Here is a 143598-nt window from a genome sequence, read left to right on the forward strand (position 1 = left end):
AGAGGTTATAAATGACATCAGTGTGATATAGATAACCTGTTGTGGGACTTCCCAGGAGGGAGAGAAGATGAGAAGTTGAATGAGTCAGGCAAGGCTTCCTGCAGGAGATGGCATTTGTGCTGGGCCCTAAAGAGACGTACAATTTGGAAATGGAAAGGTAAAAGGACATGGGTGTACCAGGCAGAGAGAAAAGAGCTTGGACAAAAGCACAGAGGCAGGATAGTGCAGGGGTGTACCAGAAACAAGGAATAATTCCATCTGACTGGTGTTGAGACTAGTGTAAGTGAAGGGACGAGGTTTGTGAATGATTGATCCTTTGGGATCTTTTGAGAATTTAGCTTTGGATCTGGTCATGGAAGACTTTAAACTTCATACTTTGGTATGCAAATGCAGAGGAGCATGCCTATGCCTAGGCTAAGAACACCTTGTAAATATGCAAAGTTTGGTGATAAAGGGGTATTAATGATATTATTACTTGTCCTCAGGCTGGAGGTGACTTGTGGGAGGAGCTAGAGCTCCTGCACAGGAAGAAGCCTCAGAAAGGAGGACAAGCTGCCATGGCCTGTCTTGGAAGCCAGGCAGGAGGGTGGGTTTAGGCCCTTGGAGCCTAATGTGGTACCCAATATCATTCACAAATTTGTCCCTAAGTACCTGCTGGCCCTGTGCTGGGTTCCTGCAACAGAGAGGTAAATAGAATGTATCCCAAGAGGACACAGCCCAGAAAGCACCACAACCAACACCACTTGGCCTAACAAAATTCACCTGGGCTGCCATGTTTGCACAAACTTACGTCCTCTCCACTGTTTCCCCCTCACCACCACCCCCAACTCTTTTCTGTTTATTTGCTTTTGAATCCTGACTGTCAGTGCTGTGTTCACCTGAGCCAGTTCAGTTTACCTGGTTGCAGCCTCTGGATTCACCCTGCACCTAGGACTCTCATTCTCATCCAGGTTGGACTCACCTTTGGCTACCTATAGGCTCTCAGTCCTGGCCACTTAACTTCCAAACTCCTACCCCCACTGCTCCCTGCCTCCCCCCACTCCCCACCCCAGCTCCAGGGCTGCTAAGCTCCAATCTGCTTGGAAACAGATTGCATTATCTCTAAGGTATTTTTTCAGCTCTTAAATTCTGTCTCTGTGTTTTCTGTCCCTTGTGTACAAAACAGCTACTGTAGACTGTCGTTAGTTTGCTTGATGATTGACTGAATGATAAAAACAATGTCTTTGTATTTCTCTAATGATTCATATTATTCAAAAACATCTGAAAACAATTTCAGTTATCCTCAAACAGTCCTGTGAAACAGACCAAATGAAACCCTTGCAAACTCTTATACTAAATGCAAAGAACTGAGGATTTCTCAGCAGGATAGCCTCTCTGTGTAGGCACTGCTGTGCCATCATTTCCTCATTTTCTTCACTACAAGTTCAAAAGGCTGGAGACCTGGTAACTGCTCTTTACCCAAACGACAGCACTTCAATAAATGAAAATGACCCTGTTTGCACTCCCACTCCCACTCCCAATTCCTTTGGGATCTGGATCTCAGATTCAAAGTGCCCCCTCCACCCTTTCCTCTCCTCTTAATCAGATCTGGCACTGAACATTGGATACTGTGTGCCAAAATCACGGAGCCTCTAGCTGTTTGTTCCTACACTGCCATAATTGGCCTCAGGGTTCTGCAACAATCACAAACTGGTGAATAAAACGTGTTTGCCCTAGGGCCTGGAGGTGACACAAATACACAATGTCTGTATCTCAATCCAAAAATCTCTTATTTTTCCAAAACCCAGATCATTTCACCCCAAATCAGATAGGCTTTTAAGTAACTAGAGCTGCTCGTGTATTAAATAACACAAAACATGGTACTTTTTAAAACATTTATATTTATATATATATAAAAATTAAATATATATAATATAGAGTGTGTTTAAGACTAAAAATATAGTACATAATATTTAAAAAAAAGGAAAATGAAAAAAGGCAGAATAGGAAAAGGTGTGAGGGACACACAGATACACATTGCTAAAAATCTACGATGGTTTGTCCTAACAAAAATAATATTTTTTTCTCCTCTCTTAATTATCATCATGGATCCATTTATTATTAGGGTTTGGGGGAAGAAACTTCAACTGGAGCCAGAAAAGGAAGTTGCAATCCCAAGAACGGCTGGGGCTAAAAAATGGTGACCTCAGGGAGCCCTGGGTTTCTTTCTGGTGAAATTAGAGGCAGCAAAATCTTCTGGGTCGCTATTGCTAACAAGATTGTATTGGGAGTTTGTATTGGCAACTTGGCTGCTCTCTCCCCAGTCAGGGATATTCTCAAGGGACAGCATCTGAAGACGTCCGAAGTGAATAGAGAGCCCATGGCCCAACACTTGAAAAGGCCAATGGTTGTGACCAGTGAAAAACTAGGAATGGGGGACAAGGGACAGTAGGAAAGAGTGATCGTTCTATGCAAATGAAGTTATTATTATTGTTTTTAAGGGCAGGCTTGTACCAGAACTGCCCTGTATGGCCTGTGACTTCTGCGCAGCAATTATTTCTCCAGAGACAGGGCCTGGAGCTCCCTCACAGTGATGCAAGAAAATGGGATTCTGCCCCCCACCTCCCAAATTCAGAAATCTCCCAAGCCATGCACATCTCTCCTCCTCTCCACCAGTCCAGAGGTGGAGGGTCAGGACCAAGCTGATAAAGGTGAGGCAGATGCCACAGAGAAAGAGGCTGGTATCCAGGAGAGGAGAGTTACCACTGGGAGGAGGAAGTAGGAAGAAGGGAAGGGGATATTTAAATGCTAATTTTATAGCCTCTTCACAAAAATAAATGTCTCTCAATTACATCCATTGGTCTGTATACTTCAATGTTCCATTACCACCTCCTTGCTGATCTCATCAGGGTCGGGAGCTTCACTAATGCCCTTCGGGGGATGCCCTCAATATGCAGAAGGGCCTGTGGAGGAAGAGAGTGGTGACCTGGCTCGGGTCACAGCACTAAAATGGCAGAGAAGCCAGGGCTTCCAAGGGTGGATGGGGCCTTGGAGTTCAGCAGTGGGGACAGAACTGTCCATACAGCAGACAGGTGGTGACTGAGCCATTTCCGACAAACTGGGGCTCTTGGCTCTCATGTGGCTTTCTCTAAACCCAAATGGCCCAATGTTGTACGTGGGTCAGGTATACCAAGAAGCCATCTGATTCCTTTCTAAGGAGCTCAGGACTCATGGCTCCTGACAAAGGGCCCACAGGTTTAAGCAAGAGCACACAGGCAAAAGAGACTCCAGGGCAATGAGCTCCATCCTATAAAGCAGAAAAGGCTCCCCTCAAAATTATGCAGGAAGCAGCCACTGCTGGAATAAGGACAGGTCATACTGCTTGGAGTCAGGGTGGTCAAACCTTTTCCATTTCAAGCACGACACTTGTAAGAGCATAGCAGACACCGCTGCTACCCCCGGCCTTTCTTTTCCAACTTATTATGGTTTTCGCTTCATGTAAACTTCGTAGCTGGACTTTGAGGGATCCAGGATTTAGGAGGCAAACTGGGCCCTCCATGAGGAACACAGACCATAACACAACCAGATCAAGAAGTCTTTTAAGATGCAGAATTCACATCAAAACAGCTGTTTTTCTCTTCCCACGAAGTTGGAAGTAGCTTCCCTAACAACTTACTCCTCCTGACAGGTTGGCTGTACTCACTCCTCTAGCTCAGGATGCCTTAGACCCCAGACCTCACCTTGCTCCGTAAGTGGGGTGAGCTGTCCCCGAGCCAGGGCACAGCTCCTGAGGAAACTGCCTGAAACCTCAGCACACAGCAAAGGAACCCCACCATCACCCTGCCCCTGGCCAAAGACACTTCTGCAAACCTTTTAGACCTCTGAGTGGAGAGCAGCATAGGAAACCCAAAGGCTAAAGGATAACCCAAATTGGTATCATGCCGAAGTTTAGAGTGTGCTTTTCGTTGCTGTGTGTGATATGGGGGGTTTCTGGTGGAAGTTAATGTACAGCACTTGAAGTGAAATAATGAAGCCTGTGTCAAAAGTGTCTTTCAAAAGGAGAAGCAAAACTCTCAGCTCCCCATACCTGGTCCTGCTCCTTTACTGCTCCCCAAAACTTGGCAGGAATGGGAAGCTCCACCACCCCCAGCAGCAAAAACAGAACAATTTTAGGTTCTTGCAACTTTTCCCTCTCATTTTACAGACCAGAATACTAGAGGACAATGAACACAAAGAGGTAACCTCAGGTCACTCACTAAATAGCAGCTTCAGAACTGGGTCCCAGGCCTCCCGAACCCTAGCCCCATGAACCTTCCACTAAAAGAAGAAAGTCAAGGGAGATCAGGATCACTAGGGTCACCACATCAACGAGTACTGATACACCAGGTTAGAAAATTCTCCAGGCTTGAACAACAAAGCTAGGTGATCAAAGGCACCTTCTACTCCTCCAAAAGGCTCTTGCCTGTGGCCTACATACCTGGCAGGTCCCAGCTCACATTCTGGCCAGATAAGAATGTACACGGCAGAGAGCCGAGTTTGCCTTGCTGGCTGATGTTCCCTGCACCTTGCGCGGTGCTCCTAACCCCGGAGGCCCCAGTTAATGTGCTAACGGTGAAGGAGCCCCGTAACAAACTCCAAACTATGCTTCCTTTCTCAACCAGCATCCCTGAAGAATTAGCTGAGTTACCTAGTGACCTTGGTCCGCTCCTCCCCTCCCCATCATTTTAGTAGAAGGGGCCCAACACTTACACCAGAAAGGGGGAAAATAAGAGAATCTGGCCAAACCTACGTTTCAAAAGCCACTATCTGTTTGGATTATCCATGGCTCCTGGTTTCTGCAAAAATAATCAAAATTTGCATGGATGTGTCTGCACAAGAACCTGCATCCTTGCCAGTCCCTCCCACTGAGCTCCCATGAAAGGGCACTGCAGGAAGGTGTCAACTTTCAGGGATGGACTATATCTGGGAGCCTGAATAAGACCCTAAGATGGGCCCACTATCTGGGAATCCTCCTGCTGAAAAGGAGACGCAGAGGCAGCCTGCGAGGCTGGAACTGGAGCAACTTTCTTCCTGGGTATCATCTGGTCCTCACCAGGGAGTGGCTGGCAGGGAATGTCACCCCACAGACCCATCTGTAAGGGTGTTGATGGCCCGTGGCTGACGAGCATGTAACTCATTAAAGCGAACATGACTAATGAATGGTGACCACCGAGAAAGGGCAAGGTGCATTCTGGGAACGGCACCGGAGGCCCCGCCTCCCAGGGGTGCGACGTGCAGTCCGGGAGACGGAGCGCGGACTGCAGACACGGATTCTTGGTTAGGGGAGGCAGGGGCAGGGGTACAGGTTCTCTTCGGAGCGCCTGTTCTCTTTGGTCAGAAGGTGGCAGCTGAGAAACAATCGTGTGGAATGTGTGTGGGCGCATGTGCCCGTGGGGGATGCAGGGGGTAGACAGCATGGTCCGTGGAATGCCTGCGGTGCCCGTCCGCGCCAGCCCCCCAGTCAGAGCAAGTTCTCGTCGGGGGCCATTTCCCGGCCCCCTTCCTCGCCAGGTCCTCTCATCACCCGTTTCCCCCCTAACACGGTAACACTGGACAGCGAGTCTGAGGCCTACAAATACTCGCTCCCCATACAACCAAAGCCTGACGCGGCAAGGCACTGAAAGTGGTAGAAGGGATCTGATTGGTCCAAGAAAAAAACAAAACAAAACAAAAAACAAAGCTGTGTAAAGACATCTCCCATGGCCCCTGGAAGGTGGCCTTTCTAACCAGCTGGTGGGTCTTAGGGCAGGATGACAGAGCCTGCGAGCCAGGTCCCCTCCCTAACCCTGTCCAGCGCCCATCCTTGGGACAGGTTCTCACGGCCTGAATGTATAAAAATGGATTCAAAGTGCTTGGAGATTGGATGAGTGGTGGAGGGTGTTAGGAATCTGGTAGAGAAGAACAGATGCCCCTTTTCCCTTTCCACTGGGACTGGTATTTGGGTGGGGGAAATCCCTACAGCTTTTCTTTTCAAATGAGGTTTTCATTGTTTTTGAAAAATAGCCTTATAGCACCCCCACTTCCACCCCACCACTCCCCGGGCAGGCTCAAGAGTTAAAGCCAGGAAGTGGGGCAGACTGGGGAAGTAGGGGGCTTGGGTGGGCTGCCTCTAGTGTTGGTTCTGGAAACAGCTATGTAGCACACAGCTGTCTCTTGCTGGTGAATCAGGACATGGTTCTTGACCTTTCCTTTCTCCACTCGGAACCCCTGACTTATCTGGCCCAGCATAGAGAAAGAAAGGAGGCAGCACTATTGGGGATACCAGATGGATGTCCATAGCAGGCAGCCAGGATGATTGGCCATTTGATCCCAACTGATTGAAGGCTGGATTTGAACTCAGTACCAGGGCTGTGTTCCATAGACAGAGCTAAAATAAATCCAGTGGCCCTTGTGCAGTCCCGAGTGGGGACAGATGCACGCAGACACCAGTGGGACTGGCAAGGCTATCCTGTTTTCCACCTCTGTGTGTCACAGCCAGCTACCCCTATACTTCATGCCCTTTAGGCCAAAGCCTGTCTGTCCCTGTGTAGCCCCCCTCCACTTATAGGAGCCCAGAGGGGTGGGATAGAAAGGGATTGCTAAAAAGCACCCCCCTCTGTTCTCCCCAACCCTCACTTTCCCTGGCCCCATGCTGGGACCAGCAAGAGCACAGGTCAGAAGAGACACATCCTCCCGAAGAAGAGGGAAGGGCAGGCCCAGAGGCTGGGGCATGCACAGAGCACCATCCTCGGGACGGTGTGTTTCTGGGAGACCTGCTCCCCACCTGCCACAGCGGGAGGAGGAAGGCTGGTCCAAGACGGGAACAACGAGCAACGCCCCTGAATATCAGGGAACAGCCGTGAACGCCTTCTCCTCTGCCCCGCAGAGATGCCCCAGCCAGGCTCTGGCCTCTACACGTGAGTCTGCATGCGCTGCTGGAACCGCTGGCCATAGTCCGAGTGCTGGGAGGTGTAGGAGAACCGAGTGGCTGTGGCGTACTTGCCAATGGGGTCATACGCCTCATATGGGGTCCGCTCCAGGCCAGAAGGAGGAGCCTGGGGGTAGCCCAGTCGGTAGGTGGGGTACCCAGCTGCCCCAGGGAAGGGATGGGAGTTGAACTTCTCATAGTTCTCGTAGGACAGCTGGCTGGTAGTGTCGGTGCCGGCTGGGGCAGCAGGGCCAGGGGGTGTGGGCTCAGGGCCGTAGTCGGAGGCTGGGGCCCGGCTGTAGGTGTTGAGCTGGGCGTAGCCGCTGGAGTGGGAGAGACGGGAAGAGGGGCGGCCATCGAAGCGGGCAGGGCCAGGGGCACGGTAGTCAGCATAGAGCACTGCCCTGGAAGACGGACGGTCTTCGTGGGCACGCACATTGTAGTAGCCGTTGGTGGGGTCCTGGTGGGCAATAGAAGAGGAGAGGGGTATCTAAGCTCACCTTGGCCCCTGGGCCTCTTCCTCTGTCTCTGCCCAGTGTTCCCCAGCCAGTATCACTCCAGCCACTCTACTCCTCCAACCAACCCCCTGAATGTTCCTCCCCAAACCTGCCCTCACTGCCTCCCACAGGCCCTCGGAACCCCACTTTCCCTCCCGGCCCTCGTGCCTTTGCCCCCGCTCCCACCTTCATCTCATACTCCTCCCGGGTGTCGATGGTGTCACAGCGCAGATCCTGCTTCAGATCCACATCATCCTTAAAGGACTGGAGAGCAGCAGGAGGGAGGAAGTGTTGGGAGCTGAGGCCCTGCTCTGTCCCCCCTTGCCAACCCCACCACGAGGCCACCTACTAGCAGTGAAGGGCCTGGGCTCATGGGCAGACTTAAGTTCTGCATCCTCTGCCAACAGCAGCAGCTCTGGGATGTGGTGGGTGGGAAGGGGCCAGAGACCTGGGTCCTAGCACCAATTTGCTAACATGCAGCGTGGCCTTGGGTATGTCACCGCCCTTCTCTGAACTGTTTCCTCATCTGAGCAATGAGGCGGTTGACCAGATGCTTTCAAGGGTGTAAAGCGGGGAGTGGGCCAGAGGGAGCGGGACCCTCACCGAGTAGATGGCTTTCATGACCCGGGTCGCTGTGGAGACACTGGCGGTGTCGTCCTCCCGGTCCGAGTGCATTGTGAGTGGCTCACGGTTCACCGTCTCCACTTTGATGTCCAGCTTCCTCAGGGTCACGTCCTTGCGACCTGGGACGGGGAGAAGCAGGCTGAACCAGACACTTTCTGCCAGCCCCCCTCGCCCATCCCAGGCACTCCCGTCCAACAGGGCCCCACTGCCTAGAAGGGGAGGGGACAGGCTCTGGCCTGTGTGGGGTCCACACTCACTGCCTTTGCGGCGCCGATAGAGGAGGAACACCAGGGCGATGAAGAAGAAGATGAGCAGGATGCCCGCACCGATGGTGGCCCCGGCAATGATGCCCACAGGTAGCACCTCTTCAGACGAGGGGAGGAAGGGAGGAGAGGTTAGGCTGCAGCCATCCTGGGGTCTGAGCTCAGTTTTGGCTAAAGGGTGAGGCCACGAGCTACACTGGCAACTCCGGATCGTCCACAAGGGTTAAGTTTCAGCTGAGCTCGTGGGCCGTGTTAGGTTTACTCACGGATGGACTGTGGTTGGACTTAGGCCTGAGCTTCAGCTTAATCAAAGTTGGGGTTGTGGTGAGCTGTGGCTCAGTCTACATCTCAGCCCTGAAGAAGGGCGTCTGTCTGACCCTGGCCTTGGTTGTCTGCCTGTCCTTGTTCAGCCTATCTGCCTGTGAGACTTTGTCCTTCCTTCCTGGGCTGGGGTCTTGATTGAGGTCAGTTCTCTTCAACTTCCCTGATCTGCACTCCTCCCTCTTTCGCCACTTTTTGTGTCCACACCATTGTGACCACCCCATCGGTACCCCAGTACTCCCTCCTTAGTTCTCCCTGCTCCCTAGAGCGGAGAAGGAACTAGGAATCCTGCCTCCAGCTTCCTCACTCTTCTTGGCAGCCCTAGTTCCACCCAGATCCCACTTAAGCCTTTTCTCCTCCAGAAAACTTTCCCTGCTAGGTCCGACCTGACTAGATAGATCTATTCCATGCTTCCTCACCCCTCTTGCTGGCAACTAAGACTCAACTGAGGCGATCTTTTTTTCCTATCAAGTGCCCCATCTCCTGTGTCAGATGACTGGTTCTGAAATTAAAAAAAAAAAAAAAAAAAAAAGGCTACCTTTCCCTTATCTGATTGGGAGTTTCCAAAAGTCAAAGGCAATGCCTCCATCATGCTGGAAGTGACTTAAGGGAGGGTATATGCCTCTCCTTTCAGACGAAGAATTCTTCAAGAGGCAGGAGGGACTAAAACTAACTGAGCATCTATTATATGCCAGATTTATCTGATAAATATTCTCTCATTCAATTCTCACGGCAACCCAATGAGATATGTAGTATTACTATCTTTTACAGATCATTTGATTTTTTTCTCCAGGCAAATTTATTTGCTACCACTCCACTAAACTGAAAGTTCCTTGAAGGCAGGGACCATGTCTCATTCGCACCTGTCCTTGCAGCCCCTAGTGCAGCCTGGCACACAGCAGATGCTCAATAAATGTTGAAAAAGCGAGTGAATTTCCCAAGCTGAGCGCCAAAGCCAGGTTCTGGTGGGGAGGCCAGGGAGAGTTCTCTTCCTCTGAGTCCTGGCCCCAGGAGAGAAGAGGGTGCGGGATCCCCAGGCTGCCCTGCTCCCCGGCTGGGCTGCCAGTCACCTCGCTCCTCCAGCTGGATGATGGCTGTGCCTGGCCCGAAGCTGTTCCAGGCAGTGCAGTTGTAGTGGGTCTGAAAGTCGGCCTCCATGACGTTGTTGATGGTGAGCGTGGACAGCACCCCGCTGCCCGAGTTGGTCCTCTCCACCGTATAGCGTTCCAGGGTCCCCACCTCCAGGAAGTTCTCCTTCCATGCCCATGCCTGGAGTGGGGAGGGCAGGAAGGGGGTAAGGAAGGGGCAGGTGGCAGAAGCACACAGCCAGGTGTCACTGGGCCCACCCTCAAGGCATCCTCACCCCCACGTGCCATGTGCACCCCTAAGTCCAGCTCAGCACTCACCCTGTAACAAACCTTAAGCCACACGTGCTACCTAGGGAGATTCTTTAAAATGCAGGTTCTTGGGGCTTATCTCCTAAATATGAATTCCCAGGGGAGAGTCTATTTTAAAGATCCACGTGTGATGTGGTGGCAGCTGATCCAAAGAACCAACATTTGAGAACCCCTGATACCATATGAAAGTCAGGAACACTGGGCTCTAGTCCTGGCCCTGCCATCGAGTCCCTGTGTGTCCTCTCTTCCCCTCTCTGGGCCTCAGTTTCTGCATCTGTAAATGAGTGCACCAGGCTAGAGCTAGACAATGCTTGAGGTTTCTTCTAGCTCTGATAGCTGAGATTCCAGCTAAACATAACGCCATCTTCAGCTTTGCCTTTAACTAGCCCACAGCTGACCCCACAATGAACTCTCCTGGCTGACTCTGGAGACCCATCTGCAGACTCTTAAAACCAGTATCTCTCAGACCCATCCATCCCTGAACTCCCTGCCTGGGTGTCCCCTTCATGTACCCTCCCTCAGAGCAGAGGCCAGGGAGATGGGGGGAGGGGGTGAGCGACAACCATCTGGCTCCTTTCCAGGGATCAATCCTCCTGGATCTGCATGGAGAGCCCCCTGGGAGCCGAGCCTCCCGCTGCCCGGGCGGCCGTGGTAATGAAGTGTCCCTGGGCAGCCCTGGAGTTTGCCAAATGGTCATTAAATGTGATGAGGGGTTTGACGGTTAATGGTCACGGAAGGAATTAATGGTTCGTGTTGTGGAGGAGAGGAGAAAGGAGGGAGGGGAGCGACGAGAGGGCTGGTGGAAGGAGGAAGGCAGAAGAGGGAGAAGGATGGGACTAGGTGGAAAGGAAGACTAATGAATGGGACAGGGGGAAGGGGGTGGCAAAGGGAAGAGGGAATGAGGAGGGGCAAGAAAAGAACAGGGGGCTGAAAGAAAGGGTCGGAGATAAGGGAGAAGAGAGAGCAAGAGCGTTAGCTGAGGGAAAAGAGACAGGAGAGTTAACAGTGAATTGAACGCCAGGAGCGCCACGTGATATTTCATACCTGCTGTTACAATGACCCTATTAGGTGGGCACTGCTATCCCCGCTTTATGGAGGAGGAAATGAAGGTTCAAAAAACAAAGGTCACATAGCTAGGAAGGCAGGAGCTAGGATTTGAGTAGGGAAAGGGATAGAGGGACAGAAAGATAAAGGATCAGAGGTATAGAAAAGGGATGGGGAAGTTGAAGAAGCAAAGCAGAGGGAAGAAGAGGAGGCTGATGGGGGCGGCTGGGTGGGAGGGCTGCCTGCAGATCCTGTGCATGGGCCAGCACTCACAATGCGGTCTGGGGGTGGCGTGCTCCCAATGAAACATTCCACCTTGCCTCCATCGCCCCTGACAGCATACTGCACCGCCTCGCTGGAGATAATGGGGGGGCCTGCAAGCAAGAAGATGCAGTCAGGGCCAGTTAGAACCTGCAGGGCCTGCCCACCCCACCCTCAGCCCCCTCCTGGGCTGCTCACCGTTCACATAAAGGGGCACCTCCCGCTCGGCCACTCCAATGCGAGGCACGATGGCCCGGCAGGTGTAGGTGCCGGCGTCTGCCTGGGTCACTGACTTCAGCAGCAGCTGGTTGCTGTTACTCAGGACCTGAGCAGAGAGAGCAGCCTCGGGTGGGGAGCCAGGAGGCCGGGGCCCCTAGATCCGTGTGGGCCCCCACATTGGAAGCATTGGAAAGAAAGCAGGAAGGGCCACAAGTGAATTCCTAGAAGGGAAATGGGGTTCCCGAGTCTGTCTGGTCCGCCCCCTTTCTCTAAACCGGCTGACACTTAAACACACCATGTCTGCAAGATGCAGAGACAGGATGGAGGCCAGAGAGTAGGTGAACCTGTAATAATTTTAAAGAGGGTGCAGCCTCTTCTGAAGATCAGTTCTAGTGTTTTCATTGACAAACGAGGTAAGAAGTTTCACTCTGAAATCCCTCCCCTCTAATGGGGAGCTCTCTGGAGCTGTAGAATTCAAGCTTCTCTTCCCTGCTGACTCACCCCATGTCTTCTCCTTTCCTACATACTGTTAATTTGCCAGACTTTTGGCCCCTGGGGCAGCTCCACCTCCTCTTCCCTCCTTCCACTCCCACCCTGCCTCCCAAGCATGGATCCTCTTGTCCTCCCACAGCCTCTGAACTGGGCAGCTTTCCTGGCCCGAAGGGCGGGAACTGATTTCAAACCTTGTCCTCCAAATCTCAAGACCCTAGAAATGCCTCAGGTTCAAACTTGAAAAATATGCTGGACCTCCCTGCCCCTCTACCCAACCGACGGCCACACTCCTTCCTCCCCACAGCCAGGACAGGAAGGAAGAGTCTTACCATGTTTGAGTCTTTTTTGGTCCAAGTGAGGGTGAGAGGGGGGTTCCCAACCCAGACGCAAGTGAGGGTGACATCAGAGCCAATGTCCGTGGTGGTAGGTTTGGGGTCCACTACAATCCGGGGGGCAACTGAGTTGGAGGAGGCAACTCGTTAGGGTCTCGTTCTCACTGGGGGTTAGCACCAGCCAGCGGTCTCTTCCTGCCCTTGTCCTGCCACTTGCTCATTCCTATCCCCCCCATCAGCCCCAGCTTCAAGGAGCCTTCCCCTTCTCCACCCCATGCTTGTTGCTCCCCCTCCCTGCCATCCCAGCTACTCACAGTGGACGTTTACTAAAGTGCTGACGTTGGTGCTCCCCACTTTGTTGTGGACCTCACAGGACACCGGCTCCGTGAAGAAGGAATAATCGACATTCGTCTCGTAGCGACTCTCATGGGCGTCTTCAATCAAGAACCCCCCCTTGGCCCACCTGGGGAAGGAGGCAACAGAGAGGTGGGATCAGGGCTGAGCCCTCTCAACTCCGTCCAGGGACATTGCCCCTTCCCAGCATTCTCCGCCACTCCTGGCCCCAAGGGCATCTCCAGGACCACTCCCAGACCCGAGTCTTTCACCTGTAGCCCAGGATCTCAGGGTTGGCCGTGGCCTGGCAGGTAAAGACGACCCGCTCACCCTCCTGCACCGTTTGTGGCTCAATGGACAGGGTCACTGTAGGTGGATCTGCAGGGGCGGGAGGCAGGAAGTCAGGGTTTTATCTGTTCTTTCAATTTCTTTTTCTCTCCCACTTTGGGGTGATCTGGTGATGATCTTGGAGTTGGAGGTTGCAGTGTATCAGCTCCAATAAACAAGCTGCCTTCCTCATCTCTCCTCCCTGGGGTCACTAGGGGGCCTCCTGGGGCAACCACCAAGGATGGCTCACAAGGGACAAATTATTCAGTGGCTGTAATTACCCTCTGCGACCACTAGGCGCCAGTGTGGGTTCACCTGACTCACCAAAGGGGGCGGCGATGGGGCAAACCTCCAATTGCTGCCCACACCCCCACCATTCCTTGAGCAGACGGAATTTATTGAGCACCTACTATGTAGCAGACTCCATGTTGGATCCTCTTAAACTATATCTCATTTAAAGCTCACAACCTTGAGAAGCAGCACAGGTCCACAATTCCTTATCTGAAACACTTGGGACCAGATGGGTTCCAGAATTTGGAATTTTTCAAATTCTAGAAAGCCAATGCTGTGCATAGACCATATACTATGGTACACTCTCAGCAGGGTCTGGGCAACTTCTGGCATCACACAGATTAATATTTTGCAATGAAACAAGTGACTATTCACACTTAGTGGGATAAACAGACTGCAAAGAGCCTCCACTTAGATTTTGCCGTCAAATCAGTTTTAGTCTGCAAGTGTGGATAAGGGATTCTAGGCCTGCATTTTATTTTCTGCAAGTCTATGGAATTGGAAACAGAAGGTCAGAGGGATGAAATGCATTGCCTCAAGTCACATGCAGGTTTGGACCTGGGGACTACCTGACTTCACCACTTCTACCAACCCCCAATGCTCACCATTCAGGGAATCGCGGTGGGTGAAGACAGTGGTGAGCTTCCATCCTGGAGCCCCTGGAGGATTCTTAGACTTCTGCGTTTCTCCAGGTGTTGCCCACAAGCCCCTTCCCACCTCCACCTTTCAGGCTGCTCCTCCCCAGACCGCACTCACGGTGCACATCCAGCTGAATGGAGGCCTCCTTGCCACTCGGGATGGCCTCATTCACGCTGCGGCAGGTGAAGACACGCCCGATGTCCAGGTCTGTGGGGTTGATGAGCAGCTGGCTGATGGTCGTCTCTCTCTTGCCATCCTTCAGTAATTCCTGAGGCAGGGTAAGGGTTGGGGACACGGTCAAGGTAAGACCCACCTCCTGTACTCTCAGGATGACCCAACTCAGAGGTAGGCTGGGGCTGGAGGGGGACTTAACCTAGAGCTTGGACCCCTCCCCGAGCCCCAACCTCCTCCCCATGATTTTTTTAAAACACACAAACTTTTTCTAGAAATATATATTTTTACTCCACCCCCCCACCCCCCCCACACAAGATGCTATCTTCTCATTTCCCTATCTTCTTCCACACCTCTGAGGTAAAGAACATTATTACACCTTATGGAAACCTCAGACAGATGTCTGGGCAGTGCCATCTATGCATTCTGCATTTGCAAGCTGCATGCTTATATAGCCATCTACAGATACCAGGTAGCCTTGGCTGGTACTCCATTCCCCACTGAAGTTTCACCATCACAAGTTTTCCTGTTAATCCATTCAGGAAAGGTTTGGGATCGAGGGGTAAGCATCACAACTAGGGCAGAGGCTGCAGGCCACTCGTTGCCAACCCAGCTGATCTCTGTCCCTTGTGGCTGGAGGGCCTACCGTCCTCCCTACGGTTTTGAGCCTCATTCCTGGGATTCTGGAGTATCTCTCTTGGCCAGTGCAGCCCACACTGCCCCAGGCGCATCCAGCCTTGCCTCGTAAACACTGTGTGTGAGAGTGTTTGAGTGTTGTGTCTCTCCTTCAGGGCAGGAAAGGGCCTCACAGGCTTCTTCTTACAACGGCTCAGTGACATCTGACCTGAGGTCCCTAGGTATTAGGACATAGGCACCCTCCAGCTGTTTTCCATATTGCAAAATGCCCAAGGGAGCCCATTTATTAACCAAAGCAAGCCCTCCGAAGGCTGACAGCAACACATGCATCTTTGCTGGGCTGGAGTGGTACCTGCCCAGGGCAGTAACATGGCTCCCTCATGCTGCTCAAAGCTTTAATTAACATAAAAGGAGGAGAGGGAGTGACAAACAGTCATTAACAATCATCTCATTTAGTTGCCAAAATATGTCAAAACATACAGCCCTAGAGTTCCTGGTGAAAGGTAACGCATCACTGAGGTCAAATTGTCATTTGACAAATGGTGAAACTAAGGCCCCAAGAATGTTGTCCAAGGTTATACAGAGTGTGAATGGCAGAGCTAACACAGGACTCCAGGTTCTTCCTGGGGCCACACTCTGCAGACTCTCCCCGCTCCGTGGGACAGACAGCTTACAGCACCTAGCAAAGGGTTACTAGGAAGGAATCCCAGATTGGAGATCTGCATTCTAATCCCAGCTCCACCATCAGCTTTGCCACGTGATTCTGGACAAATCATTTGGTGTTTCTCTCTGCCATAACTTTCTTATTTATAAAAGGTACACAGTCATCCCCACCTTGCCAACACTTAGTTGGCTGAAGGAAGGAGGGAAGAGGAGCTCTTGGAGAGAGCACAGTCAGACCCAGGAACAAACCCCAGCTCTGCTGCCTGCCAGCTGTGTGACCTCAGGCAAGTCAGTCAACCTCTCTGATTCCCTTTCTGAAATGGAAACAAAACCTACCTGATGGAACTTTTGTGAAGTTTAAGAAATACTGTCCACAAAGTGCTTAGCACAGTATCTGCCACACAGAAGGTGCTCAATAAATGGCAGTAACTATTATTATCAATCTGCTCAGCTACTGAATGGTACCACAAACCTAGGAATTTACTTCCCCTCTCTGGGCCTCAGTTTCCTCAAGTGAATGATGAGAGGGGGTGGACTAGATCGCTAAGGTGCCTGCTCACATTTGCATCCCCTTGAGTCGGTGGTAGAGTCCATGTGGGAAAGGAACGGTGATGTGGATCTAGGCCTAAGGGGAGCTGGGGGAAGAGGCAGAGTCTCACCGTGCTGGCCACAGCGCCCTCCTGCTGCGTCCCATCCCGGAACCAGATGATGGTGGCAGCAGGCTTGGCATTGAAGGCTCGGCACGTGAGGTTGTGGGGGGTGCCGGCCTGCAGCAGAATCACAGGACCTCCATCAATCCTGGTGTCCTCGGGGGGGACTGTGGGGGAGAGCAGAACAAAGTCAGCCCAGCGTGCAGCTAGCACCGTTCTCCAAGAGGCAGCTCTCCCACCTGCACGTCTACCCCTGGGCAGGGCAGTGCTACCCCTGCCACCTAACTTACCATCACTGCACCCGTTGCTCCCATGGTTTCACCCTCAGTTTTTGTGGCTTTCCCACTCTTCTCCCCTACCAGTTATTCTTTACCAACAAGCACCATTTTCAGCACCACAGCCCGCACCCCCCCGTTGCTCCAGGCTATATGCTACAGATGGAAGGTGTGGCCTCAAATTTAGGAAAGGAATGGGCTATGTCGGGTTTGACTACACCTATACCATTATGGGCTAGGTACAGAAAGGTGGCTTCCTCCATGGGGATCCTTACATCCATCCTGTTCTGCCTGCTTCTCTGCCCTGGGGCTGCAGAGAAGCAGAGAAGTGGGTGGGTCTATTTTAGCAACCTCCCAGTGGACGACTGCCTCCAGACCCTCCGGGTATCAACCCTCCTATCACAGTGCTGGCAGGTTATTTTCTTTAAAGCACAGCTAAAACTGTGCCATTCCCCTGCTCAAACACCTTCAATGGCTACCAGTTGCCTTTGGCATGAATTTCAAGCACCTCAGCCCACTGTGCAGGGGTCCTCAAGCCAAGTCCTGCACTTTCTCACCTACTTGCCTTTGCTTATGTTGTTCTCTCCTTTGGACATGTTTTTCCTTCACGGCTTCTGTTGAAGTGCTCCAGGTGCTACTCAACTCCCAGTTACTGCACAAGACCTGGACCCCCCAGGCTATAGGACCAGTCACTCAGAACTCTTAGCACCATCTACCGTGTATATTTGGGTTCCTTGTTATGATTTTCCTCCCAAAACAAAATTGTGATCCCCTGGGAAAGCAGGGACCCTGTATCAGGAACATTTACATGGACTCCAGTGCCTAGAACTTGCCCAAGTCCGTAGCAGGCTAAATGCTTAGGGAATTGAATCGCCCCAGATGTCTGATGCAGGAAATGGTGGGAGTGGGGGGGGGGGGCAGGTGCTCATTTTGTCCAATCCCCAAAGGCTTCTAAATACTAAAGAGAACCAGACTGTAAGTTCCCTGAGGGCAGGAATTGCTTCCTATTTAAGAGTATAAGAGTATAAGAGAGTATAAGAGTATAAGAGTATAAGATGCTACATCCCTATAAATCCTTTTGAGCATTTTAACTGTATTGACCTCTGAGGGAAACTGCCTCCCTACTTCCACCAATTATCTTATTAAATACATTCATAGCTGGGTAGTTGAACATATATTTTAAAGCAGAAGGTACTTGAAGAAATGTTTTTGGTTTCTCTACGAAGTTTAGGTGCTAACAGCATCTTCATTTTTGTCAATCGGGTCAGAATTTGGGGGCCACATCACAAGCTATTTTAAATTGGCTCTCCCTTTTTGGCAAATTTTACTTGACTGAATTTTCAAGTTTTTTGTCCTAGTCTTACTTATTTATTTAGTGAGTATATATTTCATTGGGCAAAACTTTACCATCACCAACTTGGCAAATTGCTTTGTTGGCCAGTATCTTCCTATTTACTCTTAATTCCCCCAGTGTCTAACCCAGATCTTTTCGTTGATAGCAAGTCCTTGAGGATATCTGCAGAGTTAATGAATAAGTGAATGATGAGATAAGGGCAGAAGGATTTTGATGAAAATCTTTTTCTGGTCCATCCAGTACTTGTCAGGTTAGAAATCAGAGAAGGTTTTGTTTGCTTCTTGCTGGGAAAGACAACACTTAGAGGAGACTTTCCAGAGGGAACCCTTGAGAGTAGAACTGAAAAGCCCTTGGAGCCCGCTACTGGGTAGGGCTGGCCTGGGGTTCATAAAATGATGGTCCCGTGCTGAAGTTTCTGGCAGAAAGGAACCACTTGCAGTCTGTCTCAGCATGCTGCTCAAGTTGTACAAGCAGAGCAGTGCAGTGGGAAGAGAAGAATAGTGGGTTTTAAACTCAGGCTGTCCTGGTTTCAAATCCGGACACCTTTGCTTATCTGCTGTATGACTTTGGGTGAGCTCCTACCAACACCGGGTCTTAGTTTCTTCATCAGAAAAATAGCAATAGTCACACAGGCTGCTATAACATGCAGGGCTCATGTGATACCCAGAATGTGTCAGCTTTACTGTCCGGACTAGCGCCGGCAGCAGCTCAGAACTCCTGGCTGGCTAATTATCCTCTGAATCCCCGGCTCCTCCTTGCTCACCAGTGTACCCTGTTCCAGTATCAGTTGGCTACAGGTTTGGGTGTGGAGGTGGGAAGTAGCTTGAGAAGTAGACAAAGGTGGAGAGAAATGGAGGAGCTGCCACTGGTGTCTCCTGGGTCTGCCTGGGCCCCCCTCAGGTCACACCTTACTGCTCATACCCCAGCAGGAAGGTGCTGGCGGCAGAGGTCCTGCCCGTGTTTCTGCAGGAGGGAATGCTGCATCCAGACAGCTTCTGGACCTGTCCTCCCGTTGGCCCTCTCTTCCCCTGTAATGCTGGCCCTTTCCCTTTTGTTCTGGGAAAGGCCATGCACCTATCAGTGTCCTTGGGAACTGTCCACTCTCTTCTGCCCACTCTCATGAGCCTGCTGCAGCCCTCCACACCTTGGGCAAAGGAAAATAAGGCTGTTGAGGTGTTTGCTCAGCTGGCAGCGTCCATGCGTGTGTGTTTATGAACAAGAGTCAACGACTTGTGACTTAAATTTGTCTATCAATATGTGTATGTATCTGCAGCCTCAGTTTGCTTGTTTGTAAAGATGCAAAAATAACATTGGCACCTACTCCCCAGAGTTGTTATTGTGAAGGTGAAATAAGATCAAGGACATGAAGCCAAGTGTAAACTGTAATGTGATCGACAACAATTTCTAGCTCTCACTGAATGCTAAAGTACCTCGTGTATATGATTTCAGTTAATCCTTACCACAAAGTGTTCTTCATTCATCCTTTCATGGTAAATAACATCACCCCCAATTTACAGATGAGGACCTGAGGTTCGGAGAGGTTAAGCAAATGCGCTCAAGAGACAGGAGCGGGTTAAATGGCAGAACTGGGATCTGGTCCACGCCCGGTGGACCCCAAAGCCCATGCACATCCCCTGCTGCCCTTGAGTTGTCCTTGTGAGTGACAAGTGTAGGTCTGTAGATCTTCTCAAAGTGCTGCCATCAGGTAAAATGAAAGGGGACATTCGGCAAAGAAGGCTGGCCTGGGGAGGTGAAGGGATGATCAAGGGGCACGGCCAGGGATAAGGAGAACCCCCGAGGCTGGCAGCACATGGGGTGGCTGAGACTGCACTGGGCACAGCTCACTCCTCGTGTCTGCCCTCCCTGGTCTCCAGACACTGGGCTGCCATGAGCAAAGCCTTTGGGACAAGCAGGAGGGAATGTGGGAAATGTCCCACCTTCTTATGACCTGTACCTGGTTGAGGATGGCAGGGAGTTTTGAGAACTCAGGATGGCAAACAGTGAGGAGAAAGGAGCAACCAGACTAATCAGCCCTGCTCCCTCTCAGCTTCCTCACCTGTGGAGCATCCCCTTGCCCTTCGGTCTGACCAAAACCCTCAGACAGGCTAGGAAGGCTTAAATCCTCAACATGACCGTGTCCTCCAAACGAGCCGGTCAGATCCCCTGCTCATGTGGCTCTCTCCCCCCTGACCTGCAGGCTTTTTAACAAGACACCCCCCCTCATATTCTTCTCTTCCAGGAAGCCTTCCTTGATTGAACCAAGCCACTGGGTGCCATTATAAGCTCTTGTTCTCTCAACACTTGGGGCACAGTTAGCCTTTCTTTAGTCTCCTTACCTGTCTCTGTGCTAGGGTGGGAGGGAAGGGAGGAGTATCAGGACCCCCTCCCAGGAGTTCTCCAAGGCAGAAGCAGCCTTCTTCTGGGCCCCAAAGCAGAGGCAGTTAGGGAGGAAAAAAAGGAAGGAGACGGTCTTCTAATTATCTCATGGTTTCCCTGGAAGGCCTGGTCCCGCATGGGGGCTCACACACACTCCAAGGAGAGAGGAAAGATGAGGTCTCGGCATCCTGGGCTCACCCCTCGCAGTCAACAAATTCTTGCTCTCTAACCTCAGTCCCACTCCTTGCTAATTCTCATTTTTGTCTTCACTAGAGAGGAAAAACAAATCATCCACCAGCCTTGAATCCTAATCTTTCAGGGCCTCTACATCCAAGGAAATCAGTTGTTGGGTTCCTCTAGTCCTCACTTATTGTGACAATGTTCACAGCTTACAGCTCCCTGTGGAGAGAGCAGCAAAGCGGCAGTTGCTAAGAAAAGGCTGGCACCATTATGCCATTTTACCGGTGAGGAAACTGATGCCCAGAGGTTGTGAGCCTTTCAGGATCGTGTTGCCAAAATAGCCAAGGTGCACCCAAGCCCAGGCCTCCCGCTCCCAGTCCAGGGCACTTCCCACCACACGGGGACGACTTGGCACATGCCCTCAGCCCCCCACCCAACCTTTCTTGTCTCCAGGCTCACTCATCTCAGCTCGTCTCTCCTTTCTCCCATCTGTCGTAGGGTATTCCCACTTCCATGATTTCAGGTTAGAGGGAGGGAAAACAGGGAGCAGGACAGGTCAAATAGAGGCAGGAGAAAAGGGAGGGGCAGCATCAGTGACAGAAGGGGAGAGAGAGGGTCACAGCAGAGACCAAGTGCAATGGGGGCAGAGGCACAGTGAGCGAGAGGCATGGACAGGGAGATGGGGAATCTCAATGGGCAGAGAGGGTGAGGGGTGTGTCACAGCTGGCCTCATTCCCGTGCCACGTGCAGGCGAGAGTCCCCTCATTATGCACATGGCCCCGGGTATTACCATAGAGGGACACTGGCTGTGTCCCCTAGTGGGTGGCTGCCGGGAGCACTGCTTCTGAGAGACAAGCCTTGCTCCAGCAGCCCATCCAGATGCAGCCAGGACCACGGCTCCACCCATTCCCCAGCTCTCAGCCCTCAAGGCTCATTCCTTCCAGTTCTGTTCCCTTGTTCCCTGAAGAGGCCTCAAAGTGAATCTCAGGACGGGTGAGCACTGAGGGAGAAAAGGAGGCAGCCAAGGGAGGGGTGTGGGGAGGTGGAATAGTGGGGTGAGGGGGAGAAAGAGCAAAAGGGGCAGTTTCTGGAGCTCTGAGGCTGCTGAGAGGGAGGGAAACGGAGAAACTCCCCCACTGACAGGCCCGCCTGCCAAGAGAGGCTGGGAAAGGGAGGGGCTGGGAGTCTCCATGATCCAAATGCTTATCCCCTCTTTCAGGGATAGCCCTCATCTCTACAGCTGTACATCCAGAAGCCACCAGGGCACAGGCTGGAGCAAAGCGGAGGCCAGACGTCACATACCCCACCTGTCCCGCCAGTGGCTGCCAGCCTCCTCATTCTGCCCTCCTCTACAGGGACTTGGCTTCCAAAGAAGTTTAAAGAAAGCAATGGAGAGGGAAAAACAGACAGGGTGGGCAGTGTGGACAGGGATGAGGCAAAGAAGAGGAAGAGGCTGGGAGATTAAAGGGGGAATTGGAGAGGGACAAGGAACACCAGGACTCCAGGAGGAAGAGATGGGGGGTAGGGAGGGGACTCAGGAGCAGGCAGGGACAGCGAGGGAGGGGTGTTGGGGAGTTTATTACTCAGCACAGTGAGTTTTGCCCTCCGGGATCGCAGGGCGGCCTCCGTGGCCTGGCACTCATAGGAGGCGTCGTCGGAGAGCTCGGCACCCGTGATCTCCAGGTTGTACTGGCCAGCATCCGCAGAGCCCACTACCCGGTACCGTGGCCAGGCTGCAGAAACAGAAAGAAGGAGGCCCAGGGTAAGGCCCTGCCAGGGGCCCCTCCCCAACCTTGGAGCCCGTGGCCACCTGCCCCCAAGGGCTCACGCTGACCCCACTTCTCCTCTGCGGGTCAGAGCCCACCTCGGGTCCCATGCCAGCAGCCCTCCCCTTGCCCTGTCCTGGGGTACCACCAGCAGGTGCCAACCACATGCAAACCATGATGTCACAGCTCCCCACAGTGAGGCTGGGAGCCATAAAGCAGGAGGAGGGACAGGGGCTAGGTGGAAGGGGGGATGTGCGGGAGCAGATGAAATCTTGGAAGCTGTTTGCAGACAAATGTCTCTCATAATAATAGGAAAGAATGAAAAAAAATAAAAAAGGCAGAGAGCAGGGAGAGAGGCAGAGAGAGGCCATGCAGGCGCTAGGAAATATAGGGCATCTCAGCAGACACATGAGCTCACTGGGGACACCTCTGTGGGACTTGAAAGGCAGAGGGAAGCCCCAAAGCAGGCCGAGGTTTCTCCCCCACGGACCGTGGGTGGATGGATGGGGGTAGAGTCCCTACAGCTCCCGGAGGGACCCCTAAGCTGGAGAGCCCCGGGTCCCTGCAGAGGCTGGGCTGGGGGGCTCTGTTCCTCTGCCTTTTCTAATGCAGCCCCCCTTCCCCGCCTTCCTCCAGGCTCTTGGCTCACCTAATCCAGTCCCTTGCCCTCCCCTCTCACGCTCCCCACCGTCAGCTCCCTCGCATTATCTCCTACTGTCCAGAGGCTATTGATTCTTCTCACTCCATAACTATCGATCTCTCTCTCTCCCTCCCTCTCCTTTCCTTTCTTTCTCTTTCAACTTTCAATCATCAATAGATCCACCAGACGCCTCTCTTTCCCTTATAAAGATTGCTCTACACAGAACAGACCCCCCAGCAAATACTCTCAACCCCCTAGACATTAATAGTAGAATTATACATACATATACACCCACACCCACACACATATCCCCTGCTATACTTAGCGCATCACAGGGCTTTCCAGCTAACAATGCATTTTCACAAAGTGTATTCTCTCATTTGGTTCAAAGCTCACAATCACACTCGCAGGCAGGCCTGGGACCACTGTGCCTATTTCACACATGAGTAAACCAAGGCCCAGAGGTGGAGAGGCTTTCCTCCGTCACCCAGCTGGCGGGTGGCAGAGGCAGGGCCAGAACCCAGGTGCACTGACTCCTCATGCACTCTTCCAGGGGCCTTCCCAAAGCATCTTTATTTGGAATATAGGTGGTAGAGGGTTTTTGCTTTGTTTTGCTTTTCTTATTGACTCATTACATTTGCTTCAGCACTGGCTACAGTCAGTGCTTAATAAAGGCTCATTGAATGAATAAATAAATAAGTGCTCAGGCTGATATTAAAATGAGTTTTTGGCCTCTGAGCAGACATCGCCTGGGCAGGGGGGAGGAGAGAGGCTAGAGCAACGCCAGCCTGGCATAAAACACTTTCAGGGATACAGTCAAAGTTGCCTGTGTTTCCCCAACCCCATCCCACCCCAGGACTCCAAGTATCCCAGAATCCTTTCCTTTGCCTCTGTTGGCTTTTTGCACTTCTCACAGCATCTGTCTGTCTGGTTGTCTCAAGCTCTTGTTATGTATGTAAAGGTCTCTTGGTTTCTCTTGATCTCTCAGGCTTCGCTTTGCCTTTCTTGTGTCAGGGCACAGTCAGGAGGAAAAGCAGAGCCGTAGGGTTGGAGATGTGGTATGGCCAGAGTTCAGGAGGAAAGGAAGAGAGACCAACCCAAAAGCAAATGGGCGAGAGGAGGGTAGAGCATCAATCAAGACCGGAATACAGAGAGGTAATTTGGTGAGGAAGCCAAGGGAAGGTGAGTCCAGGAGTCTGTGTTGGGGATGGGTGGGGGGAGCAGAGATGGGAGAATCTGGAAGCCGGGGTGGCTGTACAGCCCCACTCACCTTTGAGGCCCTGGCCCATACCCAGAGCCAGCCCATCCTTGGTCCATTGCACGATCCCCGAGTAGTTGAGCAGCACGCAGGGGAGCACGGCCCGCTGTCCAGCCACCACAGTCTGGTCTGCTGGCTCCTGGCTGAAGCGAGTCTGGGTCCCTGGCAGAGCCAAAGCCAGCACTGGGTGAGGACATGGACTCCACCGAGAGGCTACCCCTCTCAGTGTCCCTCTTCCACCCTGCAACTCCTTCAGCCCCATCCGCTCCCCTTCAGGGTGTCTTGTGCTTCCCCTTAACTCCTTTCTCCTTCCCTGGCCCAGGGAATGGGTTTTAGGAGCTATAGTGCTTAGAAATCATGGAAAGTGGTGCAGTGTTACATTAAGTCCTTAGAGACTGGTCTGGTCCAACCCCCTTTTTTCACAGATGAGGACACTGACATACAGGGAGATGAGTAATTTACTCAAGGGCACCCAGTGAGTTAACAGCAGCGCTGGAATTAGAACCCAAGTCTCTGCACTCCTAGTCTTGGGCTATTCTGCTATTACCAGGCGGCCATGCCAATCCACAAATTAATGGGTGATGCATACAGCTGAGAATGAGGACTGCCACAAAGGCTGCTGCTTATGTCAGTGATTTCACAGTCCTTCTCAATTCTTGGGATTTGGGCCCCTAACTGAGGCATGTGTCACAGGAGCTAACACATATATACAACTATGTCCATACAATGCCCCATGAATGCATCCACCCAGTGCATAATGTGGGGCAAGCATGTCTATGGCCTGTGTGACACACACACACACACACACACACACACACACACCAATAAGTTTCCTAGGCAGGGTGGAGGTGTGTGCATGCCCCAAACAAAGTAGCTCAGGACCCATTTCTTGGCACACTTGCCCTGCCCTGTGTTTGGCCCTTGTTCCCAAGAGCCAGAGGACATACACACAACTGCATATATTCAACCTCCCATGCCGTGGGAGCTCAGAGGCAATGTGACTTTTGTTCCACTGTCCCTCCGGTGGGTGCTACACATGGCTGCCCGGCTGGCAGCTCGGCCGGGAGCATTTGATTAGAGAACTGCAGAGTAATTGCCTTTAATTGTGGAGCATAAATGGAGCAGGGAATTGGATTGTGGGTTTCTTCTCCCCCACTGCTCCCATCCATTCCCTCCCTCCAGCACCGGTTGGCCCCAGCAGTGGGCCAGGCCTGGGCACTGAGCAGAGCCTCCAGCAGTTACAGGATTTGCAAGCGTCAGCTTCCTTTGCTGGGCTCTGGGTGCGGGAAGAGGAAGTGGAGTGGTCTGTAAAGGGAGAGATCTGTCATACCACCATAACCAAAATCAACTTTCCCCCGAACTCAGGTGACTCCTCCCTTTTCTTTCCCTCCCCAACTCCCAAGTCTTTTTGCAGAAGCCACAAGCCCCAAATTCAATCCTTTCCAAACCCAGCTTTCTGTAATTTCTGTGCTCTGCCATCACTCCTGTGTAATGAACATAACTCGTCCCTCTCCATTCCAAGACCTCCTCCCCGTCTCAGCCACCACAGAACCTAATCTCAGTCTTTCCCTTCTCCTTTTGTCTCCTCCAGCCCCCACTCCCTGTTTTCCCAAATCTGCCCAATATCCCCCCCTCTTCCAGGAAGCCCTCCTGGATTGAATTCTTAGCTCCTTGGATAAATACAGCTCATACTGTGACTCAGCCCTGCTGTCACAGCTCAAGCCACTGGATATTCTATCCCAAATTATCAGGGTCTGTGCCCATGTTGTTGTTTGTCACTGGAGAGAGGGCTGCTGGTGGTTGAGAGTGTTTGCCCAATCTGTTCATGGAAGGAGAAACTCTCCTCCAAGGCTCAGGGTCCTGCCATCTCCTTCCTCTGAGTCTCCCTCAACACCCAATATCCACATTGGTCGTTGCACACAAAGGGGACTGAGAAAGAGAGAGCAGGGGCCAGAATATGATTTAATCCAATGAAGCAACCTCTTTACTCTTTGTTGAGCACGCAAATCCAGCTCTTTGGATCTGCACGGGATCAGGAAGTTAGAAACAAGGCACCTCTCCCACATCCTATGAGCAGCTCCCCAACTCTGCTGACCCAACTTTCCATCCACATGCTCTAAAGAAAAAAAGGATAAGGCTCCCCCCATATTTTGAGGATTAGGGTGGCAGGTGCTGAGATCTCGGGGGAGGGGGGGCAGGTCAGGTGAGCAGCCAGCATTATTAATTCTGGCATTGCCTTCATTATTATTCAAATTTATTCATATCCTTGCGCATTTCTCTAGTGCTGCTACATGCTGCAAACTCTCCACACTCACGTTTCTCCTTCCCACAGCCCCCAGAGTCCAAGTCAAGGGCTTGGCAGAGGGGTGGCCAGTGAGCCCTGGCTCAGAGGCAGAATTTATATTCATAGCTCAAGGGTTTCCTGTGTGAAGCCTGGTGTTTTGTTGAAGTCTCTAGAGGACAGTGAGCAGTTGGCTCGTTATCCACTGAGAGTGAGGAGGAGGCTGGCCCTTGTGGCAGGTCAGAGGTGGGAAACACCTTGGAGTCAGGATCAAGAGATGGGGACCTTGCTGGGACGAGGAGTGGTGTGACCTTGGCCACATCACTTCCCCACCCGGGCTCCGTTTGCTCACTGGTACAATGACAGGTCTGGACTAAGGGCTACAAAGATTCCTTTATCTCAAGTACTAAGAGCATGGATTTAGGAGATAAACTTAGGTTTACATTGTGCCTTTGCTGTTACCTAAGTGTGTGACCCTGGTCAAGTTACTTACTTGCTAAGCTCACTTTCCTCATTGGTAAACTGGAGAATGATAACGCCTACTTCCTGGATGGTTGTGTGTGTTGAATGAGACTGAGATGATATGCTCGTGCCTTACTTTGCATGTATTCACTAAATGTTAGCTCCGATCATTATTTACCCTGGGCACTTAGATAGTTGGAGGGACCTCCAGAAAACAGAGCGGGGACATGAGAAAGAAGGTGGTGTATGTCTTTCTGGGGATTTTGAAGCAAAATTTCCTCTCAGCTTAGGCCTGGTTAAAGCAATTTAGTCTGGAGATAGGGGATGGAAGCAATGACCCTCCAGAGCCCAGAGAAGAATGGAAATAAAAGGTATCTTGGGAATCAAACTTGATGGAAAGTCAGCCCAGATCCTGAGCTTGTCAAAAGCCACAGGCAACTTTCTGTGGTCCCCAAACAGCCCGTTGGGGAAGTGAAATTTCCAATTTCAGCCCCATCCCCACACCCACACGGCTTCCAGGAAAGAAAACCAGTGCCAAACAGAAATGCACAGAAAAGAGTCACTGTGGTGTGGGGACATGGGTCTGGGGATGCCAGGTTGGAGGGGAATCAGGAAGGGCCTGTCCCCAGTCAGAAAGTGAAAACAGACCAGCCTCCCACAGCAAAGATAAACGGCCTCGCCCGCCCGGCAGCTCCGGTCCAGGACAAGTTTGATTCAGAATGTGTGTTTTTAAATGAATTCCTACCTGCTTTGATTTCTCTCTCTGCCTGTCTTCAGACACCATCGCAGATGTGCTGAACTCTTAAACAGCCATTGTGAAGACAGGCAGAGAAAAACTGAGCCGCACGCACACGCACGCAGGAGCACACACACTCACACCCGCTCCAGGGGGGGCCGACAGGGCGCAAATGACGCTGACAGATAGAGACAGAAACAGACACCCACAGAGAGGCAGAGGGGGAGCGAAGGAGAAAAATGAGAAGAGAGGGATGAGAAGGGAAGAGAGCTCAGTCAGAAAGAGGCCCAGATGGGAAAAGACAAAGGCCAGAGGCAGACAGAGATCCGGGGAGAAAAACGCCAGGAAACACACAGCAAGACAAAGACACCCACGGAATCACAGAGACCCAGGCCCAGAAAAGAAGGAAGGCGGAGAGTCACGGAGAGATGGAGACCAGAAAAACAGAGTGATCCGGGCAGGGGAGGTGTGGAGGTGTGCGTGGAGGGGTGGGGGGTGGGTTCTTGGCCCACCGTGTGAGACTTGGAGCTGGGGGCCCTCAGACTCTAGATGCTCCCTCGGTGTTGGGCACCCCACCTTTCCCACCAGACGAGGACAGTCCTAGGAGGCTCAGCCAGGGTTTGCAGGCAGGTGACAAGCTAACCATATGGTGGAGATCAGAAAGGAGCGAGGGTGAGGGGAGCGTAGAGGAAGCCTGGGGAGAAATTGGGAGTGCAAGAAGAGGGCTGATGCGGGGAAGTGAGGGGAGGTCAGAGCTAGAGGGAATCCCTGAATTCCCACCAGACCCCCTCTGCCCGTCTCCCAGACCTTCTTCTTCTGTGGTTAACCCACAGCCCTTACCAGCCCACCCACATAACTCAGAGCTCCTCTATCCTTAGACTTGGAGTGGTTCCCTCCCTTATTCTTCTCCTGCATTGTCTGGGCTTCTGGTTCTAGCACTTATCACAGCCTGCCTTGTATTAAAAGTTACTCATACGTGTGTGCTTCTGCCTCTCCCACTCTCCTGGGAGCCCCTGGAGAACAGAGACACTTTGATTTACCTTTCTTGTCCCTTCAATCCCAGCAATGCTCTTTAATAATAACTACCAATTATAAAAGGTCAACTGGGTACCAGGCACCAGAGCAGATGCTTTATACACATTGTTTCAAGTATTATAATCCACTACACGGTGGCAGTGATTATCTCCATTTAGAAAAGTGAGAGAAGACTGAGAATGCTTAGGTGGCAGCCATGAAGCTGCAGACATGGATTTGAATTCAGGTCCTTTAGCCTCCAGAGTCTGCACTCTTGGTACAATGCCACGCTAAAGAAGCATTCAAAGAGTATCTCCCAAAGGAACTGGATTCATAGCATCTGCCCTGAAAAGAACCCTTAGCTCTGCACCCATCTGCCACATCTGATCCCCACTTTATGCCTCAAATCTCCATCTTAACCTGTTCACCTCCTAGGAGGGCAGTGCTCCTCAGACCATAGCCATGTGGGACTTGCCCCACACACTGCCACCAACCAAAGGGGAAGCCCTGATGTAAACCCCTATGTTTGCATGAAGAGAAGAGGGATATTCAAAGCTGCAACGACCGTCAACAGCATCCACAGACCTTTAACCTGTTTGCAAAACATCAACCTTCAAGCCACCACTGCTTGCTAGCAGGAGTTGTAGTAATGACATACAGTCTGTCTATAAAGTACCAGTCACCATGCTAAGCATGTCACGGATTATTTCCCTTAATGTATACAGCAACCCAATGAGGTAGGTACACTCATTATCCCTGATAGGGAAACCAAGGCTCAGAGAGACTGAGCAACTTCCCTCCCACCATATGGCTAGTAAGTATTGGAGCCAGTAAGCAAAGTGAGGAAGCAGAACACCGGGCTTCCCCTGGAATGCCAGCTCAATGGTCCGCTACTGACTATGACCACCTCTTACCATCCCCTGAGACCTGCTAGCGCACGCTCTGGTGACTGTGCAAACCTGTCCTCAGGGGCCTCTCTACCTCCCACGTCCTGCTCATCCGGGACACTCGCCTCATCCCAGCACCATCACGCCTCTCCTTCTCAACCCTGATCTTCCTGGCGTGATGTTGCCTTCTAGTTCTGCTCTCCATCCTCATTCCAGCACTGGGGTCCAGAGCTAGACCAGGAGAGACTACTTGTCCCAGTCTCTGTGTGTGAACACATCTCCCGTTCCTGCTAGGCCTGTTACCGGGGCTTGGGACTAGGCTCCCCCACAACCCCACAAAGACTTGGGGAGGACAAAGAGGTCAAATCCCATTTTGGTAAATGGACCTCAAAGTCTGCCGGGGAGGGGAGGAAATGCATACAGGTTCTCACACCCATGTGGTATAAGTCTTGTCGGCATGTGTGTACCCCAACACACACCCACACGGGCGCATACACACATCTTGCACCATTGCATCCATAAATGTATTTTCGCACCCCATGGGCACCAAACTGCTCCCAGTGCCCTGCCTGCCAGGCCAGCCCGAACCAGAGACGGAGTGGGGCCAAGCCCAGGAGAAGCCAGGAGAGCCAGGCGGCAGGAGAGGGGGGCAGTGGAGGCCAGGCCCTGTCTCCCAGGATTTATCAAACAGGCAGTAATGAAGCCCCTCGGCCAGAGAACCAGTCCCCCTGCTCTCCACTCCACATGATGCTGCTGGTTCAGAGGGAAGCCTGTGATTCGCACCGAAGGCTTTCAGATGGAACTCAATCTCTCCACACACCACTCTTCCTTAGCTCTCCCTCCCTTTAGGCTCACACATCTTAGCTCCTACTCTCCCCCAACCCTGCAATTTTTTTCTCCCCCCACCCAAGCCGTTTTCTTCCTCCAACAGCCAGAGAGACCCCTTCACCTTGAATTCTCTCACTGAGAAAAGAGGATTTCAATTCTCTGGGCTGGGCCAGCAAAAGGGAAAGGAGAGAAGGGCGAGATTTGTACTTTCGATAGTGGAGGAGAGAAATCAGGGGAAGTGGGCGGGCGGGAGGGGGAGGAGAGGAGTGCTGGGCTGGGGCTTGGCAGAGGACAGAAGGAGAGAAAGACAGAAACCCTCTCCCAAGCCTGCCCAGACTCCTAGAATGTCCCATTTTGATGCAACTTTAGAGATTATAGCCCCTCCTTTGACAGAGATTAAGGTCAGAAAACTCAATCATCTTGCTCATGGTGGGTCGGTAGTCTCAGAGGTATGGCTAAGACTAGGTCCCACGTGAAATGGATATCAGGTGGAGTCCGAAATGACTAACTGCATCCCTCCAAGACAAGTTTTCAACCATTTAATGACTATTATCGCTTTCACTCTCCCGATCCACCACCATCTAGCCTATCCAAGCCTACTGGCTTCATTTCACGGTTTGATGTGAAAAAGACACAGTGAATGTAGGGATTGCAAATGCCCTGATTCAACTGACAGACTGTCGCCACCTTCCCACTTTTGGTCCTTCCTCACCTAAGGAAACCCTATGGCAGAAGAACCCATCTCTCCCTTCTCTCCTCCCAACCTGCTCAGCCACAGCCACACTGAAGTCTGTCTCCAAGGCCAGGAGTATGGTCAGGAGAGCCGAAGGGGAATCTTTCCAGGGACCAGATGGGACTTTACAAGTGGCCACAATCTGGCCTGATTTCCTTGCACTTGAGCAGACCACAGAGGGCAGCTGCAGGGACCTGGCTGGTGTTCATGGTAACATGGCGAGCAGAGTTATGATCTGGGCCATTTTTCCCTGTTAAAGGCAGGAGCAGAACCCTGATAGAGGCCAGGGGAGCTGGCTGAGAGCAATTTGCCTGGCACAGCCCCATCGGGGAGGAACAGAAGTGCCCTGGGCCAGAAGTCAGGAGATGCAGGCTTATCTGTTCCTGGCTCTGTCACCAACTGGCTGCATGACTTTGGGGAAGTCATTTCACTTATCTGGGTCTCTGTTTCCTCAAATGGTAAAGAGAAAGAGCTCAGTAATTTGGACCATAAAGACCTTTCCAGCTCTGATGTTCTAAAGTCTACTCCCTGCCTCCTGCTATCCTGGGGCCTCAGGCAGACCTTGCAGACACTCCTAAACATTTAGCTCTGCATCCAGGCATTCTCAGACTGGGATACTTGGATCTCCTACTGACATTTCCTTCAGGGCAGAGGTGTAGGGGGAGATCTGGGGACTTGTGAGAGTACCAGAAGATGTATCCAGCAAAGGGGAAGAGAGGTCATTTTTTGTTTGTTTGTTTTCCCCTAACATAGAGTTCCTTACATCCCCTTCCAATAGATTGACAGTGGGGAGAGTGGAGGATAGAGGGCAGGCCTTTCTGGGTCCTTGAATTGACCTGCCAGCCCACAAGTCCTCACAAGGACTCTGAGCTCCCAAACTGAAAAAGACTGGCAGGTGCAGCTGGAAACCCTCCCACCCTGCCCCATTTGGTCCTCCAGTTCCCTCTGCCCTGCCAGCTCAGAGGCACCTGGACCAGACCTGAGCTGACAACTCTATGCAAATGTGCCCTGGCAGGGGACCCAGGGAACATTTTATGGGAAGGACAATGGCATGGTAAGTCCAAGTGGGGTTGGCAATAGCAGGTATGACAGGCAGGAGTAAAAAGAGAGGGATGGGGGTGGGCAGGGCCAGTAGGTGGTTCTGCTGAAAAACTGAATTTCAGTGTGGCTTCGGTGGATAAGGGAAGGGAGGGAGAGAGAGAGGAGGCAGGTGGCAGGCAAGGACTTAACTCAGATAGGAGACAGAGGCTAGCAGGGGAGAAAGCAAAAGACAAGGAGGGAAGGAGGAGGCGAGGCTAACCTAGGACAGCCACAGAGCCAGAGAAGGCTAGAAGGGATGAGGCACCACTCCTCCACCAGCCCTGAATCTGCCTCCCCCAACCTACAGAAGCAAAAGGGTAGGGGTCCAGCTGCCTGTGTCTTCAGTGGTCCCGAATCCACAGAATGGGGGGGGGGGAGAAACAGAGGCACAGGATACTGAGGGATATGGCCCCACATGCAAAGGCAAAATGAGAATAGAGAAAAGGACTGGAGAAGATAACCACAGGTAGAAAATAGAAAGCAAAGGCAATAAAAAGAAAGCTGGTGGCAGAGAGAATGAGAAAGAGGTTATAGAAGATTGTTTGGGGAAGGAAGGGAGGAAGAGGTAACATTGTGGTATGAGACAGAGAACAAGACAAAGAGACAAGAAAAAAGGAACAGAGGGAAATTAAATTAGAAAGAGAATATAACGGTTAGGACTGAAAGGGGCCTCGGTGCACACCAATCCAATACCCTTTATTTTGAAGAAACTGAGGGCCAGCGAGGGCGTGAGGTTGGGGGCTGGGGGGCATCTTTCCAAATGGCTAGCGGCTTCAGAGCCGGGCTCCTAACTACTGAAGGCCCCCTCTCCAGGGCAGGGCGCATTCTGCAGCCTGCTCTCTGTGAGCTGATGGCAGGCAGGAGGGGTGAGGAGTCTCTACCTGGAAACACTTCTTCACTAAAAGGGAGGGCAAAGAGGGTGGGGAGAGGGGAACTGTGGAGGAGAAAGATGGGATGATGGATAAAAAATGAAAAGCGAAAATTAAGGGGAAAAAACGTAATGAGACCTCCTGGGAGAGGAAAATGAGAACGAAGATAAGGACATAGAAGCAAGAGGAAAGAAATGGGAGCCTGCAGAGGAAGGGGGAGGTGGGGGTGCGGGAGGCAGCAGAGGGCACGGGGGCAGCGTGGGAGGCTGGGGTGGATTACCATCCTCTGGCCTCATCCGAAGGTCTTGAGCATTGAGGTCAAAGAAAAAGGAGTGAAATCCTTGAGAAATGGAAGGGATTTCTGAAAGGATTAGCCAAGGAGGGGGAGGAGCAGAGACTGAGGCGGGCTATATCTGAGGTAATTCAGAAGGCAGCTGAGGGCAGGTCCTCTCCCCACAAATGAAAACTGGCTCAGGGAAATGCTCACAATCACGTCCTTGAGGGGCTAGCTAATGTGTGCTATGCCCTCCCAGGAGGAAGGCCGCTCTGCCTCAGCCCCATCTCCTCATTACCTTGCCTTTGCCTAGGCACAAAGAAAGTTCTCCCTGAGATCTAACTGCATTCCCTCCTCCTACATGAAAGCTCATTCACCCCAGTCTCTCTCCCGTGGAGAGAGGCACAGCGCCTCCCTACAGGCTCCATAATTTAGGGGAGTAGAAATTCTGCTCTAAAAGCCTCTCTCTGCTGGCTTTAATATTCTTAGTTACCACAATTATGAATATAACTTCAAAGTACGATCTGAGAGTAGCCAGAATAATCCCTCTGAGTCCCAGCAATAGGCTCTAAGCCCAGGAAGCAATGCAGGCTAGTCCCCAGACCCCCTCCATAGAGGTCTCCTGGCACTTTTAGGAAAAGTCTCCTGGATAAACAGCCTTAATGCTGAGAAATTCAGAAAAGTGAGGACTGGGGTGGCAGTAAGAAAGGCATTCTCTCCTTTACCCCGAAACCAAAAGAGGCAGGAGAATCCAGGTCTTCAGATACCAGACAAGTATGATTAAGTGCACTTCTCTATTTGTAAGCTTGATGAACTTTATTACATTCCCACTCCCGATCCCGTCCCACCCATCACCTCCTGCCTCGAACTAACCCCTCATCATCCAGGTCAAAATTACAAAAAATAAACAAACAAAAAAAATCAAAAGATCACCTGATCCAAGGGTTAGACCTTATTCTCTTTCCAGAGTCCCAATCCCCCATCACAGAAGACTTTGCAGACATCTCAAGCACGTCCACATGGAATATCTGTCTCTACGAGCCAGCTGATAAATGCTCTCTACATGGGCCCCAGCTCTTCTCCAGGGTGATGTGGCCGATTCCTCTATGTCCCCACAACACAGGCGTGCACCCAGCTCCCGTGATTGTACTTTCATTACTGGCTCCAGGCTAGACATGTAATGACCGGCTCCCAGAGAGCAGAACTAAGAACAACTGGTTGAAGCTCCTGACTAGCAGACTTTTTATTCATATAAGAATTTTCTAATTGCACGTGGCAGTGAGCACCCCATCACCAGAGGAGTTCAGGATAAGGCTAGATGGCCGTCTGGCAGCAGAGGGACCTGGGTAACATTTAGGATCCTTTTCAGCTCTGCTGCTTTATTATTCTATTCACACATACCATATATTTTCTTCTTATTTTGGATACACACTCATCAAATAATCAATCTGTAACAGTTCGATCAAGGTCAACTGAAATGGTTTGCGGTATCACAGTTTAAAGGAAGGGATTCTGAACAAAGTCATCTACAGGGAAAGAACAGGTCAAAAAATGGTCTGGGACAGAAGTTGAAGGTGTAAGTAAAACCTCTGTCCCATGGCAATTAACCATGAAACTTCAACGAGATAATGATGTTTCCCAAGAGATGAGACCTGAGCATAATCATATTGATTTAGACCCTTGAATGTAACTATATTGAATTCTATCCTGGCTCCTTTTTCCAGGTGACTAGATTGTAAACTCCTGGAGGCAATAGATGTCATCTTAGTCAGTTGCATATCTTCTAAAATGAGGAGTACAAAGTGTCCTGCACATAATAGGTGCTCAATGAATGCTTGTCATTTGATTGTCGAGTTAAGGATAAAGCATCCTTACTACCAGCACCACAACCACCACCAACCCTATGGAAAGTCAACTCAATTCAATATTCATTCAGTCAACAAACTACATATCTGAATGGGTACTGGATACAAAGGTGAACAATACAGACCTGGTTCTTGCCATCACTCGGCTTACAGACTAGGAGACATACTCAGGACATACTCAGGTATTCAAGCAATGAGGTGTGATGAGTGTCATGAGGGAGTGAGATGGAGGAAAGCATGTTTGATGGGGGAGAGAGTCCTAGAGGAAATGCTATCTGTGCTGGGCTCTGAGGATATGTAGGAGTTACCCAGTTAAGTGGGGAGAAGAGGGAAAAGAAAGTGCTCCAGGTGGACAGAGGGAAAAGCATGGGCAGCAATGTGCAGCTGGGAAGATGTGACCTGTTCAGCAGTAGTTCAGGCTGGCTGGTGTGTCAAGCCTGAAAGCCAGGTGCTGGGCTGGGTGGGAGGGATGTGCTGGATGAAGAAGAAGCTGTCCCTGCTCTCATATTCTGCCAGAGGCAACAGATGAGTTAACAAGGAATTATAATATATTGAATTAATTGCTGAAAAGCTCTGCCAGTATCATGCTATGCCAGAGTGACCAGTGCTGATGAGGTGAAATCAGGGCGGGCTTAGTGGAGGCAGCGATGCGTGAACCTGCCCAGTCTGAACACTCCTTGTAAACACAGACGTATGTTGGTCTTGTTTCACTGATGAGCTTACAGCCTTAATAAATGTTGCTGAATGAAGGAATGAATAAACAAATTGCATTTTTCACATATCTGACTTCCATACGGGCCTTCCTTTGGGCCAAGACCCATATCTTGTTAACCTTTGATAACTCTAGGTCTCTTGTGCAGCTGTAAAGGTTGCACATTGGTGGCTTTGCTTGCCATGCAGTAGAGATTCAGTGAATAAATGCTGACTTGCTAGAACTGCATTGAGACTTGAAGACAGAAGAACTGGGGGAAGGACATTTCAGACGAAGGCAACAACATGAGTCAAGTTATGGAGACACAGTGAGCAGCTGGATGTGGCTGGGATTCAGTACATAAAATAACTGGAACTAAAGGTCATACCTCCCTAAAAATTAAAGACTTTCTCTTCCTGGGCATTTGTCAGTCTCCACCCTCCAGAAACTTCCAGGTTGTTGAGGAAGACTAGCTATAGACAAAGAAAGAGGCTCAGATTCAGAAAGACAAAAGTGGAAGCTGTGGCTGGTCTGAGCTCACAGGGCAATGTGTGTCAGCCTGGCAAGGCCTCAGGGATAGGGTTGAGAAGAGTTGGAAGTAATAAGGCTGTGGGTGGTGGGCGTGAGTGGGTGTTTTCTGTGTGTGTGCGTGTGTGTGATACAAGGGTGAAGCAGGCATATGTCTTTGTTTTCAATTACACCTCCAGGTAGCTTAGGTGTGTTACTGCATGCCTACATAAAAGCGTCAGTGTGTAGCACCAAGAGGAAGAATGGGGCACTTTCTGCCTATAAGCAGGACATTCTAGGCATTTCCAATTAATCTCCATTAAAAAGATTTCCCGCAAAGGTGCTTCTAGAGGCCCCAAGTTGGGGTCTTCTGGATCAATCCTGCGTGTAGTAAAAGCAGCTCCAGCCGGCTGCTGAATCGATCCATCTAACTTGGTTCATTCTACACTTGCAAGGGGAACGGAATGTTAATTTGCTGCAGAGAGCTGAGGGTGACTGGAACTGGAGGCTCCATAATTAACAGCTGTAGGAGCAGGGTCTCAATATGGAATCATTCAACAGGCAGCAGCCTGCGAAGGGGAGGGAGGACCCAGGGGTAGGCCTTTGGGGTTGATGGTAGTGGAGTTGGAGGCTGGGAACCCTGGTCTCTTTGTGTGGGAACCTGATCTTTTCAGTTCTGCCTGACTCAGTTGTCTTGTCGGGTTGAACACAAACGTCCCAAGAACAGAGGAGGCCCAGGGAGGTCAAAACCATTCATCTTGCCATTCTTGGAAGCTTACAAGACATATGTGGGGGACGTGATGGGTGACCAGTGGTAAGTCCAAGCAAGGGTGAACAGAAAAGACTCTCTTCCAGACCTTGCCTACTGATGACTGTTCCCAGGACCGCAAAGCATGTGAAAGCCAGGGCAGCTCTGTTATTTCCATGAAGGAGGCAAGTAGAGAGCAGAAAGGGGACAGCAGTGTACTTCATACTTGCCAGCCACCGCCATCTCCTAGCAGGCCTACACCTATCCAAAACCTGCCAGGAGACCCTCTAATTCCCCTTCTCCAGGCAGTCTTCCCAGTGGGGTCATAAAGAAGATATTGATTTCCTTTCCCACCCCATCCAAACTCGCCACACTAGCCTGTGCTCTCGTCAGCCTCTCACATGTACTCTTTGTAAACTTCTCTTCTCATCAAACATTTAGCTAATTTGGGGACACCCAATCTGTTCACTTGTTTCTTTGTCCTGTGTCAGGATAGCTGTCTTAGGACCACCCAGATGCCAGAAAGAGGAGCCTGATGCTTGCTACTGATGAAAATGCTAACTAAAGCACCATAAAAACTTCATAAGGAGGTACTGATGGGGCCTGTGGTGAAGGGGATCAAGACAGGAAGGTACAGGAGAAACCTTTGGGAAAGCAACCTGCTTCCTCCTTCACAACCTCAATGAATTTTTAATTCTTTCCTTCCCTTTTTGATCTTCCTGTGTTGACCCCCAGGGAAACAGGGAAGGAGGTCTCTCTTTGCTCCTCCTTTACTGCCCCCAATTTCTCATTTAGCTGCCCAGCACTCAGTGCTGAGAGGCTCCCTTTGATTGCTTGTGACACCAATCTCACAACAAATTTAGCAGCATGTTTCCTGGATGAGCCACGATTCCCCCTTGATTATCTCCTGGTGAGGGCATGGGGTGCTGTGCATTCCAAAGAGTGGCACATGCCTTCCCTGGATATCAGTGTCAATCAGGCTCACAGTCCTCCGATAGAGGGATGGGGGCAGGTTCTCCTGCCTTGGAGCACAGGAGGGCTCCAAGAGCAAGGATAAGGCAGAGGAGGGGGACAGGAAGGCCAATGGGGAGGTCAGAGAAGCCTCCTGAAACCTGGCCCTTAGCCCATTTCTGTACAAAATTCTCTGAAATGGAAGGTGGGGGTGGCAGCTGTTTAACTTTTACTCACATAGATCTTCTCCTTAACACCTGGCTTTCCATCCAGCCACCCCCTAAACTTCTGGCTTGGGGCTAATGGAGGGAGAAGAGGGGACAACCCTGGAGTCTTACCATTTCCCAGGGTGAAAGACAGAAGAGACATTCTTCCTCCATGTCCCCAGGGAAATGACTTTTCCTAACAAAGTCACTTGCCTGGGCTGCTAGAAGGGGCAGGAATCCTGTGAGGGGAGATGGAAAGAAATTTCTCTAGCCCAAGGTGGTGAGGCAAGATGGAGGGATAGGGCAGGGGTGTTTTCTGAAGGGAATTAACCAAGGAGGAAAGGGCAGATTGAAATAAGAGCCTCCAAAGAGACTTTGGATGGAACCCTGGAAAATGCATCAAAGGAGAAAGAGGGAGGGAGTGATAAGGAACTGTTGCCTAAAGGCAGGAGGGGAAGTGTTGCCTAAAGGCCAGCTCCCCAGAGAACCATGAAACTCCAATGAAGACAGAAGGGTCCCAAATGTGCAAATGTGTGGAAGACAGAAGTTTGAGAGGTGGGGCCAGGGATGGAGGGGAAAGAGGGCAAGGATTGGTGCAAATGGCTCATCCGTGGTACTACAGACAGGGATAGGAAGGGGCAAGGGTCGGAATCCTAGAGCTGTGAGAGAAGACAGAAGTCACCCAGGCCCACCCCCAGGAATGCAGGATGCATGACTTCCCACTGGGAAAGGCAGAGCGAGGAGCAGAAAAGGAAAGGGGAAGGGGCTGATCACTGGGAGGGGTGGCAGATGGTCCCTGTCATTAAACGGATTCCAGTAAGTCCAGAAAGCCTTAGACAGCAGAGACAATCTTGGGTGAGCAGTGAGTGGAGAGAATTAAGGAACGGAGCATTGGAGGAAGGAACTTGCACAGAAATCTCACACCAACCAGCATGGTTACACATCCTCCAACCTTTATTCATACTTCAACCTTCACCTCAAACGATAACCCCTAAGCCAACACTAACTCCAATCCAAACAAATCCTAAAAACAAATCCTAAAAATCACTTTAACTCCAAATACTAACTAGAACATGAGTTCTTGAGGACAAGGACATCTTAAATCCCTTCAGTGTCTGGTATAGCATAAGTGGTCAAAAGATGTGTATTGAATAAATAAAAACATAAACCAGACCTTACCCCATCCCTAACAATAACTGCTTCAAGCCTGACCCCTCATGCACACCCCATACCCATCCTAATGCCCAATACTGAGCACTAGCCAATCTCTGTTCTGAGTGTTCTCCCTCAGTATCCTAAAGGCTGCTGTCTCTAATTCCACCGTCATTTCACCTAATTCTAATCATACATTTTTTTCTGCCCTCAGTAGAAGTCATCTGAGAAAACAAAGGTGTGACTCTATACAAAAGACATCAAGCCAGCCAAATCAAGGTGGAAACTGGAGGCCCCTGAATTCTCAGGCTAATTACAACTCTCTAACCCAGCCACCCAGGGCTTTCTGCCCCTTTGTCTTACCTTCTACCACAGGGCTGGGGTTCTGGAAGCTGGGGCTGAACACGGTTTTGGGGGCTGGTCCAAAGCTACCAGGCTTGGGACAAAGGAAACCTGATTCTTGAGACACAAGTGAGAATGAGTCAGGTGTGAAGAAGCAAGTTTGAGCAGAGTGAAATCTGGCAAAGAATAAACGAATGGACTCCAGTTCAGGAGGCAGAGTCCAAAAAATCTTCCCACCCACCCCGGGATCCCTTGGCCAGACACAGGGTACAACAACCCCTTATCGGAGCCCACGGGAAGCCCTGTGGTGGGGAGTGTGCTGTGAAGGGTGCTGAGCTGCTCTGGACACTCTTCCCACTTGCCTTGTGTCTCTGGAGCTGCGCACTGTCCCCGAGGGCCCTGCAACAGCTCCCTACCCCTCTACCCCCACCCCCCGCATCTCCAGGGAACAAGGCTCTCTACATCTCTCAGGACCTGTCGGACACTGCGCCTGGGCGAGGAGCTGAATATTATGTTCTGTTCTTGCCGCAGCCAAATCTGATTATCGGGACATGTGATGGATGAGCTGGGTTTGGACCCCCAGCTCAGGGAGTGGGATGATGGAGTTAGCCTGTCACTCCTTCCCCAGGGGATGAAGCATCGGGTCCCAGATGTTGCCTGGAACGTGCGTACCTGAGAAGTCTCCCCAAGCAGGATCCCTGGGAGACTGAAAACCCCACTGGCTTCCAACCATCTCTTGACACAAGGATCTTTGAGCATTGAAGCACCTGCACAAACCCCCCATGTCCTGCAGAAAGCAGGACTGGGCACCCAGGTGTCAGAACCCCCAGTCGTAGGTGGGACACACAGCATCTGGCCACCTGCCAGTATCTGTGTAGGGGGGTGCACTTGAGGGAGGGGGTGAAGAGCCTGCCTCTGTTACTGGCTAGGGGCCTCCAGGCATTTCTCAGTGACAGCCATGGGCCTCGGAAGCCTGGGGCAGGGCAGGGAGGGAGGAGGGAGAGAGACAGTACAGAATAATAATGAAGGATTTTTAATAACTCATCAGCTATGGTGTCAGCTGAACAGCAGCGGCAGCACAACCCAGTGGGAAAACTTTGTGAGGAATTGTCTTCCTAGGAAGTAAGAGGAGTCTGAGAAGCTGAGGGCAGAGAGGAAGCGTGCTCCTCACTACCAGGCGTCACAAAGCTTTGAGTTAGCATCCAGCTGGTGGTGCAGGACAAAGTGCAAACAGAATTACACAGCCCCAGGCCTGGCCCTCTGGGGGCTTCCACTTTAGGCCAGCTCCGTAGGCCACAAACAAAGCTAAAAACATTGCAGAGCACAGAACAGGCGCTCCTCCAGAAAAACAGATCCCCCCCAATTTGCACCATGAAATGAATCCACTGGAAGGTAATTGCATGCTTATCAAAGGGGCTCTTCTCTTTACCTAATAATTTACCAAGGAATTGTTTGATGTAGCAGTGTCATTAAAGACTGTTAGACAAAGCCCCTGGTGACCACCTTTGCAACTGCCTCATTTTTCAGAAGAGACATTGAGGCCCAAAGACATCATAAAGACAATTGGTGGTAGAAATCCAGGTCTCCTAGATATTAATATTATTTTACTTACAAAAATATAATTTCCTCAGCCTTTTCAGGGACACAACTGCTGCAGAGAAGGAAATACCCTTGTACTCCTATGTGTGGAGCACAGCTGCCTGCTGGGTGGGGGTCAGGGGATAACCTGGGTGACCCATTATAATCATAACACGTCTTCTCTTTCCTCACATCAAGCTTCCTGGAAGCAGTGGCTGTGGGCACAGGCTGGGAAATGGAGAGGTTTCCCAAGCCTTTGGAGGGATACTTGAGAAAAGGCTCAGTAGCATGGACAGAGAGGAATATTCCAGGTCCAGGAAGAGCCCTGGGGGGAAACAAAAAGGGTTGGTGGTGGGGGGAGACATCATATATGTGTGAAAGGCACAAGGGCTATAGCTGAGGGCTGAGAAAATTCCCGTCTTAGGAGGTCAAGGGCCCTAAAGGGCTCAGTGAATCCAAGCAGGACACCCAAGACAAGGCAGGGGTTTCCTTCTGGGGCCACAGAAGTGAGCTGGCTGGGTTCCTGCGGATGCCCTGACAGTCTGCAGAGAGCACCCCATATCCCCCCTCCCCCCAAAAAAAGCAGAGAAAAGGCCATCATCCCCCAGCTCCTTTCACTCAAAGCCACAGTGCCAGAGGCAGGAGCTGGGCTACACCTTTATCCCACCCACTCCTGAGAGCCCCCAAAGGCAGCTTAAGCCGCACACAACAGGCTCTTAATTCAAGTTTGATGAATGAATAAAGGCATGTTGGAGGCTTTCTAAAAGAAGATAAATGAAGGAAAAATGCAGGTTTGGAAGAAGGGGGTGGTGGTGGCAAGGGGAGGCACCTCCATACCCTGGAAGAAGACCAAAACTGAGTGATTTCTTCCATATTTCAGAAAGAGAAACTAAGGCACCAAGGGGAAGGCACTGCATTCCAGATGAAAAGTCCAGAAATGAAATCCGGCAGTCAGCCCCACAGCCCCAGGCCCAGGCTGCCAGCCCCCCTGTCCAGCCAGCCGCTGTGGAAGATGTAAAGTGCTGTCTAAACGTGATGCATTATTAACACTTTAGAAATCATATTTCACAGCTGCTCGGCTGGAGCTGGAAAATGAATTCTTCCTCGTGCTCTCCAGCAGGGGAATTATTGTTGGAGCCAAACACAGGAGCAGTGACATGTGACTGGGGGCCAGGAGAGGGTGGTTGAGGGTGGAGGCTGTGGGCACCCAGCCGGGGCAGGTCCTCATGCTGGAGCCTTGAATCAAACACTTCAGCCTGGCCCAGGCAAAGTGGCCAGCCTGACCCCTGCCTCTCCTCCTCATGGGGCATAACCTTTGGGAGCCCCCCTGCAGAAGGCAGACACAGCCCGTGACCTGCTCCCTCACCCCCAGCCCACAGCTGAGCACCTTCCCCAGAGCAGAACCTTGTTCTGCCCTGGCTTGGAGGAATTACAGAGGGTGGAAGATGTTCCATCCTGATGGGAGAGGCATGTTCCCAGGATGGAGACATAGGAGCAGAAGATCCAGATGGTTGGGGCCCAAGAAACTACTGCAGGGCTAGAAGGGGAAGGGCTAACCCACAGGGGGTTCCTGGAAGGAGGGTACAGAGCTGGTGGAGGAGTACAAGAAGGAGCTGGGAATGAGTGTCCTGGAGGGGGGTGAGTGGCCTCCAGGTAGGCCCAAGATGGCCAAGGGAATGGTGTTGACAAATAGGGGCCCGGGGCTTTGCCCAGTGTGGCTGGAAGGAAATGGCTGGAAGGGAAAAGGGGTAGGAGGAGCATATGCCCAGCAGAAGGGAGGAAGCAGGTGGGTGAGCTGCATCCCTTCCTCCCCGGAAAATCCCCAGCCATGGAGTGGGGAAGCAGGAGGCAAGTGAGGAAGAGACAGTCCTGCCTGCAGACATCGGTGCCTGTTCATCCGTGAGGACCCGGAAGGCTTCAGTGGTGGATGAGAAAGAAGGAAAGCTGCCAAAGTCACTGCCATCCCCATCTCGGAACCCAGCTCCAGGCCGTCCTTGAGGGCACTGGGCTCCTGTCCGTCTGCTCCATTGGCAGTGCAGGCGGCTTGTAATTAGGCACGGGAAACAGTCGAACCAATTTTCAATTAAAACCTTATCTACAGGGTGCATAGATAGAAAGGCGGGTAGGTGTGATTCTTTTCTAAGCCAGCCTTCAAATATTTGCAGTGCCTGGAAAGAGATGAAGGGAGGGCGCCCAGGCAGCCCTGGCGACATATAAATTCTGCTCATAATTACATGACTTTCAACACCATGAGATGCCAATAAAGTATTTGCAAGGCACACAAATTAACGGCATGCTGGCATTCCCGAGACGGTGCTTGGACAGCCAGGGCACAGGGAGGAGGGCTGCTGCTCCTGCCCACGAGGCTGGGGGAGCCAAGGCTAATGATGCAGAGCTCTCCTCGGTTTCTCAATCAAGATCCCCCAGATTCAGGCACCCCAGACTTGCCTGCTCATCTCCCTTGAACCCCCAGCTCTGTTAGAGCTGCAAAGGTAAAAGACTTAAGCTGAGCTTCTTCCAGAAGGGAGAAGGGCCTGAGGGGACCAAGGAGAGTGAAGCTTCTGAGCTGTGAACAGCTGTTTGTGATGACAGCAAATGTCAGGATCTAGGAGCTCGGGAGGGGCCCCCCTCCCCTTCTTTAGTTTGGTCTCACTCCCTTTCCTTGCTCCCATCTTCTTCCCTCTCCTAGTTCTTTATAGATCAAGTGTGTGGATATGCGATGCAACCCAGGACTTCTTGATTCTTATTCAGAGAGGGAGGCAGGGGGAAGAGTGGGAAATACTTGGGGCCTGGGCTCAGCCAAGCACCAGCTCAACCCATCCGAACCTGGTAAACTAGGGATAGTGGCCTGCCAAAGAAAGGGGACAGCAAGAAAGCCCGAAGAAATGTGTGTGAAAATTCTCTGTGAAGTATTCTATAAAGTAAGGTCCCCTATTGCCCCCAGCACTCCCACCACCCACATTTTAGGCAGTACACATATCAAGATCAGGAGCTTCATCTTCCCCATCTCTCTATTGTTTCAATATCCCCCAGCACAGGCATTGCTGCAGGAGTAGATACTCAAAATAAATATTTGTTGAACTGAACAGAATTGAGGAAGGTAGAGGATGAGAATTCTAATGGCAATTTGATGGCGGCAGATTTTAGTAGACAGAGCAGGAAAACACACATCATCTGGAAATCAGGAGAACTGGGCTGGAACTCCAGCTCTGCCATTCACTACCTGGGAGACAGTGGCTGAGTCAACACTGCTCTCTAGACCTCCTTATCCCCATCTGTGAAATGAATGAGCTGGACAGAAGAGCTGTAAGTTACCTCCTGACTCTCAAGGTGGTACGAGATCCCTGAGGACAGAGAGGAGGCCCTGAGAACCACTTAGGGAGAATATCATGGAGGTCCTGGCACAAGCTGGCATTGGCCATCGGCATGTCCCTCAGCACCCTGCATGCTGTTTGGAATAATCAAAAATTAAATAATAGTAGTAACGATGCTTCCAAACATATCCACAGTTCTAACTTCTGTGGAAGAGTTTCTGTCAAGTTTTAGTGCTGTCTCCCCGCTGGCCCCGCCCTCACCCACTGGCATCCCCACCCCCATTCCTACCACTTTCAGGACTCCCTTTTGGCCTGTGTTCCAGCAAAGAAGAACTTTGGAACCTAAACAGTTGATTCAGTTCAATTCAGTTCTACTCTAATTAGCAAACAATTATTGAGGACCTATTATGTGCCAGAGTTTATGTTCGGCACCATACAGATAAGATTAATAAGGCATAACTTTGCCTTTGAGGTATGTATAATAAGTAGCTTTAGGCTCAGGTCAAACTGAGAGAAATGATTAATTTCAGTGGTGGGGAAAGAGGAGAGGATGACTCTGGAAGAGTCTGCCCAAGAGACAAAATAAAGCCTTTAAGGATGGTTGGACTTGAACAGCAGATATGGGAGTGAAAGGATTCTGGGCACAAGGAACAGTGAGGACAAAGGCAGCCAAGAGTGGGGTGTATCTGGGGAATAATCTGGTGTGGACAGGACACTGGGTATTTGTGGAAGGGCAGGGTCATGAGGATTAAATGTGATAATCCCTTAAATACACTAGCAAGCTATATGTACATGGTAACTATAAGATGCCACATTATTATTGTTTATGGAAGATAAGGCAGGACAGGTAGACTGCGATCAGATTGTGGCAGGTATTCAATGTCATTCATTCATCCCCTCAGCATTTAATGAGCATTTATTTACTCCCCTGCGTGTCAGGCACTGTGCTGGGTGCTGGAAAGAGGCAGTGGAATCCCACATGTTTCCTGCTCTCAAGGAAATTTACAGGCTAGTGCAGACTTTGATACATAAATGCAAATGGGGTTATGAGTAAAATGATAAAAGCACAGAAGGGATATAATCATAGCACAGAAAAAAATGGTAGGTTTAGTCTGGGAGGGAGGGTTGATGGTCAGGAAGGTTTCAGAGAAGGGATATCACTTAGAATGGAAAGTGTTTGCTAAAGCAGAGAAGGCGAGTGCTGGGGTGAGGGTGGGGGAGTTGCTCCAAGCAGAAAACACATGCGAGTAAAAGTTCAGGGGCACAGGTGTTTGATGGACTGTGGCACCTCCAAGCGGTTCCGATTAGCTAGAGTTCAAGAAAAAGTAAAGAGAGATGGGGCAGGGGAGGTATGCTGGGGCTGGATCATCTTCAGGATCTTATATGTTGGTCAGCAGTCTGGATTTATCACAGTGGTTAAGAGAAGTGAATGAAAACAGAGCACTCTGCTGGTGGTTAGGGTGAGTGAGCACACGAATAAAGGCAGGAGGCCGCTGCAGTGGTCCTGGAGAGAAATTAGAAGGATGTAAAACTTTAAGACAGTGGGTAAAGAGAAATGAGATGGGTACGGAATATATGAAGGAGGTAGTATCATCAGGATTTAATGGTTGGGAGAATATGGAAGCCGAGGAGAAGGAGGAACATTTTCAGGTGAGGTTACCTGACAGCAGGTGAAGGGCATCCTGGTGAAGGAAGGCATGGGTGTGGGGAGGCAGAGGTCATGACCTGGCGGGCACCCGAGGTCATTCTAAGGGGTATAACTTCAGCCTGTGAATGATGGGGAGCCACTGAAGGGTGGGTTTTAGAAAAAGGACTCTCACACCCACCCCAGGAAAAAGAGTGAGCAAGCCAGAAGGAGAATGCATTAGGAGAAGGGAGAAAGTGGGAGAAGAGAGCGGGCATCCATTCACTGTGTCCCCTCAAAGAGAAGATAACCAGAAGTCAGATGTAATAACTTACTCTAGTGTTGGTTTTGTTGTGGCTATGCGTTGTTGGTCACTGGCAGTGTTGACACTTGTAAGGATTAAATGAGACATAGACATAGTAAAAAAACATTTAAAAATATTTGCCATTGTTACTGTGATTATGATTTCATTAATGTCAACTCTGTCATCTATAGGTATTTGTTGTGCGACCATGAATAATTAATAATAAAACAGTTTTATCATTTGTAATTAGAGATGACAAGAGCTGGAACTAGGAGCTGGGGGTCAGGGCTCTCCTTCCTCCCCTTCCTTTAAGAAAGGCGACATGAAGGAAAGTCCCTCCAGGCCAAGAGAACAGCAGGAGCCAGGCAGAGAGGCCTGAGGACAGAGAGGGCTTTGAGTGTGAGCAAACTCATAATTTCACCTGCTCCTTGTCCTCCACTCTCCAGGCTCCTCACCACAGCCACCATCAGAACAGGGCAGGGCACTCTTGCACCAACACCAAAGGCTGAGGGGGAGGCCTTTGCCCTGGACAAGGGTGAGCAGATGCTCTTTCTCCCCAATAAGGTCTATGCTGAAGCAGGAGAAAGGGAGGACAGACGAGAAGGAGGACTTCCTGTCTCTCAAGTTTTCAAGAACCCAGAAAAGGTAAGAGTTTAGAAAAGGGAAGGATCAAATGGACTAACCCTAGAGCAGGTAATCTGACTGCATTTTTCAGAATCACAGAACTTGAGACCTGGAAGAAATCCACATGAGATGATGTAATCCAATCCAATTACTTCACAGATGAAAAACCTGAGGCCCGGAGAGGGGAAGCGAATCCCTCAGGGTCCCAGAGCTGGTCAGCATCAAAGGCAGAAGCATAACCCGGGTCTCCCTGGACTCCTAATCCAGTGCTGTCTCCACCACCCCAGCTCCCTGTCCCCATGAAGTTCCCTTGAACACTGAACATGCTGTACTGTGATGCTAAATGGGCTTTTCAAGATTAAGTGACCCATTGAGTAATGGGCAATGTTCTCCTGTATTTCTTTGAGACCCCAAGTCCTTTCTATTTGACCTTCCAGACCCTTTGCATAACCCTGGGATGATGGGAACCAGGACTGAGCCTCTGTTCCTGCTAGGACACTGCAAGTGTGGGGCAGTGCTGCTGCCTGGGACGTCAGTGGTGCAGCCCCAGGAACCTAGGAATTCCTGACCAAATGTTCTAGATACTCCCTCCAACCATCACTAACACACATGCAACCCCCACCTCCAGACTCAGAAAAACTTGAGTCTTTGGTCTTTATCCAGAGATTTCCAGGAATTGCTCCCCATCGCTTGAGACCACTTCAGTCCTTAAAAGTTGCTCCTTGCAGGACTCTGGCTCTAATGACCTTCCCAAGCTCATGAACGGACAGTGGCTGCTATGATCTGGGCATCTTCAGCCTCTTTTCCATAGTCTTTCTGCCCACTGACCTTGCTACCGTCCCACCCCATTTAAACCAGAGAGTCATCCCTGACTCTTCCCTCTTTTTTCTCCCTCGTACCAGGGCTCTTAAATAGGGCTCAATTCTGTCCCTTCCTGTCCCTACTACCTTGGTTGAAGTCCTCCTCATAGCTCCGCTGGACTATGGCAATAACTTCCTAATCAGCTCCCCTGCCTCCAGCTTGCTTCTCTTAAATCCATTCTCCACACAGTTGATAGAACGATCTTTCTAAAACAAATATAATAATATCAGCACCCTTCAATGGCTCCCCACTGACTTCAGATGAAGTTCAAATTAGGTTAGGTCCTGTCCAGCCGAGTGGCTATTTACCTCTTTGGCATCATCTTCTGCTCTCTCCAATGTGCACTTTCCTTTCCAGAAACCCCACTGTCCTTGGGTTCTGCACACTCTTAGATACCTCCAGTCTCAGCACTCTGCCTTAGCATGCTCCCCTCTGCCCTGGCTTGGCTCTCTTCTCTTCAGCCTTTAAGACCCAGCTCAGGCTTAGTGTTCCAGGACCCTTCCTTAAACCTGCAGCCTGGGCTAAGGGCCCCTTCTGTGAGCTCCCACCGTGCTTGAGTATCCTATAACTCTGTAAAGCACTAAATCAGAAGTTCCTTCAGGACAGGAGCTGTGTGTTTAATTTGTCCATATACTTATCAAGAATGCCAGGCTTTTTTTTTTTTTTTTCATTTTTATTGAGATTGTTCAGATACCATACAATTATTCAAAGATCCAAAGTGTACAATCACTTGCCCCTGGGTACCCTCATACAGCTGTGCATCCATCACCACACTTAATTTTTGTTCAATTTTTAGAAACTTTTCATTACTCCAGACAAGAAATAAAGTGAAAGATGAAAAAAGAAAAAAAGAAAAGGAAACTCTAATTCTCCCCTATCCCTAACCAACCCCCCTCAATTGTTGACTCATAGTGTTGGTATAGTACATTTGTTACTGTTTATGAAAAAATGTTGAAATACTACTAACTGTAGTATATAGTTTGCAATAGGTATATATTTCTTCCCTATATGCCCCTCTATTATTAACTTCTAATTGTATTGCATACATTTGTTCCGGTTTGTGGAAGCGATTTCTAGTATTTGTACAGTTGATCATGGACATTGCCCACAGAGGATTCAGTTTTATACATTCCCATCTTTTGACCTCCAACTTTCCTTCTGGTGACATATATGACTCTGATCCCCTTTCCACCTCATTCACACACCATTCAGTGCTGTTAGTTATTCTCACATCTTGCTACCGACACCCCTGTTCATTTCCAAACATTTAAGTAAGAATGCCTGGCTTTTAGTAGACTCTTAACAAGCATTTGTTGGATTGAACTGAACCCAAAAATTAATTCTCTCCTCTTTTCACATCTGCCCCATCACCTTCTCCTACAAATACCTTATCTCTGCCTCCTCACTTCCTAATCCAAATTTTTCATCTTCCCAAATGCAACCCAAAATGTCTCCTCTTCCAGGAAGCCTTTCCTGATTAAGCCCTTCCCAACTGGCTGCTTCCCTTAGTATCTCTGAGTTTAGTTTGTGCTACATCCCTTAGCATTTCCACCTAATCTTTTGCTTCTCTCTTAAAAGTAAGTTCCACTCCTACCAAATTAGACCGCTCATTATTTCTCAAATGTGTTAAACGCTTTGCACTCTCTCGGTCAATGTCATACTATTTCCTACCCTTGTAATTTCCCCTCCAGCTGGGGACAAGGACTTTGCTTCACTCCAGAGGTGGCACCCAGCACATGGATTTACAGTAACAGAAGCTCAACTGCAATTGTTAAGGGCATGCATTGAACTGCTGACTTGTATGTTTTATGCTATTTTTGTATGTGGGCAAAAGTGTGTGTTCCTTTTTCCTTCACAGGTGTTTCACTTCACTCTCTGTCCCAGTTTGGACTACATCTCCAAGGTCTCTTCCCACTTTGATGTTCTGTGATTCTGTAGCTGTGAGATCACCAAAGGCAGGGACTAGATCTATTTCTTCTCTCATAGCTTCAGCACACTGGAGGCTCAAAAGAAAAATCACATTGTATAAAACCTTTTCCTGGTCCTTGTTTCTCTTCTCCCTTTCCTTCTTAAGGGAGGCAGTAGAGCATAGCGGCTAAATAATGTCGCTCAATAGCCAGCTCTGCTACTCAACCTGGGCAACTTGCTTTACTTCTCTTTGGCTCAGTTTCCTCATTTGTAAAATGGAGATAATAGTAGTGTCTCCTCACAGGCAGCAAGCTTAGGTGAGTTGTAATTATTACTATTCTCACCATATTCTTCTTGCTTCTTCCTTTCTTATTTACAGTTTTTGGATATCTTACCCTGTTTAATCTTTGGGGTGTCATCAATATCAGAGGAACCCAGGCCCAGGAAGTTTGGGAATTTTAGGCCCTTCTTGAGTTCCAGAGGAATTCTTGCAATAAGAGAATGTGAAGCAAGTTCAGGAAGAAGGAGAAGGTCAGGGCCAGAGGGGAAGAGCAGGGGAGAAAGTCCCAGGCAGAGAACAGGAAACTGCCTGGCTTCATCGGAGCAGATTATTTTCCTGAGAACCAGACTGGGGGAAGTTCCAAGAATTCAGGGAAAGGGGCACAGGGTATGAAATGTTTCACAAGAAACCCAAACCCTGGCCCCAAAGCAGTTTTTTTTTGTGTGTGCAAGGGTCGGAGCAGAGAGCAGGTCGATGACAGTCAGTGTGGCTGAGTATCTGGCAGCTCTGGAAAGGGCTTGTACATTGCACCTGGGTCCCATGAACTTGGTTCTGGCCCCAACTCCATCTTTATAATAATTATGTGAACTTAGACAAGGCTCACTGCTCTGAGCCTCAGTTAACCCCAACTATAAAACAGGGATAACAGAATGCTCCTGGCAGGGCTGTTGGGAGGATTAAGTGTGCTCTGTAAATGATCAAGTACCACCTATCTACCAGTCATCATTTTTACTAAGGCTCTATCTATATGGCCTAGTCATCCAGAAAATGTACCTGATAACTGAGGTTCAAGTGCCCTTTTAAACCTCATTTATTTAGGCCCTATAGGTTCTTGGTAATCAGAAGGAAGAATATCCTCAGCAAATATTTATGTCTCCCTGCCCGGCCTGACCTTTCCCTGAACCCCCATCCCATTCCCTCCTCAGTCAGAGATAGAGGGCCCTGTTGGCATTTTGTTCCCTGTATTTTAATTGTCTCTGTGGCTCTCCTCCACTAGCCAGAGAGGCTGATCTTAATAATGACTTCATCCCAGGTGCCCTGGCCAGTGCCAGTGTCATAGTTGGCATTCAACATTTATTTCTTGAATGAGTAAGTAAATGGATGCATGAAATTTATTTATGTTGCACTACAATCCTCCTCCTTGTAGCTCCTAACCATTGATCTTCATTCTTCTCTCTAGAGTTGCATAAAATGAATCTAATTCTCTTCCACATGACAGTCCTTTAAGCATGTGGAGAGCTATGACATCCCCCAGCGTCTCCTCTACTAGTGACCAAATGACCTTAGTTTCGTAAACTGCATTATTCCCAGCCACGAACAAGTGAGCTGTATCGCCTCCCCTCTTGACCCCACATCCAACTACTGCCCGATTTCTCTGTTCTCCTTGATAGCAGAACTACTCAAGAGTAGTTTGTAGACACAATTCTTCTCCTCACATTTTCTTATGAACTCACACCAGGACTTCTTATCACAGCAGAGACCTCCATGTTGCTAAATCTAACATTGGTTCAGCTTGCTTGATTGATTGGCAGCATTTGTCACAATAGATCGTTGCCTCTTTCTTCCCTGGGCTAGCAGGACACCAGGCCCTCCTGGTTCCCCAACTCTGCCCCTGACCTTGCCACAGTCTCCTTTGCTATCTCCTCTTCATCTTCCTGTTGGAGTGTCCCAGGGTCCTGTCCTCTTCTCTCTCTATTCACCCATGTGGTCACCTCTTCCAGGTGGACAGCCTTAAATACCATCTCTACGTTGATTTTCTCCCTCAAACTCCTGCCACATCTGTCAAACTGCTTATTTAACATCTCCACCTGGATGTCTCATTGGCATCTCATCCTTAACATGTCCAGAATGGAGTCCCTGGTCTTCTACTCCAAACCTGCTCCTCTACTCAACATCTACCAATGACTTCAAAGTAACAGCCTAAGTCTTCATGATTCCCTCATGGCTTTTCATGATTTGTGCACACACGCACGTGCGCCTGTACACACACCCCTTATTTTTACTACTCTCTCCCTTGCTCACTTCACTACATCCTTATTGGCTTTTCCTCCAACACCAGACGCATTCCCACCTCAGGATCTTTGTATTTGCCTTTCCTCCCGCTGCCTGGAAAAATGCCCTTTCCCCTTGACGTGCCTACTGCCTTACCACCTTTAGATCTTCTCAATTTTCACTTCTGAGTGATTTCTTCCCTTATCATACTATTTTAAATTGCTCTACTGCCCCCACCACATTCCAGATTCCCATTATTAATATCCAATTTATGCCATATTTTACTTTATTAATTTGTTTACTGTCTCTCTCTGTCACATGGAACCTTATAAGGTCCATGAGGCTAGGAGTTATTTTTCCTCCATTTTGTTCATTGCTATATACTTGGCACTTAAAAACAGAATGAATAAATGAATCTGTTATGATTTCTGGGAGCCTTACCACTGTCCTCCATCCGGGAATTCCAGGTTGTCCACTTCCCATTAAAGTAGGTGTCCAGAATGGAATGTACGCTCCCTCTGGTGTGGACCTAACAGGGCAGGGAGGAAGACCCCCCCTGCCCCATCGAGGGCTTCCGATTAAGCCCTGAAGAAGTCGAGTTGGACATTCATCCCCTTAGCTTTGGAAGCAGGCAGACGTGGACTCCCCCCCTGCTCTGTCACTTTTCTTATAGCAGCGATTTACATAATGCTTCTTATATATGGCACTCATCACACTTGCAGATATTGCTTGTTTCCACAAAGGCAGGGCCCTTGCCCATCTTGCTCATTTTTTAATATCTAGCATGTAGCACAGTCCCTGGCATGGAGTTGGCCTCTAGTTCACATTTGCTATATGAATGAATGAATGAATGAATGTTCAAGACACCAAGCTTGGTGCACTGTATGGTTGGTCTCATTGAGTCATCCTTGCCACACCATAAAGTCCATAGTGTCACCTCCATTTTAGAGATAGAAATGTGGAGGATAAGAGAAGTTAAGTAACTTGCCTAAGGTCACAAAGCTAGTAACTTGCAGAGCTAAGATGAAACGCTGGATTAAACACTGGGTCTTTTGGAGTGATCCTAACTTCAATGCTTTATTGCCTTAATACTAATGCAACCATGAACCAGTGAATTAACCCCTCTGAGCCTCAGTTTCTTCTTCTATAATATGTGATTGTAAAGATCAGATGAATTAAAATGCTTAGGCATCATAAAGGCTATGTAAATATTAGCTATTAGCAATAATTATGATCATAAAGTGACATAAAACTGCATTAGCCTTTTGTCATCCACACCACGGTTCTCAGCTCACCTAAGCCAGTTAATAGTGCTGCCTTCGCTCCCCTGGGAAGGAGTACACGGGTGAACCACCACCACCCAACAGGCACTAGCTGCCAGGATCCCCAGCCCCTCTTGGCACCCCTGTGACTGGTCTTGGTGGGAGTGAGTGGGGAGAGCAGGAGAGAAGAGGAGGCCACCCCCCTTGAAACCACAGCTCACAGCTCCTGACACCACTGGGCCCCACCATGCCTCCCAGTGCCTCTCCAGAAGGCCCATTTTCTGCTCTGTTTCCCCCTCTCCCCCTAAATAGGGACCCAGGAAAGTGGGAGTCTTCTCCACAGCCCCTGTAGCTTACTCTAATGGGGTACCCCAACAAGGGGAAGGTGATGGAGAGAAGTGGCAACGGGGTGGAGAGGAAAGGCATTTACTTGGGGAGCCCTGCCCGACTTCCCAGGGCTGCCCCTCAGGATCCCCTGAACTATCAGTGCTCCCAGACACAGAAGCCTTTATCTCCTGAAAGGGAGCAGCCAGGCGGAAAGACAAAGGCCATATCTGATCCCAACTCTGGTGGAGGCCACAGGTTGGGGGAAGGGAGACGTGCAGAGAGGCCGGGCCAAGCTTAGGGTTGAGGTAAATGCGGCAGGAATGGGGGAGGGGTGGCATTGTTCTTCTCCCTCTGTAAGAGAGGGGGCGAGATGCCTGCCAGGCCAGGCGATATCTTACACTGGTGTCACCATTTTTATTTTTACAAGGAACTCTCCGTCAACTCTTTTCCCATCTTTAGCCTTTCCCAGTGTGGATCTCAAGGCCCTGTCTCCTCACAGTAGGTGCTAGAGAGTTTGTAGGTGTTGGAGAGCCCAACACTGTGAATAAAAGTCCCCTATATGACATACAACACCACACCACAGAAGGGACAGAGCAGCAGGGGGTTAGGAGCACAGGCCAGAGCCAGACAGCTTGGGAACAACCTTTCTGCACATCCATTTTCTCATCTACAAAACCGGGGAATAATTGTACTTACTTCAGGTTGTTGTGAAGATTTAACAAGGTAATATGCATACGCAAAGCTGGCACTTAGTAAGCTAAGTACTAACGTTAGCTATTGTTATAGCAGTGTGGAGCTTTGCAGATTATCAAGGGCTTTCATTTCCATAGCCTTGCTTCATCTCATAATAACCCTGGGAGGGAGGGACTAGCATCCCATAATACACATGTGGAAACTGAGGCTCAGGTAACAGAATGAGGTAATGGCATAATCAAGGACCAAATATGTGGCTTCTGTTCCCATATGAGATTCCTTCCATTATAAAATAAATATCCATGGAACTGTACAACACAGTGAACCCTAAGTTAAACCATGGACTATAGTTAATAGTACAATTATAAAAATGTCCTGTCATCAATTGTAACAAATGTACCACACCAGTGCAACATGTTAATAATAGGGTGGTGTATGGGAATCCTGTATTGTATGCATGATTGTTCTGTAAACCCACAACTTTCTCTGATTTAAAAAAAAAAAAAATTAAAGATTCCTTCCAAAATATCAAGATCACTTCCTTTTGTAACAGGAAGTGATTGGAAGGCACAAACTTCACCCTCCCCATGCCTTGACCATCCAGGCGGGTGCCCTTATCTGCATGTTCACCTAGAAACCTTGTTCGGCTACCAGTTCTCGCTGACTCACACAGGCACACACGGATACAGACACACACACACACACACACACACACACACACACACACACACCTCCTGAAGAAGGGCTATGTCACCACCTGCCTAGGTGCAGACACCCTCAGCTGGGCCCACCTCTGTCCTCTGGCTTAAGGAGCTCTCTCCCTCTCTCTGCCCTCTCTCCATGCCCCCCACCCCACCCCACCCCGACATCTCTGGAAGTGCTGGACAGTCTCTGAGCTTTTTGTGAAGGCCCTTGAACTTCTGAGGTCACCTGTGTTCTTCTCACCTCTGTTCCCAGAAAGAATTTCTGAAACAGACCAACCACCCATCTCCAGCTCACCAAAGCCATTCTCTTCCTCTCCATCCAAGCCCCTGCTGCCTCCAGTGCTGACAGCTAACTCTGGCAAAGCACTTTTGCCATTATCCCATCTCACAGAGGAGAGGGGAGACTTACATGGTCACACGTGTCAGTAGGGAATGGAGTTGAGATTTGAGTCCGGATCTTCCAGATGAGGATTAACAAAAAGATCTGAAGAGAGGGGCAGGAGGGCCCAAAGGTGTGTGGAAAGAAATCATCCCGTCAGGGGTAGGTTCTAAGATATGAGAATTAAGGCGCAGCAGCTGTGCAAAGAGCCCAATCCCCAACCTCCCCGGGCCTGGGTGAGTCTTCTCCCACAGAGGGGTCTACCGGCACCCCTTTCTCCTAATAAACTTGAACCTCAGGATCTTCCCAAGGACCCTGGATCCTCCCTTTCCTTCAATCCTTACCTCAAATTGACTTGTCAATTCTAACTATGGAATGATTTTTTGAGTTAAATGTTTCCTCTCCCAAATTGTCCCTCCTGTGGTTCAAACTGTATTCTCTGTCTCCTGGACAATCTCAATGCCAGAACCACCCTCCCTAGTTGTCTGTGTGAATGCCCCAGGAGGCTGTGTCCTGTTTGTCCAGCCTACTTTATTAGCTGTCCCTCCTTTAGGCGTCTGTGGGCCTTGCGCTTCCCTCTAACATAAGTCTTACCATCACTTATTGTGTTCTCTACTTATCAATCTCCCTCCAGGGATCCCATTTGAGTCATCTTTGTATCCCCTGTGGAGTGCCTGGCACATAACAACTGCTCAATAAACGTTTGTTGAATGACTGCCTGTGGTCTCTCCCACCTCCGCTCCACTCCCACCTGCTCTCTTCCCCGGCTCCACTCCTCCTTCCACACTGCCCCCCAGAGTTACCAACCTAAGACACAAAAGCGACTCACATCACTTACTGCTTAAAAACCTCCACTATGTCCCTGCTGTTTACAATAAAATTCAGAATCTTTCACTGGGCACCCGAGTCCCTTCATAGCCACATGCCTCACCTCCTTCCTCTCCACCTTATCTCCTACCACAAGCCCCACAGCACATACTCCTGCCCCCTTCTCTTAATAGGCCAGCCTTTTCATTACTAAGGCCGGGGTTAAAGAAATACTTTCTGGAATGTTCTTCCCCTCCATCTTCACCTGGGAAACTGCTGTCTGTGCTGTAAGATCAAGCTCAAAAACCACCTCTACTATGGAGCCTTCCTAAACTTCCCCAGGCAATGTGAATCACTCTATTCTATCTTCTCCCTGACAACGGAGTGGAGAGATCCATATTTATAGGCTGCTGACTATGTGTTACTTAATTTAATTCTCCCTCACAACAACCTTAGAAGGTTGACATTATCATTCCACCATACCTGGGCTCAGGTAGGTCACAAAACTGGTCGAGGCTGGAGTAGGGATTTGAACCTAGTTGTGCCCAACTCTAAAGTACCTGCTCTTTCTCCGACCTCTGACCTCACCGCCTCCTTAACTTCTGTTGTAGGGCTTCCTTGCTATGCTTCACCGTATTTATTGGTGCATATGTCTGTTTCTCTTCTCAGACCACGTATGTTAGAGGCTTATATCCACATCCCCAGAGGCCCAGCCCCAAAACTGACTCATAGAAGGTCCTCAATAAATGTGGATAATTGAAAAAATAAGCAAGGGAATGAATGAATAAATGAATGAACAAATGAATGCAGGAACTGAGGGTTACATCACTCCCTGAGGCACGAGCAGTTAATGGAAGAAGTGTCCAGAGGAAAAATACACAAGGGGGACTGGTCTCATGCTCTTGGCAGAGTAGCCCCTTGTGCATCAACTGTCTCCTCTTTGGAGCTCTGCTTTATAAGCAAATCAACAGCCCTCAAGGAGATGGCATGGTTGCCAAAAAACAAAAAACCAAACACATCACAACAAACCAAAAAATATAACAACAACACCCAGGGGTGACAAGCGCAACTCCCTATAAAGAACAAGACAGACACATCCCCTGCCTTCTGGGAACTCCCTCTGAGACCAACATACACTAACACAGGTAGCAACATCTAGGCCATTTGGAAAGAAGGCTTAGAAATAGAAAATCAGTACATGACCAGACTGTATTTACATCACAGGCCCATTAGAGATGAAAAGGGGTGGGGAGGATAGGGGAATAACTAAGCTCAGACAGAAGAGGTACCCCCAAGATAGCAGGTTCAGGAAGCATTTGAGTGACTGGAGAAAGAACAGCCTGATGAGCTGGTGTGGGACATGGTGTGGGAGGGTCCAGTCATATGGCAACATGAGCACCTGCTCGTCCTGGTTCCCTGCCACCCCAGGCTGCCCAGTCCCACTTCCCGCTCAGTTCTCGCCACTCTGGTGTCCTCCAGCCTGTGTCTCGGGCCAATGCCGCTAATTGTTTTCTCCACTGGCCAACTGGTGGGAACGAGGGGCCATAAAGGAAGCAAACAGCACATGCCATGCATCCAGCAATTTTACTGTTGGCAATTTGATACAGAAAAATAAAACGAGTACAGAGCTGCAGGGTTGGTAAAGGGTAGTATATTTCTGAGCGATTTTCCCTTTTACTGCTGAGCCATCAGGGTTCCTCTTCGTGGACAATTCTATTGCAAGCAAGACACAGGCATTGTCAGCAAAGTCCGGGCATTTATGATGCAACACCAGGCAGGCTGGGCCTGGGGAGAGGTGGCAAGGGAATGGCAGAGCCTAGTGCTGGAAGGTCCAGTGGAGGTCACCTTGTCCAACCTCCCTCTCGGTCAGAAGTCTTCGGTCCAGTGAGCCCAGCACGTGGCCGTCCGGTCTCTCCCAGAACCCTCCTGGGCCGCAGGGCAGCCTGCCTCACAAAGCTGCCCTTTCTGTCTGCTGGGCAGCTCCAGATATTAAAAATTGCTTCTGTATCGTCCGTGGAGCTCTGCCTCTCTGTAACGTCCACATCCATTAAATCCAGTTCAGCCCTCTGGAGCCAAAAGACGTTTACAGAGGACCTCGTATGCACCACTATTCTAGATTCTGAAGTTACAGCAGCGAACAAAACAATGTCCTCATGGTGCTTATATTCTAGTGGGCAAGTCTACTGCTTCTTCCACGGGGCACAGGGATTTTCACTTCTCCCCCGACCCTTTGGAACCTTATTTGTGTTCAGTCTTCAGTTCGTGAGATCTCTGAAGGCTAAGAACAGTTTCCCTACTATATGCCAAGAAGCATTCCTTAAAAGAAAGAACATTTTAAAGGGTAAGGAACTAGACGATGTCAGTCTTTTCCATATCACCAGCTTTATTTCCAACATTATGCTTATTACTAGTCGATATGTCCCTGTTTATTTGCTTATTGTCCTCTACTCACTCCCACCAACCCTAACCCGGCCCCTTCCAGCTACATGAGGGCAGAGGCCTTGTCTACCTCGATCACTGCTGGATTCCCAGGGCCTAGAAAGTGCCTGGCACACAGCAGAGACTCAGTAAATATTTGCTGAATTAATGACTAAAAGGATGGATGCACAGGACTCTGTTCCCTCACAGGAAAATGGATGGGGTCTCTGCACCACCACCTGCCTGAGGAAGAAATAAGTGGCCTCCCTCCCCCATCAGCCGGGCAGATGGGTGGCAGGCCCGAGGAGAGCCTCTCAGCAAGGTTTGTGGGCACAGAACCAGGCCCCAACTCAACTAGAGCCCCTGAGCAGCTGGCACCCTGGTCCTGCCTGATGTCTAGCTGACACAGAGCCTGGGACTGTTACCTGGTGAGCAAATGGGTGAGCTACAGGGAGTCAGCCAATCAGGGACCCCTGGGTTCAGTCCCTGTGCCCTGCAGGCAGGGATCTCCTCTGAGCCCAGAAGAGAGCTGGGGAGAAGAGGACATGGGCCCCTGTCCTGGAGATCATGTTCCTAGGACACTCAGGACAACAGAACAAGCCAACAGCTACCCAGGAACACCACAGTAGGGACACAAGAGCCCAGGTTCAGAGGATATGGGAAATTGGAGTCTTGTGAGTTTAATCAGAGAAGGCTTCCTGGAGGAGGGAAGTTGCCAGTAGTGCCTGGAAGGAGAGACAGGACTTGACAGCTAACAACAATTAAAAATAATGGTCATTTATTGGACACTTATGTATGCCACGTACTCTGCCAATCACTTTATAAACACAGATTCACTTAATGCTCACAACCTACTGAGAAGATATGATTAACTCCCATCACAAATGAAGAAACTAGCCAAAGCTAGTCAACGGCAGAGTCAAGATCTGAACCCAGGTGTCTAAACCTGAACTCCTTGCTGCACGGCATCAGAGGGCACCAGGGTAGCCTATGGGCTTTCTCTACCGTAAGAGCCAAAGAAGGCATTGGAGGCCCTCAAGGGACAGCTGAAACTGTCCCTGGTCTAGGCCCTACCCAAGTGAAGTCCAAAACTCACAGCAGTTCCCTGCAGACCCACCGAGGCTTCTCAAACAAGCAGCAGATCAAAGCCACACAGTCCAACCCCCATCCCCGCTCCTGTTTGACCATCTTCATTGGTCTGTTTCTCTACACACTCTTCTCCAGCCTACTGCTCACTACCCCAAATCTCCCTCCCTCCTCTGATTTAAGTCTTAGGCTAGCACATCCAAAAGCCAGCAGGAGGCCTTAGACACCATCAGCCCAATGTCCTCACCTTATAGTGGAGGACATCAGCTCCAGTGGGTTGCAAGGTCACACCAGGCTCCTGGGCTGGTGGGATGTCAGCCCCCATCATCAAGCCACTTCCCTCACCCGGGCTGTGCCTCAGCTGGGGGAACTAGAGCCATCCTCCCCTCCATGAACCCTGTCACTCTGCTTCTTGCAGGTCCTATTCTAAGCCTGGAGAGGTCCAGGAGGACTCTCTGATTGTTCTCAGTCTCCACATTCCTCATCATTTGTAGATATAGGTCACCCACACGCTGTATTCTATTGCCTGAGCATCACAGTGTGGCCCCATAACCCCATTTGTAAAGAAGCTTTGCATTTTTCATCCTAGTGTGGCTCCCTAAACCAACTAAAATGTTCATGACTGCCCTAGAACATCTCTAGCTGATATGTATACTCAGGTTTATAATCATAGTTCACCACAGTGTCCATCTGAATGAGTCAGAACCAGAAAATAAGAATGAATGACTGAATAAATAAATATTTTGAAATCCCATGCTATGATTTTGTGCTCCAGGGGGCACCATTTGCATTACAGTCTAGTTAACTGATACCTCTTAAGTTATGCAATGCTAAAACCCAAGGTCCCCTCTATATCAAAAAACAAACAAACCAAAATATGGTCCAGTTATCACCAGTATCCCTGGGTTTTCACTGTTGGTTTACGGAAGTGCCTGTCCACAACCCGGTCCTCTGCCTTTGTTGAGAACTGGTGACCAACTGAAAACTCTGTGAATGTGTAAATCTACCCCTTGACTGTGTAGAGTTCTGCAGTGGTCTGTGATAGTTCTGTTGGGCTCTGTAGGTTTCTGGGATTTGGGGGGCTGGTAAAATGTCTTTATAAGGAGCAAAAGCATGTTCCTCCCAAATTATTGGTACTATAGTTACTAGGATATAGACTGTGGTGAAAACCACCCAAATGTCCAGTTATTATTATTATTCTAATGCAGAGTATTTAGCCACATGGTCTCCATCTAGCAGGGACACAGCCTGTCCTTCAGAGTGATTCTCTGAAGCCCTGACCAGGCCCCAAAAGATCATAGTCTGGCAAATAGGCCTGGGGTTTTGGGGTCAGACTTGCCTGGGTTTGAATCCCAGTTCCATCTTTGCCTCTCTAAGCCTCAACACCTCATCGATAAAATGAGGTGAGTAATTCTTACTTAACAGGGCTCCATGAGAATTAAATTAAATGGGTCAACATTAAGTAGAATATCTAGCCAAGTGTCTGGTGCAGAGCAGGTACTTCTTATACAGGAATTCTCTCCTGCTTGATATCCCTCCTTCCTCTAGCTCCCCTCCTAGTGTGCAAGTCAGGGTCCTCTTGTCTCCCTCTGGAGAACCTGCTCCTCCACTGACGGATGGAAGGATGGGGGTGGGGTGGGGGTGGGCAGAAGAGCTCTCCAGTCCTTGCTGCTGGCATCGGGAGTGCAGTTCCAACCGTACGTCAGCACACAGCATCTGGACCTCCCTTCTCTGTAATACTCACTGCCTGGGGCCTCAGTCCCAAGGGGATGTTCTAAACAGGTTTCTTTCCAGAAGAAAAAAGAAACTGATGGATGGTAAGTAACTGATCCCTTAAAAGAGGTAGAGAGGGCACCTGAATAAGCCAGAAGGCTGGGAGAATGGCTCTTCCCAGGTAGTTCCTGCTTCAATTCCCAGATTCCAAGATATGATATATACCCAACAAGATGGAAGAAAAGGAGGCAAGAAAAACAACAAATGGAAAAAATAATTCAAATACACACACAACTAGTTCAATGAGGATGCTTATTAGGTAGAAAATATAGAGTAGAGAGAATTTAAACGTTGGCTTTCTCTAGCATGCCTCAATTTCATTGATGAAAAATTAATACTCATTCATATCTGGTGGGATGAGAAACAAATGTGTGATTGGCAATAATAACTGGGTAGCCCTACATATCCAAAAATAGGTCTAGTTTAGAGATCTAATTAATGGATCATCTACAAGGGCCTCCTGTCTCTCAGCCCCTTTTGTTTGGGTAACTGACCACAGTGTGAACACAGAATTAGCAAGAAATGATAATCACTTACATTTGATGAACAGTTTACAACTCACAAAGCACTTTAATACTCATTTTATTTTTTGGTCCATGAGAACTCAGCCCTAGGAAGCTGAATCTCAGAGAGGTTCAGTGACTTCCCCAAAGTCTCACAGCTAGTCTTAGGAGAGCATGAAGTTGAAGCCTCACTTTCTGACTCCTAATACATGCTGCTCTCTTTTCACTAAATGACAAGAGAGGAACATAACGCCATGTGCCTGGGGCTTGCACGCACATGCACACACCCTGCAAAATAAAAAGTCAAGGTGAGGGGCAACTAACAGATTTGACAACGATTCACATCTATTTTGGGCATTGCTCAGGATCTTATTTCAGCCTGGGTTTCAGGGATATGAGGGATGCCAAGGACTTGGATATAAAATGTAATGGAATTTGGGAAAAGAGATCTGTGAGAAACTGAGGCCCCTAAAATCAAAGAGGGGAAGGATGAAAACAAACCTCATATTCTATCTCTGAAGTGTTAACTCCAAGGTGCCTGATGACCACTTTCCAACCGCTAAACAAAAGAAAATGGACTCATTCTGCAGCACTAGACTTTGGGACAAGAAGCAAATCACTTCCTGATTGGGGGTGTGGGTGGGCAGGAGCAATAAAATGAGCTGCAAAGCAAGGAAGAGAAGGTACTGGGAAGAATGACACCAAATAGCTAACCGTCTGCCCCAGGGCTGTGAGGCTCTGGAATGACATGTGTCCTGAAAAGATGAGTCACGGGGATAGTGGTGGGGAGACTCTCAAACAGGAGCAGGGGTCCCCCCAACCTGGGCTGGGATGATTCGAAACGAGATTGGGGACAACTGAATGGTGGAAAGGGTGCTTTCTGGGAGGAAGGGATGGGGGTTTCTAACCCCTCAGGACAGACTGATCTGGAGTTAAAAGAAGGGATGGATATCCAGAGTTGATCTCTTCTCAGACCTGCTGGGACTTTCTTTTCTACACTTCCACTCTCTGTCTCCCAATCCTAGGAAAATAAATTTTAAATCCTGTCTTTCATTCCCTTCTGAATCCTACTAATCCCAGAGACAATGGGGTAGGGTCCCAGGGCATCCAATCCAACTTCATACATTCATTCCAATACCTTCTGTGTGCCAGGCACTGGGGCGCTAGGACAAATCAGCCCTGCCCTCGGGGAGCCCACACACAACCGGCCCCCTCATTGCACAGAACTCAGCACTTCCTGCTCCAGCCAGGCAGAGCCTCCACCTCATCCTCTCCAACATCTCGGGCCTCTGTGTAAGTGGCTTCCTTCCTGAGGCGAGAGTGATTCCTGCCACCGACCTCTGAACCCTCCCCAAACCACCCCAGCCCTCAGCTCCCATCCCACGCTAAGTGTTTAATACCTAGTTTTGCCGTATCTTGTTCTCATTCGCATTTTTAAAGACTTTTTAAGATTCTGTAATCTCTCCCCCAAACAACTGGAGGCTCTCAAAAGGTGGGGAGTAAAACTCTTTTGCCTCTGCTTCTTGCCACCCTGCCCACAGAGGGTGGTCAGTACCGGGAGTTCACTACCTGAAGTCAGCCATTGAGGCTCCACAGATATTTATTGAGCACCTTCAGCATATCTGTAGGACCCATAAGATATCCTACCCTATCTTCTATGAGGAAACTAATGGCTCTGAAAGGTTCACTGACTCACCCAAAACAAGAGGTAGCAAGTGATAGAGTGGGGATTGGAATTGGAGTTCTCTACCTAGATGTAGTCTCTGTCCACCTCCACCCCATCCTCCAGCCTAAAGACCAGGATACGCAGGAAGTACCACTGGGTAGGCCAAGCGAGTTTCAGTGACAAGAATGGGGTCCTAACTCTCCAAGCCTATGGACAGGAGTGAGTGTGTGTCTGTGTGTGTCTGTGTCTGTGTGTGTTTGGCGGAGGGAGGGAGTTAAGGGAATAAAGGGAAAGGAATAAGAAAGCAGAAGGTGAGAGGACAAAGGTATCTGCCATCAAAGAAGTGGTGCTAGAACCGAAGGGAACCTTCCTACTTATTATTCTATATTAGGGAAGACATCCTACCGTTTGTTTCCCATTACCGATTTCAATTCCCTTCTCATTCAGGGGACCTGAAACACAGAGCTGGCTTCTTGATTGGTCTGATTTTAATTCATTCGTGTAATATCCCTGTTCAGAATGATGTCTAATTACCACTTTTTGTTGGGAGGAATAAAACCTCCCATAATCATTAATGAACCAGGGGAGGGGAGAAGAAGTTTTCCCAGACAGCAGCCTCAATTCTACTGGGCTGTTTGCTGGCTCCATCTTACAGATGTCTTAATGAGACATGCCTTAATAATGGGATTATCACTTTCTCTGGACCAGGATAAGCAGATGGAGCTGTGATTCGTTGGCGGGATGCTCACTGCTACATGAGTCAGCACTTGCACCTAGTACTGAAAAGCTTGATTCTGGGTGCCAAATCCAGAGAGGGGCACAGGGCTGGACAGCCTCGACCGAGCAGGAAGGGCACTCTCCAAGCCTCTGATGAAATTCCAAGCATGTGTCTACATCTTTCTGGTTTCTTCATCCCCACTAGGCTTTTCGGGGAGGAATAATATCTACATTTGTTTATAATTTCACATTTTGTAAAATGACCTTATAAATGTTAGTTGACAGTACTTTAGGGACAGATAATACCCACCCTATTAACAGATGAGGAAAGTGAAGCTCCGAGAAATTTAGGCCCTCACCCAAGGTCACAAAGCTAAGATATGCCATGGCCGGCAGTAGAACCCAGATCTTCTGACTTCAGACCCTGGGCATCTTGGGAAGCAAAGTTAGTTTGCAGATCACTGGGCATGTGTCACCCTGCTCTCTAGAGAAGTCCCATAGGGCTACAACCCTGTTGAGGATGTAAAGAAGGCACTGGGATGGTTTAGGCTTCCACTGGTAGAAATTATCTGCAAGACTATGTGTATTCGAGGGGTAAAGCAGGGGAATCTGTAGCTTTCTTAAGATTCTCAGAGAAGTCTGCGTCCCTAAAGCCACTGCTCTAATGGGGATGAAAGCCAACAACCTGAAGTCCATCTCTGATCATGCCTTCTAGTGAAATGTGGAATACAAAACCCTGGAGCACTAAACAGGAGGCAGGGGACCTGGGTTCTAGTCCCACCATTTCCATCTGCGTGACCTGAGGTCAACTGTTCAATCCCTCAGTGCTTTAGTTTCCACACCAGGAAACTAGGAATAATAAACCTGCCCGTCTCGTGGCCAGGGATTTTGTGAGGACCAAAATACACAAGAGGAAGAGAAATAGTGGCTAAAAGACAAAATGGGAGAGAGATTTATTTCACTGTTTATACCTGTTTGCACTTTTTGAATTTTGTACTGTCTGCAACCATTACCAATTAAAAATGTAAAATGAAAAATTTAACAAAAATTACAATAAGCTGTCAGGTTATAGAGTGCTTTCTACACACAATCTCCCCTTATTTTCAAACAGCCCTGCAAGGTAGAGATAATTTTCCCTATTGCATGAGGCAACTGAGGCTCCACTGAGCTCAGATCAGTGGTCCAATGTCACCAAATAGCAGCAGGTCTAGAATTAAAATTTGTATCTCTCTGATTTCCAAGTTGCCATTTGGTCCTTACTCTGAGTATATTACAGGTACATCTCATAAAAGCTCAGTGTTAAAAGATAAACTTGACATATATTGGAGCAGAATAAACTTTGCTATATTGCTAGGAGGACTAAAAGATTCCCCATCATTATCTAAATATAGGACTCCCATAAGTACTTCCCTTACAGCCAACCCAACTGTGCACTGGCAGCTGACGAATAGTATGAAACACTCTCTCTCTCTCTCTCTCTCTCTCTCTCTCTCTCTCTCTCTCTCGCACACACACACACACACACACACACACACACACACACACACACACACACACACACAGGCTTTTGTTATAGCAAGAGGGAGAGAGAATTATGGATGGCTAATGAAAATGCACTACCACGGTCTGGCACTGTGGAGATCTGCCCAGGCAGTTTGGCAAGAGTTGTTCATTCTGCCCCACCCCTACAATGCACTTGCCCTTGCCTTGGCAGTCTTGTAAATACTTTGCTGTCGATTCACATTAGGTTATTGTTTTCGTTCTACTGCCTACATGCCCTGTGCAGGTTTATCCATGTCAGTGTCTCTGGCTTGGACAGCAGCCCCCAGAGGGCAGGGGCTGGGCCATATGTATCTCTTTATCCTGCATCTGCACCGAGCCAGACACAATTATGTGTTTAATAAAGGTTTGAGCAGATGACCACAAAGATAAAGGTCATTTATTTCAACTTAAAGGGAAATGAGGCCTCCGGGTAGGGTAATTTTTGCCAGACAGTGCTGTGCAGTGAAATATGTACTAACTAATACCTGGAGAAGGAGTATGTTCTGCATCCTGGCTCTACCTGGCTGCAGAGCAAAGGAATTAGCCTTTCTCAGTATCAGTTTGTCCACCTATAAAATGGAGAAAATAATACCTACTTCACAGGATTGCAGCGAAAATCAAACAAAGTGAAATGCTTTGTAAACTGAAAATTGCTACATACCTCTTACTTAGGAAAAAAGAGAGGAAAAAAACAAATGAAAAAATAACTACCGGGCAAACCCCTAAGATGCCGAAGCATACTGGGGCTTATCACCAAAAAAGCACCTCCTGTGCTTTCCCCAGGTAATGCCAGTATGACATTATAGAAACTGTCTTGTTCATTGTACATATCCTCTGTATCTGGTATAAGGCCTGGCACACCATCAACAAATCGAATGAATAACCCTGAGATACTTGCAAAAGCTGGTTGCTACTATGAGAAGTCTGATTTGCACCCAGCTTTGGGAACAGCTAGTGGGATACGACATAGCCCAAATTCTCCCTAAATTTCATTCAAGTTGCATTAACCCATCTCTAGTCCTTCAGGATGGAACACACCACACAACCACACACTCCCCAATACGAGGGAAGATTTGGTCAAGAAACAGACCAACTATGCAAATTAATATGCAACAGCACACCCTGAGAACCTAGGCTTCCAGGAGCCCCAGAGCAGGCAGACAAGGCTAATCAAGTCAAAGCTCCTGCAGCAGTCCCATGGCTGGCTGGCAGGAGGGGAAGGTCAAAGGTTGGTAGTGGAGAGAGACAAGGCATTCCAAGTAGAGACAGAGGCATGTTCCAAGCTTGGAGGCAAGAGTGAGCACATCCTATGTTAGGGGTTTGGCAGTAGTTGAGCGGGTAGGGGCAGGGAGGTAGGGGAGTAATGAGAAATGTTGGTAAAGCTGGCATGGAGGTGTATTGGGGAGGTAGGAGTGCTGGTCCTTGCTTTGTTCAAAATCCAGATAGAAGTGGTCTCTGTATTATCATTCCTTCTTTTGGGGATGCCACTACCCTATCCCTAAGACAGAAATGCTACTCATTCTTCCTGACAGTGAAGCCTTCCCTGGGTACTCCAATAAGAAGTGACTGTCCTTGCTCTGAGTTTCCTGGCTATGCTAACTTGCATGGCAATTTCGCAGCTATTGCCATATTCTGAGATTACGCAAACATACAAGGACCTATTATATGCTGAGTACTTTCAGCTCACCAAATTCTCCTCAGACCCCTATGCACAGTTTCATCATTCCCATTTCAGAGAAAGACCTTGCAGGTTGGTGGTTAGCAGCATGGTCTCCAGGCCAGCCTAACTCAAATCCCAGCTGTGCCGTCACATATGAGCTGTGAATCTCTGGACAAGTTTATTAACTTCTCTGTGACTCAGCTTCTTCTTCCATAAACTGGACATGATAAAATACCTACCTCATAGGACCATGGTGAAGATTGCATTACTGTCACTTAGAAGTATGCCTGGCAGATGGTCAGTGCATAAGGAAATCAAGGCTCAGACAGATTAAGAACTTTGCCCAAGACATAAAATGTCGTACAGACTGGGATTATAACCCAAGTATGTCTGGCTGCAAAATCCATGCTCTTTCCAGTTTTCCTCAGCGTCTCACTCCTCGTATTTCTCAAAGTACACTATCTCCCCTCTCTCCCAAGTCCCTATTAGGGACAGAGGTTGTCTTCCACTCATCTTTCTCTGCCTTTCCTGGCATCTAGAAGGTGGTCAATCCATGTGACCCCAGATAAGCCTCACATGGGGTGACGTGGGGGAAGGGAGTAACCCATCCCAGCCTCAACACCCGTGAAGCTCCGGGAGCGAGGAGCTATGTGGTCCGGGGTATTATTATATATAACTCAGTTCCTGCACAACAGGAGCAGGGAGGAAGCGGGACTGATCTGAGGCTGGAGTTCCATCTGCCCCTAGTTTGCTAGAAGTCTCACTGGCTTGCAGCCCTGTCAGATTCAGAGGCAAAGCATCAGTACCAGACAGAAATATTGGGCAGGGAAAGGACCCCATGGAGGTGCTGGGGAGAAACCCTGCCTGCAGCAACTTCTCCTTCCCCCCTTCTCACCAGGCCTTTGGTTTTCTTATGACCTTCCCAAGGGGACAGCAGTGCCAGATGCCAAGAAAAATAGGGGTGCCCCCTCTCACCCACCGCATCCCAGGCTGGCGGTGTGCCCGCCATCAGTCTGAGGGGCCTGGTTAACCCGGGGCAGGGGCCCCCGCTGCTATCCCACCAGCTCAGCCCTTACCTGCTCCCATCCCTCACTCCCCCCTGCCGTTCTGCTGGGTGACGGCATTTCTTCAGACCTCCTGACCTCCTCCTGCCTGGGAGGATGGAGGCATAATTAGCAGCCGCTTCTCCTGGGGAGTGGGAGAGGAGAGTGGCTCATTAAACCAGCCATGCGTGCCTCTTCTGCTGCTCCCTCCCTGTTTTCTGCCTTTTTTTGCTTTCCCTCTCCTCTCAGTCTTCTTTGCTCCCATTTCCCTCCCCCATCCCCTTACCCTTCCAGCCTTCCCTCTCGTTACTTTGCTCTCTCCTTTTCTCTTCGGTACCCCTCTTGGCTGTATCTCCCCCCTCCTCACCTTGCTCTGTTTATCCTCTCCTCGCCCCCCACCCCTGCCTTTCTCTGGCTGTTTTTCACTCTGGTCTTTCCTTTCTCCTTTTGGCCCCTACCCACCTTTCCTGTGATCCCCTCCCCCATTTCGCTCCTTTGTTTCTTTCCTCAGACCACTTTCCCGGGCTCCCTGTCCTCTCTGTCCTCCTCCCTGCTGCATCCTTAGCCTTTATCCTTTGTCTCAGAATCTTTACTTCCTTGCTCCTCTTGTTCTTTTTGCTCCACCTCTTTCCTCTGCTGTCCTTATTTTCCAGCTCCCCTTTCTTTGTTTGTTTTCTCTATTTCTCTCCTTCCCCTTTTCTTAATGTGTTCCCTTCATTCCCTTCCTAATCTCTTCCCCTCTCCCCTCAGTGCATCTCCACTGCACTGAAAAAAATGTATATTTTGAGGAATTGATATACATTCCTTCCATTTTGGGGTGGGAGGGAGAAAATGGGGGTAAACTCGAGGGAAGACGCCTCTGTCCTTTCTCATCTTACGTGTCCTGCTGCACTTAAAACCCACTAGCTAGTCCCAATCCCAGTGGCAGGAAATAGCTTGTGGAGTCAGGTCCAAGGAGAAGAAATCTGACAATGCACAAAGGAGGCAGCTGCAAAGAATACAGGAGCTACCCTGGCCATGGGTCACTGTGGTGACAGGGTGTCTGCAAGCCACACCTGGGCTGCCCACAGCTGTTCCTGAGGATAGCTGAAAGGAAGACCTCGTTTGGTCTGGCTTCCTCCGCTTAGGGTAAGAAGTTCTAACTTTGAGAAATTACTTACTTGGTTTTGCCACACCGCCCACTCTCCTCTAAAAATGCTGCTAGTGGTGAGCTGCCTTTAATTCTGAGGTCACCGTGATCCCGTGGAGCCGGAGTGGGTGGGTGGGTGGGTGGGGGGTCCTAGCCTAGGGGAAAACATCCACATTCCCTTTCCCTGGTTCTGTTTCAAGTTCCTCTCTGTAAATGGTTATCCTTTCAGGTGCAATCTTCTATAACTGCATTAAAGATTTTCCCATATTCATCCCCAAGGTCATCCACTTCCTACACTACTTGTTCACAACACTTGGTTCGAAACCTTTCGTCCCCATTCCCTCCATTCCTACATGCTCTCCTCCCTCCAAACAATTTCCCAAATAGCTTCATGTTTTCTTCCCATTTTTCTAACAGTTCCTGAAATTGCACTTCTTCCAAGAAGTCTTCCCAGATTGACTCCCCATGAAAGCTGGAGGAGACCTAAGAAATGATTTAATCCCACCTCAATTTAGAGTTAGGACAGAGTGCCAGAGTGCAGTACACCTAGAATATTTTTGGCAAATCTGGGATAAGAAACCCAAGTCTCCTAACTCATGTTCTTTCCGTAGTACCAGGCTGCCTTCTGATCTGAGAAGGGGGAGTGTTGGCCCAGTCTGGTGGTTGCGGGATTTCTGAAACTACTCCTCTTACTCCTTACCCCCAGATACCTTTCTCTGCAGTCAATCTCTTTGCAATATCAGAGATGGGCAGGGTTGGTCTGAAATGAAAATTTACTTAACTGTGAGCTCCTGGAAGGCAAGGAAGCATATTGTATTCATTTCTGTTTCCTCAGGAACTAACAGTGCCTGCACTCAATAAATGCTTGCCCAATTGAAACTAACCAAATGAAAACATACAATTGACTGTCTAACACTGCAGAGCCCTCACCATCCATAACAAGGCCATGGAGTTTTTTTCTGTAGACAGGACGATAAAGCATCACTCTACCCAAATGGGGCCAGCCCTCTCCCACCACTCCCAAAGGACAATAGGACAGTGGGATCATCACCAAGGGACACGGCTTGCAAACTTGCGCTTTTTACATTTTCCAAGGCCAAAAGAGAAAGACAGTAGCCTTCCAGGCCCAGGAACTTTGCATTTGCTTAGCTCACTTCATGCCTGCAGGCCAAACCTACGCAGAGCAGAGAGTAGGCTCCACAAAAACTGAGGAAGCTGCCTGTGGACCTCAACATCGTCTACCGTGGTTTGGTGGTCACTCCTGGCTCCTCTTGGGCCAAAGGAGCATCTCTCCACACTTGCACCCATGCTAGACACCTGCAGAGCAGAGGCCAGAGGAGAAAGAAGCAGGCTGGAAATGGGTTGGGGCCTGGGGCACTTTAGCAGAGGGTCCACAGTTGCTCTAACTCTGATAAAGAGGAGCCTGGAGGAGCAGTACTTGCTGGACCACTTGGGCCCCTCTTGCTCCCTTCCGATTAAGTTATTGTGCAATCTGTTCCAGAGGCTGTATGGAGCCTGGGATTTGGGCAGGGGGCAAAGGATTTGGGGCAAATCCTGATTTTTGACCATAGGGGGCAGCACATCTACAGTAGGAATCCCCAGGTGTGTTACAGTCCCTCTGCATACAATGGAGCCCCCAGAGCACTGGATAGTAGCTCTACTAGGGAAAATGTAGTCAAGGAATATGGGTGGTACTCAGCTGCAGTAGAAAGAGCACTGTAACAGGAATCAGGAGTCAAGGCTTCTAGCCCTAGCTCCATCAGAATCAGCTGTGTGGCCTTGGGCAGTCACATGCCTTCTCTGGTCCTCAGTGTCCTAATTCACACAATATCATCTCTCAAGTCCCTTCCAGCACTGACACCCAGAACAGAGTAGGTATTTAACACGTTAAATGAGCACATGACGACAATTCTGAACTTCCTTCCTCTCGATATTCATAATGCTCTCCACACCCCTCACACCCACCGGTCTCATTTGGATGCTAATAGCCCCCTGCCAGCATGCTTCCCTGCTTTTTGCTTTCTCCACATCTCCACTTCCATATGCCTGGGAACAGGAATGCAGCCTCTCAAAACTTCTTTACATTGACCCACTTCTCAAGAACCCACAACAGCTGCCTACTGAGACTCCAGGTAGGCTTCAACTGCTGCCCACCAAGCCCCGCCTCCCCAACGGCACCCACCCACACCTGGAATGGATTCCGCTCTCCTCTTGCACTCCATGCCTTCTGCCCTCCTGCTGAGCCCTGCACAAGACTTGCCTCTTTAAGGAAGCCTGGCCAAACTAGCACCATCCACAACCACACCCGGTGTTACTTCCTGTCCCTTCAGTATTTAAAGCCTCAGGTTGCACTTTGTCCATAATTATACTCATATATAGATCTCGGTAAGCATAGGCATAACTTATCCATGAAATCTTACAAGTGGAACAGAGGGGCTAAGAAAAATCCCTTTCTTAAGGCCAACACAGCTGGCCTGCCCATAGACTCTGTCTTCCTCACATAAAGGAGGAAGGTTGAAAAAAAAAAGAAAAATCACACACACACATCATTTTAACACCTGCTACAGAAAGCAAAGAGTATTCAGTTAAAAATAATATGTATGCACATGTTTTTTTAAACTCAGTTAGTTACACAAAAGCTACAGCTAAAAAGAATCTCTGCTTTTACCTAACCCAACCTCCTCGTTAGGGGACAGTGAGGCCCAGAGAAGTTAAGAAACTTATTCAGAGTCACACAGCCCACTGGGAGCAGAGTCAGGGATGCAACCAAAATGGGATAACACCTTGGCCGATGGTTCTTTCACTCAGGTAACTGAATTAGCCACACCAAGGAGTTATTTTGAGATCATGCAGCCAGCCGACCACTGTTCTCTTAGGTGGAAAATCTACATGACAGTACAGGGAAAGAACTGTCGTAATCATCTAGAAGAGTTCTGAAAACCAAAGAGGGACACATAGGTCTGAAGAAGAACCAAAGGGATTTTATAATCCCATTCCAAGAAAGAATTTAGCAGCCCTAGAAAGAAATCCAGGATACAGCATTTTTGACTGTGAATTTTTGAGGTTTTGGTTGCAATACTTCCTTGATGCCAGCCCACAATGGCCATTTTTAGGTTCCCGCTGAGGGGTGGAACAACAACACCAAGTAGTCTGGGCAAATCCCAGCATGTGTAGCAACTGAAAGAAAAGAGTTACAGAGGGCACAGGCCACTGCTTCTTCCTCCTCAGAGCCAATAAATTCATCTCCCCCCACAGTGTTCTCATCGTCAGTTATGATGAAAACATTCAGATCTCAGTTATCTGCTCACTGAGGAAGAGCAGTGGTGTGGATAACGCAAAAGTTGTTCCTTTTGGGCTCTGGAAAGCATGGTAACGAATTTTTAGCAGCACTTAATCATGTTCTACTGAAGATAATATTTAAAAAGTGTTTGCATTACCTGAGCACATATTAAGTGCTAGTGTGAGGAACAGAAGTGTGATAGCTGGAAGAGGAACCAGGCTTCAAATTAAACACTCATTACAGAAAGGAGTGGATAGATAACCCACAATCAAATAACTGGGATATTCACTCAACAAACATTTTTGGTGGACTTACTGTGTGACAGGCACCCTGCCATGGGCTGAAGAGAGAGAGGAATGTTAAAAATACTAGCAAGAAATATTCCCTATCCTCGAGGAGTGTACGCTCTAGTGTGGGAAGTACAGGTAAACAACGCACTGTGATGAAGACAGAATAAGCTTCACGTTGAAATACAAGCGACTTCCTTTGGAAGCCCAAAGGAAAGAGTTAATTCTTTGGTGGGGGGAGTACAGGAGGCTTCCTTGAGCGCAGCATTTAAGTTGCATCCTGGAGGTAAATCCGTATTCCAGAGACTAAGGGGTGGGAAAAGGGGCCATTAGGCCTGAAGGAACGGTGTGAGCAAAGGCTGGAGGTGGGAAAATGGATGGGCTGTCCAGGAAACAGTGAGCTGAGCCTATGGAGCAGCAACCACTGTCATCTCTCACTCCAAGATTGGGGGCTCTGGGAGGAGAGAGCTCAAGAAGGGAGGGAACCTGAACTGGCTGTTGGTTAGAGCTAAAGGAAACGCTGTAACTCCCCCAAGACCCCTTCCAATGTGCTCCCTGCTTGGCCATCATTTACTTCAACAAGACAGTTCTTGCTCAGGTTCTGCTAAAACAAGTTCCTTTCCACTGGCTAGTCCTCGGAGTTTAAAAAAAAAAAAAAAGAAATTCACCCTGGGAAAAATGCCTGTCCCAATCTATTTTTTACCTCAAACTTAACTCAATTTAGGGCCAATTTCTCAGGGATTCCCAGACCTGGGACTTTGTTTTACAGTGAGAGTGCTGTGTTTGGGACCTCTCTCTCAGCCACCAGCCCCTCTAAACCCTTCTAATTTGCTGCTGCTTTAAAACTGCAAAGGAAAAAAGATGGAGAGAGGAGGCAGCTCTCTGCCTCTCTGCCTCTTTCCCTTGCTCTGCGGTTATGCTCAGCAATGATCCTACAAGCCTGGAATTTGAGGAATTTCCTGCCCCGTGCTCCCTGGAAGAACTGAGAGAGGCCTAGCAATTAGGCCTGGAGTTTCCACTCCGGCCTCCCTCCACCCAAGTTAAGTTGAGTGAAAAGCTCAGTCTAAGCCGGGCGGAGAGGAGCTCAGCCTGGGATGTGTCTGTTGCCACAGGGATGTGTTCAGCAGGAATGCCACCCTCCACGTCGTCACCCCCACTGTCACCCCCTCCTCCTCTCCCCTCCCAGACTCCCGAACCACCTCTGCCAAAATGTTCCATGTCCTTCTCTCTGCCCACCTTAGACTGTGGTAATACTAATAATACAGGACATAGAAATAATTCCATCTTGAATCCATCTTGTTCTTCTGCAATCATCTCAGGATAATTCAGTACGTATTTTTTGCTGTCCCTTCCCCTAACACAGGAGCCAAGCTATACCTGAGCTCTTTATTCTTTCCTCCATCCAGTCTTTCTCTCTCTCTTGCTCTCCTCCTCTCCCTCTTTTCCCCTTTGCCTACATGTTCATTATGTATTGACTCATTCAATTTATGCCCTTGTTCGATGTCTGTCTGCAGGCTGAGGGTCTTAGATCTGCTCCCGGGCAGCGTGGTTGTTTCTGGGACTCCTCGAAGGCAAGAGGCAGCAGCGCTGGGCCTGTGTGTGTTTGGTCCACTGGCTCAAGGCAGATGCATGGGGACAGTATGGGGAAGATGCTCAAGTTTTCTGAATGAACCTTATGTAACTTCTTCGCTGCAGCACCTTAAACAGTGGAAGCAAGTTTCTCTCCCTAATTATCTTTTGTTCAGGCTAATATTAAAATCAGCCTGTATTCCCTCCTCATACATCCATCGATGGCTGGCTACTAGGTGCCAAGGCAAAAGCGGCCTGGAATTTAAACACGACACGTCGTTCTCAAGCTGGCTCATCCAGCCGCCATCAGCGCTGCCTCCTGAAGAGGTAGGCATTTATATAGGCTTCCTGAGTGATGGGTTCCTGTCCCCTCTCTGCCCTTCCCCTCTTTATTCCAATGTTCCCTCCTGTCCCAGGATCCAGCTTTGTGTTTCCTTCCTTATTCTAGTCTTCATTCTCAACTCCCTTCAGTAATGCCCCATGTCACCCTTTGCTTTCCCTTTTCCTCAAATCGAGGGACATTTCTGAATCTTCTCTGCTCCAAAGCCTAGACAAGCTGTGACCAGCTGGGACTGTTTCCCCACCCCCATCTCTGTCGACATAATGCATACCCCCTCAGGTTCCACCCCCAGTCTGACCCATCTCTCCCCCATCTCGTCTCCCCTTCCCAGTTCCATGGCAACGGCTTGCCCATCACCAGCCACACCAGCTCACACTCCTCAGCCCTCCCTCCGGACCGTCCCCTCCCTCCGGACATCGACTCAGGCAACACTCTGGGGCCTGGGGTTTCCAGTCCTAGGCCTTCTTTGCAATCAACCCAACTCGACAATTCTGACCCAGGGTGAAATGAAAATGGTAGTTTCCTGCTTCCCCTTTCTTCCCACTCCATCAATTCTTCCTCTCAGCATAGTCTACAGCCTCAAAAGGAAAAGACTTTCTGCTTAAAAAGGGAATCAAAGCTATTCCAACACTTTAATGGGAATTTTCACTATCTCTAGATTTCCTTCAACTCTCAAGATATTTGCCTTTTGAGGTTGAGAGTTGCCAGTTCCCTCCTCCTCCCCCTTCACATTCCCTTCAAACAAAGCTTTTCTGTCAGGTTTTTGACCCTGAGGAAGATTTTAACTGGAATCTTTTTTTTTTTTTTTCCTTTCCCCCCTTCCTCTCTGATTCTGAAGGATCTTTTGTCTTCTAAGCAAAAGAACTGAGAGATTGGGAGGGTTGTTTTTTTGTTTTGTTTTGTTTTATTTTCTTGTAAGTAATTGGGGAAGAGGGGGAAGAAATCAAAGGCTTCTAGACAGAAAGAACCAATATGGAGCTATTTTTATTCCCCGAAGAGAAAGGCCTTGAAAATGGGAACAGAAAAGAAGGACCTTAAAAGGGAGGAAGAGGTAAAAAGAATAACAGAGAAAATGAGGGAGCACTGGAGAGAAAGACCTTGAGAAAGTGAAAGAGAAGAGTCATAACAAGAGGGACCTTGAGAAAATGTGTTTAGGAGAGAGAGAAAGGAAGAAAGGAAGGAAATGATGGAGCTCCCAGAGGCACCCATTACCTGGGCTGTATGTCCATAGAATGGCTTCTCCAACTTGGAGGTAAGGAAAAAAATTAGAATCCTGCCTCAAGGCAGTAAAGAGAGCTGGCAGGTTCTCTGTATATCCAGTGCCTGGCATACAATAAATGCTCAATAAATGCTGCATTGAACAGAGATGTCATGTTTTCCTTTTCCAGGACCAGACGAAAGGTTGGTTGTAAATGAATGAACAAGGAAGAAACAAAGGACTCGAGACCAACCTCACATGAACCAGATCAGGAACAGGGGTCATGTTTTGCTAACCTCTTTTGTCTTTCCCTATCATCTTCCCTAGGTTGAGTTCTCTCCCTGTCTGGCTAGGCAAAATGCTGTCAGCTCTCAATTATTCACCCATAGGCTCCCCATTTTGGAGATTATCCATGGAAAAATCTTAATCCCAGGCAGGCCGATTCCCTTTGCCACCCAGAACGTTTTGGTTGTCAGTCTTGGTGTCAGCAGGGAATTAGAAACTCATTTAAACAGCGGGCCAAGCCAACTCTAATAAGCAAGGCAAATCTGATTATTATTATCATTATCATCACCATGATGCATTCCAAAGTGGGAAAAAAAAAAGGTTAGAAAAATCAGTGGCTGGGTGTTATCTGTGTCAAGGCTCCCTTTCTACTGGGTCAGCTGGGAGTAGTTGGGAGTTAACTACCTTTACAGATTAACTATCTTTACAGATGCCCTTTAATCTGGGGAACTCAAATAGCTCTCTGAAGCCCTAGTTCATCTTTACAACACCTCTAAAAGGAAGATTAGAGACAGTTCATATTATTTGTTTATTTAAAACATTAGTGGATGTTCTAGTTTTATGCTTACAATTTGCCAGGCACTGTTCTATATATTTTTGACTCATTTAATTAATTGATTTCTCCCATAACAATTTTGAGGCAGCATACAAAGACATTTGGTCAATGACCTAAAAAATAAATTAAGAGAGGAAACCAGACATTGAGTGAGGATGGTAGTGATTTGGGAAGCAGGGCAATAGAACAAGGATAAGAGAAATAAATTGAAGTTTGTATATAGTTAATATACAAAATATATGCTGTAAGATCCTGAATGCTTCAGAGATGAATTTCAAGGTTAGCCTTGAGCTTCCAAGCAGCCAGTGCAAAAAGGGAAAAGTCAAAATTAATGACACAATATACAGTGTCCCTCAAATAAAAACTAACCAGTTGCTTAGGAAAAGTACAGCTACAGAAATTTCTCCCTTGGATCCTCATAAAAGGACACTGTGATGTGCTGACCCATGTCCTGAACAACATCCCTACCATAAATACAATAAGAAGCTTCATAGGGCTGCCCCTTAGGACTTTCCTCAGTGCACACTGGTGGCACAGTGCCAAATGCTCAGCTCAGTAAAAGCAATTCTTCAAGAGCCCTAAACCATTCAGTCTCAGTTCGCAACTCTGACGGTCTGGCTTAGTCTAAGGAATAAAGAGTATCTGGAGGAATGGACTGGAGGTGGGTGATAACAGTGGGCAGAAAAACTGCAAATAAAAAGCAGGGCTCTTCCAAGTTAGCTATTCTGGTTTCCAGTTCAGAGCTTCATCCCAAGATGAGAGGAAGAAAAAAAATCACAGCCCTCTCCTGTAGTCACAGTTTCTTGGGAAGCATCTGAAAGTAGAAGTAGAAGGGATGAGGGGCCAGCTGGCTGTTTGGTTATCTAGGGGAGAGAGTGGGGTAACTGACCGGAACTCATTTAAAAAAAATTTTTTTAAGTGTTTTGGCTTTTTTTTTTTTTTTTTTTTTAATTCTCCGGAGTATACCTAACCCCCAAAATATCAGCTTAGCTTTTGGCCATTTTGAGGCTGGGAAAGACTAAACCTACTGGAAAAATCCTAAGGAGCACTCAGAGAGGAATTAGTGGTAGATGAAACCCAGTTAAGTAGCCCCAGTAAAGCTCTCAGACTAGAAGAGACCCCTTTCTGGAGGAAGAACCCAAGTGTCCCAGCGTTTCAGAGAACCCAGAGGGCAGAACGCAGAGCTCAGCCTCACCTGCAGCACCTGCCATCCTTTACCTTCAGGATCACCCAAGGGGGGAAAGCCCACAACTTAATTATCCACCTAATAATTCAATGTCCAAAAGTTCTTCCATTGATTGACCAAAACCATTTCCCCCACCCTGCAAAGATGGTCTTTTTTCTTAATAGTGAAGGAGAGAAAACTTGTCCAGCCTTGGTCTGAGGAGCTGGGACTGGAGTGAGAAGGGCAGCTCCCCACTAAAGGAAGAAGATTGGAGGGAGGGCTGGTGTCGGCTTGCTGCTGCTTTGAAATCCTCTGCGAGTGAGGGCAAGGAGCGAAGGCTGGGAGAAGGGGAGAAGTTGAGGCAGGCTAGAATCTCCAGCCAAGTCCCCTGACAATGGGCAGGAGTATGGAACCTGCAGCCTGTTACTTAATTATCTCTGAATGGTTTTTGTTCCTGGCTTTAAACATTTACCCCTATTGGGTTTTCACGGCTTCACAAGCTCTCTATCTCCTTTTCTTTGCCGTTGCCATGGCAACAACTCCAGGCATACAACTGTTCTCTGATTTTAAATAAAAGTTGAGGTTTCTCTCTCTCTTTCTCCCTCCCCCCTCCTTTTTCTCTCTTACTATGGATGAGGTTTCTCTCTCCTTCCCCCTTCCCTTTACTTTTCTCTTTGCCCTCCACCTCCACTCCTTCCACCCAGCTGTTTCTTTATCATCCCCTCATTCTCTCATTGCCTCCCTCCACCTTCCTCCGCTCTAAGCCCTGTCCCATATCTTTGAGTTTCCAAGCTGGTCCTTATCCCCTGGTTGCCATGACAGCAAGCGCAGACCCCTTAGGGGGGATGGGGGCAGAGGCTGAAGGATAAGGGCAGGTCTGGGGGAGGGAAGGTGGGGGACCCACGGGCAGCCCCAGGAGCAGTGTCACCCAATATTCTCTCTGGACCACCACTTCCTCTCTGGGCCTCAGTTCTTCCAGTGACTAATGGGCCATAGAGTCCTTATGTTGCTATCCCTCATCCCCAGAAAGGACAACAAAGTGATGTGTGATCTGTGATGATTATGAATGGTGGAGACTGGCAAGGTCTGTGGAGGTGACCCAGGTGAGGCAGTGGCTTTCCAAATTGGTGGGAGATGTGTGTGCTGGTCGGAGAGTGTGTGTCTGCGCGTGCATGCATGTGTGTGTACAGGGTAGAAGGGTTGAAGTGGAACTTCAGGTCTAGTCACAGCTCTGAGGCAATGAGTCATGTATCCCCTCTGAGGCTTGGTTCCCATTTGCAACGTTCACAGGTTGATTAAATCTGTGATTTTCAAACTGTACTCTAAGGTGCTGTAGGTCTTCTGAGATGTTCCAGCAGCTACTGCTGGTGGGAGATGGGATGCAGGGCAAGAAGAGAGGGGGAGCAGCAAGTGCTTGAGACCCTAAGATCTTAGTTCTACCATCTGGCACCACAATTGGTCTGCTTTCTGACTGCTTGGGACAGGAGATGTAGATTTTCCAGCAAGCCTTCTCAAAAACTTTACATGTTTCTAGAGGAATTTAGGGCCTCTACACACCCTACCTGCGTCCCAGCTCTTTTGCCTCCTGCCTGCTCTCTCCCTAGCCCCAACTTTGGATAGACAGGTAAGTCATGGCTTATGTGGAAATCTAATTTTGGAAATGGGCTACATGTCAAAATATTTTACTTCCTCTTGAACAACATAAACTTCTCTCTTAATTTTATGGGGTGAGTTTGGAGGGGTCAAGGTCAAATATGTGGGTAAAGGGAGAAATGGACAACAATCGGCTTTTTAGAAAAAGCTGTGGATTGGGAGTCAGAAGACGTATTTCTAGGTCTATCTTTCCTCTTGTTAGCTCAGTGCTTCTCAAATGGGGCAATTTTGCCCCCCACAATGTCCAAAGACATTTCTTATTGTCACAACGGGGTGGGGGGAGGTACTGCTACTGGCACCTAGTAGATAGAACTAGGGATGCTGCTAAACATCTTAGAGTACACAGGACACCCCCTCACCCCACCCCACCCCATCCCACCCCCACACACATAAAAGAATTCCTGGCCCAAGATGTCAGGAGTATGGAGACAGAGAACCCCTAGGTTAGCTGTATCTATCTGGAGCAAGTCATTTCCCCATTCTGAACCTCAATTTCTTTATCCATAGATTTGTACCTTACACTCAATCATTCATTCAACACATATTTACTGAGCACCTGTGCTAGGCAGTGTTCTAGGCACAGGGGATAGAGGCAAGACCAAGACAGAGAATGTCCTTGTCCCCAGGAAGTTTACATTAACTTACATTCCAATGAGGGAGCAGAACACCTTTTATGAATTTCATGTTATAGTTAAGGAAAATGACTTGTACAAGGTTACAATGAAAGCCAGGAAAGAAGCAGGAATCTGAACCCAGGGATCCTGAGTGCAAATCCAGGCTCTTTTCATTATTCCACACCATAAAATATTAGGGTTCAACTGAAAATAAGAGCTAACAGATGCTGCATGTTTACTGTGTGTCAGGTACCAGGCCAAGCACCCTACACAGATGGTTTAATGTTACCTTCACCACCACCCTATGGAGTAGATGCAATATTCTTCCCACGTGGAGGTAAAGGGACTTGCACAAGGTCCCGCTCAGTCTGAACCCTGGTTATCCAAACTCCAGATCTCGTCTCCTGAACCAGGCACTGCAGAGCACTTCAGGGGCCGTGGACATCACCTAATGAGCTCCTCATGTTACAGATGAGTAAATCGAGGCCCAGAAAGAGGACATGACTTGCCCAAGAAGCAGCAGCAAGTTAAGGGTCACAGTCAGGGTTAGAATCCAGGTCAGCCTACTCCTATACCCTTGAGCTCTAAATTTTTGTCATCTTTTTGGGGAAGAACAGCGGGAAGCAGGAGGTGCACTTTAAGAAACAACGACGTTCAAACCCCAAGAATCGAAGTCTGAGGGAAAGGGGGAGGGGGAAAGTAAAAGAAATAGCTGGTGGTCATGAGAATGGAGAGCTGCCTCCAGATGGGAAAAGAGAAATTGGGAACTAGAAAGGGAGGCGGAGTGAAGGAAGGGGCTCTGAAAGAAGAAAGATGCTGAGCACAGGAGCAGGGCCCCAGACTAGGAAAAGGAGGCTTCTGGGCATGGCTGCTAGTGACACCCCCAGATCCTGGTCTTCCCAGGCGTCCTTGGGCTCTGGGCCTCACCACCTGTCACCTTACCCAGGCTGACAAAACTTCCAGATTCACTCCCTCACCTCAAAACACACCCTGGCTAGAGAAAATGAAGGGCCTGGCATGCCCTCCTGACCTTGGCTAAGCAGAGAGAAGGAGACAGCCAGATGCCCCAGTGCCCACTGCTTTTCCTGACACCCAGCCCCACCGTGGGAAGCCCCCCCACATTTCCCAGGCCTCCATCTCCATTGCAGAGCAATCCTTCAGAATCCTGAAGAGCCCAGCACAGAATGTAGCACAGAGCAGGGACCCAGGGACCTGCCAGGCTCCCTCCCAGGCTTCCCCGTTCCTTCTGGATCTCCTTGAGGCTCAGTTAATCTCTTGAGACACTTTAAAGGCCCCCTCTTTATAGATGAGGAAAATGGGTCCCAAGGCTTCCCTTAGGGCCCCAGTCCTCACTGAGGAGACCAAGACATGACAGGAAAGAGGCTGGGGTTTGTTGTTTGTTTTATTTTTAACAAAACATAGTCCAGGGCCTTGGGGACCTTGCAATCGGGTTGGAAAACTGAAATGTCAGTGCTTTAAAACTGAGTGTAAACTAGGCCTGTAAAATGAGGTAAAAGGGTAGGTTAGTCAGGAAGGACTCGCTGGAGAAGGTAAAACTTCGAAGCCTCAGACAGCCTTCAGATGCGGGAGGCGGAGGGCATGGGTTGAGGAGTAAGGAGCTTGCATGGCAAAGGTTCTAGGTCTTTACAGCAGACTGAAATTCCTGTTTGCTCCTAGTAGATGGCCCTGGTTTTCATTCTTCCCTTCCCCCACAGCTCTGGTTGGCCTCTGAGATGATTAAAACCAAAAGAATTTTAAATGTCTGGAATTCACTTTTCACCACCGATGCCATTTGCTTATTTTCTCTCCCTCTCTCTCTCCTTCCTTCTTACAATTTTCTCCTCTTGGGAGAGCTATCTGTTGCTTCCTTCCTTTCTTTTGGCCCAGTTTGCTCTGAGATGAATCCCAGTGCACACCAGTTAACCTTGTTTTTGTTTGGGGGAGGAGGAGAGAGGGGGTTGAGTGTCTCAGGCAAAGGGGAGGGACAAGGGAAGGGTGGAGGGGCCTTGATCTTGCTGGCAAAAGCTCCCAGAAAAAGAAAGAAGAAATAGCTTTCAGGGAATGAAATCTGCCAAATGTTTATGTTCCCACAAGACTCTGCAAAACCTTTTCATAGACCAAAGCTAAAGTTCAGGGCAAAGCCGGAACATGTTTCTTTTGGGGAGAAACTCCTATCAACATGCTCACACAAGCACTCATATCCTTTGTCAGGGTCCCCCCACCTCCCCAGAGCAGGGTAGGCCATCCTCGGGGAGAGCAGACCATCAGTCTTTTGGGGGAGAAGGGGGGGGTAGTTCTTACTCTCCTCACCCCGAGCCCAGACCAGATCTGAAAATCCTCAAAATGTTTGTTTCCACCCCAGTTTCTGAGCAAACGCTGCTTCTCCTGGGGTACCCCCACACCATTCCTCCAAAATCATTACTTCCAGCTTGGCTCGCAAACCAAAAGTCAGAGACATCAGGAGCCACGTTCAGGAAGAGCCCATCCTGTTTGTGAGGTTCCAAGAGACAGCAAAAAGTCAGAAAACTGTGGTGTCAGAAAGAATCTTGGAGATGAACCATGTTTTATGATAAGAAAACCAGGCCCAGGTCACTGAGTGAAGTCACTCTGTTAAAGGCAGGAGCAAGGCCAAATCCCTCATCTAGACTCCCGCTCCAGTGCTCTTTCCGTACTGCGTCCTGACTATGGAGGCTCCTATTGTAATGCATAGGAAACCACAAGCCATTGCACACAAGCTCTGGGACAGGCACCGCAGGTCTGAGGCCTGGAGATGAGCAGAGGGAAGATCATCTGCCTGGACTTGCATACCAATAAGCTCTGAGCTGGAGGCAGCCCCAGCCCGAACAATGTATTTGTGGAAAGAAAAATTGCACTGGGACAGAGTGGCCTGGGCTGTCAAGGCTTTGCTCAATAACACATGCCAGAAGGAGCACAGGGTTGAAATGTTGTGCCCTCCCTGACCGAGGAAGTAGAACAAAAGGGCCCTCTCTCCTTCACCGGCTTTTTAAAAAACTAACTTGTTTTATGTGGTTTTTACTAACCATATGCTAGATGCTTTCTTTTATGGTGTAAACAGTAATAATAATAATAATGATAATAGTAGTAGTTGTAGCAATGGCTGTTACCATTTTACTAAGCACCTAGATGTGCCAGGGACTCTGGTTTACATGTACTATCTACAATCTTTTCAAGATCCCCATTTACCAATGAAGAAACTGAGATTCAGGTTATACGGCAATCCCAAGGTCTGAGAGAGTTTGTGGCAAAGAAGGTAGTTGGATCCAATTTATTTCATTCTAAAGATCGAGCACATTGAACAGGTCATGAAGAAAATCCAACATGGATTTTCCACATCCCTCAGCACCTACTGCTGGCCCTGCAGAAGCCCCAGCTCAGAGACCTGCAGACAGCCCGGTACAGACCCATGGGTGCCCCCTAGAGATTTGGGAGCTGCTCCAGCTATGTGTCTAACTTGCTGGGTAAACTCTTCTGTCTTTTGAGCTTCTCAAATCCATCATATGGACTTGTGCCCTTTCTGTTTAGCTATGGATTGGAAGCCCAAGGAGACCCCCATCCAGCTGGTCCCAAGGACCCTCCCATTTTCCTTCACTTCCTGCCCTGTGGCTGCACTCTCGGGAGTCAGGGCCATTCAGTGTAACAATGTGAGCTTCATAACCATCCAGACAGAACTGGGTTTAATCCGGCGTGACTTGGGAAAATTTCTTATTCTCCCTCGAGCCACAGTTTTTCTCATCTCTAAAATGGGATGAGCATGCTATGAATATTGTTAAATTGAGGGGAGCACTTGGCACAGCGCCCACATGCACATGATGCAGGTGCAGAGTAAGTGCTATCTCCTTTCCCTCTACATCTGATCCTATTACTGGGTAATCTTTCCCTAATCATTTCCCCGGGTTTAAGCCCCAGGGTATGTGTCTGGGTCCTCCCAAAACAGAAAAATTCCAGTCCGGACCTGGTCCTCATTTGGTGGTGGACTTTCCCTTCCTTCCACCTCACAGACCCTCACACTCCACCCCAGCTTGCCAAGCCTCCCAGCCCACGGCTGAATCGACTTCACTTGAGACCATCCCTTGCTCCTCACTTAGCTTTCTAGCCACCAACCTGTACACATCTCCAGTCATCCCGCCCTGCAGGCCAAGGAACCCAGAAATAGGGATGCTCGCTCGCTCGGGAGATAAAGACAGCAGGAAAGCCGACAGCCAGAGCAGGGACTTCCCAGGGCACCTCGGGACCGGCCTTCCCGCCACTGGCCGTGCCTGCTTGGTTCTGCTGGGCTAGGGCTAGGCGTCCTGGTTCCCGTCTCTGCCCATAACCCCAAGTGTCCCCCATTTCTCCCGCCCCAAGGTCTCTTTCTTCTCCCCCTTTGGTCTCACCCCTGCTGCCCAAACCCTACCCTTCTCCAGCATGTCACTTCCCACTCTCCCCTTCTCTCTCTCTTCCTCCCCAGCCCCCTCAGCTGCCAGCTTGGAGCAGGAGGTTATGAAAATGAGCTGCATGCCCAGGAGACTGTAATTATCTGCTAAGTGTGAAAGCCAGAGTGATTAATTAAGAGATAATAAAAAGAAAAGGAGGGCGAGAGGGGGGCCTCACGGCTTTGCTTTGATGATAGAACCTGAGGTGAGCCAAGCAATTAGGGGAATCTTTATCGAGAGTTAGCTATAATCCACAAATTATCAAGCACCAAATGCTTCAGGAGCAGAGGCATTTCACTCCTGCCGAGTGACAGACTGACAGACCGACAGACTGACAGACCGACAGACAGGGAAGGACAGCAGGAGGAAGAGGGCCCAGGGAGTGTCCAGCTGGGAGGCAGAGAGAAGTCGGGAGTGCTGGGGCGCGTGGCCCTGCTGCTGCTGGAGGGCTGTGCAGATCGTCCTGCGCCAAGCCACCAGGCAGCGCTGCCAGGACCCCGGGCCATGGTTGTCCTATCCTCCTACCCTTGAAAAAGGGTACACCGAGCAAATGTAAGCTGCCCCACAGGCAGACGCCGCGCTGTAACCAACTCATAACATCCATGCTACCTCCTCCAGGACAGGACACCCACCTTTCTCTCCCCACCTCTACCAGACACATAATCAGTAGGACTTACATTCCACCCTGGCCTCAAGGGAGCAGGAGCTTCTTTAACACCAGCCCTCTCCCGTGGTGAAGGCTGCCTGTGCATGTGGGGATGTGTGACACGCGGCGGGTGTGAATGCTGCAGGGGCCACACTTGACAAGGCGCCACCACAGCTCCTAGCTCCCGGAGGCTCCGAGTCACGCTGCCCTAGCTGGGCGGACCTGTCTCCTTGCTCCCAGTCCTCTTCCACCGAGCCCTCCTGTATGGGTGGCTCCTCCACCTTCTCTTTCACTGGATCCCACCCCTATTCACTCCTTCCCACCTGGCTCCATTGTTCCATCCCGCTCTCTCCCCTGCTCCTCCCACCCCACCCCTTCCCCGCGTCCCCAGGGAGCCTTCCCCAACTGATCCCTCAGCTCCAGTATTTCTTTCTGTCTTTTCCTGTGAGAATGCATAGCAGAGATAAAAATTTCCCCTTATTTAGATGATCTTTGTATGTGTTTGGTCCCTGGAGATAGGGAACCTGTCTCCCCTATCACAACTAGGTATTTAAGGACAGAAACCAAGTGTCTCTCCTCAGGTTTAAGTTTAGAGGTGGCTAGCATCATCTAATATGGCCCCAGTATCCCAGGGAAATGTCCAAACTCCATCAGATTTGAAAACCCAAAGGCAAGATGTTTCACAGGCACCCCATCCCTTTCTTTCTCTGCCTGCACTGACATCTCCTGGGATCCACCTGGAAAACCTGGGCTCAGGACATCCCTGAGTGATGGATGGTCCAAAGCTAGAAGTGACTGTGACTACCACTCCCCACATGCCCCACTCTCCTACAGGTGTCTGGCTTCAGCTCCAGATGCCAGGGCTTCCCTCAGCCTGGCCCCAGAGAGAGGAGGAGGGGCCCCTGGGACCATCGGCTAGGGATGGTGGGAAGGACACCAGAGTCCTTCAGCACCCAGCTGCTCAGAGCCGCTGAGAAGGGGAAACTGGACAGGTAAGGGCATGGTGACTCAGCCAGGTTCCTGTAAACACCGTCCTTCTGGCCCTGACTTGGGGACACTGCTGAGGACAGACTTGATGGTTTGCTGGAGGGCAAATCTGACCCCCAAAGAAACACCCTTCTCTGGTTTGGCTGGGGCCTCGGAGGCAGTCTCAACAATGACCTCTTTGGGCTCGCCTTCAAGTGTGAGGAAATAAACCTTTTGGGGGCTTTTGTTACTTGCCCAAACACAGAGAATATTGGAGACTAACTAAATTACAGCCTCCAGTTAGACAGTTTTCATGATCAGGTTAGACACGAAGAAGAACTTCCTGCCTGCCAGGGATTATTAGATACGAAAGTGGGCAGAGAAAGCTAATAAAATTCCTTTCTCTTCAGAAAAAGAACGAACACTGATGTCTCTAGGTCAATTCAAGTTAGCCCACCTAAAGAGAGATATCCTGAAAGTCCAAAGATGTTGGAGTTCTTAAAGATTCATCACTCTATTTTTTTGCTTGACCCCAGATTCTGGGTTCCATGAAGCCCACCCTGATTGATCCTACCCAATTCCTTCTTTATTTATTCTGAAATCCCTCAGGATTTAGGTGTCTAGTTTGCCAATGTCCCCCTCTATGCTTGCAGATGGCTGAATGTGTGTCAATTTTCTGAGGGAGAGGAAAGGACGAAGAAGAGTTAATGGGGTCTTGTGTGCCTCAGTGAACAGGACTCCACAGATACAAGGGCCAACCCTCCTCCACTGAGCCCAGGGCACCCTGGAGGCAGGGACTCTCTTCTCTGACCCATGAATCTTCCCCTACTACCTGGGGCTCTGCACACAGCTGGAGAAGGGAAGGAGAGGGTGAGTTAGTTCATCATGATGGCTGAGCAACTCTTAGGTATACGTCAGTGCTGGAAGCTGACCTGCCCCGAGATGGTCCCCCACTGCTCCCCCAAAATCATGTCCCCAGGTAACTTTATGACCCACCCCTTCCTTCCCAAATCACAGAATTTGCTTATGACCCAATTCTCAAGCCAAAGCCAGCAGGGTCAAGACCCTGGCTAGCAGCTCTGTCAAATGTTCTTCCCCGAACCTTCCATTGAGAGCTGAATTATGGGGATTTCTTTTTTCATAAAAATAAAACAATAAATAAATTAAAAATCAAGTGGAAACCACTGGTTCAGGCATGGAGAAGTTTCCATGAACATACCCGCTGGTTGCCTTGCAAATTTGCAGCTGGCAGCTGTTGGCGTGAAGACTTGGTGGGGTGGGGGTGGTTGGGAGCTTGTGAGGTGGCAGGGAAGAGGCCGGGCAGGTGAGTCTTGGGGCTGGCAAGCACTGCCCCTCTCCCGTCCCACAAACTGCTTCCCTAAAACAAACATATCAATGAACCTGAATCAATGGCCCAAGCTCTGTTACATAACTGAGCTGGCTGAAAAGTGCATTCAATTAAATGGATTCTATTTTCTCTTCATTTCCATTAGAATGTCGAAGATATATTACCCTAGGGAAAAGCATCCTCCAACACCTCAAAGTGTGGTCCTAGGACCAGCAGCCACCGCACGAGAAACAGAAAATCTCCACCTGACCCCAAATCTTCTGAATCAGAATCTGAACTTAAACGAGGTTGCCTGGTGTTTAATAAACATATTAAGTTTGAGAATCATTGTTCTAATACACTGGGTTCAAACCTTCTGGAGACAGGAGTTAAAATGATGGTAAAGCTTACTGTTCACTGGGAGTGTTTTCCATGACTAAAGGTAGTAGTAAGTGAGTGCTATTGCTCTATTTTACAGAAAGGAAACCGAGGCTCACAGAGGTTAAGAGGCCACTCAATCTTCAGAGCCAGGACACAGACATAATTCTAAACCAGGGTTCTTTCCGTTACACTGTGCTGCCAAAGCTCCCACTGCACTGCATCCCGGAGACCAGAAATTCAACCATTACCCACATCACTGGTCACTTCCCTTGGCACAGTTATCAGAGGCTTATCGGTACACGGCCTATATTTGTTCATCACTCATTCCACTCTACGCCTTCCTTAGATCTGCCTTGGACTGTGAGCTGTAAAAAGCAGGCACTGTGCAGTATTAATAACTATGATTTATTGAGCATGTATTGTTTTCCAGATACTGATCCTTAATAGAGAATCTTTCATCAGTCTCCACAACAGCTTTATGAGGTAGGTATTATGGTGTCCATTTTATTGATGAGAAAACTGAGGCTCCAATTAAGTGATTTGGTCACAAAGGTGGCAGCCCCTCTGGGAAAGAGGCTGTCTCTCCCACAGGCACCCTGCTAAGGTCCCGGGGTACTCTACGGGTTACCCAATTCCAGCAACAAGGTTGGATTGAAGGAGGCCAGTCTAATTATATGACCCTGACATGAAACTGAAGGCAACATGCACAAACTGAATCCCTTAGATACATGCTTTACAGGCTTCCCTCTCAATTTTCTGCATAAATGGAGAGCAGCAGCGGTGCAGATAATCCAGAAGTCATTTCAACTTGGCTTTGCAATGCATTAGATTTTTTATTTTGGGGGGAAGTCAGATTTTCCTTTCTAATTATATTTGACTCAAACTGACATTAAAATGAGTTTACATTCTCACTCCATCCACTGCCTGGTGAGGGAGAGACTTCCTAGATGTGTGCTGGGTGATAGGCACGTCAGCCCAGGATCAAACATCAACCACAAAATAGCTTACCCACGGTGAATGCTGGGGACTTGAAAGCACGGGCAGCAAGAACCAGCTACAGGTATGTGTGTGGGAGAGAAGGGCAAAGCGGGGAGCACTGGGACATCTAGGAGTTCCCCCCTTCCCACACTAGCCTATCCCACGATGAGGTCAGGCTAAAAGATTTTGGGGGTAGGGAGGTAATGTATTGAGGGTGAGAGGGACTGAGGCATACAGTGGTAAGTCATTTGCTCAGGGTTTGAGATTAAAGCCCAGGAGTCCTGTCCAGACAGAAATCCTCCTGCATGACTAGGGAATAAAAATTAAGAAAACCCCAACTTCTCTTAGAGGCTTCACCCAGCCATCCTATTATGTCTCCCTGGGTTTCTGCTCTTTCTTCTCTTTCTTCTGCTCTCTTCTCTCTCTCTCTGCCCCTGTTTGCCCATCTCAGCTCTTTTCCTTTTAATAACCTCCCAGTTAAGCAAATCAAATGGGAAGAAGCAGTTAAAAGCACCTCATGGCTTGACAATGTTGGGTAATGGAGCGAGCAGGGCCCTAGGCTGTTCCTGGGAGAATTCAGGAAGGAGGAGGAAGAAAAAAAGGGGAAAAAAAAAAAAAAAAAAAAAAAAAACTCAGCTAAGCTGATTACAAGGACAAAGTTAATTTAGAAATCAGCTCTACTGTGTGAGAGTGGGGAGGAGGGTTGGGGGAACTGGACAGAGAGGTTGGAAGATCTGGGGAGAGTGCCCTTTATATAACCTGCCTTTGTTCCTGGAAATCATAATCCTTCGGAGGGACCTGGGCTCACTCCTTCGGATTCCTCAGCTCCCTCCATCCGGAGCAGGGGGCACAATGAGGGATTGTCCAGAGCCTGGCTATCTTGAAGAGCACTGCATTCCAGAGGCTCCAGCCGCAGCCACTGAGCCTCACATCTGTGGACGTCCCCTCCCCCTGGCCGGCCTCCCTCCCCCACTCCTCACCCCCACCACTCGGACAGTTAGACTTCAGCATTTTTCACATACCTTTCTCCCAATCTTTATCTTATTGTATTGTCAATATGTGTTCATACATCCTTCTCCCTTGCCAGCCTAAGAGTGCCTCAAGGACAGGGACTGACCCTCACTTACCGTTTTATCCCCAGTGCCTAAGCTGAGTGCCAGGCATAGCACAGGCATTGCAAAACCACTTGCTCACTTGAACGCAGATTTCACCCACAAGGCTGGAACCCTCCCTCCCTCAAAGGTTTCCATTTGGAAACCCAGAGCTCACTCCCTTGCTGAGGCTTTTAAGAATCTCTAGAATCAGACCCCAAATAGGCTCAGACCCCAAGTGGTAGGCTCAGACCCCAAATGCATATGTGGCCGATGGACACAGCCTCTGATTAACCCTTAACGGACTAACTTCGGATTGGCCCTCGGATGGATCCAGATGGCTCCCCTGGGCCCTGGCAGTGTAGAGACAGCCAAGGCTCAGGGGGAACAGATGACAAAGCAGCCTCGACTCAGGCCCAGGCCACTCGCTTAGCTCCACTGAACTCTGCCTCCTGGCATTTTTACTTTATACCTAAGGATTCTCAGAGAAAAAGATCTCATCCTCTCTCCAAGCCTCCCCAACTCAGGTCTGCCTGGTCAAATCCTGGTTCTCTATTTCAACTTTTTTTTGTTGTTGTTGTTGTTTTTCAATTGAAGGGGCTGCAAATCTCCACAGCAGCAGATGAGTTTAAGGGGGTTTGGTGAGGACTGAGGTGGGGATCATACCTGTTTTTAACATATCCTTTGTCTTCTTCTTCAAAAAAAAACTGTACCACAAGTTCCTCGCTCCTCACTTCCTAAGGTCAACCTCTGGCCTGGCTTCTCAAGGCCTACTGTGGCCCGGTCCACTGTTCTGATCATCTCATCTGTTTCTTCTCAAACCAAATCCACCAGCCCCAATGTACCGTCCACATTCCAACAGCCACACCTTGGCCGGGGAAGTTCAACCCTTCAGCTAATGCTCTCCCCCTTCCTGCCACCTCCACATCCTGTCACCCTCAGGCCACTTCCTCCATGGAGCCTTTCCTGGCCACTTCAGCTCTTCTGAACTCTCCAGCTCTGACAGGGGACGCTGCTATCATGGCACCAGCTACACCCTGCCTGAATGACCAGGAGGCTTTGTGTCTGCACAGCTTAGCTTTTTGGAAGGGAGGGACCACGTTTTCTTTTTTATCCCCCATAATTTCTGGCACTGTTTTACAGGTAGTAATGGGCATTTGCTCATTTAAAAAAAAAAAAAATATATATAATTCTCCCGATCGTGTGGAAGAGGAAAATGAGGCCCACTGAGATTAAGTGATTTGCACCTAAATCAGGAAGTGAGACCCTTAAAGGCAGGGATCATATTTTATTCATCTGGCAGCACTAGAGCCATTTCTGTGGATGAACGAAGAGTCCTTCCTCTTCCCACACATCTTCCAGTGAGGATGTTCTCTTCCTACACCCCAGGAGGAAATGAGGGGCAGAGAAGAGAAGTGTCAAGTGGTCCAGCCCAGAAGAATCTATGATACCTAACCCTGCCTGGGGTGGGACAGCCTCCTGGGACCACCCTGCCAGAAACTGAGCACCACCTCCAGAGGCTCAGGTTCCTGCTGCCCCTTCCCTGCCTCAGGCCCCTCTGCCTTCTGGGAGAGCCCCAGGTCCCCTTCCCCAGAGCTAGGCCCCCAGAGGAATGAAGCAGCAGCCTTATCTCCAGGGAAACTCCGGGGAATTTGCTAGGGAGTGCTGGAGATTTCTACCCTTGGATTTAAGACCCTTAATCCTGAGGAGGGTGGTTGGTTGCAAGGCCCATTTATTTCAATGTGATCCCAATTTTGTAAAATGAGCTCAAGGAGGGTAGAGAGGGATGCAACTTCAGCCCCTGGAGACAGAGTGAGGTTAATAAAAATTGCTGGAGAAATTAAACATGGAGGGAGGGAGAAATTGAGGGCTCGGAGAGGGCTGATAGAGGGAGAAAGGGTGGGATGGAACAAAGAAAAATGTGGTCTTTGGTGGTGTCTGGAGCTAGAACAGCTTTCATCCAGTGTGCTTACAGAACCTAATCAGGGTTGCATTGTCTGTGAATCAGGGGTGGGAAGGTGTAAGAGCCAAGAAACTGGGGTTGCAGGGTGGAAAGGAACCAGAGCCATGCAATGGGAAGCCCAAAGGTTCTGACTTCCTTAACCTCGTAGTATGTGCATCTATCAGAGAGGAGGTGGAGTATGCAAGACAAGACAAAAATACTTAGGATAGCTTCTATAGCTAGAGGGAAAATGATACAGACAAATCTGTATGCAGACAACAGGCACTGTTGTGCACCAGTGCTCTGGTGAATGGGCAGACTGGGGTAGACAGAGCAATCTGCCCATAGGTGTATGCAGGTGAGAAACATGCATGTGAGTGCATTTGAGGGCGTGTGTGAATATATGTGTGTACATGTGGGGTACACTCGTTGTGGGGGGAGACTGCATCCCCAGGCTCGCCTGCAATGGGCAAGCAGAAGAGGTGATGATGACCATCTGCTAGGAATCAACCCTGTCCCCCAACCCAACTTCCCTGCTTGGGTTCTGGTCCTGGCTCTGTCTCTTACTAGCTGTACAATCTTGGGTAGTCTGCTTGGCTTCTTTGGGTCCCTCTTTGCCCATCTGTAAAATGGGGATAGTAATACCTACCTATTAGATTCAATTGTTGGTATTCAATTAGCTACTTCTAGGTACAAATCACAGAGTAGGACTTCCACAAAAGTCAGTTACCTTCTCCCTCCCTCACTCTAAGAGAGCCTATTCACCTGTCTTCTGAGCTGCCTCTTCTCCCTGGCTTCACATTTCAAGATCAAGGACACATGGGCCTCCTCTACTGCTGACCTTTCCCCTCTCCCCCAACACCCTCAACCCTTCCGAGGTCAAAGCCCCTTCAGGAGATTACAAAGCAAACTGGCCCAGAGACCCTGGGAAGAAACCAGGAACTGGTAGCTCAGGAAAGGGCAAAGCTTTCTCTCCTCTGGAGTCAAAGGGAGGAATTTCCCTACTCTCAGCTGGAAACAGCTCCCAGAAATTAGGGAGGTCAAGGAATTTGCCCTCTCGCCCCTCCCTCCAGCCCAAACCCCACCCCTTGGCAAGTCATTTAGCACTGTAGGTCTCTGTTTTCTCATCTATTAAATGGAGAAATAACAACCACCTTGCCTACATAATAGAACGATCGTAAATCTCTAGCAAATGAGTTGGTACATGTGAAAAAGGTGCTAAAATTGGAAAACACAAATGCAAGATTAAACTCCAAAGGTGAGAGAGAAGGGCGCTGGGCACCGCAGACTTTCTGACAAGGGGCAGTATTTACAGTCCCCGTCTCCATTAAATGAAGGATGTGTCCTGACATCTAAGTTTTGCCTCATAGATGGTCATCTAAGAAGGATGTGGGCCAGAGGTTTCTAGGGTGAGAACTGGAAGAGGGCTGCAAGAGGCCCCTTCTACAGGAGGAGCCCTTCTGCCACCGTGGCCAACAGGAGAAGGCACAGGCTTCCTTCCTCTCCCACAGTTGCCCTAGGGAGACACGATAAAGCTCTGTAGTAGAGGCTGCCGGGCATAGCGTGGGCTTTGTAGTGAGACAAAAGAGGGCTGGAATCTGGAATCTAACACTGGAGGTGTGACCTTGAGCAAGTTACTGAAACTCTCAGCTTTGGTTTAACAGCAACTTCACATGGTCCCATGTAACAGATAAAGAATATGAAAAACATACAGTAGGAATTCAAGAAAAGATCATTTGGATGCTTGGGTATGGGAGACAACTTCCAACCATCACTTTTCACCCACTCTGGGTCAGGCAGGTCCCAGGGGACAGGATGGGATGGCCGTGCCTCAAGTGCCAGGTTGGACAAAGCCATCCAAATCCCTGGCCTCTGAGATTGCCAAGAACAGGGCAGGTTTGGAAGCTGATGGGAGTACCCTTGGGAGAGCCCTGTCCTGGGGTTCTCTCCAGGCCCCCCACTCGGTACTCCACCCCTTGTCTTTGTATCACTCTGGGCATTTCCAGCAGTCAGCCTAGCATGGTTCACGGGCACTTCCCAAATTTGTAGTTCATGGGCCTGTAAGGCTGTGTTTAATATTAGAAACCAAAGCAAGAATGCAAACCTTGTTATTTGCCAAGTAAAGTCCTTAAAAAAAAAAAAAAAAAAAAAAAAAAAAAAAAAAAAAAAAAACTACAAACAACTGCCATTTACTAGCACCATCATATCATCAAAGAAAAACCATTAAGCACCATAAAAAGTAGTACAGAATCTCAGAGTATGGATTGTTTTAAATTTTTGAATGAGTTTATCTTTATGAGACACTCACTCCCTTTGCCTCCTAGTTCTCATTGCACTATGGGCTGGTAGAAACACTGTCCCCAGACCAGCATCGGTCCTGGATGGCATGTGGGATCTCTGGCAAAGGGGAAGAGTGCAGGCTTTGGCGTCATCTGGTCTTACACTAACCACCAGATACTCAACCTGTCTAAACCTCAGTTTCTCATCTATGAAATGGGAATAATAGCAGAGGCCACCTCATAGGGTTGTTGTACAGATTAAATTAGATAATGCATATGAAGTGGTTAGCACAAGGGATCAATAAATGATCCATATTATTTTCCAGAAACTGAAATGCTGCCACCTCGGGACTAGAGTCCTTCTTCCTTTCACAAAAGAGCTCTGGTTCCTTCTCACTTGAATGCCAACCTCTTCCACTTTGCTCCCTCCTTAAGTCCCTTCCCAGAACCTTTTCTGTGGAATTCCTCCAACCAGTGAGAGGCTGGTCAGTTTTCCCTTCCTGGTCTGCCAGTCTGGCTTCTCTCCATGAGAGGTACAAGGAGGTGGGACTAAAGACCAGGACTGAGAATCTGGGCAGCTAGAACTAGAAAACAAAAAACACCCTAAAGAGGAGCTGGAAAGGAGGCACAAACAGCTCCACTGCCTACCCATTTGTGTCCGGTCACAAAGTCACCATAGCAAGCATTTACTGAGCTCTTTTCTCTGTGCCGGACCCTGTTCCATGCACTTTGCATGTATACTTAATTGTCATAGCAACCCCGTGAGGTCTTATTACCAACCTCTCTTTACAGATGAGCACACCGAAGCACAGACAAGGTACGATACCGGTTCAAGTTATGTGATTACAAAGCTACTAAGCGGCAGAGAAGGGGTTTAACCAAGGAGCTGGAGGCAAGTCTGTGATTTAATCATCATTTAATACTGTCTCCCTCCTTCCAACATTGTAGCACTCTCAACAAGTCAATCAATTGATCAGATATTTAAGGAGCACTTACCTCGTGCATAGTACTGTGCCAGAAACTGTTGGACAAAAGAGAAATTAACACTCGGTCTCTGAGGATTTAAAGAGGTCCTCCTGAACGAGCTTGCATCAGAGCACACAGTTCTCAAGTCAAGGGGGTAAGAGCAAGGAGAACCAAAGGCAGAAGAGCCAGGGCGATCAACCGCCAGCTATGATAACTAGCAGAGGATAAGAAGGCCTACAAACCTCCTCCTCCTCCAGATGGTGGCGGGGGTGTTCTCTGGGGTCTGGGAATACGGCTAGAGGTAAAGTACTGGTTTTCTACCTTTGCTTTGGGTCTCAGTGAGTAGAAGGCACAAGCTGGAGACCATTCAAGGTCAAGGAGAGAGTCCCGGCATCCTGAATTCTGCCAAGACCATCCTGGACTTTTCTCCAACCTTAAGGCCCTGCTCTGGCAGGGCAGAAATGGGACATCTGGGGTTTTTGTGTCTGTAGGTAGCACAGGGAGGGGAGAGCTGATTCCGAGCTACTCTTCTAGACTCTCTGTTCTCTGCCAGGATGTAGCTGTACCAAGGGAGGTGAATACTGGAATTTTAGGAGAACCATGGGCCTTTTCCCTTTACCCCTCACCCCCCTCAAAAGCAGCAGCAGGGATGCCAGGGAGAGCTCTGGGGACTTGAGGGACAGATTTTTCTCCTACCCCCACCTCCAACCCCCTCTGGAGGCAGCTCCCGCCCCGAGCCTGCCTGTCATCCCACATTGCTCTGATTAGCTATAATCTTTCTTTTTCAATTTCTCCTCCCTGAGACTGGGGAGCAAGAAAATCTCCTAGAAAATGAATAAATATTTCAATTTTCGGCGCAATCAGTCTGAGGAGCCGGCGCATGATGGAAACGGGGGGAAGGATAATGGGTTTCATTTAGATAAGAAACAGAAAATTATTTAGTGAAAAATGAAGATTGATGAAGCCCATTGAAATTCTTTAAATTTTTTATTTCTCTGTCTGGGCTGAATCTCCCCTTTCCCTCCTCTCCACTACCCTCAATTCTATCATCTTCTCTTCCCACCCTCTCATCTTCCCCACTCCCACCCCTCAACCCACCCCGTGACAACCCTCCCTCTCTGTTTCCCCAGTCACTGCTCCAGGCCCTGACTCAGAGCAATTTCTTTCAAAGGATGGAAGCTATGGATGCCCATCTGAGGATGCCCCCCTTCCCACCACGAGTGTCCCAGCCTCCCCAGACCCCCTACTCGAGCACCCTCAGTCAGCTTCTCAGGAACTCAATTGTGATTTCCTCTCCCCTCCTGTCTATTGTCTCCCTTTCTCTTCTTAAGTATCCCCCCTCCCTCCCCAAGTACTTTTGCATGCTTTCATCAGGTCCTGCTTTCACTCTGGTTGGAGGTGGGAGGTGGGAGCTCAGGGTCCCCCAACCCCTTCCCTTTCCAAAGGGAGAAAGGAACACACCACAGGCTTCCCTCTTTCTGACCGCTTCTGTCCCCGATTCAATCCACATGTATTTCCCGCTGGCTAACTGCAGCTTTTGTTCCTTGAAGCTCGTTCGCATCCATGTTGCTGACATGTGAGGGCTGCAGGAAAGGGGCAGACAGAAGCTTGTCCCCAACTCATACCAACACTGACCCAGCTGCCCCATCCCTCCACCACACAGGCGCTCCCCCTTCTCCCCCTCTCTGGCAGCCTGGTTGAACAAAGTCAGAACTTAAGTCATCTTCCCAACTTTCTGCCAAGTGACTGGCCTGGCCTGCCAACCCCACGGCCAGACCTCCCCTTTTTGTCCAGCACCACCTCCCACTCTCCACTAACACCCTTTCCATCTGTATCTTAGATGTGCATGTGGTGGGGGGACAGGGATGACAATGGGTACCCCACAGGGAAAGATGGATCAAGACACCCCACCCCCAACTCATCCAGGCTTTGCCTTTTGAGCTGGGGAGGGGCCTGGCAAGAAGAGGAGAGGATCAGGGTAACATCCCACCCCCGAACATACACCCACAAGCCCAGGAAGGGAACACTGAGCAGGGCAAGGCCTGGGACTACTCTGTCCAAGACAACTTTGCTCTTCCCAGATGCCCACTCCCCCCCAAAATAGAGACCACCTCCTCCATTTTATAGTCTGTATATCTCCATAGGTGTCTGTCTGCTAGTATGAATTTCTGTTCAAGTTTCTTTGTTTGCTTGAGGGTTGGTTGTTCGCAGAAAGGCCTCTGTGTCTAAGTGTGTAGCATGTCCTTGTAAATGTCTGCATGCATACATGTATTCTCTATGAGTTTTTATGTGCTTCAGTGCATGCGTGTGTGAGTCCGTGCCCATGCCGGGGAGAACGTGTCAGTGTCTTTGTGTGTATGTGTCTGTCTCAGCGTGGGGATGTCTGTGTCTCCGTAGGGTAGGTGAGAAGTCTTTCTCTGTCTGAGCCTGTTTCATGGTGTTTGTGTGTCCATTTCTGTGTCAGCTCCATTTGGGGGTGGGGTGGAAGAGAGCTCAGAGGGATTTAATCTTCCTTAGTCAGATCCAGGGGGCCAGAACCCACTCCCAAGGACCCGGGTCCTAGATGGAGCCCGAGTTGTTGGTTTCCTCAGCACCCTCCCCTTCCCCTCACTATCATCTCTCATATCTCCCTCCTCTCTCTCACCTCCCAGCCTCTCCCCTGCCAGTTCCAAAAAAACCCCAGACATCAACACTTTCTTGACCCTAAGTGGGGTGTTTAGCCCACCTCAAGTGCCACCACCACCCCCAAAAGCGAGCGGGGGCTGAAGCTGCCTTTAGAACTCCACTGCCTACCTACAGCCTCAGTGGGCAGGGGCTCCAAATCCCCGTTAGGGGCCCCGAGGCACCCCTCCCAGGCAGTCTGGAACCGCGGCTCAAACTCAACACCCCCCTCCGCCGCCCAGGAGGAGCTGGTGGGGAGTGGGGGGATTCCCATATCAACATCTCGAAGAGCCGGACTCCCAAGCTTTCCGCGCGCACCACCCCCCCAACCTCCAAGAGGTAAAATCCCACCCTCTTCCCAGCCTTCCCCTTAGCCCCGAGCCAGGCGTCCGGACTCCCCGGTGGGGGTTCCAGAAGCTCTGGAAGACTTTGAGCGTTTGGGGTCCTTTTTTCACCCTCACCCCCCGGCCCTCGCGCCCCCAATTCTCCGTTCTCCCGCGCAACAGAGGAAACAACTTGGGCAAATCAACAGCAAACTCATTCTCTCCAGCCCCGGTTGCTCCGCGCCCCCTCCCCCAGGTCTCGGCGTCCGGACCCAGATCCCGCCTCGTGGCTTCTCGCCCCGCGGGGCTGGCCACGGGTCGCCCGGCACCCCCGCGCTCCCCTATCCCGGGTTCCGTTCCGCGGGCACCGGAGTGGGAGCTGGGCTTCCGGGAGGGGGGTGCTGGGTGGGGGGGTGGCTTACCTTGGGAGAAAGTATCGGAGAGAGTGAGGATCCAGACGAGAAGGCTCAGCATGCTGTCCGCCCGCCGTGCGCCCGCCCGCGGCTGGGGCCCGGAGTTGGCGAGGGAGCGAGAGGAGCGGGCTGGGGAGGAGGGGAGCCCGGGAACCCGCCCCCCGCCCGCCCGCTCCCGCCCCGGCACACAAGCACACACACGCACACACACACACTCACGCGCACAAACTCACTTCCCTTCCCTCCGTTCCTCTTTATCTCCCTCTTTCCTCCCAGTCCTTTTTCTCGTCCTGTTTCTCTCTCTTTCTCCCTCTCCCTCTCTCCCCCCACCCCTTTATGATCTCGCGCCTTTAAGCTTTATCTCTCTACGTCTCTCTCGATCTCTGTACCGCTCTCCCTTTCTCTTCCGTTCCTTCCCTCTATCCCTCCCTCCCTCCTCCTGACGTCTACTCTCCCTCCGACGGCGCCTCCCTCCACAACCCCTCCCCGTCCCTCCCCCCAAGGCGCGCTCACTCACTCGCACACACACATACACACAATCACACACACTCACACCCCTCGCTGGAACCGAGATGGAAGGAGAGCTAAGAGAGGAAGGAATTGAGTGCTAAGGCAAAGGGGGCAAAGAACGTGCAAACGCTGGCGCTGAGGCAAGGACAGCTGGACCCCTGCCCATCCTCATCGCCCCCCCCCCATCCCATTTATATTTACATCTTGGTCCCGGGCTAGGGAACGAGGCAGTCGATGGAGGGGGGGCAATGTGGGGGGCTGAGGACAGAGCCTCTAGCCCAGAGGATGACTTGGAGAAGGGTGTAAGTGTATGTGTATTTGGGGGTGTGTCGGGGGGGCAGGTGGTGTTTCAGAGAGTTAAAAAGCATAAAAACCTCTTTTTAAAAATATGTGCCACACCCGGAATCTAACCCCTGGATTTCAGAAATTGGGAATTCTCAATTGACTAATGAATGTTGGGGTGGGGGTGGGGGTATACATTCCTTTCCCCACCTACATAATTCAGAGCTGGAAAATCAGGGCTGCTTCTTGGATCTGCCTTGAGCCCCTGCCAGGGGGCCTCAGCCAGCACGCAGTGGGGTTCGCTAAGTGTTGGGGTCCTTTGTGGGCGGCAAGAGGTGTAGTTGATTCAGTCCTTTGTTCATCTTGGGTATTCACCCTCCCAGAAACCACCTCGAAGGCTTCAAAGGGCCAAGGCCTCACTAAAGGAAGCCAGAGGCCAGGACAGCCACCAGATCTCTGAGCAAGGCAGGAGTTTGAGATCCTCTGGGGTCAAGGAACTGGGAGAAGAGGGAATTCCCAGCAAGAGTAACCAGGTCATTCAGGAGGGGTCTCCTCTTTCCTAAGAGTCCAGTTTGGTAACTAGCTCTGCTCCCAACCCCTAACCCAACAGTTTGGCTCGCAGGGTTACTCAGTTGGTGCCCAGACGTCTGTGCCCTGGAAGATGAGTATAGAGAAATAACAGAGGAGTCATAGGAATTGCACAACTTTACAGTACTGTGCTGGCCCTCCCTTCTTTCCTCCTAGATTCCAGGTCTCCTGGGTCCCTAACACTCCCCGCCAAGATTCCTGGGTTTTGGTCCCAAAGCGAATGTTGATGGCTCTCTGCTGCCCTCTGCTGATAGGAGGAGGCTACAATTCCCTCTTTCATCCACAGATTCTGACACCAGGCTGAATTGTCCACACACAACTAGAGGATACACACAGAAAAATACACAAGCTCATTCAAAAGCACAAATATGCACATACCCCGAGAATCCCACATATGCTTGCAAACACATATGCACAGGCAAGCATACAGTTTAAAAATGAAGAGCCATACCTAGTCCAGAGAAACTGGAATACAGTCCCAAACACATGCACACAGATACAGACAAACACCGACAGACACTTAAGGATTCTCACTTATTAATCATTCATTAATTATGCATTCCACAGATATTTCTTCAATGCCTACTATATTTCAGTCACAATTCTAGGGCTTGGAGATATAATAACAATTTTTTTCAAGAATAGAGAAAATCCCTCCCTCATGGTGGGGCGAGGGTGCTGTAGTCAAATATAAAATATGTCTGGCTGTTGTAAGTACTATAGGAGATTTATAAGGCAGGATAAGAGGAATAGGGGGTGGAAAGGAGGGTTGAATCGATATTCTTATAGGTAATCAGGGAGAGCTGCTCTGCTAAAGTAACATCTGAACAGACCCGAAGGAAGCCAGGGATTCAACTATTCATGCATGTGAGGGAAGAATGAAGCAAGTAAAGGTAACAGCATGTGCAAAGGCCCTGAGGTAGGGGTATGCTTGGAGTATCAGGGAGCCACCCTGTTCTCCTTTCACTCTGCATGAAAGTGCCTGGAAGGGAGGGCCATATTGATACTAACTTAGGAAAATGCTAAGAAGAAAATGTCCAGAAGTAGAGAATAGAATACACTTAGCTTAGTGCTCCTTGCCTGACTTCTAGCTTCTCGTATTCAAGTTTGATGGTGACTCTCAGTGGGAGGAGGAACTGGGTTATCAAAGCTTTGGACTTCCTGTAGGCTGTCTGTCTCATCCCTAAACCCTGGTAAAAGAGGGGCCAGATTTCTGCAGTTCCCTTACCAAAGCAGGAATCTCGCCTCTCTCGCCTATTCCCTTAACTTCTTTTCCCCTTCTCCTTTATTTTAATTAGAGAAGTTGTAGGTTTACATAAAAATCATGCATAAAATACTGAGTTCCCTATTATCAACACTTTGCATTAGTGTGGTGCCTTTGTTACTACTGATGAATCAATATTACTATAATTATACTATTAACTATAGTCCATGGTTTACATTAGGGCTCCCTGTTTGTGTTGTACAGCTCTGTGGGTTGTTTTTTTTTAATTTATTCTAATAACATATATACAACCTAAAATTCCCCCTTTAAACCACACTCACATAATCAGTTCAATGGTGTTAATTACATTCACAGTACTGTGCTACCATCCCCTCCAAAACTCTTCCATCACCCCAACAGAAGCTCTGCACCAAAGGAGCATCAACTCCCTGTTCCCTACCCTCACCCTGGCCCAGGTAACAGATATCCTAGTTTCTGACTCTATGAATTTGCTTATTCTAATTATTTCATATCAATGACATCGTACAATACTTGTCCTTTCGTGTCTCTCTTTTTTCATTCAACCTGATGTCTTCAAGGCTCATTCATGTTGTCACATGTATCAGAACTTAATTCCTTTTTATGGCCAAATAATATCCCGTTGTGTGTATATACCACATTTTGTTTACCTGTTCATCTGTTAATGGACACTTGGGTTGCTTCCATCTTTTGGCAATTGTGAATAATGCAGCTGTGAAGACTGGTGTGCAAATGTCTGTTCAAGTCCCTGCTTTCAATTCTTTGGGGTACATACCTAGGAGTGAGACTCCCTAGTCCTAAGGTAATTCTATACTTAATTTTCTGAGGAACAGCCAAACTGTTTTCCAGTAGGGTTGCACTATTTTACATTGCCACCAACAATGAGCAAGTGTTCCTGTTTCTCCACATCCTCTCCAATATTTGTTGCTTTCCATTACTTTAAAATCGTAGCAATTCTAGCATATGTGAAATAGTATCTCATTTTGGTTTTAATTTGCATTTCCCTAATAGCTAATAATGTTGAGCATCTTTTCATATGTTTATTGGCTATTTGTATCTCTTCTTTGAAGAAATGTCTATTCTATTTTTCATTGAGTTGTTTCTCTTTTTGTTGTTGAGTGATAGGATTTTTTCATATACCCTGGATATTAAACCCTTCCTTATTAGATACGTGGTTTCCAAATATTTTCTTCCATTCTGTATGCTGTCTTTTTACTTTCATGATGAAGTCCTTTGATGCACAAAGTTTTTTGTTTTGGTATAGTCCTATTTATCTGTTTTTTTTTTCTTTTGATGATCATGTTTTTGATGTAAAGTCCAAGAATCCATTGCCTAACACAAGGTCATAAAGATGCTTCACTATATTTTCTTTTAGGAGTTTTATAGATGGAGTTCTTATATTTAGGTATTTGATCCATTTTGAGTAAACTTGGTATATAGTGTGAGGTGGGGGTCCACCTTCATTTTTTTGCATATGGAAATCCAATTTTCCCAACACCATTTGTTGAAGAGAGTAGACTTGGCACCCTTGTCAAACATCAGTTGGCTCCCCTCTCCTTTTAATCCCAAATCCTCATCCACTCAGTATAGCAAACTCACTTCTCCAGAATCCCTTGCACATAAACCACTCCCAGAGCTTATGACCCTTACCGCAGCTAGTGGTACTCAATACCAGCTGTGCATTAGAATCTCCCGAGGGGATTTAAAAACACACCAGAGTCCTGACCTCACTCCTAAAGATTAATTGTTCTGGGGGTGAAGCCCAAGCATCAGCATTTTAAACATCTCCCTCAGGTGATTCTAATGGGCCTCCAGGGTTGAGAGCCATGGAGATAAGCCAACTGTACTACCCGCGCATGCCCTCAGCAAGCCTGCACTCCATGAGCATGCCATACCCTCTCCTCTCCATCAGCAGTTCTTTTGCTTATTGCAGATCCTGGATCACCCTCCCCTCCTTCTGGGGAGTACCCCACTTAAGCTCCCTCAACTTTGATCCATTTCTCATTTCTCCAGCACTAATGTTTACAATTCTAATTGAATGAACTGTTTGAGTCTCCTGGAGTCTAATTAAATAATTCTCATCAAACTGGGGGCATTCGGGGATTGAGCCCCCATTATCAAATGGATGCCCTTGAAGACAAAGCCTGGGTCTCTTCCATCAGACTGGACACACCTCCCCAGGACAGGATGTATGCCTCCCCTACCAAACTCGGGGCTCCCTGGAGGCAAGGCCTGTGCATGCCTCCTCATTCTGGGGCTCTCTGAGGGCAAGGAAGAAGTGGGGTTACCAGCTCCCCACCCCAATCAGAAAGGCAGCATAGTAGTTGAGAACACAGCACATTGACACTGAGAACAGACCAAGGGGATTTGAATCCAGATTCTGCTCCTTACTTTCTGGGTGACCTTGAAAGTTTATTTATGTAACTTTCCCAATCCTTGGTTTCTTCATCTGGAAACAGGGATAATGCTAGCACTTAACTTTCTAGAGTGGCTGTGAGGATTCAGAGAGCCAGTGTCCGTGCAACCCTTAGAACAATGAATGCACGGTAAAGGCTAGCTGTGATCATTTTCAGTTTGGACACTCCCCAAAGCAGGGATCTTTGGTATCTTCCTCACCCCTATACACAGAGCCCTGCCCAGGCAGAGGTATGCAGGTGTCAGGTGAAGGTAGCATGATCCCTAAGGATGCTACTTCACCTAGAAAAAAGGAAGGGACACAGCTGAAGGTTATATATGGAAATAAGAGAAATATTAATAATTTTTGAACACAAAAGCAAAAAGATCAAGAGGTCAGGGAGTGAGCAGAAAGGCAATTTATGACCATCAGCAGGAGAAGCCACCCCAAGAGACAGAGGTGAATTCTTTGTCTCCATGAGGGCTAAGAACAGCAGAACAATTTTATAAATTGTCCTCTTTCCCCCTAGGGAGGGTGGAAGATAGGGTGTTCCTGCTGCTTACAAGAGATGAAGAGAAAGTCCAAGATCCTGATTGTCAGCCTAAAAAGTAATCCTGATTGTAAAGGGAACCCTGAGTCCCCCAGGTGAGGGACCACCAGAAGTCACCTTGTCCCTCCCCTTGCTGCAGTGACTGTAGCCCAGAGCAGTGAGAGATGCACCCCTTCTTCAAAGGGGGTCTTCCCAGCAAAGCAGGTGCTTCTTGATTCCTTCTCCACCTTTGTGTCTCAGAGCCCAGGTGGCTGCATAAGTCCTTCCAGGTATTAGGCCTTCAGCTTTCCTGCTGCAATACCAGTCCCTTCTCTCTTGTTCTCCGTTTCCTTAAGATACCCAGTTTTTGAGATGTTCACGCTTAAGGGCAGAGGCAGGGGCCTTTCAAATGGCAACGGGGAGGGACTGTGATCGGCACCGTGAGAGGAGGGGTGTGGAGCATCCGTGGAAGCACCTGGAACTCTCCTTAGTGGTCTAGGGGCCCTGAGCCTGGGTCCAGCTGGGCCTGGCTTCTCTGTAAAGAGCACCTGGCCAAGCAAAGGAGACGCGAGAGGAATTATGGGCCAAGGAACTGGTGGTTTCTCACTCAGCTCTGTCGACTGTGCTCAGAGTCTTGTCAGGGCCCCGTGGCCTCAGCAGTCAAAAGTGTACTCATCCATCCCCTCCCACTTCATGTGGAACAACAGAGACATCTCAAGGAGGCCCAGCTCCCTGGTGCCTTGAGACATGAGGCTGCAAGAGGAGACTCAGCAGAAGCCAGGCTTCCGGGCAGCAGTGCCATCACTGAGTGGCCGCTCTCGGCCTCTGTCAGAACGGGAAGGTGAACCATGGAGGCAAGGGCCATGGGATGGGCTTGGTGTCAGAGCATATATGAGGGAGGCATAAAGGGACTGCCCACTGAGAAGGTGTGTCTAGAAGATGCAGGGAGAGATGGTTTGGATGGTTTGAAGCTACTTGGAGGCAGGGGCTGGGAAAAGATGATCCTGGCAAAGACAGGCTCCCATGGGGTGTTTGCCATGGACCAGCCCTGCCTGTGAACAACTGTGATCCATTCAATACCTTCCATTTTCAACCCTTCCCTTTTCAGTGCTTCATATTCCAGCCCCAACATGGGGAGACAATTTGTGCTAAATGGACCAGTTATCTCTTATTAGGTTTAATGAGGATTTCATTGCCTGAGCTTACAGGGATTGGAAGATTCCCGCTTCAAATGAGCAGCCCAGTCTAAGAGACCTGCTTAGAGAAAAAGAGAAGAGGGTTAGGGCTCAGGGGCCCCCGGAAGAGCCACCGAGGTTAGGAGTGGTGAGGTGGGTATAGGCGGAAGGAGATCATGGGGAAATGGACTTCTTTAGGAAAAAATGGAGAAAGTAACGTGAACTAACAACTCAAATGTCAAGCTTCAGAACTGGATGGACCATTCCCCTTCAATGTAGTGAAATGATTTGTCAGAGGTCACAAAGCAAATTAGAGCAGAGCCGGGACCAGAACCCAGGCCTTACTAAGGAGCAGGGAGAGGAATCCTGATCCCAGAAACAGGTTCCTCTTGCCTCTCAGGCCAAGATTCACACATTCACTAACTCCCACTTTCTTACTCCCTCCCCAGACTCATCCCAAATGCTTTTATTACCAAAGCCATTCTTATACTGAACAGTATAGAGCTCTGGTCTCCTGCAGGTATCTGAAAATCAGGGAGAGAACCAAGTGGGCAGGAGGCAAGGAGTACAGACGATAAGGGTGAGCCTCTCATCTTCCTTCTTTGACTCTTGGCTTTAATTTCCTTAAATCCTACCTCCAAACCCCACAGTCTCTTAACCTTTAGCATTGCTCAGTGCTTCATCAAAGACCTACCCGTCGTTAGATCCATTTAGTATCAGGACGGAGTTACCAGGTTATGGTCAATGTTCTCATCTAAGCCATAGATGAGATCAAGCTGGCAGCTAGGATTATGACCTGAAGTTCTGTTAAGGTCACTGAATATCATAGTAGGTTTAAGGGTGAAGTTAGAATAAGGTGCATATGAACAGCTTACTTAACCTTGATTGTAAGAGCAGCCATTAGCTTAAATCAAAGCCCTTAATACTATCACTCCAACCCTTACAACACCAAAAGAGACTAGCTAAGGGTTTGGGTTAAGATTATATTAATTAATTACCTCGTTCACCCATTCCTCCATCTATTCATCTCACAAACATGTACTAGAAGCTTGCTCTGTGCCAGACAGTAGGCTAAGCACCTGGGAAACCAAAGATGAATAAAAAATATCCCTTGTTCTCCAGAAACTCATCGTCTACTGGGAAAGACTAACAGATAATTACAACAGAGTTGGGAAGTGCAGAGAGAGAAAAATGCCCTTGTTTTTTAACAGTGCAGAGCTGGGGTTACCAAACTTGGCTTGGAGGCATTAAAGAAAGTTTGCTCGAGTTGAATATTGAAAATTAGGACCTTCAGTCAAAAGTTTGACGTGTGGTCTTAGATAAGACAGTTCCCCTGTCTGGGCCTTGGTTTCCTGCCAGCTCTGATACCCTCGTGGGACTGTGACACTCTGGGACACGGGGCTGTTCTATAAATGCTCCCTGTTTGAGAACTGCTTCTTGACATTTTCGGACCCCATTTCTAACCAGGATTCCCCCCAAGGCCCAGTGACAGGGCCCCAGTGCCTAACTCCCACTCCCTGAAGATGTCTTGGTGAGCCTCCACTACATGTGACAGCCACACTCCAGGCCAGGGCATCCGTCTCTGCTCCCACTGGCTTCCCTGTTTCTTTGCCAGGGAACAGGCCTAGCAGCACCTGCCAGGCAGAGTCTGGCTGCTGGCTCCAGTGGCATTTCCTAAATGGACAGATGGAGAATGTTGGTTTAATGTCCCTCCAGTGCCTCTAGTATAGCAATGAGGCCCTGGCACCAGGCCTCCCTCTTTCACAATGGTAATTTCCCCTCCTCCACCAGCCCATATCCCTGGGTCTCAAATCTTCCTCCAGCCCCATCCCTATGTCCTGCACAGGCAGACCCCTGGCTCTAGGCTTTGGGAGAAGATTCAGGGAAAAGCAAATCCAGAGGAGAAAGTTGCCCCCCTGACCACCCCGCCCCAAAAAAAACACAATGAAAAACCCAGCTCTTTCTTCAGTGATTCCCTTTCAAGCATGGCACCACCCTCCATCCTTTGTTCAAACCAGACACCTGGGAGTCTGCACTTGTCTGCTCTCTCTTCCTCCCAAATCATCTTGTTATTTTCAAGGCAGTGGCCCATTTCTTTCCATGTCCACCGTCACCTCTCTGGTTCATGCCATCATCTCCTGTCTTCACCACCAGTAATAGCTTCTCCACATCTGCTCATGCCCCTTCCTCATTAGTTCCATTCACTGCAGCCCATGATCTTTCTCAAACATAAATCTGACCACCTCACTCTCCTGCTTAATGGGAGTGCCTCCCATGGCCCTTAGGATCAGGCACAGACCTTTCCCTTGTCTTCCACAGCTGCCTGGAATGCCCTTGACTTGTCTTCCAGCCTGGGATGCCCTTAACTTGCCTTCCAGCCTCATTTCTCCCCACGTTCCCTCTTGTCCCTCACATTCCATCTGTACCAGGCTTCTCAGAATTCTTGGAACAGCCACATTTTTTCTCATTGTTGGAACCTCGATCAAGTGTTGCTCCCTTGCCTGGAATGTTCTTTCCCATCTTGGACGCTACCCGGACCTCACACCTAGGCTAAGCCCTACTCATCCCTCAGGCCTCCTACTAAATGCCACCTGTCCATGGAAGCCTCTGGTTCTTTCAAACGGGGCAGACAACCCGTTATTGCCCCAAGCGTCCTCTATTTCCATTGGTAACGTTAATCACACCTGGAAAGAGGCAGTCAGCATCTGTTTTCCCTGCTGGAGCAAAAGCCCTGTACGGGTAAATCTGTGCTGCTGCTGTTCACTGCTGCAACCACTGGGCCTGGCACATAGTAGGCTCTGAGGTTTGAGAAAAAAAGAGAGAGCTCTTAGCACTTCTGATTCTTAAAAGGAGGGGGCTAGGCTCCATTTTACTAGTACAGAGCCAGAAGGCTGGTGATTAGATTGCAGGATGAACTTCCCCATTGAGAAAGCATTTGGTAAGTTCCAGGAAACCATCCTCCAGGGAGAGCTAGAACAAGAAGAGCAGAAACGACATAAAAGTTTATCTTCTCTTGTTCAGGGTGAGTGTGTGTGTGGGGGGGAGACACACACTACCTCGTACGTGAAAAAAAAAAAAATCCCAGGAACAGTGAACAAAGCTATAAATACAGTCGTGCGTCAGGTGACATCACCTGAGCACAGTGTGGCAATTTATGGCCAAGTCACACGGCCCTAAAGTATATTTATAACGGTGTAACTCACTAGTACTTCTCCCTGCCCGCCTGCCCTCCCTCGTTGCCCTGTTCTGTTGTGGCCACATTCCTTGTTCTTCTCAGGAAACATGGCTGGGCCGGGCCCCTCTTCTGGGGGTACTTGGGTGCTCTGAAGAGTGGACCTCTCTCTCCAAAAATGTGTTTTCAAAACCCTGCAGTGGTTCCCCATTTCCAAGTGAATTATGAACACGTAAGCCAGGCACTGGAGGCCAGAAAGCCCATTCCCTCTCAGCCTTAACTTACCTTCTGACATCACGGCCAGCTTTATTGCCCTTCAGCTTTATTTATGTACACCATGGGTACCCTAATGTCCAACCCATTAGTGTTTCCCCAAATAGTCACTAGGTTTTTAACCCTTTGTGGCTTTCTCATGCTTTCTCCTCAAGTGATCTACTTGTCTACCAGAAATCTCTAGGCAAAACTCATGAAGCAACATTTTCCCTGAGCTGCCCCAAGGACGTGCCTTTTGATTCCCTCTTTCTGATGACCCCCACCCTCCACTCCTTTGGGACCACCTGTTCACTGTTATGGTCATCTGTGGGCATGTCTTGCATCTTCCTCAAACTGTGGACACCTTCCTCGGGCATCTTAGTTTCTGCCTCAAGATCTGCACAGGACCTGTCACATGGAGAAAGCTCAGAGAATGTTTAACCGGTCCCTTCTGTGACCTGGGTGCCCCTTGATCATCTATCTACAATTGATGTCAGGCAAAGCACTAGTCACATAAATGGCATTATTTTCAATCCTTACTATTGCAAAGCAGATGTTACCATTCTCACTTTCCCTTTGCAGGAATCGAGGTAGAGAAGGTAAGTAGCTTGCCCAAAGTCACACAGCACGTCAAGGTGAGCACAGGATTCCCACCCAGTTGGTCAAACTACTATGTTTCCTCTATACCTGGAGACGGTAACTGAGTGTTCTATAGCCTGGTTTCTACCTAATATCCCAGTGCTGCATTCTCTTCTCAGAGACACTGCACACAGCCTATACCTGTCTCTTCACAGCTGGTTTCAATGTGACTTGTTCAGGCCTGGGGAGGGATGTGGTATCAAAGTGGAGTTTTCTGAGGAAGCTTGGCAGAGAATTTCTGCTATGAAAGAAGCAGCCCCAGGCCCTGTCTGTGTTCTGGGGGCCTTTCCCTCCCCCGCCTCATTTAGATGGAAAAAGAAATCTCAGAGCCTGCAAGAGAGACTGTGAGATAAACAAGTCACCTGCAGCCACCCACTCCTCTCAACTGGCTCTCTGTTCTCCATTCCTCTACTTCTGGATCTTCTTTGGTGATTTTACCACCATCTCTAGTTAGAGTCTAAACAGAGAGAGAAGTAAACTGAGATTCACCGTCTCACGAGCAATCCATTGCATGTTTACTTCAGGGAAAGTGTGAACTAGAAAATGCCCAAGGTACCACAGGGGTAGGATGTTGTTAGCCTGGGACCTGAGCCATGTTTCGTGCAAGCTGAGGCTGGGGAGTGGGGACAGGCGGCAATGGGGCAGGCAACCCAAAGTAAGTTAGAAAAAATGCGTCTTTCCAATTCTTTGAGTTACTGAATAAAATCCAATATATTTATCAAGTGAAGTGATTTTGTTGCTTATTTGCTATTAATGTTATCCATAATTCTTATCTCTCCTAGTATTTCTCAGAATTGAAAAGTGACTAAAAAATGATGCTGGGAAACTATAAGGGCTCTCCCTCATAGAGTCTACTTTACTTGCAACCCCACATTTGGCCACAGAACCCAACAACCTCCATTCCCAAGCTTCCTAAGTAAAACTGTGAATCAAAGGAAGTTTGCCTTTGGCAATTTAGTCTGTTCTTGAATCTTTATACCACGACCCTGAGAGTATTTCTGCAGTTCAAGACCTCTCCTGGTTAATGAGTTCATACTAAAGTGTGAGTGACCCCATATCCTGTGCCCCTACCCCACCCTTCAACCCCCATGTATTTTAAAAGAGAGATAAGTTTGGGGCAATGCTTTGTCCAAATGTATAAATTTCTGACAGTGTAATTACAGACAACTTGGTACTTGATAAGGAGATATTTTTGGGGTGTACTAGAGAACTAGAGCTCCTGAAATTACACCTAGCCTAAGAGTTCACAACAGAAGCAGACTTACTGTGAAGTTAATGAAGCTTACTTGCTCAGGGCCCTTCTAAGGCCCAGGGTGGGGCCCTGCCAGTGATTCTGTGGTTCTATGAAAAGAGTAAACACTGTAATCACAACTTCCTGTTATGACTTCCCCTTCATCCCACCTCCCCTCGTGTCAGGTGGTAGAGGAGCCCTGGTCATTTTGGCTAAGAGGAAACTGAGTCAAGAATGCACTTATTTTGGATTAAAGGGGCATGTTGTGCGATTCACATCGCTCTGCGGATAGCTGTTGCTAGCTCTCCTGGCATAGGAACAGCTTCCAGGAGTTCTCCTATGGCTGATTCACGCAGCATCATGACTTGTAGTTGCAGGACCAGAGGGGCAGGTGACAAGAGCATGTCCTCTGGTGCCCGGCCTGGGAGCACTTGGGTGGTGAACAAGAAACTGTGTTTGAAAAGTATGGAACCAGAAGCCAGTCAGTGGAAAATTCTTCAAATCATCAGACACATATGGAAGTGGTGGATTTGGTTCTTAGAGACGGTTTGTCAAAATGGAAGTTCTTTCCTGTCAGGAATATACTCAATAATGTAGTGTGTACAATTATAAACATACCATATGTAATTTTTTTGTAAACTTTATATGAAATTATTAGATAGAAATTATTCTGACATTGAAAAATGAATTGTAACACAAAACTCAGATTATACCCAAAATATTTCATTAAGAGGAAGAGCTAGATTTCAAATTGATTCTTTTCAAACCAATTGTTTAATATTCCAGTTAATGAAAAAGAGTGATTCATATGAATATATATTGGAAAAAGTTTAAATTTTTTAGTGATTTGATAAAGATAACCTAAAACTCATAAGGGGTCACTAAAATAAGGACAAAATGGTTAATGAATGTCATCCTTTACAACAAGTATTTGAGAGTAGTTACTATGTAAGACAACATGAACTGGTCTGAAATTGTACAGATCAGTAGGGAAAAAAATGTATTGAGGTTTTTGTTTGTCAAATTTGACAAAAATCCTAAAATTACATATGGCATTACATTAATACAGTTATAAATATGGTTTCTTTCTTTAGAAAGAAATTTTTCTAAACTGTCGACAATTAAAAAAACAAATTTCAATCAATTATGCTAGAGGAAAATGAAATTATCTTCCTGCTTTCTCTATAAAAGATATTACAAAATCATTCTGAAGGATCAATCAAAGAATATGCAGCCAAAGAAGTAGAAAAAATTCTATGTAGGTGTGTCAAACAGTTAATTAATAAAAATTTTTCATGTTACTTTTCTGGATTTGTTTTTATGATTGTTAATTTGCCAGCTTTTTAAAATTTGTAAATTTTGTATTCCTTTCCTTGAAGGGAGCCCTCCTCAAATTATAAAAGCTTCAGGCCCCAGAAACCTGTATTCACCTCCGTCCACAACGCTGGTATTTTATTAAGGTCAAAAACAATCATAACAATGGCAGCACTTTTCTTGGGAGTTTACTAAGTGTCAGCACTATTTCAAGTGCTTTCCGTCAATTATCTCATTTACCTCCCCGGACAGCCACATCAAGTTGGGTATCCTTGTTTCCTCCATTTTACAAATGAAGGAACTGACATCCCAGAGATGTTGGGTAAACTGCCCAAGGTTATTCAGCTGGAGGTTTGTTTCCTCTCTCTGTTTCTTGTATTTCCCTTTCCCCCCTCCTTTCCCAGCCGCCATCCAGAGAGAACAGCAAAGTTCCCTAACTCTCTACAATTTGTTTTACAGAGGACACAGCAAGGGCTCAGAGGGGTTGAGTGACTTGCTGGAAGACACACAGCTGGTGAATGGCAGATGCAGGAGTAGATTTCCAGGCTGCAGGGCTTTTACTCCTTTTACTCCACTAAACAATGGCTTTGGCCCAGGCCCCTCTGCATCACTCCCAGCGGGCAGCGGGGTAAGGTCCCGGGGAGCTGGGGGAGGTGGAGGGGACCCCAGGCAGGTGTAACCCAAAGGCAGCCTGGCGCGGGAGTGGGGATGTTGTGGGGAGGGTGGGGAGGCAAGGGGGGGTGGACATACAGGTTGGAGTCTTAGGGAAGAGATGCCTTCAGAACTCCAGCGTCTCCAAGGGCAGCAGCAATGACTCAGCCTCTCACCCCCATTCTCCATTTCATTAACTGGATAATAAACTGGAGCCACAAAGGGCTGGGGGAAGGGGAGAGCCCCGGCCCAGCTGCCGCGGGGCAGAGGGGCGGGGGTGGCGGGAAGAGATTGGGCCAGCTGCAGCGGCCGCCGCAAATCCCTGGCTGCCCAGCTCCCAGACTCCAGCCCGGCTTCCCAGCTTTGGAGCCTGCCTGCCACTGTTCCCTATTGCAGTGGGAGCCCAGAGAGCCAGAGAACTTCCCGAAGCAAGAAAGGAATTTTTACCCCTGGGAATCATCCCACCAAGCTCTGTGGGCACAATGGACGGTCAGATCGGCGGGGAGGGTCAGGGACAGCTCTGCACAATCCCCTCCTCAGAGCCAAACCTGCTGCTGGAGCAGAACAGAGGGACATTGAGAGCGTGGCCCTGGGGAAAGGCTGGCCCAGGGGAAAATAGGATTTTGAAAGAGAGAAATGAGAGACTTTCTGCCTGCTGCCCCCTGCAATCTCCTCTCCCACCTCTTTACCTTTTCTCCCAGCATCCCCCAGAGCTATACCTCCCCGACCCGCATGCCATCCCCTGCTTGCCCCTGGTCCTCTCCTCCCTGCTCATCCCTGTCTTAATGAAGCTGTCTCCCTGCCCTCCAGCCACTTCCAGATCTAGAACAGTCTGCCACCGAATCCTGCAGGTAACAGGACTACCCTAAACTGGGCACCATCACCCAAACACATCCTAACACCTCCCGTACCCTTCCCTCACTCACTCAGGACCTCTCAGAGGTAACTGGTCACACAGGCCTAAATTGCCTGGCAAATATAACCTAGCACACAGGGATACCACCCTCCAGGTGGCAAAAACAAAGTGGCTCTGGCTCCTACTTGGCAATTTGACGGCCTGCCTGTTGCAGAATCATTGCTGTTCAGTTTCCTTGGTCCTTTAGGAATCCCCTTCCCTGAAAATGTTTCAGTTTCTTTAAATAATTTATTTTGAGTTGGTCCAAGGTTTAAAAATAAAACTGATAAAAAAGGAATACATTAAGTCTCACTCCCATCATCCCCATCCTCCTCATCCCTCTTCCCACCCACACCTTATAAGGAACTGGTTTCATTAGCTTCTTCTCTATCCCCCCAGTGCTTCTTTATGCAAATACAAGCGCATACAAATGCATGCTCTTATATTCCTCCTTTCTTATACAAAAGGTAAAATAGTCACTGTTATACCCCTTGCCATTTTGCACTTAACAATGTAACTGGGAGATTTTCCAAAACCTATGCAGATGGGGTCTGCTTTTATTTTTATAACAGCTGCATCATATTTCATTACATATATATAACATGATTTATTTAACAAATCCCCTATTGTGGGACACTTAGGTTGTTTCCAGTATTTGTTCACTGAAGAGGAATGCCTTGAAAACTTGAATCAGCTGAGGTTACCTAATGCCTGGGAATGTCAGAGGTCTGGAGGGAAGGCAGGAGGGAGGGAAGAAAGGATTCAAGGGTGGCAAGAGACATAATCTCTGGCCTTGAGGATGTTTCAAACTAATGGGGGAGATGTGATTGTTCTGGTCTGTGTGGTCTTCTATATGAGAAAGACGCTGTGTAGCTCAGACCAGACAACCTTCTATAATGCTGCTTTGCTGGTTCAAAACTGCTAGAATTGGTGATATCACCAAGAAAATGGGCTTTGATTAAAATAAGCATTTTAGGTCAATTTTTCCCTCTCTGTATTAGTTATCTATTTCTATGTAACAAAATAGCACAGATTTAGCAGCTTAAAACAGCACATATTTACTGACTCACAGTTCTGTAAGTCAGAAGTCGGGGCAGAAAGGCACGGATGCTGGAATACGGTGATGAAGTGGGGGGGCAGTAAGCAGACCAGTGCATCCAAGCTCCTGTCGTAGGAGGTGAAGGAGAAATGGGGCTGAGAGCCCTGGCAGGGCTGTGGCATGAGGGCTGTGAACAGATTCTCTGCTCAGGGTCTTGCAAGGCTGAAATCAAGGTGTCTGCTGGGTACATTCTCAACTGGAGCTCGGGGTCCTCTTCCCAGCTTATTAAAGTTGTTGGCAGATTTCAATTCCTTTCCCTTGTAGGATTCGGGTCCTCAGCTCCTAGGGGCTGCCCCTCTCCATAGTCAGTTCACAACACAGCTGTTTGCTTCTTCGAGGCCAGCAGGAGAGCATCTCTGCCGCCTCGAGTCTCTTCCTTCAGGAAGGGCCCAGTTGCTTGTTTAAAGGCTTTCACCTGACCAAGCAGGCCCACTCAGGATAATCTCCATTTTGATTAACTCAAAACCAACTGATTTGGGGTCTTAATTGCATCTGTAAAATCCCCTCACGTGGTGACCTAATTATGGAAGTGGCATCCCATCATATTCACTCAAGGGGAGGGGATTATACGGGGTGCACCAGGAGGTGGGAGTTTCAGGATTGTCTTAGAATTCTGCCCACTGCACTATTCTTTTACTGCAAACACAAAAATGATTCTGGAGACGAACATAAGGTCACCAAGTTTGTGTCTGACCTTCCCTCATCACTGCCAAACTGACCCTATCTAGTAACATTCAAGCCTCTTCTCCAAACCCCCTTTCTCCAACCCAGCCAGACGCCCAGGCCTCATGACCTTCCTCTCTGGACAGCTGTCTCAGAATGCCACTGCCTGGCCAGAACCCACCTTGTGCCGTCTCCTGTGGGGTTAGGTCCAGCCGTCTCAGCCCAGCATTCACGGACTCCATGCCACAGTCTTCCCAGGCCTTCCAGTCCCACTTCCCGTTCACCCCCAACAACAGCAGCTCTGGACCCGCTGCTGTTTGCCTCCCCACCTCATCACCATATCCCAGCACCCATACCTTCCTTTCTGCTGCCCCCACTGCCTGGAATGCCCACTCTCTTCTAATTCTGCTCTCTTCCATTGCTTATGCTTTCATGTAGCAAATATTTTTATTGAGAGACTCCTGTGCGCACTGTGGATCCAGAGATGGAAAGCACTTTCCAAGGTCTTAAGATGGTTACTGACTGGAGGGAGGAGCAGCTGAGTAAACAATAACAAAAGCCCCATGGTAAGTGCTGTGCCAGAGGTCAGCATAAGGCATCGAGGGATAACAGAGGGGGAGCAGGAAGCCCAGCCTGCGGGTCAGGGAAGGCTTCCTAGAGGAGGTGGCTCCCGGGCCATGCCTTGGAGATTGACTAGATGTGAAATGAGTGAACTGAGGGGTGGGCTGTGCTCCTTCTGGAGAGGAGAGCACCTGCAGACCCAGGGGTGTGAGCATGGGGAAAAGCAAGGAACTTGGCCAGGCTGGAAGGCAGGGTGTGAGGGGAGCCTGGGCAGGAACTGAGATTACAGAGGATCTCCCAGCACCACAAATACCATGTAGAGGTGTTTGATTTCATCTTGAAGGAGGAGGAGAGTTTGAAGATAGAAATCAGGGCAGTGACCTGTGTTACGATAAGGATATCAAACAGCAGATTTGGGTGATAGGGAGTTCCCTGGCTGCAGTGGTCAAAGGTGAGGCTGAAGAAAGGAACAGTTAGGAGGCCATTGCAGCATCCCAGACTCAAGTCCCACCTCCTCCATGAAGCTTTCCTGGATCAGCCCACACTGCTTCCCAGAACGATTGTGTGTGTGTGTGTATCTATCTATATATAAAATATTATCTGCTTACCTGTACCTAGTGCCTGTCCCAGTGCCTGTACTCAGTAAATATGAATTGAATAAAAAACAGGAAGAATATGGTCCTTGAGGGATCCTATAACACATCTTCTCCAATTCTAATGGATGAAGTAATGAGAAGTTCATTCTATCTACATATTCTCCTCTGGTACCCAGCACGGTGCAGGGCAAAAAAACAGGCATTTGATAAATATTTGTGGGATATAAATGGCCTGTGAGGAGCAAAAGGGAAAGTAGGACTGTGTGTAGAAAGGGGGAGGAGCTGGGAGTCAGGAGGGGCTGGGGATGGGCCAGCAGGACAGAGACCCACCCACCATCAGTACCCCAGGCTGAGGAGACTTGGCAGCCAAGTGGAGTCTAAGTAGCACTTTCCTGCTAAGTGCTCTGTGGGGAGGTGTAATGTGTCTCTATTTAAAATTAATTTTTCAGAATTGGAAGCCCCACTCTGAAAGGCAGTGCTCCCTTGGTGGCTTCTGGCAGGATTGGAAAGCTATAACTTTGGAGAGAAACACAATAAACCAGAAATTTCCTCCCAGGTGAGCAAGAAACTGCCTCTCTCCTTCTGAAGAGAGCATTTTCCAGGACTTTGCTCATCAAGGAGCTGGTTTTCACGTTGTTTCTTCTATTTGTAAGTGAACCACATTCCAGTCAACTGTCTGTTCTCCTCTCTGATGAATGGGACTGAGGCATAGGCAAACCATATAAATGGGAGAACACAAAAGTAATTTCTCTTTGGCTCGGGGCTGTGCTTTTGTATTTACATGTGAACGGAGTGGCATCTGATACTTTGAAAATTTGTAGGGCTTCCTGCAATAAGGAAACACCATGGAATAGTGGACTTTAGAGGACTTGTTCAGTTCGACAAATGTTTACTGAGTATCTAGGTGCTGGGGCTACAAAGATTCATACATTTATTTCACCAAAATTATTGAATGCCTACTATGCGTTTAGTATTGTACACATTCGGGAAACAGTAGTGATAAAAGCAGACAAAAACAATTCCTGCCTTTATGGAGATGAAATAAACAATTAACATTATAAACAAGTAAAATGTAGAGTTTGTTAGAAAATGACAAGTACTAAAGAGATAAATAAAGCAGAAAGTGGGGGAGGAGGGTAGAAAATGCTGGGAGGGGAATGTTTGCTGGGGAAAGACTCACTGAGAAGGTAACATTTAATAAAGAGAGACCTGAAGGAGGCGAGGGAGTTAGACAGGAGAAATCTAGAGAGAGCAGACAGGAAGTGCAAAAGCTACGAGGTGCAACATGCCCGATGTGTCTGAGTAGAGAGTGTAACTCAAGCAGAGAGGGTGAGGAGATGAATAGTAGATCAGAAAGGCAGGGTCAGAAGGTACACTGGTGGCCTTAGAGATCCTTGTGAGAACTCTGGGCCTTTAATATCAATAAGATGTGACACCATTGGAGGGCTTTGAACAGAGGAATGATATAAAGATATGTCCTGACTTATGTTTAACAGGAACATTTTGGCTGCTATTTTAAGAAGACTACAAAAAGAAACAGGTATATGTTGGAGACGATTATGAGGCTATTCAACGATCCAGGTAGGAGATGATGCCGACTAGGACCAAGGTGAGAGCTGTGAAGGTAGTGGGAAGGGGCTGGATTCTGGGTTTATTCTGAAGGTGGAATGGACACGATTGATCATGGATTAGCTTTGAGGTGTGTGAGAGAAAGCAGAGCCAAGGGTAACTCCCAGGATTTTTTTTTTTAATTCAGTTTTATTGAGATATATTCACATACCATACAATCATCCATGGTGTACAATCAGCTGTTCACAGTATCATCTCATAGTCATGCATTCATCACCCCAATCTATTTTTGAACATTTTCCTTACACCAGAAAGAATCAGAATAAGAATAAAAAATAAAAATAAAAATAAAAAAAGAACACCCAAACCTCCGCCCCCATCCCACCCTATTTTTCATTTAGTTTTTGTCCCCATTCTTCTACTCATCCATCCATACACTGGATAAAGGGAGTGCAATCCACAGGGTTTTCACAATCACACTGTCATGCCTTGTAAGCTAAATAGTTATACAATCATCTTCAAGAGTCAAGGCTACTGGGTTTGAGTTTGGTAGTTTCAGGTATTTCCTTCTAGCTATTCAAATATATTAAAACCTAAAAAGTGTTACCTATATAGTACATAAGAATGTCCACCAAAGTGACTTCTTGACTCCATTTGAAATCTCTCAGCCACTGAAGCTTTATTTCGTTTCATTTTGTATCCCCCTTTTGGTCAAGAAGATGTTCTCAGTCCCACGATGCTGGGTCCAGATTCATCCTGGGAGTCATATCCTGTGTGGCCAGGGAGATTTACACCCCTACTCCCAGGATTTTGAGCTGAGCAGCTGGAGGGATGAAGGTGCTGCTGTTCACTGAGAGAGAAGAAATGCAGAAGAAGCAGGTCATGGTGGGCAAGAGGGGTGAGGGGTGATCAGGAGCTTGGTTTCGGACCTAAGTTTGAGGTGCCTGTTAGACACCCAAGTAGAGGTGGCCCGTAAAATTGGATAATGCAATCTAGAATTCAGGAGAGAATATTCCGAGAAGAGTATATAAATTTGGGAGTCATTAGCATATAGATGGTATTTAAAGCCATGAGACTGGGTGAGATCACCTAAACATGAGCAAGTGTAGATAAGAAATGAAAAGTGGTCCCAGGATAGAAATTGGAGGTGCCCCAATGGTTGGAGGTAGGGAAGATGAGAAAGAACCAACAAAGGAGACTGAAAAGGAGAGCAGAGAGGAAAACCAGGAGGCTGTGGTATCCTGAGAGACAAGTGAGGGGAGACGTGTGAGGAGGAACGATTGTGGTCAGCTGTGCCGAAGGCTGCTCGTGGTTCGAGATGAGAAATGAAATGAGGAGATCATGAATGACCTTGACATAAACCTTTTTGGTGGAGTGGTGGTGCTAAGGCCCGGATTAAGTGGGTTCTAGAAAGTATATGAGGGAAACAATTAGAGACAGAGAGTATAGACAGTTGGTTGAGAGGTTCTGCTATAAAGAGAGGGGAAGAAATAGGTGTGCCTGGAGGGAGAAAGTGGGGTCAAGCTTTTTTTCTTTAAGACTGGAGGAATAAGAAAGAATATGGGATGGTTTGTCTTCTAATTGCTTTAAGTCTAGGAAGGGAGATAGAAACACATGCAGAAGTGAGGACCTAGAGATATTCATGGGGCTCCAAAGCAGTATATGCTAGAATTAGAAACCCCTAATCTAATTTAGAAAACAAAATACCTTGACAAGATAATTTCTGAACCAAGTCTTGAAAGATAAATGATTTTTATCCAGAGAAAGAAAGAAGGGAATGGTATTTCAGATAAATGGAAGAACATAAATCAAATCACAGAAGCCTGAAATAACCTGTTCCATGTGGGGATCACAAACAGTTCAGCATTTCTCTTTTAGGGTGGGAATTCCTGGATGTGAATCCCAGGCGCTGCAAGATATGTGACCTTGGGCAAATTGCTAAACCACTTTGTGAATCAGCTTTCTCAACCATAAAGTGGGGATATAATAGTATTTGCCTCATAGGGTTGTCATAAGGAGCAAACAAATCAATACCTGCAACAGTGTTGTACAGAAGTGCCTATAAGAGGGTCTGGTGCATACTAGATGCTCAATAAATGCTAGCTCTTATAATTACTGAGTATAGACCATGAGGCAGGGATTGATGGAAGATGATGTTGAAAACATAGTTAGTCAGGCATAGAGGGAATTGTATGACATACCAAGGGTTTTGTTGTCATTCTGTGGACACTGGGAGCCACTGAAAGGTTTCAGACTGAGGGGTAACTCAACCAGATTAGTGTTTTAAGAAGCTCATTACGACTGCTTAGTGGAGGATGTTTGAAAGGGGGAAAGATTGGAGGCAGGATTCAGAAGACCTGGTTTTGTATTCTGGCTCAACGCACTTCCAATGCATGAGACAATTTCTTCTTTGAGCCTCAATTTTGTTCATCTGAGAAATAGGGATAAAAAAAATTCAAGAGGTTGCTGTGAGGATTATGTTAAATAGTAGAACTGAAGGTCTCGAACCTGGTGCCTGATATATAGTGAACACATAGTGCAATGTTGGTTTCGATTTTAATAGCAGAGCTAATTACATGGGAGGAGCAAAAAGTTGCTCAGCTTCTCCATTTTTACACCCTGTCTCACCAAGCTCTTCTCTTCCTTGCTTCTGCTAGGAACAGATGGACTCGCCTCCCAGACCTATGCAGAGTCTTTCTCACTCTCTCCTATCCCACTTTCCTCACCTCCACAGCTGTCCATGAGGCTGGAAAGTGAGTAGGGAGAGCTTCGGCTGTCACCAGCCTTTCCTCTTACCTACTGCTTGCCATCTGAGAACTGTTCTCTCATGCATCCCCGTGCTCAGCACATGACACATTTAATACCCTTCGCTTTACATTATCATTTCGCAACACCTATGTCTTGCCTCCCCTCATAGTCTGCAAATTTCCAGAAGGCACAACGGCATCGTAGATAGCTGTGAGTACCTGCCTCTGCCCAGCACAGCCCTTGCTCATGGTGAGGACTTGCTGTGGAATGAACTGAACGAAGAGTTGACTGATGTTCATGCAGTGCTGAAAGCCTGCCAAGCTGTGAATAAGTGTGAGTTGGTTCGATTATGAAAGATGGGAAATCATGTCATCTTTTTTAGAGTGGAACATAAAGCCTCCCAGCTGCAGCCGACTTGCTCAGGCAGCGCAGGGAGGGCTATGACCTGTGGGCCCAGAATTGTACCCTTGATAATCCAAACAACGATCAGCTCATTAAGCCTCAGAGTCCCTCATGAAAGTTGATGAAGGAGGCAGGGAGCCTCTGTGGTCACAACAGTTTAGGGCCCTCCTCCCAACAGTGGGTCTGTACCTTTACGAATCAGCTTAAAACAGTGACAGAAAACAAGCCAATTTACACCGTCTTCTTCCTGCTGTTCCCTTGGCATGCATTTAGTGTTGGCATCATGGCCACAGAAACGGGTAGCTCTTTGGCCTCTGGGAAGGCAGAGGAAACCCAAGCCACGTCAGACACTCCTCCCCTTCTTCTCGGACCACTGGGAACCCAGGCCTTAGTCCTGCAGGACCAGTTGAGAGAGATGGTCCAGGAAGGATGCAAGGCTTGGGGACGATGGGAGTTGGGGAGAAGAATCAGAGGTGTTAGCACCAGGAGGGAATTCAAGAGGTTGTCTGGCCCAGCTCTCTGGCTTTTGTATGGTATTCTTGCTCTGGTTTTGCAGGTGAAGTAGGTAACTAAGGCCTGGAGTGGATGGATGACCTCTACAAGGCAAAACGCTGAGCATGTGTGTGGAGAGGCTGGCAGGACCAGCCCTGCTGCACCTCCCGTCACAGCCAATGTTGGTGGTGGTTGTGAGGACAAGCGGATGTTGTCACCTCACGTCAAGTTAATCAGTGAAAGTGAGTGTGCATAGGTGTTGTGTGTATGTCTGTGAGTATGCCCCATTCTTCACTATCTGGCTTCAAATGTCCACTTCTCCAGGATGCTAACTACTAATGGTAATGATAATTGTAATAATGATATCTAACAAAGCTATCAGCACTTACCAGGAGCCAAGCTCAGTGCTAACTGTGTTACATGGATTATCTCCTTTAATCATCCTTTCACAGCTGAAAAAATGGAAAGCTAAGAAACCACTCATGGCTACGTAGCTAGTAAGTTCAGAGCCAGCATCTGTACCTGGGTTAGTCATTGGGGCTGTTCACAAATATTTGTTTCTCTGTCTCTCCTTCTGGGTACAAGGGAGAATTCTCTATCTTAAATCATTCCAGGCATGATTATGGAGCTTGTTTTGGTCGAGGAGAGGCCAGAAGCTTAGGAACTAGCTATGCTTTGCCACCTTCTCTTTTCTTTCAGCCACAGCGACTGGCGATGTCCCAGTGTTGCTGTGCTGCCAGCCTGGGTCCCGGGGGGAGAATGACGGTGGCGTGGAGCAGAGCCCCCAGCTGACCCACAAGGTAGTGTGAGCGAGAAATAAGCCTTTGTGGTTGCAAACCACTGAAATTTTAGGGTTGTGTGTCATCACAGCAACACAACCTCGTCGATCTTGAATGGATAGGAACCCATGCGTCTCTGGCACAGACTGAATGTTTTTGAACCCCACACTTTCCCATCTTCCCCAGTTTCTTCAGCTGAGTTAGAAATCCCTTTCAGTGTGCTAGGGTGGCACTGACCACACTGTATGTCATTTGTTTCCATCCCTGTCTCCCACATTAGGTTGATCTTCGTTAGACTTCATTAGCAAGCTTCTGTGTCTTGCTCATCTTTGGCTTCCTGGGTCTAGCACAGAGTCTGGGACACAGTGGTGTCCGTGCATAATTGTTGAATGAATGCCTGGAGGAAAGGGACCCTGGTGGAATGGAAGAAGGCCACCCTGCAGGACAAACCTCCAGATGACTAGTAAAGCCGGCCCACCTCTGACCCAACATTGTGGTGAGATAACACAGAATGGTAACCTGTTTCCAGGAACCTCATCCCTGGAGGCTCTGCTAGGTGGCCTGGCACTTGGGGCAGAAGTCTTCCCAGCTGGCTGAGCAGAATTTGTCCCACTCTGTCCAGGCCTCAGCAGTAAATCAGCAGGTTTGAGGAATTTACCCCAGAGAGTGATCCGGCAGTGGCATGAATGAGTAATTTACAAAGCCTATTAAGGCAGCACAGAATTACTTATTTATGGGAAATTTTTGACAGATCTGCGGCTTAATCATTTATCCCTCTGAACATTTAGCCAGGCTCATTGGTAAATAATTCATTTATTACACACTCTGGAGTGGTTTACAGTACTGTGACTTATGATCTCACATGAGAACGTAGCCGGGGAACCAGAATGTCAAGGCCGAGGAGGGGAGGAGGAGCTGAGGGTCCGCTCCTCGGATGCAGGCAGGGACCTCTAGATGCAGGAGGAAGGTGTCCAGGCCACGGCCAGAAGGGCCTTCTCCTCAAAGCTGGATCAATGTCACAGGACAGAAGGGTTTTAGACCCTGGTCTCATCTTTGGGGGAAACAGTGAAGGGGAGAAGCAGTGGTCTAAAAATCCTGGGTCTTAGCTCCAGGCAGAGTGGAGACAAACCCCAGCTTCAGCAGCTCTCCAGGGCCTAGTGAGGAAATCCAAATTCCTCTGCCTGACATTCAAGGCCCTTCCAGAAGTGGCCCGAATTCCTCCCCAGTCTAATCACTCACTGCTCCCCTTCTTATCTCTGCTTCCAATGCTTGGAGCTTACCAACATGGGATTTCTGTTCCTGTCTTCATGCATTTGCTCATTGCATTCCTTTTTCCTGAGTGTCCTTCTCTTCTCTTGTCTAACTGCTAGCCTTCTTTCAGTTTTCAGCTCAAAGACCACCTCCTCCATGAAGCCTTCCCACACTACCCAAAACGGTGCTTGCCCCATACTGCTGAGTTCTTGAAAACCTACAATGTGCCAGGCACACATTAAGCACATTACACATGCCATTATTTAGCTTGTCTCCCTAGCTACACTAGGTAGTGTAGCTCCCTTCAGGGTCTGGATTCAGCCTAGGTAAACATTGCCCCCACTACAGCTATCACAAAGCCTGCCCCAAGTGAGTTAAACAAACATTGGCTGTCGTTGATGACTATGATAACAATGAGGATGATCATTAATGAAGACAGTCTTGAAGTTGACTTTCTAAGCATCCCACTGCTGCTTTTCTTCTCTCTCCCACATCTCCCCCAGTTCCTGAAGTCAAGGAAACAAATCTGCCAGGTTCTTTGAGATTCTAGCTGGCAGGAAATACAACCCAGAAAGATAAGTGGATAGAGGAACTCATGTTGGGATGGAGGAGGGGTGTGTGTTTGGGCAGGTTCCTTGGAGATAATCTTCAGTGGTAAGAGACAAAGAAATAATTTACTCTCTCCCTCCTTCTGCCTAATGCCTCTTGCCCACCTGGAAGTCCTTCCTGAAGTCTAGTCTCAAACAGTCTTGATGTAAATTTGAAGAAGCAGACTGAAGCTATCAAGCAACTCATCTTCCCAGGGAGGGAAAACCTGGTCTGCTTGGGATGAATTGGGTAGAATAAAAAAGGATGGAAATACCATAATTCGTAAATACAGGGGTCTCTTTTCTCCCTTCTACTCCTTCTGGGCCTCAGGACGTTAGGAAAAAGTCTCTAGTCACTGCACAGAGTGAACAGTTTGTCATCACGTTCATATATTTTTATGTGATTGCCCCAACAACCATGTCAAGTAATTATTCCTGTCAACTTCTTTTTACAAATGAATAAATGAAGACTCATAGAAGTGAATTGGCTTGCCCAAAGACACACAAATATTAGGTGAAATTAGGGCTGGATCCAACTGGATGAACTGGATCCTGCTTTCTCCAAAATAGGAGTGGAGCTCTGAAGCCTAGACTTTGCATCCAGCATCTCCCTACTGTCCCTCCTGCCCTGGGTTCCAGTCTGGACATCTCCCTCTTTTCTTTGCTCCTGACCCTAAGCCTCATCTCATACCGTTGCCCCACCCCTCCTCTGCTTCCCTCGGGGGTCTCCAGTGTCCATCCCTCCAGCTCACGTTGGGTTCTGTGGTGCAGTGCTGCCATCTGCTGGCCAGAGCCAATCCAGCTGCCAGTGCAGGATTTTTCCTTTCTACCCCGTGTCTCTCTTACCCCCAGATCCGGTCCACCTCTGCACCGGAGCACTACCTGTTCTGAAGACAGGCAGTCCCTGTGCTGTTGGGACATCTCAACAGCGTCACCAGGTTCCCGGGCTCCTTCATTAAGGATCTTCATAAAGATCCTTCTTTAGCATCTTGGCTTTTCATCCTCATGACTGAGGTCACAAGATCGCGACTGCAATGCTAGGCACTACACAGCTATTCAAGGCAGGGAAAGGAAAGAGGGTGGCACCAAGTGCTTCTGTTACTTATACCAGGAAAAAAAAATATTTTCCAGAAAACCCCTAAGAGCCTTCTCCCTTGATTGCATTGGTCAGAACTCGGTCACATGACTGCTAGTAGCTGCAAACGAAGCTGAAGCTTCCTAACCTCCTTAAGGCGGCAGGCAGCAAGGAAGAACCTACCGTGTCTGCCGCGCTAATGAACACGTTCCCTCCTGTTGCTTTTCTGAAAGCCGGGATGAGGTCCTAGTGAGTAACTTTTGATGGAGAGATAGGAAAAGGCTCTAAAAGGCCTCAGGCCTTGCCTTTGGAGGTTGGATACTGGTGTGTGGACATCATTAGGCTCAGGGCCTTGAGGCCAGGAGAGCTGAACAGAGTGTGCAGGAAGGCCCTGAAGAGAACAATATGTTTTGCCTGGCTTTGCTATCTTTAAAGCTCCGAGATGTATTGAGGGGAAATTCCCTGGATTTTAGGCTAGCTAGCACAACAGGGGCTCTTAACATGGAACTCAGGGAAGCCTGACATGGCTATCCTCTTCTCTCCTGGTTTTCTGAGAGGCTCTGAGACCTCAAGGTGTCCAGATCCGTCCTATAAGAGGCACTCCGGTGCCTCCTCTCAGGAACTCAACTACTTCCTGATCTCATTGAAGTAGCCCTATAGGTTCTTCCTTTCCTGAACAACTGTGCACCTGGGACGTCAATCAGGTGGGAACTTGTCTGATTCACAAGAATCATAACTATCATTTATTGAGGGTCTTCTTTTCCTCCGATTTAAAGATGAGAACACAGAACTTCAGAGATGGCCTACCCAGGGTCACATGATGGTCGAGTGGAGACTCCAACCCAGGGCAGTCTGATTCCAGTGCCTCACCTTTCCTGTTGCAACCGTCTGACTTCCGAGTGGCTTCCCAGATGTTGTGCAACATCTGGCACACCAGACGTACTCACTCTGTGTGTGGGATTGCTAATTTCCTCCTCCGATTCACCTCCCTTTCCTGCTTTCTGAAAACATCAACTTTTCGTAGGAAAAGACTGTATTCCCCAACACCTTTCAGAATAGTGCTCAACACAAACATATGGGTTGAGTGATTGTTAGATAAAGAAGGTATTCCTCATTTCCGTGAGGCTTTCTAGATGTTTGCACTGATACAGGAAATAGGTCTGTCAACATACGGAGCTGTCATTCTCAGAGATTATTCAACTCAATTTTCTCCTTTTATAAGTGATAGACCAAGACTCAGAGAGATGACGTGCTTTCTCCAAAGCTCCCATTGCTGAGTTAGAAAGTGCCTCTGCTCTCTTCTACACTGAGAAGCAGATGCAGCCAGATCTAGCATTCATTTCCTGAATGGAGATGGAGGTGGCAACCAGACATGAATATTTCCAGGTTGGACTTCAGCACCTGCTCGTGTATCCTCATTTACTATTGAGGGTCTCCCTCTCAATCTGAGAGGGGGTGCAGTGAAGCTTTAAGAAATCTAGTTTTCCTTTGGAATATGTGTTTGAATCCCAGGTTTACCAGTAACTAGCTTGGTGATCTTGGGCAAATTGTTCCACCTTCTAAGTCTGTTTCCTTTGCTGAAAAGTGGAGACAAAAGTTCTTACTTTATAGGATTACTGAGAGGATTAAATGGCAGGCTCCGCATAAGGTATGTTAGCACATAGTAAACACATACCACAGAGTGAGCATCCAATAAATTGTAGTTATTATAGTTACTGTTACTATCATTATTTGCCTGTGGCAGGCTGTTGGAAAGTATTCAACTTGGTGACTTTCCCACATTTTTCTCATCCTTGCTCCGGGTGCGGTCCTACAGCTGCAAAAGGTCGTTGCTGTCTGTCTGAGATGTGGTTTTGACTGCTCCTCTGTCTCTCCTGACACCCCCCCCCCCCCCGTTACTGCCCTCACAACCTTCCTGGATCCTTCCACTCGGCCCAAATGAGCAGTTTGTTGGGGTCAGAGGGCTGGCCTGTCAGAATGCCCTGACACTCTGCTCTTGAAACTGGTGACCCTTCATTACTCCTGGGCAGAGTCGGGCCCTTCAGTAAACAGCTGGGTAATTAACAGAGCCTGGGGATGAGCTACCAGGAAAGGGCACCAGCCACTGCCTCCCACACAGCACTTTTGGAGCCAGCGTAAGCTGATTGTCAAATATCCAGGAATTTGGAGCCAGTTGTTAAACCGTTGGTGGCTTGCAATTGACTGTGGTGGGAGTATTTGCACCATGGAAATAAGCAAATGCTGCCAACATGACTCCCTGCCCCCCCACGACATCTAATTTACCAGCGTGTCATCACACAAACTCTTCTCTTCCTGTTTGGGGAAACTATAGGAGTCTGGGCTTGAAGTTTTGCTAAAATTACCCAAATTTTTAGAAAATTAATTCTTTAAATTATAAAAGCAATACAAGCTTGTTATGGAACACTTACATAATATGGAACAGTAAAAACTGAAAAGTAAAGGTCTTTATCTGTTGATCAGAAGGAGAGGCACCAAAAGAGATGTCAACCCATTCCAATACAGTCGTTGGGGTCACCAGCAAAAGCACGACTCAGAGGCTTTGGTGGAAAGACATTTTACTCACAAAGAGAAGAGATAGAACAAGGTCAGCTTCACTGGTGCATTCGGTTTCTCAGAGCCTTGGGTCTCAATCCATGGCTGTAGCAGGAGATGCTCCATGCACAGCACCCCTGTGTGTGTGCCTTAGTGGAGGAACCCCACTCCCTCCTGGCCAGGGACAGACATACCACAGGGGTGTGAGCTGGATGTCACAAAACATGCACACCAGAGTCAGACTGTCTATAGTGAATATTTACATATGCTTGGGACAATAGGGGAAGGAATGTATCGGCAGTCCCCTTTTCTACTAGGGGATTGTGCTTTATCCTCCCAGGTCCACACCTGGTCCTGAGCATGGGATATATATGTGGGTCCCAGGGAAGGGCAGTAGGCTGTACTAGGACTGTCCCCTACCTTGATGTCTGTTCCGGTTTGCTAATGCTGCCATTATGCAAAATACCGGAAATGGATCGGCTTTTATAAAGGGGGTTTATTTGGTTACAAAGTTACAGTCTTAAGGCCACAAAAGTGTCCAAAACAAAGACATCGACAGGAGTATACCTTCACCGAAGGAAGGCCAATGGCCTCTGGAACACCTCTGTTGTCTGGGAAGGCACGTGGCTGGTGTCTTCTTCCTTTGCTCCCAGGTTGTGTTTCAAAATTGCTTTCTCCCAGGACGTTTTTCTCTAGGCATCTGGGGGTATTCTCTTACTTTCTCCCAGGCAAACTCTGGAGTAGCAAGACTACTTTCAATGGTCATCTTCAAAATGTCTCTTTTGGCTGCAACCGATGTTGTCAGGGGTCCACAACTCCAAGCTTCTCTGAGCGAAGCCAGCTAGCATCTGGGTCTGTGCCAGCATTTTTGTTTGTTTGTTTTAATTCAGTTTTATTGAGATATATTCACATACCATACAATCATCCATGGTGTACAATCGACTGTTCACAGTACCATCATATAGTTGTGCATTCATTACCCCAATCTATTTTTTGAACATTTTCCTTACACCAGAAAGAATCAGAATCAGAATAAGAATAAAAAGTAAAAATAAAAAAGAACACCCAAATCATCCCCCCCCATCCCACCCTATTTTTCATTTAGTTTTTGTCCCCATTTTTCTACTCATCCATCCATGCACTGGATAAAGGGAGTGCAATCCACAAGGTTTTCACAATCACACTGTCACGCCTTGTAATCTACATTGTTATACAATTGTCTTCAAGAGTCAAGACTACTGGGTTGGAGTTTGGTAGTTTCAGGTATTTACTTCTAGCTATTCCAATATAATAAAACCTAAAAAGTGTTATTTATATATTGCGTAAGAATATCCACCAGAGTGACCTCTTGACTCCATTTGAAATCTCTCAGCCACTGAAGCTTTATTTCATTTCATTTTGCATCCCCGTTTTGGTCAAGCAGATGTTCTCAATCCCACGATGCCAGGTCCAGATTCATCCCTGGGAGTCATATCCTGTGTTGCCAGTGAGATTTGCATCCCACATAGCAGGGAGGGAGTCAGGTCCCACATAGGGGGGAGGGCAATGAGATTACCTGCCAAGCTGGCTTAGCTAGAGAGAGAGGGCCACATCTGAGCAACAAAGAGGTACTCCGGGGAGACTCTTAGGCACAATTATAAGCAGGTTTGGCCTCTCCTTTGCAGTAACAAGCTTCATAGGGGAAAGCCCCAAGACAGAAGGCTCAGCATGTTAAGCAGTTAGTCCCCAGTGTTTGTGAGGACATCAGCAACAATCCAGGTGAGGAAGTCCAACACCTCCGCATCCTCCCCCAGCTCCTTAGGGGGGCCCCGAATATATATTTTTATTCTCCGCCCAAATTACTTTGGGATGTGTTGCTATTTCATTGTAACCTTTCCAGCATTTTTAAAGGACTCCAGTGATTAAATCAAGACCCACGCTCCATGGAAATAGTTCAATCAAAATTATCACCTACAGTTGGGTGGATCATATCTCCATGGAAACATCTTAATCCAAATATTCCAACCTAATCAACACTAATACGTCTGCCCCCACAAGACTGCATTAAAGAACGTAGCCTTTTGGGGACATAATACGTCCAAACTTGCACAATATCCCAGTTCCACAGATATCCACTCTTCTATCTCCCTAGAATTCTTTTGGGGATATAGAAAAATATATACTTACTGGTTTATCGAATGGGCCGAACTTGAAACAAGAAACTGATTCATTTTTCTCTTTCCTCTGCTGCTGCTATCCATCATGTCATGTAGGCTCTCTCTTACCTGCCCTCTAAGACTAACTTGAGCAGACACAACAGCTTTCTGGTCACTTGCAGGCATTGAAAAAATAGTCCCATCCAGTTGGATTTAAAACTTACATCTCACATCCAGTTCAAAGCTTCTTTTCTCCTTTCCCAATCTTAGACTTAACTTGGGCTCAGAAACCTGCAGTGGGAAAGGGTTTGTTCTTGCTAAACTAAATACTGTACTCAGACCTATTTCTTTGTCATTACATGTAGATCTATCTCTCTCTTTTTAATGTATTTTATTTTTTCTCACATTTATTTCCTCCTTTTCCTCTCTTATGTGACCACTTCATAAACCGGGACTTTCAAACCTGACCAGTAGAGCAAGCACTGCTTCTTCTCCCTCCTCTTTTTTAAGGTTTGCATTTCTTTCCTATTTGTTACTTTACTGTTGTTGGAAGTCTTAAGAAAGGTTAAGGAACTTGAATTTGCCACTTCACCCCAAGCTGCCGGGAGTTTCTTCTTTAGGAACTGCTTAGTATAGTACAGTCTTGATGTATGGTGATATATTTACTCAGTCCCCTATTGGTGAACATTTAATTGTTTCCAGTTTTTCCCTATTGTGAACTATGTTACATTGAACACCAATCTATCTTGTATTCTCGTGCAGTAATGTTGATTTCAAGTAAGCAGAACATCAAAAAATCAGATTCTTTGTCTTAGAAAACTTTTTCAGAGACCTCTCTTATAGCCAGAAGACTGACAGAAAGGCTAGAGTTAGGACAACAGACTTCTGGAAAGGGCCCTTGAATGATGGTGATGCCATTAAACCTTCCCTTTCGGTAGGAGTTCTGTTAGAGCAGCACCTGGTGGGCCCTGAGCCCAGGCCATGGCCCATTGGTCTGAGGGTAAATGAGACGTGGAACTGAGCACCCAGGGCCTGGCATTCAGCAGGTGCTCAGTACATGTTTGTTTACCCTGAAGCAAGTTAATCAACCTTGTGACAGGCGGCCTGGGGACAGCATCTACATAATCATGAGTCAGTCGGTTGGACTTTGTTGTAACTTGCACATTAGGATTGGTTTCAACAACACACTGCTCTGCCGAGTTAGGTCTTCCCAGCTCCCCACAACTAATGCCATCATGTGACTCCCAGGAAGGATCTTGGCCCAGGGGGCAAATCCTTAGGGCTCAAGGGAGGAGGTAGCTGCAAAAAATGTGTACAGAATATTACTTTTGAGCCAATCTCTAGGCCAAGTCACATTTAAGGAAATAGCATTCTGGTAGAAAATGCAATTGAAAAAATGCAAATGACTAACTGGGAGGCATATGTTCTTTTATTTTCTAATTTTTTTGAGTAGTTGTAGGTTTACAGAAGCCTACAAGCAGGAAGTACAGAGTTCCCATATACTCACCTCTCACACAGTTTTCTCTATTATTAACATTCTGCGTTAGTGGTAACTTTGTTACAATTTATGGAACAATATTATTATCATTATGCTATTAACTTTAGTGTACTGTTATATTGGGTTGTATAGTTGTATGGGTTTGTGCGTGTATGTGTGTGGTAACTTATATAAAATCTAAAATTTCCTTTTTTTTCCTTTTCGAATATACAATTCAGTGGTGTTAATTACATACACAAAGTTGTGCCTCCATCCCCATTAGCCATTGCCAAAACTTTTCAAACACCCTAAACAGAAATTCCATACCAATTAGACATTGACTCCCCATTCCCTTCCCCAGCTTGGTGCCTGGTAACCTGTATTCCTGTTTCTGACTTCATGCATATGTTTATTCTGTTTATTTCATGTAAGTGTGATCATACAGTATGTCCCTTCGTGTTTGGCTTATTTCAGCCAACATGTCCTCAAGGTTCATTCATGTTGTCGCATGCATCAGAACTTCATTCCTTTTTATGGCTGAATAATGCTCCATTGTATGTATATGGCACATTTTGTTTATCCATTTGTCAGTTGATAGACACTTGGGTTGCTTCCATTTTTTGGCAGTTGTGAATAATGCCACTGTGAAGATTGGTGTGCTAATGTCTAGTTGAGTCCCTGCTTTCAATTCTTTTGGGTATTTCTTACCAGTGGGATTGCCAGGTCATATGGTAATTCTATACTTAGCTTTCCAAGGAATCACCAAACCGTTTTCCATAGTGGGCTGCACCATTTTACAATTCCTCAACAACAACGGGATTTTCCCACATCCCCTCCAGCACTTGTTATTTTCCATTTTTTAACAGTAGTCATTTTAGTGGGTATAAGATGATATCTCATTGTGGTTTTGATTTGCATTTAGGAGGTATATGTTCTCACAGTGTGGTCCTCTTAGTTTCAATCTCTCTCCTCTGGCTCCAGAAGGAACTCCTTCCTTTCCTTCTTTTTCTATTTTCCACAAACTTCACCAGCCCATCGGGCTTTCCTGTCCACCTTTCTGCCTTTTTGGGCATCTCCCTACTCAGGGGTTCTCTCTTGTTGATCACAGAACAACCACAACAACACACACACACACACACACACACCTGCAGGCCTGTGACCGGTTTTTGCTGCACCCAGGTCCCTGGGACTTACAGGTTTCTGGATTCTGGGGAACGTTCATTAGCATCTCTCTCCCAGGGTCAACAGTACTCAAGTCTCTGGTTTTAAACCTTCTGTTGGTCCACTGTATTCCTGCTACCCATCAGTGTCTTCTTTGTCTAGATAACTGGACTCACACTTGAAGACTCAGCCCAGGTGTCACCTACTCCAGGAGGTTTTCCTTGAATCCCAGGTGGGATAATGACCCTATCTCTGGGCTCTCAAAAGCTGCTGTGCTTACCTCCACCTCAGTACTCGTCTCCGCAGGAGGCAGGGGGGATCTGTGATGACTCAGTGGTGCCTTCCTCCCTGCCACCGCTGGGATCCCCAGCACCACAGGAAGACAGCCCTCAGGCCCAGCACCAGAGGAAGTGGCCCTGGCACTGCGGGCTGCGGAGGGCAGTGCCCTTTACTGCCCGTCGCCTCCTCATAATAACATTAAACTCCTGTGTTTTCTTATAGAAAAATAATAAATGCTAATTACAGACTGTGGGGAGTACTGTAAAGCAGGGGAAAGGAACAGAACATCTTTTCCTTACCAGCTGAAAATAAGCAAATTAACTTTTTAATATATTTTTTTACTGGCCCTAATTACTGTACGATTTTGATATAATTGTGGTCAGGTGAGAAACACAAAATTGTACATGTTGATATATATATATACACACACACACATATATATATTCAAATATATAGACACATACAAACACACAAAGTATAAATTATTATTTACGAGTACGTGTCATAGAAAACACATAAATATAGAACAAAATACAAAGAAGGAAAGAACATGTGTTTAGAATGTCATGATAAAGAAATAACCACAGTTTACATTTTAGTGTATTTTCATGGAACCTTAAAAACGTATATGGTTGCATAATCTCACGCCATGCATCCCAGTCTTAATCATAGTTGACAAAAGAACATTCATAGCATTTAGTGGGAAGATTGTATGTAAAGGTTTTGTTGACATGTATTTTCCACCAGATGGGTAATTAGTCTTGTTTAATTAAAAAATGACTCAGAGCATGCTGATTGATTTAAAAAATAAGGAAAATTATTAATTATATTCTTTGGCAATGAAAATGGCCATTTTGTTCTTTTGTGCACTTTTGCTTTTGAGAAATGGAAGAAAGGGGAAAAATAAAGATTTTTAGTTTAATAGTTTGTGCCCCAACCATACAAATTTTTTTAGTGATGCATAGCAAAGTTGGAATAGGACAAACCCAGTAAATGTTTTATATAGTCTTTTATTAAATTGGTAAGGGATTATCTCTGAACTGCTCCATGAAAAAATAATTCCTGGTATGGAAGTGTGGTGTGTGTGTGGGGGGGGCGGGGAGCAAAAGCAGAATAGAATCTGCAGGAAAGTGGAAAAAAATCTTGGAAACTATGCAGGACCAGACTTTGACCTCCGGGTGGAAAAACTACTTGATACCACAATGTTCAGTTACTTTTCCTGGTTTTGAGTCCAAAATAAGTAAGGAAAGAGCCATCATTCATTTGTACTTTGCAGTCTCCATTCTTTACTTCTTAATTTTGGTTTTTCTTTTGTCAGCTGGAGAGCATCTTCAAATGATTTTTTTCAAGATTGGCCCGCATGTGGTTGGCATATGTTCTGAACCCTTTCATTTTTGGTATTTGTTTTTTTCATTTAGTCTCACATAAAGAAAGAAATTTGTCCAGGCATATATTCTAGGAGGACAACTCCTTTCCCATAACACTCTGTAGATCTTACCTCATTGACCTTAAAACTAAGGGCAGAGAAATCTGAGACCAACCCTCAGTTCTTTTGGTGAAGGGATGGGTGATTTGGGTGATGGGTGGGTGTCATGCTCGCTTCTTAAAAGGCAGCAGCCATGCACTAGAAGTGTGGATGTGCAGGTCTCTGGTGTAGACCTGGCATTTCTGAACTGGGCACGGGGAGTGTGGGATGAGTGGGAATGGGGTAGGAAAATGACTTGTTCCATTTACTTCCATGTAGGCTGCTTGCTCTGTTTTCCCCAACGGGAAGCCAAGGTGCTCCCTCTGTTCTGCTTGTTCAGTTCAATTCTAATGGCTTTAAAGTTCATGGAAATTCCTTTTGCCTTCCAGCAGTAGGTTGATTTTTTTTTCAGTCCTCATTTTTAGTGTCATTATTAGTCTGCCTTTTCCTAAATCTTTATAAGTATTTAATGTGACGTGGGAGAGACTAGGTCAGGAATGGCTAGCATGATGCTATTTTAAACTATAAGTCTAGTGTGAAATTTCAGAAGGCTTAATCAATCTGCCCTGAAGTTATCATTATAGGTTACATAGGGAAGCTTACTAGGGGCCATAAAAGGAGGAATGACCTTTGACCCATGCTGCGGTGGGGACAAACACAGATGGGATGGTTGGAAGATCCAAGGCCCTCTACAATTCTGTGAGCTTCTCTCCCTTGGTGGCCTGTTGGGCAGAAACATGATCAGAGCCTCAGCTGAAGGGATGATCTCTTTGCCATCATCCTCAGCCTGCCCCTATTGAGGCTTCTGTGGGGCTGATGGGTTCGAATACCCCATGTAGTTAATGGTGTCAATGCAATAATATTAAAATCATGAGGGGAAAGGGCTTGAGTCAGTTTGAGTCCCCTGGGAAGCAGACACTAATATTGGAATTAGAAGGACAAGAGATTTATTCGGGGAAGTTCCTGTGAAACATAAGGGAGCAGAAACAGAAGGAGCCTGGGAAAGTCTTCAGGACAAAATGCGGGTCTGTCACCAGAGAAACAAGATGGGGAAGGAAGGAGGGTTGGGTAGGAAGACTTAGAGTGTGGTGGAGCTCTTTGAAAATCTTGTCCAGACCAGTTGGGAGTGCGGGCTCTGGTACAAAGATTACCCATAGAGGAGTTCCACGTTGGTGGAATAGCTGTACTGAGCACAAGTACCCCTGCTATGCTCAGTGACTGGAGCTGCCTGGGAAAGTAGAGCTTCGGTTTGATCCTGAAGGTGCTGCAATTGGAGGATGTTGGCTAACTGCACTTCTCAGGGCAGGTTCTCTCTTGAAGGGAGAGCTGGCTGGGCACATTTGTGGCTGCCGCTGGGTTCCTTCCCACATCTTCAGGAATGGTCAGGAATGCTGCCCATCATAGCAGCCTATGAGGCAAAAAACCAGCTTTGTTCTCACAGCTGGATACATACTGAGCAGGCCCATACATAGGAGACCTGGCAGCTGCTCCTTGGCAGAGCACAGTGGGCAACCCTGAGCAGCTCATCTCCAGGGACAATGGCACTCAACTTTAGGTGAACTGGTATCACGTTTGGGTGGGCTCCCAGAGGCCAGCCAAAAGGGCAACTTCTTTTTTTTTTTAGCAAATATTTCACATCTTCCACCAATAATTATTGAACAGCTATGAGACAAGCCTTGTACTAATTACAGTTGATACAGCAGTTGTTTCGGTTTGCTAAAGCTGACAGAATACAATATACCAGAAATGGGTTGGCTTTTTCAATGGGGTTTTATTAGGTTACAAAGTTACAGTTGTAAGGCCAGGAAAATGTCCAAATTAAGGCCTCAAGAGGAAGATACCTTCTCTGAGGAAAGGCTGCTGGCATCCGGGGTTCCTCTGTCACATGGGAAGGCACATGGTAATATCTGCTGGTTCTTATCTCCTGGTTCTGGTTTCAATGGCTGTCTCCAGACGTCTCTGGGCATTTTTCTCTCTGCTCTCTCTCCACATGTCTCTGCCTTTTATCCTCTCATAAAGGACTCCAGTAAAGGATTAAGACCCACCTTGAATGGCCTGAGTCACACCTCAATTGAAATAGCCTAACTAAAAGGTCCTACCCCCAATAGGTCTGCCCACAAGAATGGATTAAAGGAACATGGCATTTTCTGGGGGTATGTAACAATTCCAAAACAGCACAACAGTGAACAAGATGAAGCTTCAGACTTCAATATGCCTATAGTCCAGTGAGAGAGAAATAATATTAAAACTAATAGTGATCATAAGCATAATTAGCACTTGTAAACAGCATCAGGGATCAGGTATGAGAGGGAAATGAAAAGAGGAGTGATGGCTCTTCAACCAAAGTTCATCTAATTCCTCCTTAGAAATAAATGAAGGAAAGCAGGAATCTTGGAGTCTTGGAGAATCCGAGAGTAGAGTAGTCCAGGACATATCTTCTTGTCTATCCCGTTGATGCCAATGAGTGTGGGAGTTGGGGAAGGGAGCATGACTATGGGCAGAGTGAGAGAGGTGACAGAGGTGTCAGAGTCTCTTTCCACTCCACCCTGGACGGAGACACAGTAGAAGAGAATGAGATCAATAGGGGGATTTTTGGAACATATCAGGTCTGATTCCACCCAGCTCTTGGCTTTCTACAGCATGGAGCCTTCAATTTCCTTTACCTTGTTTCTCTAACATCTATGGTCAGTGCTGGAATAGCCGCAGACCACTTTGCCAATGTCTTTTGGGAAATTTGCATCTTCTAGAGTGTTCTAAGTCTTCCCCTACCTTCTTCTTGGCCTGCATTTACAATAAATAGCTATGCCAAATCTGGGCCACGGTGGTAGGCTAGAATGTACGTCCATTTTTGTCAATTTTCCTTCCTTTTTACCACCTCCCCTTGACTCCTTTTTCATAGTATTTAAAAATATGTACAGAAGGGGAATAAACTCTGATGAGTGACACCCATATCATTTGTTGTCATAATTTTTGTCCTGAGAACTTCAGCAGGGGCTGGAGTGGTGAGGAGAACCCCTCAAACCTCACCCCTTGGACCCAGTTCTGAAACTTTAGTCCAAAAGAAACCGTTGTCATTGTCATACACTGGCTGCAGCTCCACAGGGGCAGGGAGTTTAGAACAGTGAGAGCTTGGAAGCCATCCCAGGCTGGGTGGGCCCCTGTGGCAGCCAGGAAATCATAATATTCCCTGTGATAATAAGTGAGGATGGGGGAGAAGCTGGGAAGAAAAGAGGGTTGGGAGAGAGGATTTCAGAAAAATCAGCAGTCAAGAAAACCAAAGGCCTTACGTAAATTATGCAGTGCTGCAATTCGTGTGGGGCCTTTCAGCATGGGCACTGGGTGGGGGAGGAGTAAGGAGAGGGCGCTGTGGCTGTGGAGCGGGCAGGTGTCCCACACAGGGCTAACGGGCACCAATCACTCAGTTACCACAGTTCTCAGCCTGGCTTGGCCTTAGCATTAATCTGCACATAGCAATGGGAGACGAAGTGTCCGGACGGCTCAGGTTAGAATTGGTTGAATCTTTTCTCAGTCCACTGAGCAACACTGGAGGCCTGTCCTCTTTAAACTAGGAATTGGCACAGCCAGAGCTCGTCCAAGTCAGCAGAGGGTACTCTTTCCTAACAGACTGAGTTTAATTTGAAAGACTGGACTGATGAAGGAAGGAGTTTCCTCCAAAATAAGAAATAACCAAATTAGCCCTTCTTCTCCACCAGAGGGGATTCAGGATGCCTTCTTCAGAGCTGGGACAATAGCCATCTGTGTGGTACAACCAATGGAGCCTATCTGAGGCTGGCAGAGTCAGTAATCAGGCTCTTTGTTGGTGTGCCACTTATTCAGCAAATATTTATTGAGTGCTCTCTATGTGTCAGCACTCTTCTAGGGCTGCAGATGCAGAAGAGATGGACGAAGAGGCAGCATTTGTGGTGATTAAGAAAAGTGGAGTCTGAAACACACTGCCTGGGTTAGAGACCCAGGTCTGCCAAATCCTCTGTGATCCTGGGCAATCTCTGAGTTTTGTCTTCATGTCTGATATGGAGATGATGACAAGAGCACCGTCCCAGGGTTATTGTGAGGGTTAAATATATGACTACAAGTAAAGTGCTTTGAACATTGCTTGGCACCTAGTAAGCTCTCATGAAATGGTGCTATTATTCTTGTTCTCAGGGAGCTTATATGTCTATGAGTGTCAACAAATGTTTATTAAGCAGTCAGATATATTACAGGGACTCCGATAGGTGCTGGGGATGGTGTGGTAAAGACAGATGTGACAGAACCTGTATGGAGCTTACAATCTAGACAGTAAAACAACACTTTCAAATAATTGATTGAGTGTATCTAATTGCTATGCAGAGGTATGCGATGTTATAAGAGCCAGTGCCGGCTTCACCTCCTCCCAAGCTGTGTGACCTTGGTGAGTCACTTCATCTTTGCAGACCTTGGCTTCTTTATCTACAGAGGGAATCAGACTCGATCAGGGGTTCTCGGTGGTAGCATTGCAGGCTGGAAGCTATCATGATATTAGCACCCTCAGATCCATCTGTCAGTTCAAAGGATCCTTCTTGGGGAGCTTCCACTGACGCAGGGCACCCTACACATCCTTTTCATCCTGTCCCTTCACGTATCAGCAGCCCCTGTAATCTCTCATGATGCAATTAGAGTAAGGGGCATTGTCTTTCTGCCCACAAAGGTGGGGATTTTTGACCAAGATGCCCTCTAAGATTCCTTCCAGAATATACAGTTTCCATGAAAACTTCTCTTTGGACCTGCCAGCAGACTTCTCTGTCAATATGAAATTGTTGTTTGCATGATGTATTCTCTTTTGTCAGTAACTTCAGTTGATCAGATATGAGTTGCTAGGACTTGTGTCCATAGGAACCCTCAGCAGGGAAGGGTGCTGGAGGAGGACAGTATCCTAATAGAGGACCTCTGGGTTCTGGCTGTTAGATCCCAGCTAACCAGGGCACCGGCCTTGTTTATCAGTCTGTTTCTGAATGACAAGTGAACGATCAGTGAACGATCAGTACACATAGAAAGCTTTAAATTGGCAATGGCAGGCAATGGCAGATCTGCTTCTTTCAGAGTTTCTGGTTGATCTGACCCTTATCTGATTTAAAAGTCATACTGCTCTCTGATTCTTCCTCAAGAAGCAACACAGAGCTCTGCAGTGACACTTGTCAGGTATGAAACTGGGGCAAGAAAATGGCCTTTTTGGATGCTGGCATTTACAGAAAAGTTACCTGATGTCTCTCTCTCAGACGCGAAAGATGCAAATGAACTTCTTGGAGGGGTCAATTCCCTCCAAGATTTCTAATACTACTGACAGGTTAATAGTCAATTGCTTTGATTAATGCACAAGTACCCTCTGCTGGTGTTTCTGGCTTTTCTTAGCTATGAAAAGGGGAGTATAGTAACCATGGTTTGTTGGCCTGTACCAAAGCTTCACTGACATTTGAGTCAGATGCACGCCTGTCTGGTAAATCAGTGAATCTTCAGAGTATATGTTGTGTTGGTGCCCCTCGTCCATGCATGAAACACAGGTTGATGTATGATGACTGTAATCATGGCTTATGGGCTCCGCAGTGCTGGCCTGGGCTTGGAAAAAGGGTGGGGACTGAGAAGTGTGGCTTCCATGTTCTCAGCCTCTTCATCAAACTGTCTACTTTTCAGGCTCTTTTATACATTCACCAGCATAAAATACAATGAGGAGTGTTTCTTATCCTCTCATCAACCATCAGTGGTTTCCTTTCACCAACAAAATAAATAACTCCCAACCAGAGCATTCAATGTTCTTTAAGTCAAGTTCCAACTTGCCTTTCCAATTCCTCCATAGCAATTTTCTTACTGATCTCTAAACACAGTGTGATTTTTCATGTTTCTGTGACTTTTTCTCCTGTTGACCCTGTTTGCCACCTACTGAAATTTTAATTATTCTGCTCAATTTCCATGAACATTTTGGGAGGTTATAAAGAGCAGTGGTTACAGTGAAGGAGACAGACCTGAGTGTGAACCCCAGATCCACCATCTCTGGTTGTGAGGCTTTAACAGGTTATCTGTTTCTTACTTTATGACATGGAGAGAACATTGTCTTCCTTATAGAGTTTCTTTAAGGATTAAATGCGATGAGCTTGCAAAGTTGCTCAGCTCTGTGTGGGCACACAGTAAGCATCTAAGAGAGCTATTCTTAGTAGTTTTATGGAACCTCAATAAAACTTACCATGATTATATTTCTGTCACAGTACTGGATTTATTCTTTTTTTTTTTTTTTTTTTGTTGAAATTGGTTTTATTTTCAAATGAGTGTTTCAGTTTGCTAAAGATGCCCTTAGACAAAATACCAGAAAAGGATTGGCTTTTTTTTTTTTTTTTTTTTTTCTATTTCAGTTCTCTTTTATTTGAAACTACATGACAACATTTCAATCATACAAGATTTTAGTATTTATAAGAAAAATATTGGTTAGATGGTTTAAAACAACATGAGGTGGAAACATGATAGCTAAATAAAGCTTAAAACCTAAATTTGTTGCAAGTGAAAAAATATTAAATTTTTAATTTTAATATAAATCTGCCTGTGTTTTTTTTTAATCATCATTTTATTGAGATATATTCACATACCACGCAGTCATACAAAACAAATCGTACTTTCGATTGTTTACAGTACCATTACATAGCTGTACATTCATCACCTAAATCAATCCCTGACACCTTCATTAGCACACACACAAAAATAACAAGAATAATAATTAGAGTGAAAAAGAGCAATTGAAGTAAAAAAGAACACTGGGTACCTTTGTCTGTTTGTTTCCTTCCCCTACTTTTCTACACATCCATCCATAAACTAGACAAAGTGGTGTTTGGTCCTTATGGCTTTCCCAATCCCATTGTCACCCCTCATAAGCTACATTTTTATACAACTGTCTTCGAGATTCATGGGTTCTGGGTTGTAGTTTGATAGTTTCAGGTATCCACCACCAGCTACCCCAATTCTTTAGAACCTAAAAAGGGTTGTCTAAAGTGTGCGTAAGAGTGCCCTCCAGAGTGACCTCTCGGCTCGTTTTGGAATCTCTCTGCCACTGAAGCTTATTTCATCTCCCTCCACATCCCCCCCCTGGTCAAGAAGATGTTCTCCGTCCCACGATGCCGGGTCTACATTCCTCCCTGGGAGTCACATTCTACGTTGCCAGGGAGATTCACTCCCCTGGGTGTCTGATCCCACGTAGGGGGGAGGGCAGTGATTTCACCTTTCAAGTTGGCTTAGCCAGAGAGAGAGGGCCACATCTGAGCAACAAAGAGGCATTCAGGAGGAGACTCTTAGGCACAAATATAGGGAGGCCTAGCCTCTCCTTTGCAGCAACCGTCTTCCCAAGGGTAAAACTTATGGTAGAGGGCTCAGCCCATCAAACCACCAGTCCCCTATGTCTGTGGTCATGTTAGCAACCATGGAGGTGGGTTAGGCGAATACCCCTGCACTCTCCACAGGCTCCTCAAGGGGGCACTACAACATTTTTTTTTTCCTTGTTTTTCTTTCTTTTTTTTTTTTTTTTTTAACTTTCCCTTTTTTTTTAAATCAACTGTATGAAAAAAAAAGTTAATAAGAAAACAAACATACAATAAAAGAACATTTCAAAGAGACCATAACAAGGGAGTAAGAAAAAGACAACTAACCTAAGATAACTGCTTAACTTCCAACATGTTCCTACTTTACCCCAAGAAAGTTACATAATATAGCAACATTTCTGTGAACTTGTTCCTACTATATCCATCAGAATTTAACAGACCATAGTCATTTCTGGGCATCCCCAGAACGTTAAATAGCTTATCTGTTCTTCTTGGATTATTGTTCCCCCTTCCTTAATTGCTCTCTACTGCTAGTTCCCCTACATTCTACATTATAAACCATTTGTTTTACATTTTTCAAAGTTCACATTAGTGGTAGCATATAATATTTCTCTTTTTGTGCCTGGCTTATTTCGCTCAGCATTATGTCTTCAAGGTTCATCCATGTTGTGATATGTTTCACGAGATCGTTCCTTCTTACTGCCGTGTAGTATTCCATCGTGTCTATATACCACATTTTATTTATCCACTCATCTGTTGAAGGGCATTTGGGTTGTTTCCATCTCTTGGCAATTGTGAATAATGCTGCTATGAACATTGGCGTGCAGATATCTGTTCGTGTCACTGCTTTCCGATCTTCCGGGTATATACCGAGAAGTGCAATCGCTGGATCGAATGGTAGCTCTATATCTAGTTTTCTAAGGAACTGCCAGACTGACTTCCAGAGTGGCTGAACCATTATACAGTCCCACCAACAATGAATAAGAGTTACAATTTCTCCACATCCCCTCCAGCATTTGTAGTTCCCTGTTTGTTTAATGGCAGCCATTCTAACCGGTGTTAGATGGTATCTCATTGTGGTTTTAATTTGCATCTCTCTAATAGCTAGTGAAGCTGAACATTTTTTCATGTGTTTCTTGGCCATTTGTATTTCCTCTTCAGAGAACTGTCTTTTCATATCTTTTGCCCATTTTATAATTGGGCTGTCTGTACTATTGTCATTGAGTTGTAGGATTTCTTTATATATGCAAGATATCAGTCTTTTGTCAGATACATGGTTTCCAAAAATTTTTTCCCATTGAGTTGGCTGCCTCTTTACCTTTTTGAGAAATTCCTTTGAGGTGCAGAAACTTCTAAGCTTGAGGAGTTCCCATTTATCTATTTTCTCTT

The 143598-nt window shown here is 48.0% G+C and overlaps 1 protein-coding gene and 1 pseudogene across 6 annotated transcripts; both read right to left on the reverse strand.

Annotated features, from left to right (window-relative positions):
• Positions 1 to 3561: 3561 nt before the first annotated feature.
• Positions 3562 to 99386, reverse strand: KIRREL1 (kirre like nephrin family adhesion molecule 1). 6 transcript variants are annotated; one of them, XM_037825635.1, is made up of 16 exons: positions 99117 to 99386; positions 87966 to 88124; positions 23947 to 24096; positions 21854 to 22003; positions 16095 to 16252; positions 14083 to 14233; positions 12981 to 13086; positions 12690 to 12838; positions 12373 to 12500; positions 11531 to 11657; positions 11345 to 11445; positions 9701 to 9899; positions 8304 to 8411; positions 8026 to 8165; positions 7609 to 7686; positions 3562 to 7385 (listed from the first exon to the last, which is right to left on the reverse strand). In XM_037825635.1, exons 1-16 carry the CDS (start codon positions 99166 to 99168, stop codon positions 6909 to 6911), a joined length of 2433 nt encoding a protein of 810 aa, XP_037681563.1. In that variant the 5' UTR covers positions 99169 to 99386; the 3' UTR covers positions 3562 to 6908. The 6 variants fall into 6 exon arrangements, with proteins under 6 accessions (XP_037681563.1, XP_037681562.1, XP_037681565.1 ...); XM_037825634.1 differs by having other exon boundaries at positions 11531 to 11705; XM_037825637.1 differs by lacking the exon at positions 87966 to 88124 and adding an exon at positions 97172 to 97293 and having other exon boundaries at positions 11531 to 11705; positions 99117 to 99385.
• LOC119528133 lies at positions 14458 to 14702 on the reverse strand (annotated as a pseudogene).
• Positions 99387 to 143598: the final 44212 nt, after the last annotated feature.

Source organism: Choloepus didactylus, chromosome 2 (assembly GCF_015220235.1).
Source record: "Choloepus didactylus isolate mChoDid1 chromosome 2, mChoDid1.pri, whole genome shotgun sequence".
NCBI classification, from domain to species: Eukaryota; Metazoa; Chordata; class Mammalia; order Pilosa; family Megalonychidae; genus Choloepus; species Choloepus didactylus.

Bases quoted from the DNA above. Each gene is read 5' to 3' on its own strand.
- KIRREL1 (XM_037825634.1), bottom strand. From the start codon at position 99,168: ATGCTGAGCCTTCTCGTCTGGATCCTCACTCTCTCCGATACTTTCTCC. The intron at 12,839-12,980 runs GTGAAAGACTCG...CTCCTTCCCCAG, and splicing joins CCTGAGATCCTGGGCTACAG to GTGGGCCAAGGGGGGGTTCT. The intron at 11,706-12,372 runs GTAAGACTCTTC...ACACGGATCTAG, and splicing joins CCAAAAAAGACTCAAACATG to GGGCCCCGGCCTCCTGGCTC.